We start from the raw sequence: 144,179 nt of genomic DNA, 5'->3' as shown, positions 1-144,179 counted from the left end.
AGTCTGCGTGCGTGCATGTCTGTGAGTCTACATGCATGCATGTCTGTGAGTCTGTGTGCGTGCATGTCTGAGTCTGTGCCTATGTGAGTCTGTGAGTCTGCGTGCGTGCGTGTCTGTGAGTCTACATGCATGCATGTCTGTGAGTCTGTGTGCGTGCATGTCTGAGTCTGTGCCTATGTGAGTCTGTGAGTCTGCGTGTGTGCGTGTCTGCGAGTCTGTGTCAGTGCGTGTCTGTGAGTCTGCGTGCGTGCGTGTCTGAGTCTGCGTGTGTGCATGTCTGTGAGTCTGTGTGCGTGCGTGTCTGAGTCTGTGCCTATGTGTGTCTGTGAGTCTATGTGCATGCATATCTGTGAGTCTGTGTCCGTGCATGTCTGTGAGTCTGCATGCGTGCGTGCCTGTCTGTGAGTCTGCGTGCATGCGTGTCTGCGAGTCTGTGTCAGTGCGTATCTGTGAGTCTGTGTCCGTGCGTGTCTGTGAGTCTGCATGCGTGCATGTCTGCGAGTCTGCGTGCATGCGTGTCTGCGAGTCTGTGTCAGTGCGTATCTGTGAGTCTGTGCCCGTGCGTGTCTGTGAGTCTGCATGCGTGCATGTCTGTGAGTCTGTGTGCGTGCGTGTTTGTGAGTCTGCATGTGTGCGTGCCTGTCTGTGAGTCTGCGTGCGTGCGTGCCTGTCTGTGAGTCTGTGTCCGTGCGTGTCTGTGAGTCTGTGTGCGTGCGTGTCTGAGTCTGTGCCTGTGTGTGTCTGTAAGTCTGCATGCATGCGTGCCTGTGAGTCTGCATGCGTGTGTGCATGCCTGTGAGTCTGCGTGCATGCGTGCCTGTGAGTCTGCATGCGTGCATGCCTGTGAGTCTGTGTCCATGCATGTCTGTGTGCATGCGTGTCTGTGAGTCTGTGTGCATGCGTGTCTGAGTCTGTGCCTATGTGTATCTGTGAGTCTGTGTGCATGCGTATCTGTGAGTCTGTGTCCGTGCGTGTCTGTGTGCATGCGTATCTGTGAGTCTGTGTCCATGCGTGTCTGTGTGCATGCGTGTCTGTGAGTCTGTGTGCATGTGTGTCTGTGGGTCTGCGTGCATGCGTGTCTGTGGGTCTGCATGCATGCATGTCTGTGAGTCTGCATGCGTGCGTGCCTGTCTGTGAGTCTGTGTGCGTGCGTGTCTGTGATTCTGCGTGCGTGTGTGTCTGTGAGTCTGCCTGCATGCGTCTCTGTGAGTCTGTCTGCGTGCGTGTCTGAGTGTGTGTCTGTGAGTCTGCGTGCATGCATGTGTGAGTCTGCTGGCGTGCATGCGTGTCTGTGATTCTGTGTGCATGTGTGCCTGTGAGTTTGCTTGCGTGATTGTGAGTCTGCGTGTGTGTGTGTCTGTGAGTCTGCATGCAGGCGTCTCTGTGAGTCTGTCTGCATGCGTGTCTGAGTCTGTGCCTATGTGTGTCTGTGAGTCTGTGTGCATGCATGTCTGTGAGTCTGCATGTGTGCATGTGTGTCTGTGAGTCTGCCTGCATGCATGTCTGTGAGTCTGTGTGCATGTGTGTCTGTGAGTCTGCATGCGTGCGTGTCTGTGAGTCTGGTGTGCGTGCGTGTCTGAGTCTGTGCCTATGTGTGTCTGTGAGTCTGGGTGCATGCGTATCTGTAAGTCTGTGTCCGTGTGTGTCTGTGAGTCTGTGTGCGTGTGTGCGTGTGTGTCTGTGAGTCTGCGTGCGTGCGTGTCTGTGAGTCTGCGTGTGTGCGTGTCTGTGAGTCTGTGTGCATGCGTGTGTGTCTTAGTTCCCTCAGTCCTTAACATCATGTTGCCAAGTGGCCAGGGTGTCAGCTGTTGTTTCCACTTTGCAGGTCTGTGTGTGTAAGATTGAATAGCAACTAGCTGGTAACAAAGTCTGCAGGGTGGGTGCTGGTTTCTGCTGACCTGGGATCAAATCCCATCTCGGCCACTCAGTTGCTGTGTGACCCTGGGTGGCTTGCTTGACCCCTCTGTGCCTCCTCTGGAAAGTGGAGATCGCAGTCGTACAACTACAGAGCGTGGTGACAGGAGCTAAATGAGGTTGGGAGTGCTAAGTGATTGCAGAGGGCTCTGATGTCAGAGTGCCTGGGAAATGGAGCCCTTGTTACCTGAGGATTCTCCAGATATTCTGGCCCTGGCAGGTAACCCCCACCCCCACCCTAATAGATATACATCGTTATACATTTGCCCAAACCTATAGAATATACAACACAAAGAGTGAACCTTAATGTAAACTATGGACTTTGGTAGTAATAACATGTCAGTGTAGCTGCGGTAACAAATGTGCCATCTGGTGTGGGGTCTCAGTACTGGGAAAGGCCTTGCATGGCAGGTGGGGGAACAGGTAGTTACGAGGCCTCTCTGTATTTTCCATTCCATTTTGTTGTGAATCTATATGGTTCTAAAAAATAAAATCTACTTAAAAAGGAAAAAAAACAGGTAAATAAAGACTACTTTGGGCTTCCCAGGTGGCTTAGATGGTAAAGACGCTGACAGCAGTGCAGGAGACCTGGGAGGATCCCGGGTCGGGAAGCTCCCTGGAGGAGGGCATGGCAGCCCACTCCACCCTGGAGGAGGGCATGGCAGCCCACTCCAGGACTCTTGCCTGGAGAATCCCATGGGCAGAGGAGCCTGGCGGGCCAAGTCCATGGGGTCACAAATAGACACAACTGAGCGACTTACAAACCCCTCCCCCCAACACACAAATGCACAAAGGCTATTTTTTAAAGAAAGGACCCAGACAATCTCTTGAGAAATAAGCAAATGTCCTAGTTTATGAAATTCCTTTCATTTATTCGTTCAATAAGTATTTCTTGAATTTGCCATCTCTTCTTTAGTGAGGTGTCTGTTCAGATATTTTCCCCTACTTTTAGTTGGCAAAATAAACTTGTTTTCTCATTGCTGAGTTTTAAGAGCTCTTTATATATTTCGTAGGTTAGTCCTTGATCAGATAAGGACTTATGAAAAAATATGAGGGTTTACCCTATGCTGAGTGCTGTTCTAGGGAGTGAACAAAACAGAAAACAGCCTGCCCGCCTGGAACTTACGTTCTAAGTAACCCACCGCAGGACACCTTGTGATAAATGCTGTGGGGACGAATGAAACAGAGTAATGGCGGGAGGGATAGAACACGGGGTGCTATTTATAAGAATGGTCAGAGAAGTCCCCTCTAATAAGGCAGCGTGTGAGAACAAACCAGAAGGAAGTGAACAAGCCACGAAGCTGAGGGAGCAGGAAGGCTCCAGGGAGAGGCAGGGTGAGCGCAAAGGCCCTGGGGAAGAAGAGCAGGAGGTCAGGGTGGGGAATCGGACTGGGAGAGGGCAGGGGCTGGTCACTAACAGCCCTGCAGGCACCTGGGAAGGACTTTGCCTTTGGAGTGTGCATCCATTTCCTGTAACTGTTGTAACAAGTTCCACAAACTCAGCGGCTTAAGACAACAGAATTTAGTCTCTGACGGTTCTGAACCCTGGAAGCCAGACACCCAGGTGTCGGGAGGGCTGTGCCCTCTGCAGGCTCCAGGAGAGGCTCCTGGCTGCTCCTCCAGTCTCCGGGGGCTCCTCATGCTCCTTGGCTGGTGGCCGCATCACTCCAGTCCCTGCCTTCATCTCCACGTGGCCTTCCTTCTCTCCGTGTCCCCTTTTCTGTGTGTCTCTCATCAGGACATTTGTCACTGGGTGTGGGTCCCTCCTGCATAAACCAGGATGATCTTGTCCTGAATTTAGTTATATCTGCCGAGACTGTTTCCAGCGCCATGGTGGTCTGACAGCAGCCACTTCCGGGAGGCTGTGTGCGCTAGAGCCCACCTGGAGCAGGTTCAAGAGAAAATGGGAGGGAACGGGAGGTGTGGCCAGTGCTTTTAACAGGCCTTGTTAGAAAGGGAAGTGGGGAAGGGAGGCAACAGCTAGAGAAGGATGGGAGGTCAAGGGAGAATTTTTAATATTTTGTTGACAGAGCAGCGTGGCTTGTGGAATCTTAGTTCCCAGACCAGGGATGGAACCTGGGCCCTTGGCAGCGAGAGAGCAGGGTCTTAACCACTGGACTGCCAGGGAATTCCCAACAGAGGACTTTTTAATATGACTTTTTATGAAGAAGAGAAGGAGGCATACACAGAGCGATGGTGATGTGAAGATGGAGGAAGAAATCGGGATGCTGGCAGCCACCAAAATTTATAAGAGGCACAGAGGGACCATCTCAGGCAAACTGGCACACATGGTCACGCTATCTTATTTTCTCTTTTTGGTGACACCATTTGTCATGTAGTCTCCTAGTTCCATGACCAGGGATAGAACCTACACCCCCTGCATTGGAAGCACAGACTCCTCACCACCGGACTGCAAGGGAGGACCCTACGCAAGGGAGGACTCTCCAACAGCCCTCAGCAAGCACAAACCTGCTGACACCTTGATTTTGGGCTCCAGGACACACATTTTGAACTTCTGGTTTCCAAAATGTGAGATAATAAATTTTTGATGTTTAAGCCACCAATTCTGTGACTACCCCACTCTGGTATTCTTGCCTGGAGAATCGCATGGACAGAGGAGCCTGGTGGACTACAGTTCATGGGGTCACAAAGAGTTTGACACGAGTGAGCAACCTTTCACTTCACTTTCACTGTGGTCATCTGTGACAGCAGCCACAAGAAACAAACATACTAAGTGCATCCTTAAAACATACATCCATACCCATTTGTGAATGTATCTGTAGGAAAAAATCACCAGAAGTGGAATTATGAGGTCAAAGGATATGCATACTTTAGGATCTGGAATATATTTACCAGGGATTCCCTTGTGACTTAGACAGTAAAGAATCTGCCTGCAATGCAGGAGATCCAGGTTCGATCCCTGGGTCGGGAAGATCCCTGGAGAAGGAAATGGCAACCCACTCCAGTATTCTTGCCTGGCAAATTCCACGGACAGAGGAGCCTGGCGGGCTACAGTCCATGCGGTCGCAAAGAGTCAGACATGATTGAGGGACTCACACACACAGATATTTACCAAAACATCCTGCATCAGCATGGCTCTAATTTCAGCTGATGACTGCAACAAGAATGCCCATCGGCGCACGGAGGGTGGCTTCCCAACCCCCACCTGGCCTCCTGCACACACATTTCATTGACACGTGAAGTTGTGAGTCTACCTCTGGCTGTCGGAATGTGAGCGGAAGTGAGGTGCCCACCTCCAGCGAAAGTGAGGAGACACTGTGCATTCTCCACTTTCTCTTTTCATCTCCACCAGCCAGAAGTCCCTTCAAGATCCTGGGAAAGCCAGTAGAGCCCACTAGATGGGAGGAACCCATCGCTGAGTCACTGAACCACCACTGGACAAATACTGTCCACCAACCAGAAACATCCACAGGACTCTTACACAGGGAGCAATATATTTCTATCGTACCCAGCCTCTGGAAGGTTGCCTTTTTGTCACGTGACCCTAACTAATATGCTGTGATACTATTTTTTAAATACAAACATCAGATCTCCTGTGTCTCTTGCATTGGCAGGTGGGTTCTTTACCACTACGACCACCTGGGAAGCCGTAAAGAGAAGAGATAATTCTGATGCCAAATTCATTATGTGGAAAGAGAGGCTTGAAGATAGGTCGGCCCCATAGACTGTAGCCCACCAGCCTCCTCGGTCCATGGAATTCCCCAGGCAGGAATATTGGGGTAGATTGCCATTCCCTTCTCCAGAAGAACTTCCCAACCCAGAGATCGAACCCCTGGTCTCCTGCCTTGCAGGCAGATTCTTTACCGTTTGAGCTACAGGGAAGTCTCCTGGAAGATAGGGACTATTCCATAGTGAGAGATCAGTGGGATGGGTGATGCTGTGGGGAGTATGAGGCTGTGGAAGAGGTGGGGGTTCCCACCAGAGTGGTGTCCTGGGTGGGGAACAAAGCCCAGGGTGGCCTCGGGGGAGCCTGGACGGTCTGTCCACTGCAGTGGGGGTGGGGGGTGTCTGTTTTCTCTGTGAACTGGAGGGTAAGACACATCAGGGCGGAGGGCAGGGAGCTGCTGAGAGAGGAGGTGTGATGCAACTGTGGAGGGAGAGAATCTAAGGACCCGGGGCGCCCCCCGTGACCGTGATTCTGGGGTTCTCTCCGCCATGCTGCTGGAATGTTGGTTTTAACGACGGTTGGGGGTTTTGCCAAACGAATGGGCCCCAGGGAGAGAGAGTGTGGGTGCTGGCTGGACCTGCCCTGAGGCCTGTGGGGGGCTGCTCAGATGTGGGGGTGCTGAGGGGGGCTAACAGAGCCGTCTGAAGCCCCCGAGGGGTGATGAGGTGTCAGAGGCAGGACTCTGAGGGGGAATGGAGGGTTATGATCTAGAACGACCTGGGGGAACATCGACCTGTAGCCATCTGGAAATTGGGGTGTGGGGAAGAAACTGGCCCCCACTTCACAGCCGCGCAGAGAGCATGCTCATGGGAGAGCCAGGCTTTCTTTCTCTTTTATTCTGTTTTCTTTCTCTTTTTATTTGAGCTTATGTGAAAAAATCCACAAATACTCCTTTAATCCACGCATGATCGCCAACATTGTTTTTTTAAGGAACTCTGTAAATACTAGTTATAGCTTTTAATCTTGATTACTCTGATGAACATATTATTGTTTATATTTTATTCTGCACATTACAGATTTTGTGTATTCTGACTCAGGCTTTCGATGCGATGCAAGGAAGGAGACGGCCTCCCTGGTGGCTCGCATGGTGAAGCGTCGGCCTGCAGTGCGGGAGACCTGGGATCGAGCCCTGGGTGGGGAAGATCCCCTGGAGAAGGAAATGACAACCCACTCTGGTACTCTTGCCTGGAAAATCCCATGGGCAGAGGAGCCTGGTGGGCTAAGGTCCATGGAGTCGCAAAGAGCCGGACATGACTGAGAACTTCACTTTCACACAGAAGGAGACACTGAAGGGGAGGCTGAGTGTACGAGGGATTTTGCGACTGTTCCGCAGGCTCTCAAGAGCCTAATGGAAGGATGTCGGGTCAGCATGAGAGACGGCTACATACTCTGTGGCTCCTTGGGACCATCAAAAATGGGAACAAAGGACACGATGGGACCACCCAGGATGGTCCCCAAGCAGATTACGGGGCCCTGGACACTCTACATTCTAGTGAAGTTCCTCATTCGACAGCTGCCTTTTTTTTTTTTTTTTTAATTGGAGGATAATTACCTTACAATATTGTGTTGGTTTCTGCCATACAGCAACATGAGTCAGCCACAGGTATACATATGTCCCCTCCCCTTTGAGCCTCCCTCACACCCCCAACCCCATCCCAGCCCTCTAAGTTGTCACAGAGCCCTGGGTTTGAGCTCTCCACATCATACAGCAAATTCCCACCGGCTGTCTACTTTACACATGGTAATCTATACGCTTCCATGAGACCCTTCTGAACTGTCCCTCCCTCTGCTGCTCCCGCTGTGGCCACAGTCTGTCTACATCTGCGTCTCCACTGCTGCCCTGTAAACAGGAGCCTCTGTAGCATCTTTCTAGAGTCCACATATATACATCGATATGCCATATTTGTTTTTCTCTTTATGACTTACTTCACTCTGTATAATAGGCTCGAGGTTCATCCTCCCCATTCAGTTCAAGTTGTGTCCAACTCTTTGCATTCCCATGAACCACAGCACACCAGGCCTCCCTGTCCATCACCAACTCCCAGAGTTTACTCAAACTCATGTCCACTGAGTCGGTGATGCCATCCAACCATCTCATCCTCTGTCGTCCCCTTCTCCTCCTGCCCCCAATCCCTCCCAGCATCAGGGTCTTTTCCAAGGAGTCAGTTCTTCACATCAGGTGGCCAAAGGATTGGAGTTTCAGCTTCAGCATCAGTCCTTCTAATGAACACCCAGGACTGGTTTCCTTTAGGATGGACTGGTTGGTTCTCCTTGCAGTCCAGGGACTCCCAAGAGTCTTCTCCAACACCACAGTTCAAAAGCATCAACTTTGGCACTCAGCTTTCTTCACAGTCCAACTCTCGCATCCATACATGACCACTGGAAAAACCATAGCCTTGACTAGATGACCTTTGTTGGCAAAGTAATGTCTCTGCTTTTTAATATGCTGTCTAGGTTGGTCATAGCTTTTCTTCCAAGGAGCAAGCATCTTTTAATTTCATGGCTGCAATCACCATCTGCAGTGATTTTGGAGCCCAGAAAAATAAAGTCTCTCACTGTTTTCACTGTTTCCCCATCTATTTGCCATGAAATGATGGGACCAGATGCCATGATCTTAGTTTTCTGAATGTTGAGTTTTAAGCCAACCTTTTCACTCTCCTCTTTCACTTTCATCAAGGGGCTCTTTAGTTCTTCTTCACTTTCCCATTAGAACTGTTTCAAATGTGTTCCGTTTTATACTGAGTAATATTCCATCATATATATGCACCATAACTCCTTTATGCACTCATCTGCTGATGGGCACCTGGTTGCCTTCATACCCTAGCTAGTGTAAATAGTGCTGCAGTGAGTATTGTGATACCTGTGTCTTTTTCAGTTATGGTTTCTTCAGGGCATATGCCCGGTACTGGGATTGCTGGGTCATATTGTAGTTTTGGTCCTGGTTTTTTTTTTTTTTCCTGACCATTTTCTATTAAAATTTGACCTGTAGCAGGCACTGTAAGAGAGACCCCAGCTGGACCCAAACCTGACAAACATCTTTCCTGGGGAGCTTGTGTTCTGAGATTGAGGCTATGATATGCCAGGTCCATCCCTCTGTCCAGGAGAACTCAATTATCATTTGGTTCTGGTGGATTTGACTGTCCTGAAATCGCACCTCCTGAAACTGTGAACAAATAACTGAGATTCTGAAACTCTTTCTCTGTGCCATGTTAAGTGCTTTTAAAGGGAGTATTTATTTTCATCTTCATGACAGCCCTATGGAATTAGGTGCATTATCATTCCCATTTTAGGATGAGGACCTTGAGGCAGACAAAGGTAAAGCAGCCTGTTTGGATTTGGGAGCCAGCAAGTGGTGGTGTCAGGATTTGAACATGGAGCCCATGGTCTCCACCCAGGCTCCTCTGCCTGCTACCATCACAAGCAAGAGCCAGAAAAGCCTAATCCTAAATCTCTATAGATCAGGGGTGCTGCTCAATCACCACAGCTCTGGAGTTAAAAGATTTTTCTTTCTATTCCAAACTTACTCCCCGTCCGCCCTCTATAGTCACCCACTCCGTGATCAGGTCTCACTGTCCCTTCTCTCTCAGTTAAATGGCCAAATGCCGCTTGCCGTGGTGACTTACCGTTTCAAAACTGCCAAGGGAATTCCCTGGCAATCCAGTGGTTAGGACTCCACGTTTCCATTGCAGAGGGCCCAGGTTCAAACCCTGGCTGAGGAACTAGGATCCTGCAAGCTGTGAAGTGTGGCCAAAACAAACATACAACAACCAAAAAAAAAAAAAACTTCTGGCAGAAAACGCTCAGTGGAGGAAAAAGAGAAGTTGCCAGAGTAGACGTTGATTCAGGAGCAATAAGCCATTCCCACATTTGTCTATCTGACAATGCCTGGCTGCAGCATCTGGCTCAGGGCTTCTTTTGAGCATTGAACTCGGGGAAGACTCTTTGAAGTGTTCCTCTGTTTTCCTTTGTCAGGCACATGCCCTTCCGTCTTTCAACACTCCAGCACAACGCATTGGCTCAGTGGATCTCAATTTTCCAGAGCCGGAGGCAACCTCATCAGTTCCTACTCCGATTTCTCTTGTTTACATTGCTAAGCATTGCAGGAATGAGGCCATCAGGCCGTGAGAGGAAGATGATACAGGTTGTGTTGCTATACCAATTAGACTGGGTTCACCTACAAGCAACATCATCCTGAAAATAGTGACTTAATCTATACAGAAGAACACAAATATCCATTTCTGCATGGTATGGTGGCCCATGATGTTACAGACCCAGGCTCCTTCTATCTCATTGCTTTAAAACACACGTGGCTTTCTTTTCCAAGGTCATCTCATAGTCCAATATGACTGCTGGAGCTCCAGCCATTACTTCTCCATTCTGGGTGACAGAAAAGAGAAGAGGAGGAAGTCACCTTTAAAGAGACAGTGATATGTCCACCCCTTCACTTTAATTTCTTTGTCCAAAGCTTTATTATCTGGCTACCCCTGGATGTAGAAAATACTAGGGGGTGTAGTGTTTTACTTGGCAGCAGTGTATCCAGTTTAAAAAAAAAATAGTGCTCTTTTGCTAGGAGAAAAGGAAAGAATTGCTATTTGGAGGCACATAGCAGACTTTGTTATAGTTCAGTTCAGTTCAGTTGCTCAGGCATGTCCAACTCTTTGTGACCCCATGAATCGCAGCATGTCAGGCCTCCCTGTCCATTACCAACTCCGGAGTTTACCCAAACTCATGTCCATCAAGTCGGTGATGCCATCCAGCCATCTCATCCTCTGCCGTATCCTTCTCCTCCTGCCCCCAATCCCTCCTAGCATCAGGGTCTTTTCCAATGAGTTAACTCTTTGCATGAGGTGGCCAAAGTGTTGGAGTTTCAGCCTCAGCATCAGTCCTTCCAATGAACACCCAGGTCTGATCTCCTTTAGGATGAACTGGTTGGATCTCCTTGCAGTCCAAGGGACTCTCAAGAGTCTTCTCCAACACCACAGTTCAAAAGCATCAATTCTTCAGCACTCAGCTTTCTTCACAGTCCAACTCTCACATCCATACATGACCACTAGAAAAACCATAGCCTTGACTAGACAGCAAAGTAATGTCTCTGCTTTTGAATATGCTATCTAGGTTGGTCATAACTTTCCTTCCAAGGAGTAAGCATCTTTTAATTCATGGCTGCAATCACCATCTGCAGTGATTTTGGAGCCCAAAAAAATAAAGTTTGACACTATTTCCACTGTTTCTCCATCTATTTCCCATGGAGTGATGGGACCAGATGCTATGATCTTATCTTTCTGAATGTTGAGCTTTAAGCCAACTTTTTCACTCTCCTCTTTCACTTCCATCAAGAGGCTTTTGAGTTCCTCTTCACTTTCTGCCATAAGGGTGGTATCATCTGCATATCTGAGGTTATTGATATTTCTCCTGGCAATCATGATTCCAGCTTGTGCTTCCTCCAGCCCAGCGTTTCTCATGATGTACTCTGCATATAAGTTAAATAAGCAGGGTGACAATATGCAGCCTTGACGTACTCCTTTTCCTATTTGGAACCAGTCTGTTGTTTCATGTCCAGTTCTAACTGTTTCTTCCTGACCTGCATGTAGTTTTCTTAAGAGGCAGATCAGGTGGTCTGTTATTCCCATCTCTTTCAGAATTTTCCACAGTGTATTGTGATCCACACAGTCAGAGGCTTTGGCAAAGTCAATAAAGCAGAAATAGATGTTTTTCTGGAACTCTCTTGCTTTTTCCATGATCCAGCAGATGTTGGCAATTTGATCTCTGGTTCCTCTGCCTTTTCTAAAACCAGCTTGAACATCTGGAAGTTCACGGTTCATGTATTGTTGAAGCTTGGCTTGGAGAATTTTGAGCATTACTTTACTAGTGTGTGAGATGCGTGCAATTGTGCGGTAGTTTGAGCATTCTTTGGCATTGCCTTTCTTTGGGATTGGAATGAAAACTGACCTTTTCCAGTCCTGTGGCCACTGCTGAGTTTTCCAAATTTGCTGACATATTGAGTGCAGCACTTTCACAGCATCATCTTCTGAGGTCAGGGGCAGTGGCCAAGAGGTGCTACTCCACGTCCGAGGTCAGGGGCAGCAGCCTAGAGGAGCAACTCCACGTCCAAGGAACAGTGGCTGTGAGGGTGCAGGAGGGCCAAGAGGAGCTACTCCATGGTCAAGGTCAGGAGGGGCGACCTCCTCCAAGGTAAGGAGCAGCGGCTGCACTTTGCTGGAGCAGCCGTGCAGAGATACCCCATGTCCAAGGTAAGAGAAACCCAAGTAAGGTAGTAGGTGTTGCTAGAGGGCATCAGATGGCAGACACACTGAAACCATAATCACAGGAAATTAGCCAATCTGATCACATGGACCACAGCCTTGTCTAACTCAATGAAACTAAGCCATGCCCTGTGGGGCCACCCAAGACGGACAGGTCATGGTGGAGAGGTCTGACAGAATGTGGTCCACTGGAGAAGGGAATGGCCTTCAGTATTCTTGCCTTGAGAACCCCATGAACAGTATGAAAGGGCAAAATGATAGGATACTGAAAGAGGAACTCCCCAGGTCAGTAGGTGCCCAATATGCTACTGGAGATCAGTGGAGAAATGACTCCAGAAAGAATGAAGGGATGGAGCCAAAGCAAAAAGAATACCCAGATGTGGATGTGACTGGTGATAGAAGCAAGGTCTGATGCTGTAAAGATCAATATTGCAAAGGAACCTGGAATGTCAGGTCCATGAATCAAGGCAAATTGGAAGTGGTCAAACAGGAGATGGCAAGAGTGAACGTCGACATTCTAGGAATCAGTGAACTAAAATGGACCGGAATGGGTGAATTTAACTCAGATGACCATTATATCTACTACTGTGGGCAGGAATCCCTTAGAAGAAATGGAGTAGCCATCATGGTCAACAAAAGAGTCTGAAATGCAGTACTTGGATGCAATCTCAAAAACGACAGAATGATCTCTGTTCATTTCCAAGGCAAACCATTCAATATCACAGTAATCCAAGCCTATGCCCCAACCAGTAATGCTGAAGAAGCTGAAGTTGAACGGTTCTATGAAGACCTACAAGACCTTTTAGAACTAACACCCAAAAAAGATGTCCTTTTCATTATAGGGGACTGGAATGCAAAAGTAGGAAGTCAAGAAACACCTGGAGTAACAGGCAAATTTGGCCTTGGAATACGGAATGAAGCAGGGCAAAGACTAATATAGAGTTTTGCCAAGAGAATGCACTGGTCATAGCAAACACCCTCTTCCAACAACACAAGAGAAGACTCTACACATGGACATCACCAGATGGTCAACACCGAAATCAGATTGATTATATTCTTTGCAGCCAAAGATGGAGAAGCTCTATACAGTCAGCAAAAACAAGACCTGGAGCTGACTGTGGCTCAGATCATGAACTCCTTATTGCCAAATTCAGACTTAAATTGAAGAAAGTAGGGAAAACCAATAGACCATTCAGTTATGACCTAAATCAAATCCCTTATGATTAAACAGTGGAAGTGAGAAATAGATTTAAGGGATTAGATCTGATAGACAGATTGGCTGATGAACTATGGAAGGAGGTTTGTGACATTGTACAGGAGACAGGGATCAAGACCATCCCCATGGAAAAGAAATGCAAAGAAGCAAAATGGCTGTCTGAGGAGGCCTTACAAATAGCTGTGAAAAGAAGAGAAGCAAAAAGCAAAGGAGAAAAGGAAAGATAGAAGCATCTGAATGCAGAGTTCCAAAGAATAGCAAGGAGAGATAAGAAAGCCTTTCTCAGCAATCAGTGCAAAGAAACAGAGGAAAACAACAGAATGGGAAAGACTAGAGATCTCTTCAAGAAAATTAGAGCTACCAAGGGAATATTTCATGCAAAGATGGGCTCGATAAAGGACAGAAATGGTATGGACCTAACAGAAGCAGAAGATATTAAGAAGAGGTGGCAAGAATACACAGAAAAACTGTACAAAAAAGATCTTCATGACCCAGATAATCACGATGGTGTGATCACTCACCTAGAGCCAGACATCCTGGAATTCGAAGTCAGGTGGGCCTAAGGAAGCATCACTATGAACAAAGCTAGTGGAGGTGATGGAATTCCAGTTGAGTTATTTCAAATTCTGAAATATGATGCTGTGAAAGTGCTGCACTCAATATGCCAGCAAATTTGGAAAACTCAGCAGTGGCCACAGGACTGGAAAAGGACAGTTTTCATTCCAATCCCAAAGAAAAACAATGCCAAAAAATGCTCACACTACCACACAATTGTTATAGTTACTGTCCTGTATTAAGAAAGACTCTTTCCCTGGTAGCTCAGGTGGTAAAGAATCTGCCTGCAGTCCAAGAGACCCAGGTTCAGTCCCTGGGTTGGGAAGATTCCCTGGAGAAGGAAATGGCAACCCACTCCAGTATTCTTGCCTCCGAATCCCATGGACAGAGGAGCCTGGTGGGCTACAGTCCATGGGGTCAAAAAGAGTTGGACGGGACTGAATGACTAACACACATTATAAGGAAGAAGATGAAGGTCATGGGTTCAGGAAGAACTAGGATGCATACATGTCCCTGGTGCTGGGCTCTGGACTAGCTACGCTAGAAAATCATATGCAAGCAAAGTGCTCATAGGTGGTTGATCTAAGCGTGATTTATGCTTCCCCCGGAGCAGCCTGGAGGTGGGACACCCAGGGGGCTGCTATTTAAATGGTAAAAATAAGACATTAAATTTGTCTCCCAGCCAAGTCAAGTGGGAGTCCACTCTATTTCATCATGCCAGGGATGGGGGCCAGCACTACGGGGTCCCTGTCAGTCTCTATTTATTCTGACATCCAGCTAATCACTGCAGGATCCTTGACAATGTCAGAGAGTCAAGTTCAGGACTTGGGCTGTCTCTCATGAATTCAGACCAGTTATTAGAAGCAGTTGTGCATAGGGCTTCCCTGGCGGCTCAATGTGGTAAAGAATCTGCCTGCCCACACAGGAGACATGGGTTCGATCTTTGGTCAGGGAAGATTGCACATGCAATTAAACCCATGTGCCCCAACTATTGAGCTGCTACTCTAGAGCCTGGGAACCGCAGCTCCTGAGTGCATGTGCCTCAGCTCCTAAAGCTCAAGTGCCCTAGAGCCCGTGCTCAGCAACAAGAGAAGCCACGCAATGAGAAGCCTGGGTACCACAGCTAGAGAGTAGCCCCGGCTCACTGCAACTGGAGCCAAGCCCATGCAGCAGTGAAGACCCAGCATAGCCAAAAACAAACAAATAAATAAAAAGTTTACAAAAGAAGTATCCATGCATAATCCAGCTTCTCCAAACTAAGTAAGCCACCCATGTAGAAGGAGTCTCAGGTGGGACAAGTTAAGGGTTCCCGCTGGCCCAGATGTTGCCACTCTGACAATGACAAAAAGCGTCCTTCCTCTAGATGGATGGAGTCCCTGATACATGGCGCAGTCATAGGACAGTGTTTGTGGAAAATAAGAAAAATTGCTTTCTCTAAGGAGACGCAGCTGCGAGCTGAGTGTCAGCTCCCACACAGCCAGGAGCATTTGTGCAGTGCACAAGCTGAGCCGCTGTGAATGGCAGCCCCAGTAAAGAAGATGGGGCTCGGCGCTGGCATCATGTTTCCTGGCCACCCAGAGAGCCATAAGCAGTTATTTCCCAAGTGTGAGGAGTACCTCGTATCCAGCCCCACTGACGAGTGTCCTTCCTCCACCCTGCCACCTGAAATAACCAAATTCTTTTAAACATATGTGAAACACCATCTTTAAGACATTGAATGTCAGGCGAGGAGGGGCAGCGCTTCCCTAACTCCCCTGCCTTGCGGGCAGCGTAGGAAAGGGGCAACCTGGGGGTGGGGGCCCCAGTGGGCCACCTGAGCTGAAGACACAGAGATGAGGGTCTAGGGAGACCAAGGGGACCACAGCTGCAGGGCCAGGGTGTCAGGGATAAGAGGCGGGCACAGGCAGGGAGAACCCGGAGGTGAGCAGAGGCCCCCTTGAGAATATGGTTGAGAGCTCGTCACACGTGCTTGCGAAGGAACCACCCGAAGCCAGGACCAGAAAACCACGGGAAAGGCCTAGAAGAAACCACATCCAGAGCTCTACGAGGACTAGAGGTGCCCGTTCCCCCAGCCAGACTGGAAAACATCATGGCCGCTGGCCGGGCACTAGAAGGTGATGAATAATTAGCTCCAGAGAAAGGGTGGAGCTGTGACTTTGGGAGGTTCTGCCCCATGGGTGATTGCAGAAGGAAATGGCAACCTGCTCCAGTGTTCTTGCCTGGCAAATCCCAGGGACAGGGAAGCCTGGTGGGCAGCCGTCAATGGGGTTGCAGAGTTGGACACGACTGAAGCGACTTAGCAGCAGCAGCCCCATGTGTGACCCACGGTTCTGTTTATCACCCTGGGCCAGCTGTGTGATGACCTCCCCACAGCCAGCCCAGCTCCATCCGTTCAGGGAGCGCCTGGTTCCCCCACGCCGAGGACTGGAGCCTCGGAGAACCAGCCAGTCCCCCTGACCTCACCCGGCCACCCACGTTCTTGCTGGGAGGTGGTTTGGTCTCCAGCTATTGAAACTCACTCTCAAGACAGCAAGGTCTCGGGCTCATGCGTAACTGGGCTGTTTGTATCCAAGGAAGTGCCATGTTTCCCACAGCTTTATATAAACTTCCTCTTACTGAACGCATCTGGGTTCACAGGCTGCGGAACTTTTCTTTGAGTTTCTAAACTTAGCAGCTTTTCTCCTCACTCTGTTCCCCAAATATGGGTTCAGCTAGAGTCTGCGCTCTGGGAAGCCGAAGGTCTGGCCACTGTACCCAAATCAGCCTCGTGACTGGGGTGCAGTGAGGTGGGTAGGGCTGTGCAATGAGGCAGGGGTCAGATAGCAAGGTGGGGGGGTAGCTGCCAAGAAGGGCCACCCCTGGAGGCAGGGGCCGGCACCCATGTGGTGACCCCCCCCCATGCATCCTGTCTCGATGGAAAAAGAAGTGGCACCTTCAGACCCTGCCGGGGGCAGGTAGCCCACCTGAAGCCAAGTTGCATGCCAGGATCTCAGCCACGGCCCTAGGCACACTGTTGTTAGGTCGCTAAGGTGTCTGTTTGTGACCCCACGGACTGCAGCACGCCAGGCTTCTCTGTCCTTCACTATCTCCTGGAGTTTGCTCAAACATGTCCATTGAGTCAGTGATGCCATCAACAATCTCATCCTGTGTCATCCCCTTCTCCTCCCGCCTTCAATCTTTCCCAGAATCAGGGTCTTTTCCAATGAGCCGTCTCTTCACATCAGGTGGCCAAAGTATTGGAGTTTCAGCTTCAGCATCAGTCCTTCCAATGCATGAGTCCTTCCCAGGCATGAGCTGTTCTCAAAACTGCTTGTTCTTGCCTAAATGTAATCCTCTTGTGTTAAAATATAGGTTTTATTATTACTTGGGGCCAGCAAAGCCAGCAGATGAGGCGACAATGGCCCTGAAAAGACGCAGCTTGTTCCTCAAAGTTCCCAAGAGGAGAGGGGAGCACACGGCCCCACGCAGAGCCACACGGGGAGCACCAGGGTCTATCAGGAGATGGAAGGAGTGGCGGGAGAAGTGAGAAACAGCCTTTACTGTGGTCTAGCTAGAAGGAATGGGCGAAGCAGGGTAAGCAGGCTTGGGACTGGCTATTGTGAATAATTCCAGCCAACTCCGGAGGCCAGGGCTGTCTGGTACCCAGACAAGGGCAGAGGGATAAGTGGCCCTGACTGTGAGAGCCCTTTGAGAGCTCAGCAAAGGGAGTGATTGGGGTGGACTTGGGATTCGTTGCTTTGTACCCAACAGCTCTGCTCCCAGAAGAACTGTTTGCTGTCTCTAGGAATCAGCTAACCCGGCAAGTCCCTCCAGGGCCAGCAAAAGCCCACAGTCAAAGCATTGGAAACCACATGGATATCTCACATCTCAATTTTGACCAGGATGGGCATGGATAGAGCCCTTGGACCCTGAATTGCTCAGCCATTTGGCTGCCCAGGGGCTTCCCTGGTGGCTCAGCTGGTAAAGAATCTGTCTGTAATGTGGGAGACTTGGGTTTGACCCCTGAGTTGGGAAGATCCCCTGGAGACAGGAAAGGCTACCTACTCCAATATTCTGGCCTGGAGAATTCCATGGACTGGTTCCCTTGTGGTTCAGCTGGTAAAGAATCCACCTGCAATGCAGGAGACCCGGGTTTGATCCCTGGGTTAGGAAGATCCCCTGGGGAAGGGAAAGGCTACCCACTCCAGTATTCTGGCCTGGAGAATTCCATGAACTGGTTCCCTTGTGGTTCAGCTGGTAAAGAATCCACCTGCAATGCAGGAGACCCGGCTTTGATCCCTGGGTTGGGAAGATCCCCTGGAGAAAGAAAGGTTACCCACTCCAGTATTCTGGCCTGGAGAATTCCATGGACTGGTTCCCTTGTGGTTCAGCTGGTAAAGAATCCACCTGCAATGCGGGAGACTCGGTTTTGATCCCAGGGTCAGGAAGATCACCCACCTGGAAAAGGAAATGGCAACCCACTCCAGTACTCTTGCCTGGAAAATTCCATGGATGGAGGAGCCTGGCGGGCTACAGTCCATGGGGCCACAAAGAGTCGGACATGACTGGGCGACTTCACTTTCTTTCACTTTTGGCTGCCCAGTACTGTCCTCTTCCTTTCATTGGTCGTGCAATAATGCAATCCTTCATTTGGATGTTTTAGGACCTTGTGTCTTGAATTAACGGCTAAGTTTTTATACCATCACCACTATTTATTTATGTCTTCTGTCAAACATATCATCTCAAGTAATCCTTCAACAACCTTGAGGTTAGATGTGGCAGATAAGATTGGCTAAGTATTTAACATCCATTCTCCCCTTCTTCCTTACCAGCAGAACTCCAGCTGTATTCCAGGTAGTAAGGCGCCTGGCTGCAGTACTGACTGCTCTGTACCGCTTAGTAGGTAGTACAAGGTAGTACAACAGCCAGTTCTAGCCAACGTGGTGTGAAGGAAAGAGGTCCCGGGGACGTTTTCAGGAGGGAGCAGACACAAGTGGCACCCACATTGTAGCCTCCTGCCTTTTGCCCCTCCTCTGTCCTCCTGCCTGATATATAGGTCGGGCACTTAAAGACATGAGAGCCAACTTTCAGGCATAAAAGCAGAAAGCTTCAAGCCCCGGATGATGGAGTAAGAAGGCAGAAGAAGCCTGGGTCCTCAGCTGCACCAATCCCAAACTGTCTGCCGCCAACCTCCTGTTATATGAGAAAAACGGTACCTCTATTTTAACGAAATTACTGTGAGTATGTCTTTGGTGCATATGTGTGTGTGCTCAGCCATTCCGAATCTTCGAGACCCCATGGACTGAAGCCCACCAGGCTCCTCTGCCCATGGAATTTCCTAGGCAACAATATTGGAGTGGGTGGCCATTTCCTTCTCCAGGGGGTCTCTCCCCCTCAGGGATGGAACCCACTCGTGCGTCATCTTAATGGATGAAATAGACAATGCTTTTACTTTCTTTTGTGAAGGAAACTGAAGCTTATAACGTTAATAAAATTATCCAAGGCCTGGCAGCTCTTAAATGACAGCTCCTCTAGCCTCTATGGACTGAGCTGTGTCTTCCCAAAATTCATGTGGTGAAGCCTGAAACTTGAGCTTCTTAGAATGTGACTGCATTTGGAGACAAGGTTAAATGAGGTCATTGTTGTGTGCTGGTCTCAGCTGCTAATAACCATTGTTGTGGCTGGACCAGCCGTTGTGGTTATGATTGCAAGACACACTGCAGCAATAACCATCAGGAAACTGGAAAAAAAAAAAAAACCATTATTTGCAGGACCCAGAAATTGCATGGTTTCCCCTGGGGGCAGACAGCGAGGCTGTGGTAGAAAGAGTGTGAACACAGGTCCAGGGTTCTGCTTATACTGGGGTCAAGGGTGGGGGCCTAGGGTTTCATGGGCTCACTATTGCTGAGAGTTCAAAACATAAGAGTGGGAACTTGAAGAGAAGAGAAAAAACAAGCTCTTTAGAAAGATCTCTAAAACAAAAGAGCCTCAGTGAGGGAAGATGGCTTTGGCTCTTTATCTAGTCCTGTGGCTGGCAGTGTATTTATTCAATCAAAGCTTAAGTCAGGCACTCACATTACAAGAAAGAGAAAACCGAGTTTCCAGGGCTTACGGCTTACACCAGTCATAAGCGGAGAAGTGTTAGTCGCTCTGTCCAGCTCTGCAATTCCATGGATTGTAGCCCACTGACCTCGTCTGTCCCTGGGGTTTTCTAAGCAAGAATACTGGAGTGGGTTGCCATTCCCTTCTCCAGGGGATCTTCCCGATCTAGGGATCGAACCCGGTCTCCTGCACTGTGGGCAGATTCTTTATCATCTGAACCACCAGGGAATCCCTAAGTCATAAGGGTGGGGCCCTAATCCAATAAGACTGGTGTCTTTGTTTTTATTTAGTAGAGTTGAGCTCTTTGTGACCCCATGGACTGCAGCACGCCCAGCTTCCCTGTCCAGCTTCCCTGTCCTTCACTATCTCCTGGAATTTACTTAAACTCATGTCAATTTGGTTGGTGATGCCATTCAACCCTTCTCTTCCTGCCTTCAATCTTTCCCAGCATCAGGGTCTTTTCCAGTGAGTCGGCTCTTCGTCCTTATAGGGAGAGGAAGAGACACCTTCCTTATAAGATACATTATAGGGAGAGGAAGTGTGTGTAGACAGCAGAACAACCTTAAGGACCCAAAGAGAAGGTGGCGGGTGCAAGCCAAGCCACAGAGGCCTCGGAAGACACCAAACCTGCCGGCACCTTGATCTTGGACTCTGGGTCTTCGTTTTCCCCTCAGCTACTTGCATGTTTGGGGTTGACCCTGCTTCCTTGTCTCCCCTTAGCTCCCCTACCTCATCCTCCATACTCAGCCTCCCCCAGGAGAGGGGGCTCCAGAGCACCACCCTGGAATTCCATCCCTGTCACGTTTTGGAAGAGTATCTGAAAGCAGGATGAAGTGTGGAGGATGAGCATCATCTGTATAGTGTGGTTTGTGGTTTACAGCCAGTCACATGGGACTTGAATTTTGTCAAATGCCTCGTAGGCATCTATGGATATGATCCTGTGATTTTCCTCTTAGCTCTGTTAATATGATAGATTTCTTACTATTAAACCATCCTTGTCCTTCTGGAATAAATCCTACTGGGACATGAAATGTCATACTTAATGTACTTCTTATTCAATTTCCTTATATTTTTATTCTTTAAACTTGCATTAATATTTATTAGTGGTATAGGACTCTCTTTGTCAGTTGCAATTAGTAATATTGTATTAGCTTCATAAAAGTAACTTAGAAGCTTACATTCTTTTTCAATTTGCTGCAAACTTATGCAAATATGCAATTAATTGGTCTTTAAAGGTTTCATAGAGTCCCCTGATGAGTCTGTGCCTGTAAATTTAGAATTTTCTGTCTTTCTTCTATCGAAGTTGTCTGTATACATATTCTATCTCTATTTGGGTACATTTTATTTTCCTAAAAATGTATCTATTTCATCTAGGTTTTCAAATTTATTTGCCTAAACTAGTAGGCCACAGGACTGGAAAAGGTCAGTTTTCATTCCATTCCCAAAGAAAGGCAATGCCAAAGAATGCTCAAACTACCACAGAATTGCACTCATCTCACACACTAGTAAAGTAATGCTCAAAATTCTCCAAGCCAGGCTTCAGCAATATGTGAACCATGAACTTCCAGCTGTTCAAGCTGGTTTTAGAAAAGGCAGAGGAACCAGAGATCAAATTGCCAACATCCCCTGGATCATCAAAAAAGCAAGAGAGTTCCAGAAAGACATCTATTTCTACTTTATTGACTATGCCAAAGACTTTGACTGTGTGGATCACAATAAACTGTGGAAAATTCTGAAAGAGATGGGAATACCAGACCACCTGATCTGCCTCTTGAGAAATCTGTATGCAGGTCAGGAAGCAACAGTTAGAACTGGATATAGAACAACAGACTGGTTCCAAATAGGAAAAGGAGTACGTCAAGGCTGCATATTGTCACCCTGCTTATTTAACTTACATGCAGAGTACATCATGAGAAACGCTGGACTGGAAGAAGCACAAGCTGGAATCAAGGTTGCCAGGAGAAATATCAATAACCTCAGATATGCAGATGACACCACCCTTATGGCAGAAAGTGAAGAAGAACTAAAAAGCCTCTTGATGAAAGTGAAAGAGGAGAGTGAAAAAGTTGGCTTAAAGCTCAACATTCAGAAAACTAAGGTCATGGCATTTGGTTCCATCACTTCATGGGAAATAGATGGGGTAACAGTGGAAACAGTGTCAGACTTTATTTTTTTGGGCTCCAAAATCACTGCAGATGGTGATTGCAGCCATGAAATTAAGAGATGCTTACTCCTTGGAAGGAAAGTTATAACCAACCTAGATAGCATACTCAAAAGCAGAGATACTACTTTGGCAACAAAGGTCCGTCTAGTCAAGGCTATGGTTATTCCAGTGGTCAGGTATGGATGTGAGAGTTGGACTGTCAAGAAAGCTGAGCGCCGAAGAATTGATGCTTTTGAAGTGTGGTGTTGGAGAAGACTCTTGAGAGTCCCTTGGACTGCAAGGAGATCCAACCGGTCCATCCTAAAGGAGATCAGTGATCAGTCCTGAGTGTTCATTGGAAGGTCTGATGCTGAGGCTGAAACTCCAATACTTTGGCCACCTCATGAGAAGAGTTGACTCATTGTAAAAGACCCCGATGCTGGGAAAGATTGAGGGCAGGAGGAGAAGGGGACGACAGAGGATGAGATGGCTGGATGGCATCACCGACTCAATGGACATGAGTTTGGGTAAACTCCAGGAGTTGGTGATGGGCAGGGAGGCCTGGTGTGCTGCGATTCATGGGGTCTCAAAGAGTTGGACACTACTGAGCGACTGAACTGAACTGAAACTAGTAAAAAATATTAGCTGAATTAAAAGAATTCTTCTCTTCAATTATTTTCCTCTTATCATTTCTTACATTGTGTATTTGTGGTTTTCCTCTTTTAAATTATACCAGCTAATGTTTTTCCAATTTTGTTGATTTTTTTTAAACTACTGTTTTTTGATGTATTAATAACATAACTCATTAAATTCTAGTTTGAACTTCATTAATTCCTTCCTTCTGCTTTCTTTGTTTTACTCTCTTGGTCTTTTTCTAGTTCTTTGTTTAGCCATTTAATTGATCTCTTTCCATTTTTATGGTTTGTGATATTTATTTCTGTATATTTTTCTAGATCCTGCTTCAGCAGACTCATAAATTGTCATATTCTTTTTCATTATCCATTACTTTCTAGAAGTTGTGCAACTTCATTTTGAAAAATCTGTGTCTCACAAGTAGCTTATAGTGTTAGTAAGTGTTAGTCGCCCAGTTGTGCCCGACTCTTTGCGACCCCATGGACTGCGGCCCAGTGGGCTCTTCTGTCCATGAGATTTTTCATGAGGCAAGGATACTGGAGTGAGTTGCCATTTCCTTGTCCAGGGGATCTTCCAGACCCAGGGATCGAACCCAGGTCTCCTGCACTGCAGGCAGATTGTTTACTAACTGAGCTACCAGGGAGGCACAGGAGGAGGGCCTTTTGCTGGTTTTGATATTAATGTGAATTTCTAGGAGGTTTGTGTTTTGTTTTGTTTTGTTTGCACTGTGATCGGACAGTGCTAGCTGAATTTTATACTTCAGGAAATTTAAAATTTTCTTTGTGATCCTCTATGTGCAAATCTGTTAGATGCAGTGAAAGTTACAGGTGAAGTAAAATGATGTCTGGGAGTTTTTTGGAAAAATCTCAGAATGGGTACCCTGGGAGGACAGAGGGAACACGATCAGCAAAACACTGATCACTTTTGAAATTGAATGGTGTGTACTTGGGGGTTCATCATGATTTTTATTTTCTGCATTTTCAGGATAAATTTCCATTTTTCTGGTAAAAAAAAAAAAAAAAAGAAGTTGACATCCTTTTCCCGGGTGGTAGTATTAGAATTATTTTTCATTTCCTTCTTTACTTGTTTCCTATTTTACCCCAATGTTTTAAAAACTGAGCACATATTAATCGCAGAGTTAGAAGTCCCCTTGTACAGGCATTTAAAGTAAAGACAGGGACTCCCCTGGTGTCCCAGTGGTTAAGAACCCACTGCAGAGGGCATGGGTTTGATCCCTGAACAGGGGACCAGGGTCCTGCACCACACAGCTAAAAGAAAAAAAAAAAGACAATTTCTTGAAGTGAGTAAAAATGAAAATACAACATGTCAGCTTAGAAAAATTATATGGGAAAAGTAACAAAAAAGAAATAAAGTCAGCCTGATAATTGGGTTCTGACTGGAAGATGCTCTGGGTTCCCCAGGCCTTGACGTAGGGCTTGCCCTCACCAGGCCAGGTCTGTCGGTTCTCACAGGTGACCGGAAGTGGCCACTTGGCCTCAGGGAAGATGGTGCAGAGACGGCAGACGGGCGAGCTGGCCTTGGGAAGACAGGACGTTTCACTGGAGTGAGGCAAGCTCTGTAGGAACATTACTTGCGGCCCATTTGACACTGCTGGTCAAAGTTGGTGTTTCGGTCTCCACACCTCCTCGTGGGAAGGGTGCCACCCCCCTTCTGGAAGGTACATCCCTGGGGTGGGGGTAGCGTGGGCCTCTACACGCCTCAGCTCCACACGCACAGCAGGACACTTCCTGGAGACATCCTCTCCTATTTGAAAAATGTTCTACGAAGGTTTGGGGAGATTTTCTATTTGAGAAACACAGGACTGGAGGGAGGCCTCAGAGAACAGACAGAACCTGCTGCCCCATTTCAACTGTGCTGATGGAAATAGTCCATTATAAATGCCTGTCCCTAAAATGTTTTCTTTAAAAAATGTAGACAATCTATTATACACGGTGAGTTCTGTACCTTGGTGGCTCAGATGGTAAAGAATCCCTGGGATGGGAAGGTTGCCTGGAGAAGGAAATGGCAACCCACTCCAGTGTTCTTGCCTGGAGAATCCCATGGACAGAGGAGCCTGGTGGGTTACAGTCCGTGGGGTTGCAAAGAGTTGGACACGACTAAATGACTTTCACTTTTTCAATGGTCAGTTTGTGCCATTTATTTTTTTGACGTTTGTCAATTTTTTACTTCCTTTCAGTTCAGTTCAGTTCAGTCATTCAGTTGTATCCAACTCTTTGCAACCCCATGGACTGCAGCACGCAGGCTTCCCTGTCCATTGCCAACTCCTGGAGTTTACTCAGACTCATGTCCATCGAGTCAGTGATGTCATCCAACCATCTCATCCTCTGTCGTCCCCTTCTCCTCCTGCCCTCAATCTTTCCCAGCATCAGGATCTTTTCAAATGAGTCAGCTCTTCACATCAGGTGACCAAAGTATTGGAGTTTCAGCTTCAACATCAGTCCTTCCAATGAACACCCAGGACTCATCTCCTTTGGGATGGACTGGTTGGATCTCCTTGCAGTTCCTTTAGCGTAAAGGTAATAAAATCCCATATTCAATGACTTAAATCAGATTTACCTTCCAAGGAAAAATCAACAGCCATGCCACCTGAAAACTCCTCAGATCAATACTAAGCTACCTCTAGAAATGCCAAGCATTTTCAGACTTGGAAATAGTTGCAAGAAAATGCGGACATCTGTTCAGGTGAGCTGAGTTCAGTTTGTGAGGGTCTAACAGCTAAACTCTGGAGAAGGAAATGGCAACCCATTCCAGTGTTCTTGCCTGGAGAATCCCAGGGACAGGGGAGCCTGGTGGGCTTCCGTCTATGGGGTCGCACAGAGTCGGACACGACTGAAGCGACTTAGCAGCAGCAGCAACAGCTAAACTCAGAGCAGCTCTCAGTTTTGGGGGTCTGATTTACACAGTTTTACCTCCCTTAGCAGTTTTACCCCCATCTCTTTTATTTTACAATCGTAAGTGATTTAGTTTCAATATAAGATTCTGACAGCAGGAACTTTTCTTGGTGTGGCTTTGTTGTTGTTCAGTCACTAAATCATGTTCAGCTCTGCGACTCCAGGGACTCTAGCATGCCAGGTTCCTCTGTCTTCCACCATCTCCCGAAGTTTGCTCAAATTCATGCCTATTGAGTCAGTGATGCCATCCAACCACCTCATCCCCTGTCATCCCCTTCTCCTCCTGCCCTCAATCTTTCCCAGCATCAGGGTCTTTCCCAATGAGTCAGTTCTTTACATCAGGTGGCCAAAGTATTGGAGTTTCAGCATCAGTCCTTCCAATGAATATCCAGAATTGATTTCTTTTAGGATTGAGTGGTTTGATCTTCTTGCTGTCCCTTAAATGACTCTCAAATGTCTACTCCAACACCACAGTTCGAAAGCATCAGTTCTTCAGTGGCCTTATGGCCCAGCTCTTACATCCATATATGACGACTGGAAAAACCATAGCTTTGACTTGCATAGCTTGCAGGATCCTAGTTCCCTGACCAGGGATTGCACCCGGGCTCTTGGCAGTGAAAGCACAGAGCCCTAACCTCTGGGCCTGCAGGGAATTCCCAGCAGGAGCGCATCTTTTATTTTGCTAATTTACTACTGAAACACACAGAGCCTAGAGGACCTGGTCCAGCACAGTGTAAACAGGGGAGGGGTCAGGCCCGAGGCAGGGACACAGCTGTGGTTACGAGGCAGCTGAGCAAGGCCGGCTGTAGGATCAGGGGTTTCAGTGACAAAACTGCAAACGAGGTTTTGGTGCTTTGCATTCTGCCTTTAGTGATGGCGCTGGCTCACGGCGTCTTGGAATCCTGCCCTGTGACTGGAATAGCAAGACAGCTGTGGCGCTTGTTTCCTTATTCTGAACGCAGAGTTCAATCTATTCAAAGGAAAGATAGACCGAGATTCAGCCTGTGGGAATTTATTCATCTGCTAACCTCTGCCATGACAGCGTGGCCCAGAATCCTAAGGGCAGAGTCCTGTGACCGGTGTGTGCTAGGCCTGCCAGCAGGCTGGAGTCCCTCCTCCAGCTGGGACGCAACCCCAGACTCATTTTTAATCACTCGGGGCAGTGGTTTCAGAGTCAAGCCAAGTGTCTATTTGTTTAAAGCATCTCAAGGATGGGCTCACTTGGGCTTTCCTGGTGGTCCAGTGGTTAAGACTCCACTCTGAGCTTCCACTGCAAGGGGCATGGGTTCAATCCTTGGTTGGGCCACTAAGACCCTGCATGCCTCATGGCCAAAAAAAAAAAAAAAAAAAAAAAGGGCTCAATTCTCTCTCCCCCTTTTCCGTGGTTGGTGAACCAAAGCAGACTTGGGACCCATGGTCCCATCACTGTTGGCCTCAGACACTAAAATAATCGATGGCTGCCATCTGCCTGCTCTGGAGAAGGCACCCCTGTTTGGGGCCCTTCACAGATGTGTGTTCTGTGGGTCTTCCCTTCCTGAAGTTCACTAGCACATTGTTTAGCACCTAGGTATACATAGACTATTCCAATAGTCATGTATGGATATGAGTTGGAACATAAAGAAAGCTGAGTGCTGAAGAATTGATGCTTTTGAACTGTGGTGCTGGAGAAGACTCTTGAGAGTCCCTTGGAATGCAAGAAGATCCAACCAGTCCATCCTAAAGGAAATCAATCCTGAATGTTCATTGGAAGGACTGATGCTGAAGCTGAAACTCCAATACTTTGGCCGATTCATTGGAAAAGACCCCTGATGCTGGGGAAGATTGAAGGAGGGAGGAGAAGGGGACAACAGAGGATGAGATGGTTGGATGGCATCACCGACTCAATGGACATGTTTGAGCAAATTCCAGAAGATAGTGGAGGACAGGGGAGCCTGGTGTGCTACAGTCCATGGGGTTGCAAAGACTTAGGCAAGACTTGGTGACTGCCCAACAACAAAACTGCCTAAGATTGTGGCAGCTGATTCCAAGCTTGATGGCACTTTCTCCACAGAGCAGTTGGCAAGGAACAAGGTAATTCTGTGACAGAAATACTGCCTGGGGTTTCAGTTTGCCAGCTGAAGGGGCATGGGGTGGTGTCAAATTTTATTATGAGCATTCCTGGTCTCCTTGAAACAAGAAACAACCGTGTGAGAAGACAAGTTACATAGCATGAGATCACACACCAGTCTGGCACCCAACAGACAGCAGACACTGCGTTTCCTTGATATTGATCCACAGATGTATGGGATTTAAAAATAAAAAGTCACATCAAGGCTTAATGCTTAAGCTGATTCATAGCCTGCTGTTTGGCAAGATGACTTCCGCTAAGTTGATTTCTTGGGAAGTCCTGGGTGTGGTGCTTGACTCTCTACCCTTGAAGTGAAAGTGAAAGTCGCTCAGTTGTGTCCAAACTCTTTGTGACCCCATGAACTATAAAGTCCATGGAATTCTCCAGGCCAGAATACTGGAATGGGTAGCCCATCCCTGAGCTATCAGGGAAGCCCCTCTACCTTTACTAGCGACATGACCAAAAATGACCCATCTGAGGTCACCAGCAGCTTCCTCAGGTGTTGACATGAAGGGAATCAACCTACAGAACGACAGAGCGAGCCGGGATGGCCCACCTCATTTCCTTATAGACAGACGACCATGAAGGGGTGGCCGCAGTGCTTTTAAGGGGCGACTACTTCAGGAAGGACAGACCTCGGGGTGGGGGGGGGGCTTTCCTGGTGGCTCAGCTGGTAAAGAATCCACCTGCAATGCAGGAGACCTGGGTTCAATCCCTGGGTTGGGAAGATCCCCTGGAGGAGGGAAAAGTTACCCCCTCCAATATTCTGGCCTGGAGAATTCCATGGACAGAGGAGCCTGGTGGGCTACAGTCCGTGAAGTTGCAGAGTTGTACATGACTGAGTGACTTTCACTTCCACACTTCAGGATGGATAGAGCTCAGGGGCTTATGAGGCAGAGAGGTTATTGTTCGTTTCATGTCAGTATCCAATAAAAGGAGTGTGGTGTGATTTTTTTTTAATAGTTTTATTTATTTATGGCTGTGCTGGGTCTCCGTAGCTGCTCTGGCTTTTCTCTAGTTGAGGTCCACGGGCTCTAGGGAGCGTGGCCTCCAGCATTTGGGCATGTGAGCCCAGCAGATGCCGCTCCTGGGCTCTAGAGCAACAGGCGAAACGGCTGTGTCCCCCGGGCCCAGTGGTCCTGCAGCATGCAGGGCCTCCCGAATCAGGGTTGAACCATGTCTCCTACATTGGTGGTGGATTCTTTACCACTGGGCCACCAGGGAAGCGCAGAATTCACAATGACGTGGAAACAGTGATTCTTAAGAAGAGCTACTGTGATCATGTGGCTTACCGTTTATTTGCAAGTCGAGTGTGGCTGTCATGCCTGCACATCAACTAGACATTGACAAGAGCGGGGGCTTCTCAAGTGAAGCCACAGGATCTTACTGCAAACTTTATATCATCTAAGGACACAAGCTCTCCATGGAGACGTTTAAGATCATAATGAATGTTACGCCTAAAAGTAACATTGTTAAGTCAAATATACTTCAATAAAAATTAAAAGAATGGAAGTCAACAAGAAAACCAATGCAAACTTGATTTTACAAAATTTGACACTCAATCAAGAGTAAGGTACAGTCAAGGCATACAGTCAAGTTACAAGCCACTTTAGAAGATGCAGTCTCAAGAACAGCAGAAATGCGAGTAGGTAGTCAGCTCTGGGAGGAAATGGCAACCCACAAGAGTCTGAGCGAGCCTCGCTGGCATGTGGAGAAGGGCAGGGGCAGACCTGGCCAGTCCCCGCCTAACACTACGGGACCAGGCTTGGGAACCGAGGGTCCCGGCTCCCGCCCTGGGCTCCAGTACAGCAGTGGGCACAAGGGAGACCAGGGCAGGGAGCATGTGTGTCACTTTGCTCCTCCTCGGAATGAGCACGATGCCTTTCCTCCCGCTGGGAGAAGAGTCCTCTATGGGCCAAATGAAGCAGGACCAGGTGCATGGGCCGCCCCTGGCGGCACAGCCCGAGAGGTGTCCTTGAGCTGCCGAAGCGTCCGGACTTGGAGAGATGAGTTGGGAGAATTTAAAACTCAAAAAGGTGAACCAGAAAGCCAGACGGGATGGTGAGTGAGCCAGGGCATCCTGTGGCCGCATGGCCACCGAGCCAACACGGCTCGCCTCCGGCAGTCTCAGTGCCAAGCTCAGCACGCTGGGAGCTGCAGGCTGAACCCACGGGGACAACCGTCTATCACCAGGGTCTGCGTTCGGTTTCGGGAAAAGCCCAGAAATGACACAGGGACCTGTCCCGTTTCAAGGCTAGCCTGCTCTGGCCACCCAACTTCCCTCACAGGTGTGGCCTTCACACCTGGAAGACAAGGCCAGCCAGGTTATCATCCGGGGGCAGAACTTCACCTTTGAAGCTGGGAGACTACGGTTAGACCCTCTGACCGATCACGGCTGTCTCTGAAACTAGACTCAGCATCGGGCGGCCTCTAGTGGCCACTGATGGCCAAGTATCACAGTGGACCCCTGACTCGCTGTTGAGGAAAAGGTACCTTCAACATCCTGAGAATGTAAAATCAAACAATCAGGGAGGAAAAATGAAACTATACCTCTAGTATCTAGCCAAAGAAAAGCCTCAAATAGTAGACAGATTATAAAAATAATTTGGCCAGATTCTTTTGAGGATGTGTTTATTATGTTCCAAAACCTTGAATAACTCACTTTTATTTTAAAAATTCAAACTGAAAGGAAAACTAGAGATTTCAACAATGTTCACAAAGGGCGGCAGCTGTCTTGTTTTAAGCTATGGTTATTATTATTTTACCTAAAGAAAGGTGAGCTAATATTTTAGAAAGCTTCGTCAACGGGCAAACTTCATCTGGGTCTCCACTTTATGTCTTTTACTCCATGAAAATGTCTTTTCAAAGCAGTGTTATCCGCCCACGGAGAATTTAAACAGGAGTCATCATCATTTTCTTCCAGTTTCTGGAAACACATGGGTTTCGCTCAGGAGGGCATTCCAGTAACGTGTTCTACAGAATCCACGACCAACCTCCCCACTCCCCACCTCCCCAGAGAAGCAGGACACCTCCAGACTCTTAACGCAGGGGGACACTGGGCAGGGCCCCCACAGCCTTGGTGAGGCTGCAGCTCAGAAGGTTCCCCCCGCCACATCCTGCAGGACGCACGGCCCCCAGCTGCCCCAAGGCCTGGGTGAGGCATGGGGGAGAGGGGTGAAAACCCATCGGTCCCACGGTACCTTGAGCTCCTCCTGTCTTCTGTGATAGTAGAGCATCAGCTGTTTCTGCTCCTCGCTGCTAATGATGGGCTCTCGAGCTGGAGCTCCCTGGCCCCTCTGAAATGACAAGGGGACAGCACGTTGTGGGTGAAGGCCTTCTATGGATGACCTGGGAGGGTACAGCTCACGTCTTAGAACTGCCTTTGCTGCTGGGGCTGTTCTTTTGTGTTCCATTGGGTCTGACTCTTTGTGACCCCGTGTACTGTAGCCACCAGGCTCCTCTGTCCCTGGGATTCTCTCCAAGCAAGAATACTGGAGTGGGTTGCCATTTCCTACTCCAGGGATCTTCTCGACCCAGGGATGGAATCCCCTGTTGGGTCTCCTGCACTGGCAGGCAGATTGTTGACCACTGTGCCACCTGGGAACCCCGAAGCCCAAACTGTTCTTTGTGGACAGCTAAACAAGGTCATGTTGAAGCTGAAACTCCAATACTTTGGGCACCTGATGCAAAGAGCTGACTCATTTGAAAAGACCCTGATGCTAGGAAAGATTGGAGGCAGGAGGAGAAGGGGATGACAGAGGATGAGATGGTTGGATGGCATCACCGACTCAATGGACATGAGCTTGAGTAAACTCCAGGAGTTGGTGATGGACAGGGAGGCCTGGCGTGCTGCAGTCCATGGGGTCACAAGGAGTTGGACACGACTGAGCGACTGAACTGAACTGATCTGAAACAGGTCATGCATCTCTCATCATCCAAAGCGAATCGTCAAGGGAGTCTCACTCTTGCTCTGAGCCCTAACAGTGGAGGCTGGGGAGTGCGTGTTGGTTACAGCCATTCCCGAGCCAGCCACTGCAGGTCTAGTGGGGAAGGGGTACCGATAATTGTGGAGGCCACCCTGTTTCTCCCAAACTTCAGAGAAACAGTTTAGGAGAGAGCACGGAACACAGCAGCCTGCAGGCACACAGCTCTACACCAAGTCTTTACAGGTCTCCAGCCTTCCACCTCGTTCACAGACCATCAGCACTTTGAAAAACTTGAGACCAGTGCTCGGGGCTGTATTTTTCATCTCGAGAAACGTTTTGAGTTACTTGTAAGCCCTATTTTTAAAGTTGAAATCATCTTGGTACACTCTCCTTTCCCCCCAATTAAAAGGAACTCCAGGACTTCCCTGGTCATCCAGGGGTTAAGAATACGCCTGCCAGGGCAGGGGGCACAGGTCAAAGCCTTGTCTCGGAAGATTCCACACACTGACGAGCAGCTGAGCCCGTGTACCGCAAATACCGAGCCTGAGCGCCTAGAGCCCTGCTCTGCAACGAGAAGCCCACGCAGCACAACGAGGGGCCCCTGCCCAGCCCAACTGGAGAAAGCCCTGCAGCAATGAAGACACCGCCCCGCCAGAAGGAAATAATACATTTTTTAAACTGAGAAAAAACAAACTCTAGATACTGTCAACTGATCCCCCTTTCCTTCCAGTTTTCGTTGCTCCGTAAAGAGGACAGTTTTAAGCTTGGACCAAACAGGATTAGAGTGCCTGCATCGGGAGTTTTAAATCTTTCAGGTTTACTGTAAATTTTTACCAGTGTGAAAGTAAGTTAAAAAAAAATACCAGCCATGACACATTAAAGTCAAAGCGCTTACCTGCTGAATCTTGACGATGATTTTGGTTTTTTCATTCTTCCCCACGTAGTCTGAAAGCTTCTTAGTACGTCTCAGCTCCTTGGCTGCCCACCACAGCTGTGCCTCTGATTCTTTGATGACGTTGAGCCCTGCCTGGGGGCCACGGTTGAAAACGGGCTTTAAGGCTTCCTGGGCATTGGCATGGTCAGTGCCCCTCCCAGTGAGGGACAGGCTTCCGGCGCCCTGCCCTCTTGCCCCCTGGGAGCACTGGCTTCCCTGCCCACTCACCAATCTCGCTCACCTGGGCACCTTCCCTGTCAGTCTCCACTGGCGCCCTGACTCAGGTAACTTCCTGCTCTGGGAAGTGGGGGTATCCTATCTCATTGGCACCCTCATCCATGCATGATGTAAGGTCCCTCTGAGACGGATTTTTAGACTATGGCCAGGGAGGAAAACAGGGATCCTGCTGGATGCTCGAATACAAAAGTCCTCGACTCACGACGATTTCATTTGTGACTTATTGACCATGTGCTGGTGTGAAAGGGATACACATTCAGTAGAAACCATACTTCAAATTTTGAATTTTCATCTCTTCTTGGCCTAGTGATAAGAGTGTGATATCTTCTTGGGATGCTGGGCCGTGGCGGTGAGCTTATGATCTTACAATCACTGACAACCATTCTGTACCAGACAACAGTTCTGTTTTTCACTTTCGGTACAGTATTTAGTAAATCACATTATAAAATAGGCTCTGTGTTGGATGATTTTTTTCTAACTGTTGGCTAATGTAAGTATTCTGGAGCACATTTCAGGCAGGCGAGGCTAAGCTATGATATTGAGGGCACTAAATGCATTTTCAATTTATTAATCTAATATTTTCAACTTATGTTAGGCTTGTTGGGACATAACCCATCATAAGCTGAGGAGGATCTCTGTGGGTATAACGGGGCTGTCAATTTGCTTCTGTATCCCCCTCCTATGTAAGATGGCTCAGAGGAAAAGATACTGCCCCACAGGGTAAGGAATAAATGAGAAAAACGAGCGAAAAGTGGATCATAAAGCTAAGAAAATATTCAGGAGCAAGAGGGAAGGCTAAAACACAAAACTCCATCAATGGGACCAAGACATCTGGCAGAAACAGGCAAAAATGAGGTTCCTGGCTTCCCAGTGCTTCCCATTTCCCAAAGCAAACGGGAAAAGTTGTCAGCTCCTCCCTCCCCTGCCGCTCCTGTGTGTGTGTGCCAAGCCCTCAACCAGGAGCAGATCTCTGCGGTCCTCCCCTGAATTCACAACCCTGCTCTGAAGCCGAGCCTAGCAAGATGGAAAGCTGTGTATGAAGCAAAAACTACATCAGGACAAATATGAGGTCAAATATGAGCAGCTTCTGCCCTGGAGCGGAGGTAGGCATGAACTCACATTATAGAGACCCCAAGAGCCACCCACATACCTGAGTCCCTGACAAATCTTCTTTATTTTCAAATTCCATCCGGATGGGATCGTACGGTGGCAACCCCATGGGATAAACTATCATCACGGCACCTCGAAGCTGGTCCAAGGCGTCATTCACCATCTCCATGGTCATGCAGACATTGGCTTCTACTTGTTTCTGAAAGTGGTTGCAGGCACTGTTATCTATGATGCGGCCAATCAACTCAACAGATGTCAATCAGGTTCTTGTACAAGACCCACGCCAGCAAACAGAATCAGACGGTGTTGCTACCCAGGTGATTCTGATCTGTCCGTGGGGCTGAGCCACAGCCGCGACAGCCTCGGTGATAACGCAGAATACGAGCGGCATCGAGGGGGTGACGCGCAGAGAACGGGGCAAGAATCCCGGGATCTTAGCTTCCCCACCAGGGATCGAACCCATGCCCCCTGCAGTGGAAGCGCAGAGTCTTAACCGCGGGACTGCCAAGGAAGTCTGGCTGGGGACCTCATGCTTTAGCATGGTGTCTGCGCGAGCGCTGGATAGTCAGCATTAGAGCCGAACTGAACTGCAGGCCCCCTAAGCTGACGTCTGAACACAAAGACTATCAGGGGGACTGTAAATAAAGTGGTAACTGTGGAAACGAGGGGAGCAGTTGGGATTCAAGAGGCATCGTGGGAGCGGGTGGTATGGGACCAGACAAAGCATTCGGGTGACGGAGACGCAGTGACGAAGGGAACCCTGATACACTGGCGGCTGTTAATAGAAATGAAAAGTCTGCAGGAAGGGCCAGCTCCTGGGCACAGAACACACGGCAGAGGAATCCATGAGTTCAGGCCTAGAAAACTTGAGTTTGAAGGGCTGGCTGGACTTCCAGGTGAAAGAAACCCAGGTTGCAAGTAAACAAGGGTTCTGGGGTAGAGGACAGAGACTGGAAAATTATCTGCAGAGAGTGGAAGCTGGTATTTGGCAGAGAAGATAAAATGACAAGGAAGAAAGAACAGAAAGAGAAGAGAGCTGATGCTAACACACTTGGTGAAACACTGGATTTAAGCAGCAAGATGAAGAGAAAACAGCAACCAGAAGCTGCGAGGGAGCCAGGACAGAGGAGACCCGTGGATGTGGTGCAAAGTCAGGCGTGACTCAGGAGTCAGATGGGAGAGGCTTCTGGATTTGCAGCTTGGGGGCCACTGGGGGCACCAAGGTAGCCATGTCTGTTGGGGGAAAGAAAACAGCGGCCAGGTTCTCAGAAACCCGGGAGGATCGGGCCTGAGGTTCTGGGGGCCTCTCTTGCCTTACCTACTCCCAGGATGGCTTATGAAATTGTTTCCAAGTCAGAAACCCCCATCACATGTATTGGGCCTCCCCAGGAGGGGCCCAGGCCCACAGGCGGTGTGAGGGTCCACCAGCCCCGGGGTCACCCGAGGGCAGTGGTCCTGACCACAGGACGCCACCCCCCCACCAATATGCCCAGACAGGGGCACCAGGGGGTCACTTTCTACAAAAGCTCCACTGATACCAAGGGCAGTGGTCCTGACCAGGTGCCACGGCGGGGGACAAAGTCAAGGTGCGGCCTCAGGATGACAGATTCCCCGTGGTCCTGGGCTCCCGCTCTTGGCTGAGGGTGGGTCCTGGGGAGGAGTGCACAGATGTCACTGCCCACCCTCAAGGGGCCCCAGCTTGGATGCCCCACCACCTTCCACATTCCCCCGGAGGAACCTGAGTGATGGAGGCAGAGGCTCGGGGCCCAGGGGCTGGATGGTGGGCCTGCTGGGATCTGAGCACCCACCTACCTGCCGCGTGTTCTGACCCACGGGGCTAGCTGCCCCCCACGTGGCAGGTCTGGGGAGGTGGGAGCCAGGCCAGCTACACGTGGGAGCAGCGCGGAAGGGCCCTGGGTGAGAATCGAGCCCTGGGCCCACAAGCTCTGCCACTTTGGGCAAACTGCTGCAGAAAAGCGACTGGAAGACCTGTGAAAGCTGTCTCTAAACTATGAAATGACAACATAAAAATACACACAGGCAAAGGGAATAAGTGACATAAACGCACAGGAAGGATTTCCACAGAAGGAGGCATTGGGGAGTGGAGTGGGCGGAGCAGGGCCCAGGCCACTGCTCTCCTAACCTGTTCTGGGATGGGCCAACTTGACTACATGTTACTAGTTATTATCTATCCTTCTGGGCTTCCCTGGTGGCTCAGATGGTAAACAGTCTGCCTGCAATGCGGGAGACCCAGGTTCGATCTCTGGGTTGGAAAGATCCCTGGGAGAAGGAAATGGCAACCCACTTCAGCATTCTTGCCTGGAGAATCCCATGGATAGAGGAGCCTGGCAAGCTACAGCCCAGGGGGTCACAAAGATTTGGACACGACTGAGCGACTTTCACATTCATCCTTTTAAAAAAAAAGTCTCTGCAGCCAAATGCATTTTGTAAACCCTGGGTTGAACCGAAGCCTTTCCTATATTGACAGGCAGAAAAGCATGCTCCCCTGAATCACTTGAAGGATTCGCTGGCTTAAGAATCACAATGATATCCAGAGCACTAGGCAGAACAGGAGAAGCAGCAGTTATCCAGGAAGAAGACCTGAGGTGGAGGGAGGGTGGGGCAACGATCATCAGCAACACGTAAATAAAAGCCACTCAATTCCTGAAAAATCCTTAAATTACTGTCCTCCAGACTCACAGCCTATGCCTGTCAACAGTCTGACTTACGTTTCTCCTTCAATGAAGTATTTTGTGTGTAAGTACTTCAGATGATTACAAAGAGTTAACTCATAATACACACGTGTTGTGTCAATCAGATCCTGCGGATCCAGTGAGAGGCCACAAGGTTCGCATCTGCCCTATTCGTCTTTCTTTAGTTCTTAACGGACACAAACTACGACCCATAAAATAGATAGGCAGCAAGGATTTACCGAATAGCACGTGGATTTACTGAATAGCACGTGGACTTATATTCAGTATCTTGTAATAATAACTTATAATAACTTATACTCGGGTGGTGTACCTGAGAGTAACACAACATGGTAAGTCAACCACAGCTCAACTAAAAAGAAAAAGCATATGAGCACCAATTCATGTTTGAAGCACATTTACACAAGCCAATAACCATTTTTGTCTGACCTGAAGAAACTGAGAGGATTGCAGGAAAGAAAAAACAAGCTAAGGCCCACTCTAAACATGTTTGTTTCCTTTGCCTCTGGAAGGAAGGGTCGGGGGGCGGGGGGCAGGGGGGGGCCATGCGGTGTGGTGGGAGAGGAGGAGAGAGACAGACAGAAAGAGAAAGAGAGAAAAAGAAAGAATGAAAAAAAGCTGGCTGGCAGATGACTCTGGAAGCCATTAACTGGAATTTGTATTTCAAAAGACAAGTTTTAGAACATCATTTAAAAAGCTAACCTTAGATATTATTGCTTTGGCTTCTTCTATAGTCTTCTTTATAACTTGCTTCATTTTTTCATTTGGAGCTAAAAATAAAAAAAGGGAAGGGGGAGAGAAACAGCCATCTTTAGGATTCTTCTTAACCCCTTCTGTCTGAGTCAGGAGGAAGTGAGATGAGAGAAAGTACAAGAATGGATCCAGGCAGAGGACATAGGAAAGCTGGACATCAGAAGTTAGTCAGATCTCTCAAACTTGGTACTCTTAATAAATAACACTGGTACTTAGTCATTGAAAATACTAGAAATACAAAACTTTACTAAAAGTGATTAACACAATCTTGATTTAAAGATGAATGAACTGGTAATGTTCCATTAACTGTTTTTACAAGTACCATGATTTATTTCTTTGATGCAATTCCAGCTAAAAAGCAAAAAAAAAAAAATCTCTCCAAATTGAGAATGGATTTAGGTATGAAAAGATGTGGAAGACAACCAACTATTATTATTTTCTAGGTTAAAGTTCAAAATAAATACCATTAATAGAAATTCCTATTATCCTCAGTATTAATTTTTTTTTCTGAGCATGCAAAGGCTTTCTTTTGCATGGACACTTTCTTTCTTTTGCTTTTAAGAGTGCTTTAAGGGTATGATAGGTACTTAAGTGTTTGTTAACTGATCAATTATAATCTTTTAAAGGGAGCTTTTTATGCACATTAAAAGGGATATGGTATCAAAATAGGTTATCATCCCTTTTCCCCTCCAATCCCACACGAACAACCAAATACTAAAAGGAGACTAATTTCTTCAGTGTTCTGCCTGTCCTAAACTGCTTTGTACAAGAGAGGCCTGTCCTCAATTCAAGTGGAGACCACTGGGCTGAAATTTATTTCCTTTCCACACAGAATCGCTAAATAAACTCTGATGTACAAACTGTAACAAAACATGCCCTGCGATACATTTTCAACGATTATCCCCTCAGACTATTAGACTGAACGATATGAAAACGCCAATTTTCAATCATTTGTTGCCTATAAAGTTGGTAATTTCTTATGGTTCATCTACTACATTTAAAAGCTAGCTGAAACTTAGTAAGAGCAAGAAGACAGATGCCTTCTTTTCCATCTAATTCATCCTGGATTAGCGTTTTGCTGCTGCTGCTAAGTTGCTTCAGTCGTGTCTGACTCTGTGCGACCCCATAGATGGCAGCCCACCAGGCTCCCCCGCCCCTGGGATTCTCCAGGCAAGAACACTGGAGTGGGTTGCCATTTCCTTCTCCAATGCATTAAAGTGAAAAGTGAAAGTGAAGTCGCTGACTCTTTGCGACCCCATGGACTGCAGCCTACCAGTCTCCTCCGTCCATGGGGTTTTCCAGGCAAGAGTACTGGAGTGGGTACTCCAGTACTCGCTTTCTCCGAGCGTTTTGCTACAAGGAGTTAATAAGGGCTTTCCTGGTGACTCAGACACTAACGAATCTGCCTGCAATGCAGGAAACCCAGGGTTCAATCCCTGAGTCAGAAAGATCCCCTGGAGAAGGAAATGGCAACCCACTCCAGTATTCTTGCCTGGAGAATCCCATGGACAGAGGAGCCTGGCAGGCTACAGTCCATGGGGTCCCAAAAGAGTTCAACACAACTTAGCAACTAAACAACAACAAGGAATTATATGGTACAGTATTTTTTAATTTTGAATAGAAATACTGAGGTCAGTTTTTTAACTTGAAGACTGTTTTCACACTGATTGTTATATTCAGGCATGCACAGAGAAGAAAAATGCTGGATTACCTTGTCCATTCCTCCGTCCAATGTCATCTTTTTTAAATACTGAGCCTCCACTAGGGATACACTTTTCACCCCATTCATCCTTTAATTTCAATTCTTCAATCTGTTCATCAGTCAGTCCTTGCATATTAGGAGGCAGAAATACACCATGTTCTGCTAATTCTTCCATTTCTTAAAAACAAGAGGAAATTAGACAATATGCATCACAGTCATTATTATAACACCTTACACTTCACTGGAATGGAAGCTTCCTAGAGGTCAGGGGCCCGTTGGCTATTTTATTTAGCAGACACTTAGATGTCACTTGCTATGGCATACCTGTCCCTGACCTCTGACAAATGCACACAGATGCATCCTAGATCAACAGAAGCAGAGAGTCTGGGGGCTCACCCACTGGAAACAGGCTGCAGTTTCTGTGCTCCAATCCTCTGTGCTATGTTATACCTCCTGGTATTCAGGAGGCATAAATTCAAATTCACTGACAAGTTGAATACATACCCGACCCAGGGACTGAACCCAGGTTTCCTGCATTGCAGGCGGATGGTTTACCATCTGAGCTACTAGGAAAAGAATCCGCCTGCCAGATGCGGGTTGGATCCCTGAGTTGGGAAGATTTCCCTGGAAGAAATGGCACCCCACTCCAGTATTCTTGCCTGGAAAATTCCATAGGCAGAGGAGCCTGGTGGGCGACAGTCCATGGGGATGCAAAGAGTCAGACACGACTGAGCAGGTAGCACAGATTAAATGAATGGGTTTCCCATTCACTAATGAGACTCTGAACAATCAGCACCGCATTTCAACTGATAATTTCACAGAAAAAGAAGCTGAGGCCCTTTTCCCCCCAGAGGCTTTGATTTTAAAATAACACTTAATTGAGCTTGGTCTGGAGTCGGTAAATTTTACTAACAAAAGATACATATGACCCATAAATGAGTTCTTAAGGAATGGATAGTTTATGATCCTTAAGGAGTACTCTATGGTACAAAAATCACCTGTGACAATTACAGAAACAATCACATCGTGGATCACACCTGGTCTAACACACTGTCAAGTACTGTGCTGCCTAAGGCGACAGCTAGGAGCTTCAGGAGGCTCTGAGGGCTAAGTCCTTTCAGTCCTGTCCGACTCTTTGCGACCCCATGGACTGTAGCCCATCAGGCATCCTCTGTCCATGGGATTCTCCAGGGAAGATTACTGGAGTAGGTTGCCATGTCCTCCTCCAGGGCTCTTCCCAACTCAGGGACTGAACCCTGTGGCTTTTAAGTCTTCTGCATTGGCAGGTCCATTACCGCTAGAATTTACATTTAAATGAATTGAAATAAAGAATGCAGTGTCTTGGCGGTGTTCAACAGCCACCTGTGATACCGGCCACCCACTGCAGTGTATTCTTGCCTGGAGAATCCCGTGGACAGACCACGGAGTCGCAAACAGTCGGACACGACTTACAGCAACTACCACTGCTAGACGGCACCGCCAGGGAACATCTCCGGCGCGGTGGAAAGTTGCATTGGCCGTCACGGCTCCGGGGTTGGGGGTGGGGGGGGGCGGGGGGCAGTGACCAAAACACTGTAACATGAGGATCAGGCTGTTTCCGAGAGCAGGGAACACGGAGGGAGGCAAGAACGCCGAGGCTCTCTCGCCCTTGAAAACCATCTCAAAGCTGGGTGGCTCTCCCACCCGCCCCAAACCACCCCCCCTCCACCCCCGGAGACTGCTCTATCTTCAAAGTCTCAAAAGAGAACACTCACTCTTAAAAATCGGCCCGGGGATCGTCCCACCTCTCACACTAGTGGAGATCCCCTACACCTGCTCTGGGGTCCAGGCTCTCGGTTCCTTCCCGTGCCACCTCCCGTCCCCCCTCCCCCCTCCTCGGTTTTGGGACTTAGGTCGGTTTGTTTTGCTTAGAGGCCCAATCCCGACTCCCCAGGCCGTGGAGCGGCCCGTCCCCTCTGCTCCGAGCACCCTTCCACGCGGTGCAGTCAGTTCAGTCGCTCAGTTGTGTCTAACTCTTTGCGACCCCATGGACTGCAGCACGCCAGGCTTCCCTGTCCATCACCAACTCCCGGAGTTTACGCAAACTCATCTCCACTGAGTCGGTGATGCCATCCAACCATCTCATCCTCTGTCATCCCCTTCTCCTCCCGCCTTCAATCTTTCATCAGGGTCTTTTCCAGTGAGTCAGTTCTTTGCATCAGGTAGTAATGGAGTTTCAGCTTCAGCATCAGTCCTTCCACTGAATATTCAGGACTGATTTCCCACGCGGTGCAGTCGCTCCTGGAAGCATCTCTGGGGAAACCCGTGGTCCCCATCTCAAGCCCGGCAGCTGCGCGTCTTCGCAAAGTCTTCACTGGCCTGACCCTCGGTCGCCCCTATCCGGCCCGAGTAGGCCTGGCGGGTCCCGCTCAACTTCGCCCCGTCCCCGCGGGCCCTGTTCTCTCCTCCCGTCCCAGGCCCCAAGCCGCCGGGCCGCACCTGAGCAGAGGCGCTGCGCCTTGAGCCGCGCGTTGTAGACCCGGGCCACCTGCGCCGTGAGTTCCTCCAGCTCCGAGCTCCCCGGCGCCTGCAGCAGGAACTGGCTCTCGTCGCCCCGCTTCACGTGCAGCAGAACCATGGCGGCTGCGGTAGCCCCGCCGGAAGGCCCGGGACAAGCGGCCTGAGGTCACCCACCCCCGCGAGCGGACAGCGAAGATCACCGACCAACGGTTGCCGGGAGGCCGGAACCCCGGGTTCGAGCGCTCGCGGTGCTGAGACTGGGCAGGGGAACTGGGGGAAACGGCTCCGCTCCCGGAAGTGGCTGTTGCCAGGAGCAACAGACAAACACGATCTGGGAAGGGGGAGAGGGACGGGACTGGGGGGAAACAGTACCCGCTCTCGGAAGTGCCTGTTGCCAGGAGCAACAGAGAAACGCGATCTGAAGGCGGGGGTTGGGGCCCACGGCTCAAGGGCAGACCCTGAGGCTGGGGAAGCTACGGTGCGCGGGGACCCGGGCCTCCCTCCACTACCGGGACAGTAGGTGCAGCCAAGCAAAGGCTCCCTGACCGCCCCCCGCACCGCCAGAGCTGACTTCGCCGAGACCCCGCTCCCGGAAGTGGCTGTTGCCGTGGCAACCCTCAAACCGACCAGCCGGCTGAGGGGAGTTCTGGCCGCCGGGTCGGGTCGCCGGGGGCCCGAGATTCCATCCAGGGAGTTGGGAGGGGAGGCGCAAGGAGGTTGCTCGACTGGGAATGGGAAGGAGTGGCGGGCACCCAGAGACGCCGAGCCCCCACAGCAGTGTTCCCACCGCCGCTCGAGGCCTCGCCAGCCTTTCCGCCTTCCGCAGTCTCCACTTCCGGAAACGCCTCCGGCTGCTTCCGGTCTGTAGCGCTGAGGAGAGAGACCGTCGGCTGTTGGTTCTTTGGTCTTCAGGACTGAGGAATCGGGGAACGTGCCCGTACTTCTCCATTCGGGGTGATTCGGATGCCCAAGTCTAGTGTATCTGGCGCGGCTGACGCCGGAACGACGCTCCCCAAACTGTCGTCATTCACTGTCCAGCAAAATTCTTATTAAAGGCAGTCGTGGGCGGCGCTGTTTATTCCCAAACAGGGCGGCAGGTCCAGGGTCACTGCTCTCACGGAGCTTATATTCAGTGTAAGTGACAACAAGAAAGCAAACATAAACGGATAGGGCAGATTTTAAAAAGTAAAAAAAATAAACAGGGTGATTTAATTTTTTAGATAGGATGGTCAAGGAATGTCTTAAAGGGATGGGTAACATTTGCACTGAGTCCTTGCTCACGAGGCGCTTGCAAAGCTATTGAAGTAGTGCAAGGCCCTCACCCTGGCTGTCTCCTGGGAAGGGCCGTTGCCGAATACGAATTGATTTGAATTTTACAAGCACCTGGCACTCCGTGTACCTGAAACTTTTGACTCCCTGCGTTGAATCTGTATCCCTGAAGTTCCCCGGGCAGAGGGAAGAAAGTGGGAGACTGTAGGCCTGGGAATGCGTCGAGGCAACCCAGAGCCTCATGTGAAGACTGCTAGAATGATACTGGATAGAAGGGGGACGGCGCCCAGCGGGGAGATAGGTGTGTTTTCGTCTCTAGTACTGTCAGGGCAGGGATCACCCAGACCCTGGAACATGCAGTACTGGTCACACTGGCAAATGTCTTTTACCCAGAGGGAGAAAGGGGTCTACTGGGTTCACCTACCTCCTGACTGCTGGCTGTAAGATCCTCCGATTTTCTCCTGAATCCAACTAAGTATCTATCAGGCCACTCCTGCTTAAAACTTGCTATATACAGCCTTCTAGGTAGTGAGAACCATTTATCCACACACTCATGTATTACAGACAGGGTCTCGGGGTATAATTTTTAATAAATGTAAAAGGAATGAAAAGAATAGAAAACCCATGTTTGTACTGGTCATCCAGTTCTGTACTTACCAACTTTACATTGTTGCTATTGTTTAGGTGCTAAGTTGTGTCCATAACCCCATGGACTGTACCCCACCAGCCTCTGGCCAAGGGATTCTCCAGGCAACAACACTGGAATGGGTCGCCATTTCCTTCTCCAAGGGATCTTCCCGCCCCAGGGATTGAACAGGGTCTCTGACTTGGCAGGCAGATTCTTTACCACTGGGCCACCATGGAAGCCCATTAACTACGTTGTCACAGGTCGAACACTTGCACCATCTTTAATCTTTGTCAGCACTGCTATTTGCCTTTGTATTCTTATATTGCAGTCCTTTCTGTGTTTTCTTAAGGTCCTTTTCTTCTCACCCAGGCTGTGTCATACAAATTTTGTGTGTAGCTTTTCTTCATTATAGTTTAAGTGATCATAAATCATGCCAAAGCCTATTGTATTGTCACCCAAGTGGGTTCTGAATTTGAAGACAAATATGACATCTGTGTGTTCCTATGTACTTTGGCTTATCTAAATATTTTAGGTACTGTTTCCTTTCTAGGGTAAAGGGCATCTTATAAGCATCTGTATCTGCTGAAGCAATCCATTAGTGATAAACACTCCGGTACAGATAATTAATGGGGCACTCATGTTGACTGCTAGATATCAGGCAACCAGAGAGGAAAAGAAAATTTTTACTGTACTGAAAAAAAATTGTTTTAATACCATTAACACACATATGTGGGACTTCCCCCATGGCTCAGCAGGTAAAGAATCCGGCTGCAATGCAGGAGATCCAGGAGATGTGGATTTGATCCTGGGTCAGGAAGCTTCTCCTGGAGAAAGAAATGGCAACCCACTCTAGTACTCTTGCCTGGAAAATCCCATGGCTTGGTGGGCTACAGTCCATAGGGTCACAGAGTCGTAAACAACTGAGGGACTGAGCATATATACATAACACACATATGTATCCCTAACAAATAGAGAACGTTGTTTGGTATGTTTTAAATTTGATATAACTAATGTCATATGAAGATGACATTAGTTGAAAACGAAGATCATGGCATCTGGTCCCATCACGTCATGGGAAATAGATGGGGAAACAGTGGAAACAGGTTCAGACTTTATTTCTTTGGGCTCCAAAATCACTACAGATGGTGACTGCAGCCATGAAATTAAGATGCTTACTCCTTGGAAGGAAAGTTATGGCCAACCTAGATAGCATATTCAAAAGCAGAGACATTACTTTGCCAACAAAGGTCCGTCTAGTCAAGGCTATGGTTTTTCCAGTGGTCATGTATGGGTGTGAGAGTTGGACTGTGAAGAAGGCTGAGCACCAAAGAATTGATGCTTTTGAACTGTGGTGTTGGAGAAGACTCTTGAGAGTCCCTTGGACTGCAAGGAGATCCAACCAGTCCATTCTGAAGGAGATCAGCCCTGGGATTTCTTTGGAAGGAATGATGCTGAAGCTGAAACTCCAGTACTTTGGCCACCTCATGCGAAGAGTTGACTCATTGGAAAAGACTCTGATGCTGGGAGGGATTGGGGCAGGAGGAGAGGGGGACGACAGAGGATGAGATGGCTGGGTGGCATCACTGACTCGATGGACGTGAGTCTGAGTGAACTCTGGGAGTTGGTGACGGACAGGGAGGCCTGGTGTGCTGCGATTCATGGTCGCAAAGAGTCGGACATGACTGAGCGACTGAACGGAACTGAATGTCATACTGTATTATTTTGTACCTTGCTTTATGGCTCCATACTGAAATTTACTAGTATTTCACTCACTTATTTTCACTACTACATAGTATTCCACCAGAAATATGTCACTCCATCCCCTTCTTGAGGGTTAGTTTCTTTCCAGTTTTCACCATTACAATGTGCATTCCTACTCCACTTGTCCTAGAATTTCTCTCCAAGTCAAATTTGTTGTGATAGAATATATGAACCTCACTGGACATTATTTATATATATTTTTGAGTTAATCATTTTTTGGCTGTGCTGGGTCTTTGTTGCTCCCTGAAAGCTTTCTCTAGTTGTGGTGCATTGTCTTCTCATGGTGTGGCTTCTTTTGTTACATAGCATGGGCTCTAACACTCAGGCTCAGCAGTTGGGGTGCATAGGCTTAGTTGCTCAGCAACATGTGGAATCTTCCTAGACCAGGGATTGAATCCATGTCCCCCTGCATTGGCAGGTGGATTCTTAACCACTGGACCACCAGGGAAGTCCTACTGGACGTTATTTAATTGTTCTCTAGAATTGATGTGCCAATTTGCCCTCTCACCAACAATGTATGAGTTCCCATTTTTCCACGTTTGATATCTTGATGTGGTCAGACTTTTTTCCTAACATTAATAAAGTGGCATTTTGCTTTATACATGAGTTTGGTTTTCCTGTGTCAATCACTCATGCTGGTAATTGTGGACCTGCAGGGCTTAGGATCTGGCTATAAATCATGTGGAGAGGCTGAAAGATAAGCTATAGACAGAGAAATATATTTACAAAGCACATATTCAACAGAGGTGGAGTCTCTAGAATATACAAAGAGCCCTCAAAACATGACAGTTAAAAAACAATCTATTTAGAAAATGGGCAAAAGACACATATTTCACACACAAAAAGGCATCAGATGGCAAATAAGCAAATGAAAACTCTTAGGGTAAAGACAAAGCCACGATGCAATTCAGGCAAAGATAAGAAAAAGTGGGTCACTCATAGGTTGTTGATGGGAATGTAAAATGGTTCTGTCATTGTAGCAGAAAATTTGGAAGCTTTTTAAAAATCCAAGCATGCAACCACTCTATGACCCAGCATGTACCCCTGGTCATTTATCCCAGAGAAATGAAAACTTACGTTCACATAAAAACCTGAGGTGAGTGTTCAGAGCAGCTTCATTTATAATAGTCCCAAACTGGGAACACCCCAAATGTCCTTCAGTGGATGAATAAATGGTTAAACCAATTGTGATACATCCATACCATGGGATACTATATAACAATAAAAAGGAACAAACTATTGAATCTCCAGAGAACTGTGCTGAGTAAAAAAGTCAATCCCAAAAGGTTACACACACATGATTCCATTTATGTAACATTCTTCAAGTAGCAAAATTATAGTGAATATGGAGAACAGAATCTATTATGGAGAACAGATTAGTGGTTGCCAGAAGTTAAGGACACAGGCAAAGGGCATGGGATGGGAGAGAAGTGGGGAAAGGCAACACGCAGGATCTTCAGGGAGATGGAATCTTTTATATCAATGTTAAAGTCCTGGCTGTGGTACTGCACTATAGTTTTGCAAATGTTACCACTGGGTAAAGGATACCTGGGATCTTTCTGTATTATTTCTTACAACTGCACGTTGTTGTTTAGTTGCTATGCTGTGCCCATGCACTGTAGCCTGCCAGGCTCCTCTGTCCAGGGGATTCTCCAGGCAAGAATACTGGAGTGGGTAGCCATTTCCTTCTCCAGGGGATCTTCCCGACCCAGGGATCAAACCTGTTGTCTCCTGCATTGGCAGGCAGGTTCTTTACTGTCTGAGCTACCATGGAAGCCCATACAAATCTACAGTTACCTTAAAATAAAAAGTTTTTACAAAGCCTATTATTCTGTAACTTCTTAATCAGAGATTAATGAACATAATTTAATTATTTAAGAATCAAGGTTATTGTTTTAAATAGCCATCTGGAAAAAAGGCAATACTCACAAGAACACCAGCCTCAGTCTCTTACTTTGGGTCTTTTAAGGTGGTCTCTTCTTTTGTCTGGCTATTCGTTAGCCTGTTTCCCCTCTGCTCCCCTCACCCGCCCCACCCCCACCCCCAGCTGTTTCTCTTGCTGTGGGTCAGAAAATCATCATTCATGCCTCCTGTGTTATTTTCAAACCAGCAAGATTTTGAATGAGGGCCTTTCTTACAGAATAAGCACATGACTTCTTAATGACAATTAGTAATTTGAGAATAGCTTCCTACTTTCAGCAGAAGTATCACATAGAGACAGAGGCTGAGATGGTTGGATGGCATCACCGACTCAATGGACACAAGTTTGAGCAAGCTCTAGGAGATGGTGAAGGACAGGAAAGCCTGGCGTGCTGCAGTGCATAGGGTCGCCAAGAGTTGGACATGACTGAGCGACTGAACAACAATCACACAGAGAAATACAATGGATGAGAATAACATCTTGAATTAAAATACCTGATTTGGAAAAAAAAAAAAAAAAACTGATTTGACAGTAAGAATTAATCCTCAAACATCACCAAACTCATCTATGTAAAGTTAAAGGAAAATAGCTGAGAAAAGTTCTTCCCTTTTGAGCAAAAGCAGTCAGTATGGTAAAGACAGGTATATTTATTTCATATGACAGCAAATTTCACAGGATATGTTCAGTGTTTATATGCCACTGACTTTAATACTGTACTCCTATAAAGTATATAGTTATAAATACTGTGTGCCACATAAGCAATAAAATTCTTACATATAAACAGCAATCTACTATAGAGAACAAAGAATTCACAAAGAGATCCTTAGTGTCTAGTTTCTGCTCTGCGTTTAACAGAACTGGTCCATATTTTAATAATATGTAGAATAATGGCTAGTTATTTGCAGTGTACCTTTAACTGTCTGTTGTAACTTTGTGCACTTTTTCAGCAACTTGCCAAGTATCAGCAGAATCTCCTGATAAAGGCTGAGCTGCTGCTTGATATGTGTATTTTAGACAGTAGTTTCTATTCAATAGGAAACACTGCTCACAGAACTGCAGTCGCACTAAAGTTTATAATGAGTTATTTTCCTAACGGAGAGCAAATACCATATACATTAATCACACAGATGTTAAAGCCACAGTTTCAACAAGTTAATTCACATTTTGAAGCACATTGCTTATAGTAATACTGCTGTTTAAAATATACTACTGCTGAAATGATTAGACCCTCCCCCCCCAAAGCACAATATAAAACTCACGAGAGTTATTTCTAACAGCAATTCCTGGCTGTTAATAGAGAGAATTACTTTTATAAATATAGTATTCTGATAACATTTGAGCATTTAGAAAAGTGCTTTTTCCTAATAGTTTTGCTTTATGTGGTTAAGTGCGATGCAGCTTGCTGTGCTTTTTTACATCTTATGTATTCTTAGCTGCGAACTCCATTTTCTGATATTCCCCCAATGCACATGTTTAAAGGTTAAATGTGGACAATGGAATTCAGGTGACATTTACAACTCTTTGTATAAAACGCTAATATAATGGGTAAAGGTGATTTCAAACTGACAACAAAACAACTATTGCTCCAGGAATTTTCTGACTGGGATTCCTAAATGATATCAAAATACTACATTCTCTATAAATCATGAACGTCTTCATAAAATTAATCAAAAGCAGGATCAGCTGCATACTGGCAGTGCAGGAGACAAAATCCACAGCTAATTTGAGGTGTAGCCTCTAAGAACGTAAAGCAGCATCACAGATGGGGCGAGAGAACACACAGTAGATTCCAGTTCAGCGCCCCCTGGGGTGGGGGCTGCCCAGCTCACCAGCTAGAGAAGCGAGGAGGGCCATCCTCGGACACCTCCGTGGACCTTGAACTCCCATTTACTTCTCACTGAATTTGGTGGCACGTGCCTTCCTGCTATCTGTGGACAGCGTGCTGTTTTGAAAGGACAGGAGGGTCGGTCCACACAATATGCTGCTTCCGGCTGCAAGAAGCTCCTCCCCCAGAAAAGCAGGCAGAGGTGTGGGACCAGAGTGACAAGGGGGTGTGTGGTGTGTGTGTCAGAAGGGGTGGGTGTGCAACGGGGGCAAATTCTGGTTCTGTCGTGAGATTACTCTAGATTTGGAAAGAAAGATAATGGAAATGTCCAAATTTCATTTTCAGCCATCCATTTGATTATATGGAAAAGAGAACTCTGTTACAACTTTAAGGTAAAAATTTGGTCTGACTTACACCCTAGAATTTAAGTGATGCATTTTACCACTATGTAAGTGTATACATTTGTGTGTGTGTGTGTTTACACTTTTTTTTTAAGCAATGTCTTTCTAAATTCTGTTCCAGTATACCTTTGACGGCTCTTTGGTAAATACTTAGAGATACCAATTGTTGACAAGTAGGAAAGGGCTGGCAGCAATGTCGTCTAGAAGTTGTCTGGGCTTTGTGAGATGCTTTAAAGGAGACTGATGAAGAATTTCTAAATGAGGACTGTTTTCTAAAATAGCTTCGAGCACTTTTTATGGCTTCTACTCTCTCTTATTTATCCAAACAGAAACACACCAAAATTCCAGTTAATAATGAGAAAAATTTTTCCTTAATTCTGATATACACATATTCCAACTCTGTACACATTAAATAGTGGTATTTCATGACAACATCAGTGCACTTAACAATTACTTATTGCACATCATGACTAACGAATGCCCAAATCTTTTGGCTCTACCCTGCCAAAACTAAAGGGACTCTACTGTGTGACGTTATCTTTCTGTCAAGTCTAGCGTGGGTGATGCCTTAGAGGCCAGGGCTGTGAAAGGGTCTGAGGGAGGGGTGGTGCCAGGTGGGAGCAGAGGGACAGGCGGTGGGGGTGGTCTTCTTGCTGGCAACACACAGAGAGACACATTGGTACTTCTACCCCAGTCATCACCAAGCGTCACCTTGGAGCCAGGAGACGAGCTCAGCTGCTTACCCAGGAAAACATCTGGGCGAGTGGACCCTGACTTCCCTGTCACACCAAAGTCCTCTTCTTCCTCAAAGGTTACCCATCCTTTGGGGTTGCTGACTGTTAGTGCAGACGGGCCCTGTGGATCAAAACTGTCCTTAAACCCATCCAGGGAGGATGAAGGCTTGCTACTGTTCTGATCCAGAGGCCTCAGCGAAGAGAATGGACTCGGAGCAACAGGCTCTTCTTTGGAGAACCATGAAGTGGCCTCTGATTCTTGAGACTCAGCTCGAAAGGGGTTTCCAGGAGCGGCGGTCCTGTCAGTAAAAGGATTTGTGCTGCTCGAGCTTGGGATGAATGGGTTTGGGGAACATCGCGTGTTTTCCTGGGATTTACTCCAGGCTGGAATTGGAGGCATTGTCGGCATGCAGCTTACAGAACTCAGAGTGTTCGTGTTACTTGGGGTTGCAGAAGGCAACGGCGTCAACCCCCTTGGGTTTGGGGTGTGAACAGATGGCTGAGCCTTTGATACAGCAAGCAAGTTCAATGACAAGTCTTCAAATGGGTCACTCTTTAATGGCGACTCCAGTCTGACGGCAGAGACTCCGTTTGTTTTCACCTGGGAAAGAGAAAGCCCACTGAATAATCAGAACAAACAAAAAGCAATACAGTTACTTTGAATGCCCTCTCTGTTTCCTGTCTCAATTATTCTTCATTCTGAAGGGGTCAAGTATACATACTCAAAAAATAAAAAAAGGAGCTTTGTGTAGTCTGTTACTCTGGTGGTTAAACAAGTACCATGAAATTTTTTTTTTTTTTTTTTAAACTCTCTGCTAAATAAGTTCTTTTATAAATACAACTTATTTCATCCATGCAAGTATTGATATGTAAAATGGAGAACTGCACTGAATTAGCAGATGAGTTTGGTTCATGCCCAGTTCTATTAGATAATCAAATGAACTTAAGAAACTCACATTCAATACAGTTTATGCTAAATCGCTATGAATAAACTTCCAACACCCATCTGTGATGATGATGTGGTTTCATTGTTTTTTGAAATATATTTTCATTGAGAGTTAATGTTACTATGGAAATTCAACTTTATGGATAATAATTTTATTAGTATATCTGTATTCATAAGCTGAAGACAATGCATCATTTCCTTTTCCACTTGTAGAATAAAATTTTCAAAGCATTCTTTGCTTTTTAACGTCAGCTCTCCTTTGTAGAATAAATTCTGAATGTGGAAATATTTTTTAATTGACCTTCCTCATCTTTAGATAGGTTGTAACTAACTGCAATGATTCTTTAAACTGGATGGCGTGGTGGGGGGAGGAATCCTGTTTCTATCTGGGATAGTAATTCTTCAACCAAAATAAAGCTATGCACGGCAGAGCTGGCTGTGAACAGTTACTGGCAGGAGGAGGGGTCAGACCTACTTCACAGTCATGAAAAGTCTGCCCTGTGTGCCCAGTTCACAAAGAAGCCGGCTGGAGTGGAGCCCGGCTGTGGTACCGGGCACAGGCTACTTTCGTAAGGGAAACATTGAACTGAAGCCTGGCTGTACGAGAAAAGTAGCTAGCTTTATCGGGAACTCCATTTTAATTAAAAAAAAAAAAACAAAAAACTCTATATAATTATTAAAACTAGGTGGGTGACTTGGATATTTATGCCAAATTAAAGGTAAGAAAAGCACAGGAGAGGGAGAATTTTACTTAGCTAGAGACTTGCAATGTACAAAATGGAGCATGACCCAAAATGAATTTAGGTCATTGTTAAAGCAAGTAACTAAACATTCATAAGATATGTTGAAAAAAAGAGCAGCAGTCTCAATAAAACATTGTTTTGCTGTTCTTGTTTTAGTCTCTAAGTCATATCTGACTCTGCAACCCCAGAAGATGACTACAAACTATAGCCCACTAGGCTCCTCTGTCCATGGGATTTACCAGGTAAGAAAACTGGAGTGGGTTGCCATTCCCTTCTCCAGGGAATTTTCCTGACCCAGGATTGAACCTGTGTCTTCTTCTTTAGCAGACAGATTCTTTATCACTGAGCTGCCTGGGAAACTCCAATAAAACATAACTGCATCTTCTTAAAAACAGTAACTTGGTGCTTAAGAATAGGGAAGGCTAATTCCCCTCCGATCCAGTGATTAGGGCTCTCTGCTTCCACTGCCAGGGCCTGGGTTCAACCCCTGGTCAGGGAACAGAGACCCCACAAGCCACACAGAGTGGCAAAAAAAAAAAAAAAAAGTAAGGAAGGCTGCTCATTTGCAAAAGGAAACAGTGTGGATAACTTCTTACGTGAATCACTCTCTAGGATCTATTTTATTCAACTAATCTATAATATACTTTAAGTAAACAAGTTTTATTTTTCTTCAAACTTAATATGACAATAAATTTGAACAAAATTAAAGAGCAGACATGTCATAAATTCTAAACTGTACTCTAAGTGTATTATAGTACTTGAGAGACAAATTTACTATAGATGCTGTAAAATTACAATTAGCTACACATTACCAGTAATGACTGGGTTATTTACGATTCATATGACAAAACAGAAGTACTTGAGTGGGTCTGGGCCCTGATTCTCCCATGGTAGACAAAGAGTCCATGACACAGACATTATAGGTAGGAAGTTTATGCTTTGTACAGCTTGGAATAATAGGCTTTTGCCAAATAAATGTTGCACATTTAAATATCTTTATTTTCATATATTAACAACTTTTTCTTTCAAAATAAGTTAATTTAACAGAAACATGATCATTTTGCCCAATGAGATTTGACATTATGAGAGCCACATCATCATTCATTACATTAGAATGAATTTCTATATATCTAAGCAGTATTTATGATGACTTGACATTAATGATGATGGTATTTTTTACAGAGAAGGGTGTTGGAAAGGCCCTTAAATAATCCTGCTATAATGTTAATTTTCATCTTTGTAAATCATCAATTCTTCTTTAACAAAAAAGAAATGTACTAGTGCTACCAGTTATAATCTACATGCTACTAGTTTGTTTGTTTTTTTTAATTTCCCAAAAGAAATCTAGGAAAAAAATTGAATTTTGTACTTACATAATTATGCCATTGTTAAAACCAAGAACCAATTTGGTTTTGCCAAATACACTTTCATATATCTAAAGCTTACCTTCTTAAAGTTATACTTTTTAGTCTTGTTAATTTTTGTAAAAAAAAAAAAAAAAAAAGCAAAATGGGAAAGCATTAGCAAGAATAACTAAAATGGTTCCTAAGAATTCAAAATACTAAGAAAAAAAGCAGGTTTTATGGTATGATAACAGAATTTATTAATGTGGACAGGTGGTTTTTAAAAATGGGTGAAAATTTAGATGTATGAAGCAAAAGATTCATACATCTAATGTGCTAAGACAGATGAGAAGCACATATAAGATTGAGAAATAATCCAATACCTGTTACCCTGATGGTTGCTCCTGCTTTGAGAAACGAAACATAGACATCAAGGGAAAGAGTTAGGAGGACAATCTGAGACCAACCAGCAACCCTAACAATTCAGTCTTCAAAACACTTTCAGTTTTATATTATGTACAAAATCCAAGAGCAGTGAGACCTGCAGGTCACAGTATAAGATCAAGAGACAATAAAATGTATTGCTGTAATAGGGCTCAGGATTTAATGTTATCTGAGGTTGATTACTAACTAGTTCAAAGTAGTCATTCCAAAAATAATATTCCAAATACATTACTGGAGCACTGAAGTGTTTTCAGCAGGCTATGGGTGAAATGTTTGTGTCCCCTCAGATTCATATGCTGAACCCCAACCTCCTTATGTGATGGTATTTGGAGACGTGGCCTCTGGGAGGTGACTGGGGTTAGATGAGGTCGTGAGAGTGGGCCCTCTTGATGGAACTAGCACCCTTTGTAGGAGACACACCAGAGGCCTTGCTCTTTCTTCCCTTGTGCAAGCACCAAGGAAAGGCCATGTGGGCACAGGAGAAGAGGCCCCAGCAGAACCCAACCATGCTGGCATCCTGATCTCGGGCTTCTAGCCTCCAGAACTTGAGAAGACATATTTCTACTGCCTGAGTCACCCAGTTCATGGTATTTTGTTACGGCAGCCCAAGAAGGTTAGGACACAGCCTTAAGACAGCCTATGGGTTTATCACAATTAGAGAAATTGTTCAAAATGGCACCACTTTGCAGAAAAGTGAAAACTGGTATTTATTTTAACATGGTTAGGATCCAGGCTTGTTCTATTAATCTATCACTCAAATTTTCTGAAGGGTGATACTAAAGATGAAATCACAATCTTTCTATAATATAGTAGCAGTACTTTAAAAAATTACAGTATTCTTAAGAAACAGTTTGAACAAATCTTCCCCAATATTTAAAGCTTACCTTATTTTAAAATACCATAACTCGCTTAGACAGATTCGAGAGACACCATTCTACAGTAAATTATTTTATAAATAATATATTTATTATATATTTATATTATATAAAATGTGTTACTACAAAACATGAGACTCCTGAATTTAACCTTTCCTGATGATCCTGATGCATTAGTTTTGTAAGAGTTGGATAAAAACTGGGAATGGGTTTATACTAAGATGCAAGGGGATGGTATTAAATTGATCCAGAAAGCTGAGATTTTTTTTTTTTTTCTTTTTTGGCTGTGCTGTGCAGCATGCTGGATCTTAGTTCCCTGACCAGGGATCGAATCCATGCCCTCTGCATTGGGAGCACGGAGTCTTAACCACTGGACTGCCAGGGAAGTCCTGAGATTTTCTACTTGGCCTCTTCCCTCACTATCGGCTATCACTCCAATAGTATAGCTGTGATGCTATTACTTTACTTCCCATTGGATTCCTGACTTCTGGTTTATAGCTGATAATCAGATGCCTAAGACATTGAAAGTCAGATAAGTGGGGCATTTTTACATTTTCTAAAGGATATATAACATATAATCACTTGAATTAGAAGAATCTTTTCTATATAGAATTATAGAATCAAACAATTTAAATAGTAATAACAAGTAAAGCTGGGTCATGTGTGGGTCTATGTTTTAAATACCTTGTATATTTTTGGCAGAATTAATAAAGACTTGTAAAAACTACTAAGTTCAATTCAAAGACTGTTTCATATTATTACCAAAATATCAAAATGTGAGTTATTTTACTAACTCACCCTTTTCAAGTTATAGCCATTATAGAAGAATTTTTAAGACTTTAGATGTTCATTATTTTTTGAATAGGCATTATTTTTATGGTTCAAAATGAAAAAGGCACAAAAGGTAAAATGCCTCCCTGTCTTTCTGTAAGCTCCCAGGAGGAAACTAAGCTCTTTGTGATCTTGCACAAAGGCAGTCTACACATGAACAAGACTTCCACTCTCCAGAAAAGTGTGTCTGTGTATATAATGTGTAGAGGGATTTGATATCAATGACTGAGGCAAAAGAAAGGCTTATAACAAACACCTTTCACAGTTTTGATGAGCAGAATGTAAGAGTCAAGAATACAATCTACTAAACCACACAGAAAGCACAGGCTTGCTGTGCTTCGTCAACAAATCACCATACCCATTCCAATGAAAATCAGAAAGCAAAACAGGGGAAAATAACCTAAGAAAATGATAGATGGCAGTCACGGAATATTCATCCTGTACTCTTTGTGTCACAAGATGACTTTCTACTGAGAACTGCAATCTTCTTTGACAGTGTGTTCTTCTGAAGTTGTTCAGAGTACCACACCTACTTTCAATACTGAGAACATTTTATAGAGTTTTAGGAATTAGGGTTCACCTTTACTGTGAAAATCATGATCACTTTCTGTCCTAAAACTGTAGTAATACAAAGCTTTAAGATGGCTTCTTTGAAAGTTTCTTGCCCTCCAATTACACTAAAAAATAATAATAATAAATACTACACCTTATAAGAAAATGAAAAGAAAAAATCATCATGCACTAAAAGTAGATTGGCAAAGAGAAAATAATGGACATTTATTGTTTGAAGGGCTTCTATAATTACTATATATCGTCAGCATCCTCAACTATATAATACTTTTTGGTGTTCATTAGCTTAAGAGAACATTATTCTCAATTATATATCCGTCTTAGCTTTTTAAAAAATGTGACCAATAGTCTAATAAGTAAGTGCTAATTGCTAACTATTCATATTGTTTCAAGATTCATATTTATAATCTTTTTTTCACTATGAAGAAGCATAAGAAACTGCTAACTTCTGCCAATTAGCTGGACATACGTATCTGTAAAAATAAATGCAAACTATTATTATAAACATGCTTAAGGGACATCACCAGTGTAATATTTCTGTATTTTAGACTATTCCAAAATAAAAGCAGACTTAGACTTCAGTTCTTTGGCCTTGATGGCATTTTCAAGTTAAAACTTTTGGATAAAATTCAATGTGAGGCTAGACAACAGAAATATAAAGATAAACCTTATACTAAAGATAAACTTATACTAAAGATAAACCTTATTTTAATGATTTTACTGAGATGTATATAATAAAAACTAAGTAAAACAGCCTCCAAGTAAAACAATTCAACTCGCATGAATATTTTGTGTTGAAACAACTTTGTGTATACACACTAGAAGGCTTTCCAATGTGAGATCACTCTGGTATAACAAAAGTCCTTGTGATCCTGTGATTTCCACCCACCAAGGCAATGGTACTATTTTCTATGTGATACTCATGAGAACATTATTTTGATGGCTTTTACTTTGGTGAATAAGCCTGCTGCTGCATGCCTGAAACATCTAAATGGATCCAGTAGTGTCTGAAACTGTTAGAGATCCCGAAGGAAGCCCAGTGCCAGCTCCATCACAGAAAAGAGCTAACTGCAGCATCAGGAGAGATAGGATTATTGGAAATTTACTGCCAATGGCCAGGGATTGACCTGACTGCCTTTCTGTCCAGGAGGTAAAGGCCAAAACTAATCTAATAGCTGTGAACAAAAAGAAACTAAGTTATTACTGTCCATTCTAATTAAGTATCCAAAGTAAATTACACACAGAAAAACCAAAAAAATCACCTACTCTTTAAACAAGGTAAACAGCCTGGGGGCCGCTTGGAAGTTTTAGGGAAAAGAGCCTTTAGGGAAAGAGCCCTAATCTAGGGTCACTCTCTGAGAACCCGTGATCTAGACAACAGGTTGGACAAACAAACAAAAAACCCAAACCCTCAAACGGCCAAACGTGCTTTTGTTGTGTGATGAGTCTGAGTGGTCAAATGACATTCACTGGTTGGAAGTCATATCTAAACATGTTATTACTAGCAAATGACAAAAGTTTTTAAAAAATCAAATCTTAGGTGTTTTTTCTAAAGCTAATAATTAAAATAAGTATGTTCAAAGACTACAGCAAGGGCATCAAATATGCCTCAGTAAAAAAAAAAAAAAAAGGGAAAAACAAAACAAAATGTAAGCAAAGGCCCACACACACATACACACATCCAGATGATCTTTCTCCCCGCTGGAAGGCCTTACCTGCGGCTGCGCCGGAGGCTCAGAAGGCAAGCTGTGGGACGACCTGCTCCGAGGGGGTGGCTGCGGGGGCGTTTCCAGGCTGGGCTGCGGGGCAGCCTGGGCCAGAGGTGCGGCCACCGGGATGAGAGGCTCCTGCATCTTCTGAACAGGTGGCGTAAGAGAAGGCGGCACAGGAAGGGCGGCCTGAGGCTTCAGGGGTTCGGGAAGAAGAGCTGGCCCTAAAGAAAGTCATTTCCAGATGTTAGGCATTCTCTGGAAAACCGAGTTTATCCTTCCTTTCAGGAAATGGTAGGAAATTCCAGTCCCTTTCCCAGCCCCCAGTAGCCTCCTTTATTATGGCATACAGAAAGACAGGGAAAAAAAGAGAGAGAGAGAGAGAAAGAAGGCTATCTCAATTTGAGTAAGTTGTATAAACTGAGAGATTGCGAAAGAAAAAAGAAAAGAAATGGAAGGGAAGGATACAGAATGGCACTGCCGTTTCGACTACGGGTCTACCTTTCAGTACTTCTGAGGGTTTGCTTTGGCTTTCAGGAGTCAGTCTCCCGGCAGACACCCGTGCGTGGCTCTGGGGGGCGCTGATGACTCCAGCACGGGGCGGAATAATCTAAAGATGGGAAACGAAAACCACTGAGACATTTACCTTATCTGCAACGGATAAGATTTGGTGAAAATATTTTGTCTGTGCATCTTGTATCATTTCCTCAGCCTCTTGTCATTCTAATGGCTCTATTTATTGCCATATGATCGTAAGTTTCATTTTTTTAATTAAGGATTAACTTTTATTGGTGCATAGTTACTCTACAATGTTGTGTTGGTCTCTACTCTTCAGCAAAATGAATCAGGCATACATACATATATATATATATATATATATATCCCCTCCCTTTTGGATTTCCCTCCCATTCAGGTCATCACAGTGCGTTAAGTAGAACTCTCTGTGCTATATACAGTAGTTTCTCATTAATTATCTATTTTATACATAGTATCAGTAACATATATATGTGTGTGTGTATACACACACAGACACACATATATGTGTCAACTCGAATCTCCCAATTGCTGCCCTGCCCCTTGGTATCCACACATTTGTTCTCTATGTCTGTGTCTCTATTACTGGTTTGCAAATAAGATCATCTATAGTATTTATCTACATTCCACATATATGGGCTAATACACAATACTGTTTCTCTCTTTCTGACTTACTTCATTCTGTATGATACTCTCTAGGTCCATCCACATCTCTACAAATGACCCAATTTTGTTCCTTAAGCTTCAAAAATCTTCCTTTTAATTTTTCACTGTTTACTATGTGCCACACACTGTGTTAACTAAGCATTGGGTATGAATTCACATTTCAATGTCCAAATGGCCCTGGGGGGTAATGTATTATTTTATCATCTCTAATTTAAATGAAAATGAAGAAATGTATACAACTGTCCCAAAGCCACAGAGTTAGAAAATAAAGCCAGGAGCCGAACTCAGGGCCTGTTTTCTTTATCCTGTATCATACTCCTTAGTGGGACGATTTTACAGGTCATGAGGAGGTGGAGCGGGACATACACTGTGGAACTAAGGCTTACCAAAAACTACACTGAGGCTGTTTTTCTTTATTAAACACAGAGGTTAAAAACTCTGGAATGGCTAACTCAATGTGCTGAAATACACAGGCTGGAAGATACACTAGGGAAATAAAGTCCTTTTCTATCTTCACATGTTTGCTGAAGGCTTTAAGCACTCAGTACATTTTTCTCATTTTTTTTATAAATTGGAGGATAATTGCTTTACAATATTTGTTGGCTTCTGCCATACATCAATATGAATCAGCCACATGGAGGTCCCCTCCCTCCTGAATCTCCCACAGGTACACACATGTCCCCTTCCTCTTGAACCCCCTCCCAGGCTTCTAAATTGTCACACAGCACAGGGTTGAGCTCCCCGATCCCCACTTGCTATCTATTTTACATATGGTAATATACATTTCCATAGTATTCTCTCAGAGAAGGTGATGGCACCCCACTCCAGTACTCTTGCCTGGAAAATCCCATGGATGGAGGAGCCTGGTAGGCTGAGTCCATGGGGTCGCAAAGAATCGGAAACTACTGAGCGACTTCACTTTCACTTTTCACTTTCATGCACTGGAGAAGGAAATGGCAACCCACTCCAGTGTTCTTGCCTGGAGAATCCCGGGGACGGGGGAGCCTGGGGGGCTGCCGTCTGTGGGATCGCACAGAGTCAGACACGACTGAAGCGACTTAGCAGCAGCAGCAGCATAGTATTCTCTCAATTAGTCCCACCCTCTCCTGCCCCCGCTGTGTCCACAAGTCTGCTGTCTATGTCTGCATCTCCACTGCTGCCCTGCAAACAGGTTCATCAGTACCATCTTTCTAGATTCCATGCATAAGCAAAAGTTATAAATGTAATTGCACAAAATCCTGACTTTCCTTCCCTATTCTTACAATATTCAGTAAGCAAAGTACTTTGTGGGAAGTGTATAGTCGGTGAATAACAACTTCTCCTTTTTTAAAAAAACAGGGGAGTGGATAATGGCTATTTTAGGTATATTCCACAGACACTTTACTTTGGAGCATAATATTATATATAGAAAAAGTCCTTCAGGTTGGCTACAAGACAAAAAAACAAAATATCTCTGTCTTAGAAATCTCATGAGAATTTCTTGGACTCTTGAAGTAGTTTCATTAGCACAAGTCTCTTCATCTCCAGGTATAGTCACAGTTCCCAGGATTCAGCCAGTGGCCTCCCAATAAGCCCAGGCTCCACCTGACTGACACTGGTTTCTCTTTCCTTTCTTTTTCTTTGAATTACTTGTTCTATCCCAGAGAAGATTTTCATGTGGGTGAATAATAGAATAATTCTGTGTGTAACGAAACACAGATAAACACGCAGAAAACCACAGACTTACAACGCAGGGTGAAACCCTGCAATGCCATCTGCTCTCCCGTGGTTAAACCTTTAGAACTAGTTTTAGTTGACAGACTATCATCATTGGGGTTCCTGAAATCTAATTTTAAAATCCTTCTGGACTTCCCTGGCAGTCCAGCAGTTATGACTTGTGCTTCCACTGCAGGGAGTGCGGGTTCAATCCCTGTTTGGGGAACTAAGATCCCGCATGCCTCAAGGTGTGGCAAAGATAAATAAAAAGTAAAATAAAACCTTTCTGATTGAAGAATGACTTTACTTCATTACTCAGATAATGTCATAAAAAATTGCCCTAGTACATCACTTCCCCATATATTTCAAGATTCTAAGATATTTATTTAGTGACTGTAATCACTTAACTGTACCACTTTTATTCAAATAATGAAGGATGCTTTTACTTCTGAAGAGGATGTTAGAATACCATTTGAGTTGAAGGTGCGGCTGCCCTGGTGGCTCAGTGGTAAAGAATCTGCCTCTCAATGCAGGAGAAGCGGGTTTGATCCCTAGGTTGGGGAGATCCCCTGGAGAAGGAAATGGCAACCCACTCCAGTAATCTTACCAGGGAAATTTCATAGACATAGGAGCCTGATGGGGTACAGTCCATGGGGTTGCAAAGAGTCGGACACAACTCAGCAAGTACACACACACACACACACACACACACACACACACAACTCAGAGAGTAAAACACACACCCACACACACACACGAAGGTACCTTGAAGAGCATCAAGTCTAATTCCCCCAGTTTAGAATTGAGGAAATTGGAGTCTTAATGGGCCCGTGATTTCTTCAGGGTAACACATTTGATTAGTAGCAAGTTGGGACCCAGGACCTAGACCTCCTGGCTCGCAAGTGAGGCGCTGCCTACCGGTCTGGCTGCACTGTGTCCAGCAAGTCCCGGGCCTGGCAGTCCGGCTTGAGGCGGAAGCTGGCTGCGTCCTGGAACAAAGGCATCACACCATGTAGCTCAGGTGTTTGTTTTTAAAGAAAGAAACAAGAAACCATGCCCTTATACCACACTGTCTATTCATGGTCCAGCTTTAAGGCTAAGTAGCTGAATTCGAATGTTTACCTAGATTATCTCTCCGTGTCGTTCCTGGGCTTTTGGGTGCTTTGAAGCAGGAAGGAAAAAAAAATTATCCATAAGTAAACAAGCCATATTATATAATATTAGCTAGCTGTTCTGTTTCATTACCAGCAGAAATGGGGGCACGAGGTGGAAAAAGAAAAACAAAACAAACTATTCTGCTTTAGAAATGCTGGAAGGTATTATCAGCCCTTTAGAAAATACCCCCAAAAGAGAAAAATTTAGACTACTGAGAGTAACATTTATGGGACAAGTTGGCAGTTGGTCTGCTACCTCATTTGGAAGGTCACTTTCCCAACAGAGCTCTTTCCTATGAACCCTGAAAACACATGGTCAGTTTGGGGGAACAGTCACAAGATGTGGCCCCACTACTTCCCAGAGCTTGATGGACTCATGGATCCAGGACCAACAGACCCGCACTTTCCGAGTCACACAAGACACCAAACACCACTGTTTCAGGGCTTCATGCTGTAGACGTCAGTACGGATAGGGACTCTTACAATGAGATCTTTTGGATTTCTACAGAAAAACCCTATCATTAAGGTAGAAGGTGGGCACTACTTATGACAATATCTGCCTTATGCAAGACAGTGTTAAAATACTGCTCAAACTCATTTGAAACGTAGGAGAAGACTGAAATGTAATAAACTACTTTCGGGGCCAAAAGGAGTAGGAGACCCTATTAAGGTCAGCATCTCAGATTTCTTCTTTTTGAAAGGAAATTCATGTGTAATTGTTATATGAAACCCATCAGACTTTTAATAACTGTAATCTTAATGAATGGCTTCCAGTTTTAATAGCCTTTTAAGCAAATTTACTCAGCATATTTATGTTATCTGAAGTTGATTAAAAAATACTATATCCTTGGACTGAATTAACAAGGTTTAATTATTAATTTTTAAAACTTCAGAGTTAGTATAGTACATTTCTAAACATTTGACTTATTCTGAAAAGATTTTTGAAGGCATTCCTCTTAAAATAATACTGCACATTAATTTCACATCTTAAGTGTATATGAAATATATATATATATACAGAACAGCTCAAAACAACATTAAGAATTGCAGAGAAAGTAAATGGACAACCACCAGAAACTACACAACACAGAATGAAAAGAGAAAAAACACGAAGTTACAAGATATACAGAAGGAGGGGGAGGGGGACTTTACAGTTGGACCGAGAGAAGATTTGGTATGTCTTTAAACAATGGAGGGGCTGACATTTAGGAATAAAACAAGAGATCCATTTCTAGGATGCAAATGTCTTGTTACCTTCCATCTCTCGCCTAGCTACCCCTGGACTGGGAGGGGCTCCAACACCTTTTTAGAGAGAGAACAGAAGCTGTGTATTGTTCAGGGCCCATAGAACAGAGGGAAAGGCAGGCACACAAAACAGTTTCTGAGTTAAATGTCCTTTTGCAAAAAAAGTTCTTTTACTGCTTCAAATTTCTTCAAAGATATCTGTATAAACCAAAGTGCCTCTAGATGCCTGGCCCAAACCTGATCCTTGCAGTTAGAATCGAAAGGAGAAAATAGTTTTCTTTTTATATCTGACATCATGGGAGGATTCCCTGGAGGAAGAAATGGCAACCCACTCCAGCATTCTTGCCTGGAGAATCCCATGGACAGAGGAGACTGGTGGGCTACGGACCATGGGGTTCCAAAGAGTCGGATACAACTGAGTGACTTAACACTTTCACTTCTTCACTAGCGGTAGTGAATTTGAAAATAATGAAAGTCTTTGCTTTTTAATCATCTCATTCTTTATATTCAGAATTAAACCACTAATAAAAGCTCCAATATTTGCCAGTCATAAAGAAAAAAAAAATCTGGAAGTTCCAATTTCATTTTAAATCTCTATGAGACTGTTAGTCCCTTAGAAGGTTATTTTCAATGCATTATTAAAAAAAAAAAAAAAGGACTCTAAAAGTACTATAATTACCTTCAGATTATTGCCTTCAAGCAGTTATTGGTTTATAGGGTTAAAAAAATATGCTGCTAAGACTGCCTACAAAAGAATTACGAAGAGAAGCAATTTTTAAAAAACATCAGATTTCTAAGTAAGTCACTGAGTAGCTAATATGTATAGCTTTTCACAAATTTCTTTAAAATTTTTATTTTTCTACAGATTGGTTTCCTAATTAAAGGGGAAGGTAAATAAAATCTTCCATGAAGCTATAAATCAAAGCACAAGTCTGAAATGGGGAAAAAAATCAATGTTGTCTTTAAGTTAGTGGAAAAGTTATCCTCCAGTAGTATCTTAGAGAAGCTTGGTGCTGAAAGAACTTTGCTACCCTAATTACCCAAAGTCGTTCAAGTCTGCACACGGCGCAGCCACGCTATGACAGCGTGAGTCGGCCGGCGCCGAGCTCAGGCAGCTGGAGCAGGGAGGGACCAGCTGCCTGTGCACGTGAGCCCTAAGGACCCTAGAACTGGGTGAGGAACAGCTCTTCTGCGGGACCAAGACATTCTGCCTCAGCCTTTCTTGAGAACTAGATTAAATAAACTTGTCAAATGTACGCCTCTAGTTGAGCTTTGTGAGAGTCTTCATGTAAAACAAGTAAATACAAAAAGTGACCCATGTGTTAAGAAGAATTTCTTTATCAAAATATATAACAGAGATTTGTTCTTCTGTTTTAAAAATGAGGCATGAATGTTATGACAAATTATGATAAAGCCATGCAAAATGAAAGCTATATTTCAGATAATTATGATAACTTTAAATTGCATTCCTAGGACATTTTGCTATTCACAGGCTACTGGCAAGACGTACTAGAGTTCTAATATAATCCAATATAATCAAATCCTTGGGAAACCACCTATCTTCAATTGTGTTTGACTCATTTAATCTTTATAACCGAATTGACTATATTTATTAATAAAAAGTATATCAGGCCTTAAGTAATTCAACTCTGTTTATCAGGGAAATGGAAGGTCTTCTTAATTCTAATAATATTCACTAATAAAATCAAGCTCTAATCTTTTACCAGAAATATAATGAAAGTTTGGAGTTATTTTTAAGTTGGCATATAAATGTCATTCATTTTGGCTTTCATCAAAGCAACCTAAAATGTCACTAAGTTACAGGGCTCAAACTCCAAAAAAATTAATGAACCAAGATGCATATATTATAACAAATATAAATGGTTACCTCCAAACTCTTTTCTAGCAGGTGCAGGACTCCTAGCCCCTTATAGTTCATAAGAGAATATGCAGCAGAAAGGAAATGACATTAAATAAAGAATTGAAATGTCAAAGATTTACTATAGTTTCCAAGATGTCAAATATCATGTAGAGACTACATATTCATATCTTGGTGCTATAAAAAAGTTATTATGTAACGCAAATACCTCTAGCAGAAACAACACTATACTTATTTTAAAAGAACATTTAAACAAATATATAAAACCGTAAACAGAAAGATGTATGTTCTTCAGTTCTAATCATGCATTAAAATTTTTTTTTTCATTTTTAGATAATCATGCATTTTACAGAAATCAGTACAACCACATCAAATTAGCAAAAACAAAACAAATGTTTCCTGCACGCTTGTAAGAGGCCAGCTCTGAAAACATGTTACAGGAGTCTAGCTGTTCTGTCACGCCTATGCCGTTTGTTAGAGAAAAGCTAACTAAGGAAGTAGCACCAGTGACAGAAAACTGATAAAATCTAAAAGCGAGCATTTCAAAAACATGCAAAACATTTTTCAGCAGAGTGGTGAAATCCAACAGAGATGGAAATACAAGGATTTGTCACCTGAAGGCGGAGGTGGTCGTTGGGGGGGAGCTGGACGTGCAGGAGGAGCAACCGGGCGGGGAGGGGGAGGCCGCTTGGGTTCCAGGGTCTGGGAAGAATCTTTCTGCTGCAGCTGTGTTGCCGGCAGAGTGTCAACAGGAGAACCTACCAGAAAAAAGTACCTTAGGTAAGAGGATCAGGTTCCAAGGGACGAGCACACAGGTACTTTCTATAGGCGTATGATAAATTATTTAGCAAAATAATTTGTACTACAGAGGAATGACATACATTTTTAGTATCAATAACACAAGCAGCTGTGCTATTACCTTACCCTTTGGTACTACGGGAGCAATCAGGTTACTCTCTGGACTTCTTACCCAGGCCCTGGGTACTGAAAGGGGATTTACTGAGCAGCCCTAACAAGATGGCATGAAGTACCATGTGAGTTAGGTCATTTGCAATTCAATCTGCTGGCCAGGAGAGAGAAGAAAAAGCAAAGGGAGCCTCTTTTCTCTATGCCTTGACTTATCCTGAATTTACTGAAGGAAGCCCATCCTCTGAGGGCTTCCCTCGTGGCTCAGTGGTAAAGAGTCTGCCTGCCAATGCAGGAGATTCGAGTTTGATTCCCTGAATCGGGAAGATCTCCTGGAGAAGGAAATGGCAACCCACTCCCATATTCTTGCCTGGGAAATCCAATGGACAGAGGAGCCTTGGAAGGCTATAATCCATGGGGTTGCAAAAGAGTCAGATACGACTCAGTGACTATTTAACAACGGTCCTCTAAGAGTAGCATGGGGGAAGCTTGAGAAATTGCTGAAATAAAAGGTATTTTTCAAGGGTACTGGTTAGTGTGGAAGAGTGACTGAACTGTGTGATGTAACAACTTCCAGAGAAAAACCTGACTTTGGAGGAGTCATGACTATCAAGTTGAATTCAAAATACTTGTTTTGTCTCTTTCTGCTTCCTATTATAATGCAGGTAATGTACAGATAGTTAAGCCCAAAGAGTTATGGGTTCTGACCATAATGCTTAAAAATCGTCAGTGATAGGCCATGGACAAACCTGCCACATGGAAAAAGGATGAAGTAAAGTTCTCATCTAGCGATAGCAACGACTTTCCTCTTCACTTAGGGCGGAACCATCTACAAAGTTTCCTCTTTTGTACGCACAGAAAACATGCTACACTTTAGCCTATGGATGTGAAAGTTAAGCAAAAATAGTTCTCCAAAGGAGATCCGAAGGCATCGGAGGTTTAACCATCTAAATCAAACATATCAGCCTGGGAAGTCATACAGAACTTGAAATAAAACACATACTTTGTGAAGCAGGGGGCCCGGGCGTTCTGGACGGAGCTCGACTTGGTCTCACTGGGAGGGAAGGCACAGGCCCCTCCGATATGGTAGGTGACTGGCAGGGACTGGTCCGGGGTGAAGAACCGGGGGACGTGCCAAGGCCAGAACTGGAAGACGGCTGGAGATGCTGAGGAAGGATCTCCTCTACCTCAGCACTATAGTCATCCACATCACCTGAGAAAACGCAAGGTCGGCCACCTTACCAGATGTTAACTTTCTCAGAGATTTCTGCCCCCCAAGTCCAGGCTTAAGGGGTTAAATATATAAAATAAACACCTTAACATGATGATACTGCAAACATGTATAAGTTAAGCATGTGGGCATGTATAAAGAGTTTATATGTATACAATTAGAATTAGTGCAAATGCTCTTGTACCGTAGAAAAAGTAATTAAAGATAGTCCCCTGGGCTTCCCGGGTGGTCCAGTGGTGAAGAATCTGTCTGCCAATGCAAATGGACATGGGTTCAATCCCTGGTCTGGGAAGATCCCACATGCCACAAATACTGAAGCCTGTGCACCACAGAGAGAGTAGCCCCTGCTCACCACAGCTAGAGAAAGCCTGTCTGCAGCAACCAAGACCCAGCACAGCCATTAATTAATTAAATTACTTAAAAAAAGACAGTCACAGGGGATACAGTAATATGTATGGCTGATTAATGCTGATATTTGCAGAAACCAGCACAATACTACCAAGCAATTATCTTTCAATTAAAAATAAACACGTTTAATAATAATAATTTTTAAAAAAAGTCTCTTGTCTCAGAGCAACAGGAGGCCCAGTGGCGGCTGACATCTGGGGCTGGGCTGACTCCACAGCTGTCACGGCGCCCTGAGCAGCGCTCTCGGTGCTGGCTGAGCTGGACGTTCACTGCCCTCCCTCCAAACCTGCCTGCTAGGTCTGTGGACCTGCCCCTCACGGCAAACACAGTCACACACCCTTCCCCCTGGAAGTCTCCTCACTACTTGGTACCCTGGGCGCCCCCACCTGACACGTAATCCTCTGTACTTTAATTAAACAGGCAGGAGTTGGTTCTCCCCGAGGTCTCCTCACCTCCGTTTTCCACAGGGTTGGGAAGTGGCGTCAGGGAGCCCCATGCCACCTGATTCCAATTCCAAAACTTTAATCTTCCAACCCTGAACAAAAAGGCCTCTTTATTTCTGGAAGCTGTGCCTTCCAGAATTTATGTAACGCCCTCAACCCACGTTTGCCGCCATAATCTCCCCCTCCACCCTTTTGGTCACTTGAACCCATTCATTGAGGACCAAGGAGAGAGCAAGACGTAAGCTGGGCCCCACCATCTTTCTGGGTGACACTGAAGCCACTGTGGATAACACACCAACAACCTGACACTTTTCCCTGCTGACGCGCTCCTCTACTCCACACTCATGCCCCTCGAACCGCAGTGCCTCTGAAACAATAAACTCAAACACTTCCCTCTGACCGCCTTCCAGCCTCAGTCTTGCCCCTGGCTACTCTTGCCCCTCTTCTGACTTCACCAGGACCCAGGCCTTCGATCCCTCTTCTTTGGGCCCCTACTGGATTTTGCACCTGTCCCTGCAGCTGTCTTCACACCCTCTGGTTCCTTGCCGCAGCCGGTCCCCTCCTGCACTATTCTTCCGTCGCCCCTGCGTCAATTCTGCAGTCTAATCTCTCCATGACCGCAGATGGGCTGCTGGGTGCTGCAGACAGACAACCGTGTGGTCCTGAAGACTGCATGTGTTGACTCGTGGTTTCAGCCTCATCTGGGCTCCCATGGCCTCCTGGCCAACCCACAGTTTCCTGGCTGGCTCCCCATCTGACTACTTCTCAGGAGCTTTGTCTTGAACCTTCTCAACCCTCCTGAAACCGTGTGCTGCCCGCCTCCTTAAACTTCGCAGAGAAAAGGAAGTTCTAAGGTGGGAACCCCTTTCTTCAACAACCTGCCCCCCAGCTGTAGCCTAACCATATCTATGGGTGGAAAGGGTGGGGTTCTGCCCACCGCAGGTTGCCCTGCCCCTCCCCAGCAGCGTCAGCCCTTTCCATCAGGATTAAGCTCCTCAAGTGTCTCCACTTCAAAACAACACTTCAGGGAGCAACTGCCTTCATCTCTCTTTCTCCCGCCTCAGGCACACTTCTGTCGAGAGTTGTCTACAGACACTTTCTGCACTTCCTCGTCTTCCATCCACACCCCGTTTTCCACCATCTGGCTTCTGCACTCCACTGAAATCACTCTCCTGAATGTCACCAACAGCTTCCTCCCCTGGTTCCAAGCCTAAAGGGCAAGCTGTGGCGCTCACTTCTTCTCGCCCTGCGACAGAGGACGCTATAGATCATTTTTCCTTATCATCTTTTCTTCACTTGGTCTTTAAGCACTATATTCTCCTGGCTCTCTGACATTTCTAGTCATTTCTTCTGCTTTTCCTTTCATGGGCAGCCTCCTTCTGCCTGTCCTTCAAAGTCTGCGTTTCAGTTCCATCCCAGGAAGTCCTCTCCCATCTCTATCAGGTTTCTGGACAAGCAAATCCAAATGCAGGGCCTTACCTATCATCAAAGCTCCGGGCTCTCTGCTGAGTGCCAGGCCCACATGCCCACAGCTTACTTCTGGACCCGATGCACCCCACAGATGCCACAACTTCAACACATTCAAAACCAAACTCAGGATTCCCTGCTGGTCCAGTGGCTAAGACTCCGTGCTCCCAATGCAGGGGGCCCAGGTTCAATCCCTGGTCAGAGAACCAGATCCCACATGTCACAACTAAGGGTCTGCATGCTAAAGATCCTGCATGCTGCAACTAAGACCCAGTGCAGCCAAATAAATAAACACTTCAAACAAAACAGAAAAGAAATTCACCTTCCATCCACACCCACTCCTCTTCTTGCTCTTTCTTCCCTTCCTCTTACACAAGCACATCTGCATCATCTACTTAGATCCTTTTGTCCCCTTAGGTCTCTGCACATTCCTTCTTCCTGGTTATGTCTCTCTATCCTCTTTAATCTGATTCTCACTCAGTCTTCAGATTTTCAATTTCAATTTCTCTGGGTACATTCTCCTAACTGTCCAACTCTAAGTTAGGCCCAAGAACTACAGCAGCACCGTTCATGAGTGTGTTGATGTCACTGTCTGCTTACTTGTTATGTAACACCCACTGAGCTGTGACTTCAGGGATGGCAAGGATGCCATCTGTTGAATTTCCAGCACTTAGCATGTAACTGGCACATAAAAGGTACTGCATAAATGTGTGGACTAAGCAAACAAATTAACAGAGAAATATGAAAACAAGCTGATCTTCTAAGGTGTTCAACTCGTAAATGTGTTACCTAGAGGTACAGGATATCACAATATGATATATTGCCCTTTTATAAACTAAGGTATGCATTTTAGTGGAAAATATGTATCCACTAAAATATATTTTAGTGTTAAAATAATATAGCAGATACAGCAATAAAAAGCAAATACATTTCTTAATCACATTTAAGGAAATTATTATATTAAGATAACCTGGCCCAACTCTTAAACTTGAGATGATTCCATCTACATGAGTGGGTTCAGTTTCACATGTGTTCCCAGCCTCTTTAAGAATTTTTTAAATGACTTTGAAATATATCCTCTTTGGTTGTAAATATTTTGAACTCATTTCTGCACAGAACTCCTACTCTTCTACTTTAACTACAATCAGTGGAACCAAACCACACACCAAAAATACAACTTCGTGCTTTTATCACACAAGGACGTAAACTAACTATTGTAAAGGTCTTGACCTTTGCATGGCAGAAGGGCACACACATCTGAAGTCTGTGTAACAAGCAAAAAACACACAATACAATGTAAACCAAATCTGATTAATACTTCTCTGAGTGTTACAAGAAGAAAGAGAAGGATAGATTTGGAGACTGAGACTTTGCTGATGGGAAGGAAACCTGTTTAGAAGGATAGAAGTCAATGTGTTCCATGAGCAGACCTTCCATATCGAAGTCGGCCGTGACCTCCGCGTCTTCACCTAGGAGGGTGGAGCTGGTTGATGATGGCAAGGGGACGTTGATTTTCTCTAAGCTCATTTCTTCTTCCAAAGTTTTGATCCAGTCTGGACTTTTTAAAGTAATTGTTATTGTCCTACCCAGTAACTGGTTGAGTAAAAGAGATACAAAATTAAAAATTCATTGGCATGAAAATTAAGTATCTTGGAATAAAGTGTCTGTTTAAGTTATAACAATAGTATAGGCTTAACTCAGTTAGATTCATTCAACACAATCATTTCACATATACTGTATTGTCACCTAGTTTCAAATGTCCCCAATCCTCCCTTTAAAAACCCGTTAGGGAGTTTCCTGGTGGCCTGGTGGTTAGGACTCCAGGCTTTCACTGTCACTGCTGTTGTTCAGTTGCTAAGTCATATGCGTCTCTTTGTGACGCTATAGACTGCAGCATGCCAGGCTCCTCTGTCCTTCACTGTCTCGTGGAGTTTGCTCAAACTCATGACCCTTGAGCTGGTGATGCCGTCACTGCCATGGTCCAGGTTTAACCCTCGACCTCAGAACTGAGATTTGGCCACACAGTGTGGCCAAAACAAAACAGCCTACTGCTGCTAATCTCAGGTCTTCTTTTCTAGGATGCACACAAATTTAAGTTTTCTTTGCTGCAGTAAATATCTTTCCCGGGCCAGATCTAAATTCACTGACAACTCTGCTAAATAAATTTATACTTCCTTTAATTTTGATCCACAGATTAATTGTTTCCATGAGACAATCAAAGAAAGGACAGTATAAAATTCTTAAAATACTTTCCTGTTCATTTAGACTTTTCAGCATTTCAAATGTCATAAGCATACTTAAGAGAATCTAAGATCATTTTAAATCTTCAACAAAAATTAACCATTCTGAAAACACAAAGATTGGTATCTGTGAAACTGGCACACTGCTGTTCCTAAAAAGTGGAGGAGCTTTTAGACAAAAGTATAGTCTAAAATAATCAATGTATTACAATCAAGTTACATTGTCCTGTCATATTAAAAATACTTTCCTTAAATGCTACTGACATTAGAATTCTTTCATGGCACAGTCTGAAAGGCTGACAGCTGCCAGCCTGAACAGTACAGTCGTGTTTAATAGGAATTTAGTGTCCATGCTGAGGTTTGAAGTCAGAACTAGGATTCTGGACCATTTATTTTTTTAAATCAATAGGCTTCATGGACCATTTATTTTTTTAAGTCAACAACCTTTGTTATGCATTCACCAAAGAATACTAACAAGTCTTCTTAAGCCTCAATCACTACAATGGCCACTTAAGATGTACTTCATCAAGAATATTCACTTGGCAGAGATCAGAACCGAATGAAAAGGAGGACATTTAGATGCTGGGAAAAAAATGCTCAAGCAGGTTATCCTTTAGGTTTTCTCTGCTTACACTGTACTTTTTCCAGATTCTCCCCTGAAATGGAAGAGTTCCTATCGATCTACTTGTATCTAGAAGATCTGGGCTGAAACAAGTGTAATAACAAAGACAGAGGAGAGGTTTGGAAACGTCTGACTTTCAAAATGTTCTCCAGAAACATTATTTTTTCAGAATTTTGAAAATCTTTTAAGGGAGCTAAGGGTGGGCACTTTCTAAAAGTGTAACACAGACTTGAGGGTGAGGGACAGAGCTGAAAAAGAAGGGAGGAAAAAAACTAAACAAGGAAAATGACCAGGGGAAAGACAAAAGAAATATTCAAAAAAGGAGTAAGAACTGACAGGGGATGCCAAATTGAGAGCTGCTCTTAAATATTAATGACACCATGGGAGGAGGAAAAGCTTAAGATATTAAAGGCAGAATTAAATTTAAAAATCAGTAATTTCTATATGGTAAAAACAACAAAGTCACAAGATGAACTGGGAAGAACATGTACAGCACATTATGAAAAGGAATTAACATCAGGGGAGCTTCAAAAGATGAATACCCCGGGGGGAACACAGGCTCAGGTCATAAACAGTTTGCAGAGAAGTATGAACCGACCAGTTAATTGAAAAACTCTCCACTGAAATCTTAACACAGACGTGACATACTACTTCTAGTTTTTCAGACTGTCAAAGTTAAAAAATAATTAGGATGTTGGATGTTAGGTAATCCGAGGCATCATGCAACTAGATATTTGAAACACGTTTAGATAATTTGCTGCATGTATCTTAAAAATACAGTCCTCAGACACTAAATCACTGAATGGTTTAGATTCAACAAATGCTACTTTACCTCTTTCCCATTCAGGTTCAGAACATTCAAGGCAGAGCTTCCCTCTAAAAACGTAACCCACATTTTATCTTCCACAAATCTTTAAGGAAGAGAAAAACAAACAATAAAAAAACGTAATGAATACCTCAGATATAACCAGCCCAAAGACTCGTCCAATGATTACTGATCAGCAAGGACTTACAGAGGCTAGGAAGCAAAAATACAAGCCTGAGAGCGGCAGGGCCAGCGGTGACCTGGAGAGGGCTCTCTTTCCCTAAAAGCATTCAAATTCCTTTAGATACTGGGTTGGCCAAGAAGTTCGGGTTCCCTCCTTGGAAGGTATGGAGAAACCCAAACGACGTTTTTTGTCAACCCAATACAGTGTTACTAAAACTGTCTGTCAGAAGGAATGGGCCTGCGGAACTCCAAATGTGTGTTGTACTTTTTTCCTATTTTTACTCAATAGGATAGAAGCATTCTAGACTTTCCCCCCAATTAATATAAGTAGCCTGCCCCATCTACATTTCCAGGAAATCTCTTATTTACATATGATGACTTCAGTCATTCCCTAACACTTGGCTTATTCTAGAGCTGAAGGTGATGATCAGTTTAGCCTACAGGTGACAGAGGACAGTATTCCTGTCCTTCTTTACCTTCAGTGTCTCCCCTGTCTGTTCTACCTTGGTGGTCTTAAGGTGGAACAATCAGAATATTCTAGGTTAGGAGGTACCACATGGTTTTATAACGTCAGCGTAACATTACCCTTGTTTTGTTACCAGTACTTGTTCTGTTACCAATACTTTTTCCAATAATAACAAGCATTTTGGGGAAAGCTTTTGGTTGCAATTTAATACTGTCAGGGGAGTGGGTAATTTTCCTCGGTTCTGTCTCGACACAATAAAAATTTGAGGTGATGGACATTAAAGCCCTTGGCGCATCACAGATCTCAGACAGTGTTACAGCTCCCACAGTTTTATTTAGAAAATAAAGGAAGATACAACCTCGAGGCATGAGGGCATGCCGACCCAAAAGACGGGATGAGAAAAGAGAGCTAGCAAGCATGGGAAAACAGAGAGAGACAACGAGCGTGCACGCGTGGGAGAGACACCCAGCCCTTTGGCTCCTCTTTTTATATGTTTTTTTCTCCCTCTGGGTCTGCCCTGCGTAAACGGGGCTAGCCAGGAGTGCTGTTTGTTCTACCTGAGGTCCTCACTCCGGTCCTCAGATCTTCTTCTGTCCTATTTTCAAGGGCTTTTCCCTTGTCTTTTAATCACCACCATTCTGGACTCCTTTTTCCTATTCTTAACTACCTAATAACACCAAGCTCTTTAGAGACTAGAAAAAAGGCAGGAAGGTCCTATCCCTGCGTCAGTCGTTCATTCCTTATGTACACTATGGGTTCTCTCTCACACAGAGAGAGCGCTCGCTTTCTCTTTTCTCATCCTGTCTTTTGTGTTGGCATGCCCTCATGCCTCAAGGATGTATCTTCCTTTATTTTCTAAATAAAACCGAGGGAGCTGTAACACTATCCGAGAGCTGTGATGCGCCAAGGGCTTTAATATCCGTCACCTCAAATTTTTGTTGTGACGAGATAGAACCAAGGAAAATTACCCACTCCCCTGACAGTGTTAAATTGCAACCAAAAGCTTTCCCCAAAATGCTTGTTATCACTGGAAAAAGTATTGTAAACTCTGAGCAAGAGTTCACACTTGCTCACAAGAACACTTATCTGCTCTGTGCTGCCCACTCACACAGTCCATGTGATGCTCCCAGTGGTTTGGTGTTTCTGTACTTGGCAACGCTTACTGTCATTGGGAAATTACACCATGTACTTGCTGGAGTCTTAAGATCTCTAGAGATTTTTTGTTTCATTTTAAACCTGTGGGGTAGATCTTTGTCAAACAATTTGAGGTAAGTCTAAATATAATTTCTTCTCTATTTGCCCATTTACTCTTAGAAAGGAGAGGAGGCTTCTCAGGCAAGCCTCTCACCCTGCAAGAAACCAAGCCATCTTCATTCTGTGGGCTGTTCTGGTAAACACCTAAGGAAGCCATTACACACACGCTTATCTTTCTTAGATTCCGAATAGGAACTGAATCTTCAATTCCTCCTCTGTCTGCCAGAGCACCCAGTAGAGAGACTTGCCCACTAAACAGCTATAAAACATCCCTCAATAAACACATGAAACAGCACAGAAAGGAATTTAATAGTACCTCTTCCCTATGAAATTCAAACACATGTTATTCAGTTTGTCAAAACTGCTGTACACTGGGAAGAGAACATTTTTTTCAACAACGCAAGAGGCATCTGGTTCTGCAAAAGGCAGATGGTTAAGTCAATGCCGGAAACCAAGACAGGGAAGGATAACTCCTAACTGTTTGCCTGGCAGCACTGCTCCGCCATCAGATGGAAATCAAATCACTTAAAATTACTGAGAACATCTAATGTCTTAAACGGAGGGCAGAAAAGTCATTCTGCTTTACTTCTATCACTCCTCAAAAAACTAAAATACTAATATCACACATTCACTTTTCCACAGGGCTTCCATGTTATAGTGTATAGAAATCTTGAGAGAACATATCTAAATGTGCACGTATTTTTGTCATCAGATGTTCACGTAAAGTTTCACTACTCAACTTTAAATTTTCTAAGCAGAGAGTCCTGTTTCAAAACCCATGGGTTCTTTGAATAATATCTCTATAGCATGATTTTCTTTTAATTTGAAGATACAAATATTCATGGTGGTTTACTTGCTAAATCGTGTCTGACTATTGCAACCCCATGGACTTAGCCCACCAGGCTCCTCTGTCCATGGGATTTTCCAGGCAAGAATACTGGAGAGGGTTGCCATTTCCCTGTCCAGGGGATCTTCCCAACCCAGGGACTGAAGCCAGGTCTCTGGCGCTGCAAGCAGATTCTTTACTGACTGAGCTACCAGGGAATTTCCACAAATACTCACATACTAGTCAAATACTAAGAAAGGTAACTTTTAATACAGAAGATATTATTTGTGAATCATGAGTTGCTTTTTTTTTTTACATTACTCACCTTATGAGTATAACTTCACCGAAATTTGTAAACTGCTGTAAAAGCTCATCAATCAAAGCATCGTTGAAAAAATTATTTTCTGGTAAAGAGCTTTTGATTGAGACCAACACCGTACCATCTGGTGGACCCTGAACTGCGATTACTTCTTTATAAATGTTTTGCCTCTCTTCAGCTTCAACTTCAAATATATCAATATCGATCAGGGCAACAACAGGCCTTCAGCATGAAGGAATGGAGACATGTTAGGAACATTACAGAAATGATGTATTTCAAATAAATTTCAAGCATGATTAGAAATACAGAGATTGCTTAAACCTATGGTCAGAAGTCTTCAGCTCAGCCCTTCCGTAGTGCAGCAAAGTGCCAGGAGTCCATGTGTAGAGGATTTTGCTTTCATCTTGAAAACTAGCATTTAGGAGATCTAAATCTTCAGCTGCAGTCAGAATAAAACAGAACACAGGAGAAGTCACCTGAGCATGACAGACCACAGGAGCTCCTTCGTTTCACTAGCTTCAGTTGCCTGAGGCTGGGACACCAGACACACTTGCTGATGGGCATGAAGTCTAGACTCCGTTAAGTCAGGGTTTTTTGGTGAGGTCATCCTATTGTGCTTTACTTAGTTACAACTACGATGAGCCTTTACTTCTGAGACTTCATAACCAGAGTTTTACAAATAACTGAACAGACAAGTAGCAGTTCAAAATATTTGCAAAACCACTTGAGTTATTCCAGTTAGAAATCTTACTTAGTATTCAGTTGTTAATTGCATAAAAATGTTTCTCCTTGCTTTTCTTTATATGACACTATTTCACTGAAAGAACACAGACTGAAAAATCAAAGTGTTTATTATAAGCAGGTCTGAGAATTTTTTTAAGTTTTATATTTGAATTATACTTATTTTATTCTAGATAACCTACGCTGAGAAAAAAAATGTAGTCCTCTTGGCCTCATTTGGTATTTATATCATTCCCCTCTTCCTTGTAAAATTTGCATTGACTTATTTAAATGAAGATGTCCACCTGATCTATCAAAAGGCCACCTCCGTCTTCTCCAGAGGACACGGTCTGTCCATGCAGGGGTGCGGCACTTTTCACTAGTGTCGTAGTCATCAGAAAACAAGTCGTATTTATACGTTGGAGCAAAGGCCACTTTTCCTTCTAAAAATCCTCTAAAAATCTAAAATAAACATACATAAAGGAAGTTATTTCAAAAAGGCAAAAACATTCTGTTTTCATTCAGGCAGTCATGCACTAAATGTCTATTATGTGCTAGAGACTCGTGAAATCTATGTGCCTCTGAGGAACACTTCTAACTGAATGGAACAGAGCTTAAGGCAAAATGACCTAGGACGCAGGCTTTATCATCTCACTCACTTGATGTCTGAGTAAACAAAGTACAAAAACTCGAACGATGAACTTCCACCAGACTTTTGAGCAGTATCAAACGTTTAGAACTGTATGGGATTTTGGAAATCACATTGTGTGATGTCTTATTCTCAAGAGGAACTGGGGCCTAAGAAGGTTACATGGTATCCATCAGAATTTAAGTCTGATGATCAGAAAGGTACTATATAAAGTGGCCTCAATCACCTCTTCCTAAAAATTTTTTTAAAATAAATTCTTCCAAGGACTTCTCTGGTAGTCCAGTGGTTAAGAGCCTGCGCTTCCAATGCAGGGCAAGGTGCAGGTTCGATCCCTGGTCAGGGAACTAAGATCCCACATATCACACAGCATGGCCATAAGTAACAAAAAATGAAAGTAGATTACCATAGGATCTTAAGAGCCAAACAGCAGTAGCCTTGATGAGTAAGATCTTAAATTTGCTACTACTGAAAGATAAAAAGTATCTTCTTCTACTTGAAAGTGAATTTTATAGAGATATGATATACTTTTCCTCCTGGAAATTATTATAAGTTTTCCTTTCCTTTTCCTTTTTTTAAAAAGAGAAGGCAAACTATAGATATATATACTTAGTAAAGGCTTCCTGGGTGGTGCTAGTGTGAAGAACCCATCAGCCAATGCAGGAAACATAACAGACCCAGGTTTGACCTCTGGGTCTGGAAAATCCCCAGGAGAAGGGCATGACAATCCACTCGAGCATTCTTGCCTGGAGAACCCCATGGACAGAGGAGCCTGGTGGGCTACAGTCCATAGCGTCACAACAAGAAGGACGTGACTGAAGTGACTTAGCACATACTTTAAGTATACACTCCAAGAGATTGTTAAAAAAAAAAACAAAAACTTTAGGGAAAGCATGTTTTCATAATCAGACATCCCCTTCTTCCCAATGCAAGTATCTTAGGTATGTATATACCTGTCCAGCATTTTTCTGATTGATAAGCTGATCTCCTGCGATAAGAGAATCCCAGTTTTGCTGTCTGATAAGCTCTTTCACTTCCTCATTAGGGAGATCGATTCGGTAGTTGAAATCGCCACACCAAAACACATAGTCATGGGAGAAGAGCAGCCTTCCCTGGAAGCAGAGAGACAGAATTCCAAACAATCAATTCACAAAATGTTTTACAACTTTTTCTTTGCCTTACCCCTGCCAGGTTCGATTTATTTAACCCCACAGTAATAACACAAGGAGTTATCTATTTGCTGACATTTCTAGGAGTTATTCCAACTTTTCAAAAACTGATATAGAATATGGGGTGAACTGAAATATGTTCCAAAGCTTCCTTTTCAAAAACAAGTAGCAAGAGTTTACCATTGGAAAACTCAACTTCCGCGCTATTTCTACAAAATCATCATTTCGTTCTTTGACTTGGGACTGTCCCGCAGCGAAGTGGCTGCAGACAAAACAGAGGCTTGTGGTGTGGAACAGCATTCGTATTGCAACTGCTCCCTTATTTCCAGTTGCGCCTCCCATTCCAGTTTTCACAGTATCAACCGCAACATCCCTTTAAAAGGAAGAATTCAAAATCCAGGATCAGAAATTTCAACAGTTCTGCGTGTGTAAGAAATAAAGAATGTCTATTACATAATTACAACACTATACATCATGGGCACTTTGTAGGGAAGCCTGTCAAACAGTGGAGAGAAACTATTAGCAATTCTTTAATCAAGAACATATTTAAACAAGAGTTACCACATGATACAGGGGTTCCACTCCTGGGGATATATCCGGATAAAACTATAATTTGAAAAAACACATGTACCCCAATGTTCACTGCAACGCCATTCACAATATCAAGACATGGAAACAACTTAGATGTCCGCTGACAGATGAATGAATAAAGAAGATGTGGTACATAAATACAATGGAATACTACTTAGCGATACAGACGAACTTATTTACAAGACAGAAACAGACCCACAGACACAGAAAACAAACTTACGGTTACCAAAGGGAAGGCGTGAGTGAGAGGGCATATAGAATGGATAACCAACAAAGACCTACTATATAGCACAGAGAACTATACTTATTTTTTTGTAATAACCTATAAGGGAAAATAATCTTAAAAAGATACACACACACACACACACACACACGTGTATAACTGAATCACTTTGTTGTATACTTGAAACTAACACTATTTAAATCAACTATCACCCATCATGCATGTTCATGCACACTCATGTCCGACTCTTTGCGACCCCATGGACTGTAGCCCGCCAGGCTCCTCTGTCCATGGAATTCCCAAGAAAGAATACTGGAGTGGGTTATCAGTTCCTTCTCCAGAGGATCTTCCTGACCCAGGGACTGAACCCCTGTCCCCTGTGTTTCCTGCATTAGCAGGTGGATTCTTTACCACTGAGCCACCTAGGAAGTCCATATAAATCAACTACACTTCAATTAAAAAAAAAAAGAACACTCAGAAACAAGAACCATGCGTCAGTGTTTCTCTGAAGCCAAAAATACGCCAGGCCTTTTGGTTATCTGGTGTTAGGAGGCAGCCTTAGGAGCGCCATCTGTCTACTCACCTGATGAAGGGAGCGTGCTGTGGTCTGATAAACACAAACAGACAGACGCCCACCAACTGCTCAGAGGCCAGCAGCACATACTTGTTGTCTCTGGAGATGGTCTTCTGAAGTTCCGCAGCCCAGAGCTTCTGATTTGTTGTGCTATCAGAAAATATTAACAAGGGAATCTTCAAAAAGACGGTGACAGTAATACAGCCTATTTCTGTAGGACAATTATCAATTATACCCTTATGTGCCCAAATTTAATAAAATTAGTGACATCACGAAATCCACACCAACAGTGAAATCTTTATGCGGGCTGGGTGTTTTTGTCTCCTTTAAAAAAGGAAAACAGAAAACTGAGCCAAAAGAACATCACATGTCAAAAGCCTATCCTATGACTCCCTTACAAAGAAAATTTGAGCTTTCTTATTAAATAAGTGCTCACTGTGTAAGTAATCTCAAGCTTGTACACTTTATTTTCTCCTTATTTATTCATTGGGATAACAGAGAAGAACATGCTTCCAGATACAATTTTCCCCTTTTTCTTATTTCCATGGATTATAATGTCTCTTTAAAAACTTATTATGGAAAATTTTAAACATATTCAAAAAAAGATAAGCATAAAATAAACCACCATATACCCATTAACCAGCTTCAACAATTATCCACATTTTGCCAATCTTTCTTCTTCTATAACTCCCCACCCCTTTCTCTAATCTTGGAATATTTTACAACAAATCTGAGAAAAAATTATCCATTTTACCCAAAAATGCTTTGCTAAGCATCACTAATGCAACAGGATTTTTATTTTTCTGTAATCAAAAGGCCATTATCACACTTAGATTATTAACACTTCCTCAATATCATATAATACTGAGTTCATATTTACATTTTCCTGTTATCTAAAAAAAAAAAGTTTCTTATATTAGGTTTCTTTAAAACAAGGTCCAAATAAGGTCTACACACTGCATGTGCTTGTTGCCTCCTCAAGTCTTTCTCAGTCTTTAACTGTCTCTCCGCTTGTCCCATCCTCTTTTTTAATGCTCTTTTAAAAAGCTGGGTTATTTGTCTGCAGGACGTTTAACAGTCCAGATTTGCCTGATGTGTCTTCATGATACTTTGCACTTCTGTCAGCTTTGTTTTAAACTGGTAATTAAAGAAGCATGATTCAATTTTATTGATTTGTTTTGGCAAAAATAACCTCATGGTGGTATAATCAGCCTTGCATCACAGCAGGAAGCATGTAATCTCTGAGATATTATATCTAATAGGCTGTTCAGACTGTGACAATTAACTCTTTATAAAGAAGTTCCTCCACTGATCCTTCTGTAAGGTTTTAACATCAACTGATGATCATTGACTAGATGCATTATCAACAGGGGTTGCAAGCTAAGTTGCTTCAATCGTTTCTGACTCTCTGCTACCCAATGGACCATAATCTGCCAGGCTCCTCTGTCCATGGGATTCTCAGGGCATGAATACTGGAGTGGGTTGTCATTTCCTTCTCCATCAACAGAGGTTACAAGATGTTGATTTCATAATTTCAGCATTCCATGGGCATTTGTAATGAATTGGAATTCTTCTGTAAAGAGCTTTTATCAACTATCCGGTTATTATGAAACATGTTTATACAAAGAAGGTAGGGAAAGTGCTTGTCTTTCTTTTTATACATTTTCAGAGTAATAGGTTTGTGCCCAAGATGCGTCCCACTCTTTGTGACTCCATGGACTGCAGCCCTCCAGGCTCCTCTGTCCATGGAAATTCCCAGGCAAAAATACTGGAATGGGTTGCCATTCCCTTCTCCAAGGGATCTTCTCAAACCAGGGATCAAACCTGGGTCTCCTGCATTGCAGGCAGATTCTTTACCGTCTGAGCCAACAGGGAAATCCCAAGAACCTCCAACACCAAGCAAAAATAGCCATTTCACCTAAGAACATCCTGATGAAGCAGTAAACATTACTAATTTTGTCAAAGCTCAATCCTAGAAGCCCATCTTTTTATACTCTGTGTAATGAATGGAAAAATACAAACCAACCACTTTTGCTGCACACTGAACACATACACGATGGTTGTTTCAGAAAAAAGCACTCAAGTCTGAGGTCAGAGCTGAAATGCCACCTTTTTTTTATAGAATACAATTTTTACTTGGAAGAACTAGTGACAGACACACTATGATTATTCAGATTTAGATTATCTGGCAAACATGTTTTCAACCATGCCTGTGTTTTCAAAGGACATGACCTATAGTGTATATTTCTAATAATAAAATTTACATTTTGAAAGAAAAGAGGGAATTTTGATAAACCTGTATTTGCTACTGTGATCTTGACAGCTTCCCAATAGTTGAAGAATTTGCTGAAGAGATTAAATTAATTTGGTGATGAAATTAACCAATATTATGTTTTGATATTATATAATGACATGTATCAAAATCTGAAAGATCTACATAATTCTGAAAGATCTACATAATTAGTTTACTACTAATATGTTCCAAATGCCTAATGAATGACGTGTCAAAATCATGCATGGGTAAAAGACAGACCGATGTTTTAGTATAACTGAGCACAAAAAGTTCATCACTATGGTTTCAGATTCCACATTGTAACTCACCATCAAAAATGACTATTTGCTGAATATTATCAGGGAAGAAAAAATCTAAAAAGGCTACTAAAATATTTTGGTTTCCAACTACGTATTTATGTGATTTTCTTCATATATTTCAATCAAAACAACACACTGCACAGACTAATGCAGAGGTAGATGTGAGAACCCAGCCATCTTAAACCAGACTAAACAGATTTGCAAGCTATCAATTGATGCCATCCTTCTTAGTAAATTTTTGTTTTGGAAAATAGTTACTTTTCAGAAAAAAAATGTGTTACTTATGTTAACATGTAATGAGTTATTATTTTTAAATGAACTGAATGCTTAAAAATTTTTGTCTCTAATTTCTAATGTGATATGTATCAAGAGATAAAACCACATAAATAAAAGTTCTTTAAGATCTTCAACATTTTTAAGAGTGTAGAAAGACCTGAAACCAACAAGTTTGAGAACTATTATTTGAATTACAGTTTAAAAAGCACCTTCACATATATTATCTTTATCTATGCTTGTAATAAGTACTTAGTTACCTGTCCCCCATGTTCATCAACTAGAAAGTTTCCCTGTGTGTTACCTGGCTGGCTTACCTTGCATTCACAATGTTTCCAGCATTCAGCTCTACCATTTCCTCAAAACCAATTGCAAATATATCCATTGGTTTACTTCTTTTATCTAAAATTAAGCATCCAAGAAAGCCTTTTAAAAGATGGCCTTAGTTAAACAGCAACTTCCCTACCCCAACAGAACTAAGACGAACATCAGATCTCTTACAAGTCCATTTTTGTGTTCCAAGTTCAACCAAAAGCAAATTAAAGGCAAAAAACCATGAGGGGGACAAAAGTACTTTCAATTTCTATTTAGGTGACCTAAGTTTGCTTTTCTTGAAGACTATTATTCTTGAAGATAAGTCCTTTTAGAAATCATTTTTGAAAGAACTGTTGTCATGGTTTGAACCATGGACAGCAAAGAAACAAGCCGCTTCTCAAAGGCTAAAAGATGAATCCAAATGGATAAGTAATTACTTAAAATTTTTTTTAATTATTTTTAATTGGAGGATAATTGCTTTACAATGTTGTATTGGTTTCTGCTGTACAACAACGTGAATCAACCCTAAGTATACATAAATCCCCTCCTTTTTTAGCCACCAAGAAATTTTTCAGAAAGAGCACAAACAATAAGGTGGGCAAGTAACCAACTCAAATTAGAGCAAACAGTTGAGAGGGAATTTTACACTTTAATTTGGAAATTCCTAGGTGGAAGCAATCTAGGAAAATGGGAAGTCAGAGCTTCAGACCCCTCTCTTCTAGCCATTAGCTCTCCCATGGCTTACCAAAAGAGAACAGAGCTGCTTTAGATAAGCAAGCCCAGGGTAGCCTGGGTGGCCCAAGCATTCAGAAACGGGACAAACAGCTAAGAGAAAGAGCTTATAAATACTATGAACAAATACTGAGGAATAAAAAATTTAAAGTGTTTACTGACTGCTATTGTGTGCAAGGCTTACATGTGAATCTTCTTCTCTTTTACTACAGACACCTTAAGAGACAGATTACATCTGCCTGTTATTTACAGACAGGAAACTGAGGCTCTGGAAAATCTAAGCAACTTGCCCAAGTTCACACACAAAGTGCAGTGCGGCACAACTCCAGAACCAAACTACCAGATGCCCATCCCTAAATCCTGGCTCTGTCACTGCCAGCTGCATGACGTTGGGCGTGTCACTTCTCTTCCCTGTGTCTCAGTTTCCTCATCTAAAAACTGAAATACTAAGAGTGGCTATGTATTAGGTCTGTTATAATGATTAAATGAATAGATGTCAAGTACTCATAATAGTAGTGTTAGCTGTTATTTTATGATTGTTATTACTATTAATACTACAGCTACAATTTCAAGTTAGGTTCAATGTAAAATGAAAAGCAGCATTTTAGTAAAAGTTTAGGGAAATTCCCAGGGTTTAAGGTGTGACTGATTAAAGGCAACTAAAAAAGAAAAATCTATATCTCACAGTATTTCCTATACATATCTCCTTCATAAATAACACTTGGTAAATGTGTACCATTTTAAAAAGGAATTCAAGTCAAAGCAAACAGTCCTCAAATCCATGATTCTAGTTAAAAATCTTAATACAAGCATCCTCAGCTTAAGTACTGGCTATTAAGAGCTTGGTGGTAGAGTACCCAAACTCAGTGATGAGTTTTTACAAGGATGAATCAGTATTGTTCTGTTAAAGGGACAATAAATGTCAAAATGAGTTTTGTAAACCTACTCATGACCTACCCTATTTCTTATCTTAGCAAATAAAGGACTATATTTGAAAAACAAAATACATTAGGTTTGAAAAATTCTCAATCACAAAATAAATTTGCTATGAATCAGTTTAAAGAATAAAAACAGGAGAAAAAAGAATCACATCTTAAAAAAATAAATACACAAACCCACACACAAAAGAGTTATCTACTCATGTATGGATTACATTTTCTGAGAATCAAATAACAAAGAAAAAGATTTCTCACTTTACCATGGGTTCCTATGAAGTAGTAGAGAAAGGTCTATGAATACAAAAGACCTAAGATTTGAAGAGATTTGATCTCTAAGAAGAATGCTGGTCTTCAAATGTATATATAGAAGTTTCTTTTATAAAGTAATGCATATTGTGAAGTGCCGCATTTGTTTTCTAGGTTAATACATCAGAGTCAGGGTTAATTAATACATATTGTAAGAAGCCAACCTTGAAACTCCTGGATACCAGCTAACTTGGGGGCATCAAGAAGCCAGTCCGTAAGGGTCTGATTCTTAAAAGCTATGCTGCGAAACTGCTTCCCGCCATTCACGTTCCACGTGCCCACACATACTCGAATTTTCTTGGGCTTTGAATACTTGTAGAAATTCTCACACATGCTCTTTAGTACTTTAGAAGATGCTGGTAAAAACAAAATACAACAAAATTTTGGCTGCGTGAAAACATTTACAAAAATTGATCTTCATAACTGAGAGATGATGGCTAGAAAGTACAATTATCATCATCGGCACAAACAAGCATCAAATACATGCACAGGCACAAGAGATAAGTCTTGAACACAGAGCCCAACACAATGCAAGTAACCAACACACTTTTAAAATATCAACTATGTGAAGTACAACAGCCCAAGTAAAAAAAACTATTACAAAATTAATGCAGCAACATAAAACATGCAAAACAGTTCTGTTTCAGTGAAGTAGTACATCATTTTATGATACACAAAATCAGAGACTGCAAATTTTAAGGAATATAGCAACTGACTTTCAGACAACTTTCATTCGGAAGCTAGTAAAAATAAGTTATTTTTCCCCAAAGAAAGATGCTCAAGAACCATGACATATAGCTACTGACAGGTAGCTTGATGAAAAACAGCTCCCTGACACAAACACAAATCGTGGACAATAATGAGATGCTAGAGAATGAAGCCATTACTAAAAGCCTCCCAGATCACAGGCAACACCGTCTTCACCAATGTTCTACAAGACCCCAGACAACCTGCCCTGCCTTTCTACCCTCAGCTGCCATCCCACCCTGTTCGCTCACTGCTCTGGCCCTGGACCCCCTCTGCACTGGCTGCTTCCACTGCTCGCAACACTCTTCCCTCACCGCCTGCAGTCATCAACTCTGCCGTGAGGCTTTTCCTGATCAGCTTATTAAAATGTGCATTCTGTCTCTTACTGTCTATATCACCTCCCTGCTTTACTTTTCTCTATGGTGTTTATTTATTACCATGTACAAACTATACATTTTATTTATTTATCCTGTTAACTGTCACCCCTCACCGAAAATGGAAGTTCCATGAGGGCAGAAATGTTGGTTGATCTCATTTTCATTTTTTGTGCGGGGGAACCAGAATGAATGGAGCTTCCCTGGTAGCTCAGATGGTAAAAGAATCTGCCTGCAATGCAGGAGACCTGGGTTTGATCCCTGGGTCAAGAAGATCCCCTGGAAAAGGGAATGGCTACCCACTTCAGTATGCAAATATATATCCAGAAATGGATATGCTTGATAATATGATAGTTCTGTGGCTCAGACAGTAAAGAATCTGCCTGCGATGTAGGAGACCCGGGTACAATCCCTAGGTCATGAAAATCCCCTGGAGTAGGAAATGGCAACTCACTCTAGTACTCTTGCCTGGTGAATTCCATGGACAGAGGAGCCTGGAGGGCTACAGTCCATGGGGCACAGAGTAGAACATGACTGAGTGACTAACACATACAGAATGAATATCCTTTCATTTTATTTATTTATTGGGATGTGTGAGTGTATGTGCTCAGTCATGTCTGACTCTTTTCAACTATAGCCCACCAGGCTCCTCTGCCCATGGAATTTTCCAGGCAGAATACTGGAGCGCATTGCCACTTCCTCCTCCAGGGGATCTTCCCCACCTAGGGATCGAACCCGCATCTCTTGTGCCCCCTGCAATGGCAGGTGGATTCTTTACTGCTGCACCACATGGGAAGCCCCGATAGTCGCTTTATAATGTTGTGTCAGTTTCTGCTCTACAGCAAAGGGAATCGGCCACATGTATACATACATCCCCTCTTTTTTGGCTTTCCTTCCCATTTGAGTCACCACAGATCATTAAGTCAAGTTCCCTGTGCTATATAGCAGTTTTGGTCTATTTTATTTGCTCCAATATCTCCAGACTAGAAGAGTGCCTGGTACATACTGCTGCTGCTTGCTGCTAAGTCGCTTCAGTCGTGTCTGACTCTGTGACCCCATAGACGGCAGCCCACCAGGCCCCGCCATCCCTGGGATTCTCCAGGCAAGAACACTGGAGTGGGTTGCCATTTCCTCCTCCAATGCATGAAAGTGAAAAGTGAAAGGGAAGTCGCTCAGTCGTGTCCGACTCTTAGCGACCCCATGGACTGCAGCCTACCAGGCTCCTCCGTCCATGGGATTTTCCAGGCAAGAGTACTGGAGTGGGGCGCCATTGCCTTCTCCCGATACATACTGAGTGTTCAGTAAATAATGGTTAAATGAATAAACATGAAATACATTTTGAATCCTCAATCTCTCTTCTCCACCTTCTTTTTGGCTTCCACCTAACTTTCTGCCTTCTAAACCACATTACATTTAGATTAAGTCAAATCCTGGCACTTAAAGTGAATAGAAACTTCCTAGGACTTCAATCTATTAATAATGATAAAGAATATGCCCTTAAAAGGGTGGTTAACTGCCAAGAGGAGACAGAAATCAAAATGATCTTCACCTCTCACCAGGTGATCTTATTTTATTATGATATTAATTATTATTTTTGGAATGGATACCAAGGTACAGCAAGCAAGCTTGTGAACGAGTGAAAAAGGCAGATAACATTTCTGGATTAGAATGAAAATAGTCTGACTTGTGAATCCTACAAAAGACCTGCAGGTTCAGGTGACAAGCACATCCTCACCGTCCCTAGGGGCGCATGTGTACCTCTCTAAGTCTGTTAGAGAGTCTCGTGGGAATGAAAGCAGATTGTTTTTCTGGCCTGTTGATATGGTTAACTGAATGTTGGCTGAACCTGGATAAAGAATCCTTCGCTATTACTACTGATCAACACTGGCCTTTCTAATCGAAGTCACTGACATTGTTACTACTATGAAAACAGCTTCTACAATCCTTTCTACATGAAAACACAAGCTCTATAATTATTTAACGGCTTAAAATATGCAGCAAGACATACAATGAATTGTGTGAAGAAAACCATGTCACCACATTGAGTAAGCTACTAAAGTCAGTTTATAAATGGGAATAAAAAGTTTTAAAATTCCTAGTTTATTCTTTTTTAAAAAAACTGGTTGGCACCTTAATGTGCAGAAAGAAATGTGTCTCTGTTCAAACAGATGTCCATCCCTAAATATCATATCATTTCAGAAAACGGATTTCATGATGTTAATTCAAAAATAAATACAAGTGCTCTCTTCCTCCATCTTCTCAAAAAACTCACCTACACTGTCTTAAAACACTCAGAAAAATAACTAAGTGAAACAAAAATCTTAAGTGATACCAACTCTTAAGTGAAGGGAAGAAAAGATGCCTTTTCAGCAAAGTTTCTGGCAAGAGTTCCTTTTGCCACAGACTCAAGTTTAAAGACAAGATCATAAACCTAGTCCAGAGAATGAAGGTATGAGATTTTTAAGAATTGGAATGACAAGAAAAATAAGACCTTTAGGTCTTACACACTTGGCTCTTCTAACTTTGCTAGCAATCTTAATGCTTTTTAAAAGATTTCAGATCATATTTTAGTGCAGGTCTTCCAGTTTCAGAAAATATTTCACACACCATATGAGAAAATGAGTCAATGTCTTTTTTAAAATGTTATGTGTGTGACAAGTGCTATTGAGTAGTTGTAAACATCACAGGTAGTATTTCCTGTTAATCTGTAAGAGTCACATCCAGGTTTTTTTCAGGACTTCCCTGGTGGCTCAGTGGTAAAGAATCCTCCTGACAACGCAGGAGATGCAGGTTCAACCCCCGAGCTGGGAAATCCCCTGGAGGAGGAAATGGCAACACACTCCAATATTCTTGCCTGAGAAATTCCATGGACAGAAGAACGTGGTGGGCTATGGTCCATGGGGTCGCAAAGGAGTCAGACATGACTTAGTGACTAAACAACAATAAAGGGTAAAATATAACACTAATAATGTTTGTTCACTGAAATGTAAAAGTAAAATTAAAACTAGATGACCCATATTTAATTGAAATTAAGCACTTGCTACAAGAAGACAAAGAGCTTGGCATAGCTCCTTCTAAATGAAGTACTCTGTTTTCTCAAACTTAAAATTCTTTTTCTTAGATTAAAACAAAGCATCAATTTATCCTGTCAGAATTAGAGGGAAAAATAAAGTTTCCATTTATTTGTGGCTCTATTTATATACAACATCCACTTTTTAAAAAAAAATTGAGAAAAAGTTGCATTTGTTGACAGGTTGATTTTCTATACTGTACCTGACTGTAACGTCTGTTCAGAAACTACGGATGCATCAAGAAGAAAACAAAGAGTCATTAGTAACACAGTAAGTTACAGTTGAAGTCGAGTGTTATGACAAAACCTTCTCAGACGGCTTCATTTTTTTCTTTTGATTTAGTTTGATGACATTTTTTTCTGATGGCTGAAGGATACCAAAGATAAAATAAATGACAATAACTGATGTAAACCCACTGTATCGAAGAAAAATCCTATGGGGACATAGTGATGTGCAGAGTTTCACAATCAGAAGGTTCTAGGCCTGCTTTCCAGGCCAGTCCCATACGTATGTCTGTTGAGTGTGCAAGTGCACATACTTCTGAGGGAGAATACGAACCCGAAAACCTAAGAGGCTGGAGGACACTGAAATATTGCAGATACTGCCCTAATGCGCACCTTGGAGTATTTTTTGGGACTCACCAGCTGACAGGTACAACCAGTTGTTATTAAAAAAACACATACATTCCAACAGAATGACCAGCTATGCAAGATGGTGTAAATTCCCACAGGCACGGGGTTTATGGCAAAAATATTTGGGTTTGGGCACAACATTCAAACACTTCAGCAATGATGTGCCAAGATAGGAACCTGCTATAAAAACAGTAGCATAACCCTACACATGTTAAATGGTTAAGGAATGGACAAATACGTCTAACATATGGTACTTTATCTTGAAAAAGACTTGAGGTTTGCTTATAAATCAGCAGGAAGACGCCTGTGCTTGTGAGCAATTGTGAATGCTGGAAGAAGGGTTCTCCGAAACTAGATAGTAAGTTGTGACACCAGATATGGGAGGATCTGGCTCATCACACAGTTGGTGAACAGAGGGAGGGAGAAGTCTATGCACATGTATATGTGTGTTTTGTATATTTCTATCCACCTCAGTTCCGCTGAGTATAGCTTTTTGCATTTCGCTAGCACTACTGCTACCAGTGAACTATGCATGAACTACTACAGAATTGGCGTTATACTCACAATTTTTCCTGACATAGCATCCCCGCTGGAATAAATTCTCATTCTTAGAATAAGAGCTATAGCAGAACTGACTGTACTGTTTTTTTAAGGGTACGTTTTTCACATAGTAAAATGTGCAGGAAACTAAAAAACTAATGATCAAGTCTGGGAATTATTCAGGTCCCTCACTTCTCTTCCCTTTAATAGCTTACTTTCAGTGGTTGCTGATTAATGTCTCCATATCAAAGCAGGCACGGCTGGAAAGAGGTGATAAGATGCAAATGAGTCAGTGTCTACTGCTGGAAGAAAGCCTGAAGTTAAAAGCAGTAGCTATGATAAGATTCTGGTGTTCAGAGCTTTAGTAGATTTCAGTCCCCCAGTCTACTCACAGATCCCTGAGGAGCTGACTGTAATTAACTACCTTCAGCACCATGCAGAATTCTGAAAGAATCCATGATAACAAGTGATAACCCATGAGGAGGTTATTTGAGGAACAATTTCTCCTAGTTGAACAGGGAAAACTGAAAGGGTTCTTTTGGGGGATAACAGAAGTAAAAAAAAATGTTCAGAGTGCTGGAAAGCTAAAATAGAAAAAAAAAATTAAGGGAGTCTAATTTAATAAGTTATACAATGTATACTGAGTTTTCCCATGATCCTGCTTAATATGCTCACTGACATGAGCTCAAATTCTTTTGGTTTTAAAGAAACACAGTGAAAAATCAATGGCTATTCTGAAAGCCTGGCATATATTTTATGTCAAATATTAAAATTGGGGATGACAGTGTCCAATAATAAGCAACATTTTAAAATTATTAATATGATTTAAAGCTTATTCAAACAGCAGCACTTAAAAAGTAAGACCAAATTATAGAAACGTCTGGGGTTGTGATTAGTAAAATAACCAGAACAGGTATTGTTTTTTTCAATAAAGCAATGCTTTCTACAAAATTAGGTTACTGAATACTGAAAGTACTAGTTGAATCTTTTATGAAATCTTGCCTTAAATAAAGTTAGCAATATTTAAATCATTTCCCCCCTCAATCATAATCTATAAAAGAAAACATGCATGGGCTTCAGTTTACAGCTTAATAATTCTGCTAATGCTATAAATATTTTAGAAGAATCAAACTTCCTTTGGAGAATGGAATTTTAGAAAATTACATTGATAGAAATTTCTTCAAAAAACTATTTTAATCAACTCAAACTAGAAAGTATATATGTAAATAAGTTTACATTCACCTCTTGGACTTTTAGAAGGAATACAGACAACATAAAGTAAAATATAAAGTAAGTACGCCTACCACGCAAACTTCCAGTAGTTAAAAGGGCTCGAGCTTTGTCAGCTAAATCACTATTTAGAGTATTTCCCAGGAGCAAAACATCAATTGCTTCTTGCTTGGAGCTGTCAAAGAAGTTATTCTGAATTGTTCTACTAACTGAACGAGCACCATCTTTTAACTTTCCAGCCTGTTGGGGAAAAAAGCATGGACTTTCATTCTACATTGTTTTCACTCAATAGGTATTCTGAAACTTTAGATAAGTTGTATACGACTTCACTGTAGTAAAAGGACCTCATCATTCCATTCTGAATATCAAATCGTCACATTAAAATGTCACATTAAGGTGTCACTGTTTCCTTTCCTCTTTTGGATAACAGCACTGCCGGGAGACAGAAGAGGCTCAGTGCCACAGCTGCATCCACTGATGACATCTAGAGCAGTAAACGTGTGTAACTGTTTACTGGAGAGGAAACAGACTGAAATGTGCTTACTCAAGACAAGGAGATCACTTCTCCCATTGTGACTGTCAGGCCTGGGGTGGACGGGGCGGGTGGGGAGAAGCAGAGGAGATAGAGGAGGACACGCTGCACGTCCGCACTCTCAGAAAAACTCCAAAGCACACGAACAGCAGAGAATAAAACTGAGATTGCTCCCAAGTAACTGATATTAGTTAGAAACAAAACTGAGCATGAGAGTGAAGGTCTAGCCTGTAACATAGAAACTACAGTTTTCTATTTTAGCTCATTTTGCCTATGTAAATATAAAAATATAAAATGCATGCCAATTCCTACAGTGAGAGAGCTGATTATAACTTCTAGTGAACGTTTATTTCACTCAGGTGTGTTAGTTACCATAAAGATATTTTAATCTTACAGATTTTGATGACTGTTTAAAAAAAAAAAAAACTTTAGTTTGCAATATGTATTTTTTATTCCTCAAAGAAATAACAAGGATTTGAGGCTTAAAAATGTTATTTCCTTCCATAAAACAAATGTAAATAACATTATTTTAAAAAAGAGACTCACCATTCACATTATCAGGCAATTAATCAAAAGGAACCCAGAGAAAGGAAAAGAAAGAGCAGTTCAGATGTTAGATTTCAGGTCAATTCAGACTAGTATATTTAATACATAAAATTTCGTATCTAGTTTGTTAGAAAAGATCACTGAAAATATATGTAACCTCTGTACATAGACAGTCAACTGCAGAAACAAAGAGGCAGAACATAAAAGAATATTTTAAGCAATAGTTGTAGAGAATCAGGTTTAAAAGCAAGAATTATGTTGTTTATTTAAAAAAGAATACATGAAAGTTTAACAACATCAGGTTTTTCAAAATAGGGACCATTTAAGAAGTAAATATTTGTAAATGTCAACACAAATTATTTCTGAGTTGAACAAAAGGAACTTTGCAGCTAAGGCCAATACTTCTGAACAGAGGCATGGCGTTTTATGAGACACAGAAGAGGAAGAGGTGGAAAACAGAAGACTTTTGAGATGATGAAATTCAGCTGCTATACTGAAGAGACTAAATAAGAAACTATACAAGTAGTAAATGTCTCTGTTTCTATTCCTGGGGTAATTTGAGAAACTGTAGGGTTGTAGTACATTAATAAATTCAGCTGAATCCAGAAGCCATAAAAGGTCAATATTTAAGGATATAATGAAAAATATTTCAAGTATGTACCCAAAGTCTCTCAGTAAGGGACAAACACTAAAGCAGAAGCAGTCTGTAGATAATACCAACAAATTAAAGTAATGATGACATACAGATACATAATTACGTCCACACCTCACACTTGCAAAGGCACATTTTGATAGCCTCCTTGTCAAGGTAAGATAAGAAAAAGAATAAAAACTTCAGCTCTAATAGCACTGGGTTCATAGGTGGTGTTGCATAAACTACCCATTGATTTATCTGTCCATCCAGCACTTGTCACACATCTATCCAACTGTATGTACTGTGGCAAGTACTGGGGACACAAAGGCAAATAAGGTAAGACCCTTTATTGGTAAGAGTGACATTTGGGGAGGGGGGAACTTTTGTTTTAATTATGCTTGTGCTGCGCAGCCTGTGGGATCTTAGTTCCCCAACTAAGGATCGAATCCACACCCCCTGCACTAGAAGCATGGAATCTTAACCACTGGGCCACCAAAGACGACCCTAATTAAAAAAAAAAAACATATTTTGGGTAATTCCATAGCAGTCTGGTGGTTAAGACTCGGCACTTTCACTGCAGGGGCCTGGGTTTGATCCCTGATCCAAGGAACTAAGATCCACCTGCTGCCTTGTGTGACCAAAAAAAAAAAAAAAAAGGCAAAGCAAAGGCTTAAAAAAAAAACATATTTCTAATTAAAATAAACAGTATAAAAATTAAAATACATATGCAAGTGAAAAATCATTATAAAAATCAGAAGTAATACATATGTAAGCCTAGTAGATTATCACTAAACAACTAAATATGTCATACATATATAATATACCTCTCAAACCTAGGGAAATAACTATCCATTCAGTCATTAGTATCCACTAGAGAAGGAGGTAATAAAGAGGACATAAAAACATGATGAAACAGAATTCTAAAACAGATACCTTAAAAAAAAACTACTAACTTAAAAGAGTTCATTTGAAGCTTTATTAAAGAAGAAAAAAAGAGGATCTTTTATAATCTAGATCTACCTTGGCCTTTCCTTCAAGGGCTCCAGTTCCTGCATAAATCTTACTGATTGAATCACCATTCACAGACCACATTGATCGAAAAACTTCTTGAAAGCGAGTCACCAACTGAGGCTTTTCAGCTAAACCAAGAGCTTCCAACTGTTTAGTCAGCATCTAAAATAGCAGAAAAGAAAGTTTTATAAGTATATAAATACATCCATTATGATGTGACCTTTTAAGAACTACCAGAATCAAACCAAAAATTTATAGTTACAGGATGTTGTGGGTCTGGATTCTGAAAATTCAAGTTTACTAGGCTTTGTTATTTCCCCCCATGCCAATTTCTAAAGTAACCATCACATCAATGCAACCTACAGTATTCAATCCTTGTAGTAACAAGAACTTTTTCTGGTTAAATGATATTAAGCAAATGTCCCAAACCTTTAGGGAATTCCCTGGCAGTCCAGTGGTTAGGACTCCCTGCTTTCACTGCCGAGGGTCTGAGTTTAATTCCTGGTTGGGGATCTAAGATCCTACAAGCCGTGGGGCCAAAATAAGAAAAAAAAAAAAGTTCCTATAAATCAGACTAGTTTATCTTGTTCACCTAAAAGAATAATTATGCAACAGCACTCACTGGAGCAGAGGAATATACGTACTTTATTTAAAAATATATAGAAATAACTAAGTTTCTTTAATTTTTGCATTTGGTTCTATATGTTTGGGTAATTAAGGTCAGGAGATTATGAAAAAAGCAGAGCTGCTCTTGAATTGATATCAAAATTTTTAAATAAGTCATATTTCTGAATAAAGTCATGACAGCTCTGAATGTACTGAATTCGTATCAGTAAAGTATATAAGGGAGAACTAGGGGGAACACAGTATTCGAAGACTACGAGGACCTTGGGGCTACCACAGTTCCTTCATCACAGTATATGTGTTTAGAAGTCTTTACTCTGAATGACTCTTAGCCTTAAAGTCTGGCAAAGTCAAAGCAATGTATAATCCTTACCCAGTCTATTTCTCTTATTTGGAATCCAGTCATAGTCTATGCCCCTGTAGTTTTACTTAACTCCTTCCCACTTGTGTTTCCTTTTATCTTATCTATAAGATAAAGATATTATGGAGATTATCCATAATTACACAGGGATCAAAAACTAAAATAATATTAAAAACTCTATACTGAGTCTAATCCTATCGCCTAGACTTACACCAGGGCTTTTCTTTTGCTGGCATGTAGAATAAAAGCAAACAAGCCTCCAGGTTCTCCTTTATCATCTCCTCTTTCTTCAAAGAACTGGGCAAAACTGGTTTTCACTACAAAGCAGTTTGCTTTTACTTACACTTGCAGTATATTTTGTAACCAGTCAAGCTACTAGGGGAGTAAGTACTCTCACACCTAATGTTAATAACAAACAGTGGGTAGTCCACTAAGACAGATTCTGAAAACTAACACTTGTTCTGCGTTCAGTGAAGATGTTCAAGTGTTTCACAAGCTTACTCTAACTAAATGTCTTTAGCCACTTAAGAGAACCCAACATAAACCCAAGATATCTCATAAAACTCAATCCACAGTAATCTAATGCCTGCTTTCACTTTTCTTCTGTCCTTTTTTCTAAATTATAATGATAATCCTCAACAACAGATTTCAAAAAAGGCAAAGCAGTAAAATCTAGTTACATCAAAAATACCTTTTTCTAGTAGGAAATTCTATACATGGTATTCTCCTTTTGAGACTGAATGAATCTCAGCTGCAGAGTAACTAATTAACCAATATTCTAGCCAAATTTAAGATCATTTGCTAGAGGAAATAAGAACCTTTTACTTTCTATTCCTGGTTTTACAGTATTGGAGAACTATGCTAAGTTCCTACAGAACTAAATGAAGACCCACCATAGTCTTATGACCCTGACAGCTGCATAAGAGGCAAGATTGGGAAATCTAGCATTGCTACAGTCTGTCACATAGTTGAGATTATGCCTAAAGTAGACTGAGTTTGATAGGTAAGTACTAAAGACAAAATTTTAAACAAAGTGTGTTAGAGAAGTTGGCTCTCATTCAGTTTTATTCTAACAATGACATTTTTCAACTGATCCTGGTTTTGGTAGCAATTTTTTAAAAAATGCTATGTAAACTGTACTGGTTTAGATTGTTAAAAATATAATTCTGTAGGGTTGTACATGTGAAAATAGATCCTCCTTAATTCCAAAAGGTCTTAAAAAGTATCAAGGGTTTCCCTGGTGGCTCAGTGCTAGAGAATCCACCTGCCAACACAGGAAGCACAGGTTCAATCCCTGGTCTGGGAGGAACCCACATGCTGCGGAGCAACTAAGCTGGTGGGCCACAACTATTGAGCCTGTGCTCTAGAGCCCGGGAGCTGCGACTGCTGATGCCCAAGCACGCTGGAACCCACGTTCCACAACAAGAGGCCACTGCAATGAGAAGCCCAGCACTGCAACAGCAGAGTGGCCCCTGCTTGCCACAACTAGAAAAACAGCCCATGCAGCAATGAAAACACAGCACAGCCAAAAATAGATAAATAAAATTATTTTTAAAAAATTACAATACTGAGAATAAAATATATATATATTATATATATATTTTGCCTATCCAAAAGACAGGCAGGCGAGACAATTACTAAAACAGTATAAATAGCAGGCTTTTTTTTGGAGGCAAAGTTAACCAACAATAAAAGGAAACAGAAGCTATCTAAAGAAAGTATTTAGAACAGATAAAGGAAACATTTAAATGAAAAGGGACATTACTTGAAAAAAAAAAAAAACTAGAAGAGAAGTCAAACTTTATTTGTGAAAATGAAGCTTAACTTCATTTTGTGAAAAATAATTAATGACAAACATAAATATCACAGAAGCACTGAAAAAGGAATGTGATGTTAAGTTACATACACATATTTTTTTACCTCTAAACCAAGGAATGCCTGCACACTATTTGTTCTGTCAAGACAATCCAAGCAGTTTGTTCGAACTGTACCACTCTGGCACCTGAAACAAATTCAGTGAAACTAAATGGGCAATTTAAAACCAAAATAACAAAAGCTAAAACAAACTGAGAAAAATTAAGCTGATTAAAATGTAGCATCTACTTTCTCCCCACTTCAATTCTCTAGTATAATTCTCAAACACACAAAAAAGATGAAAGAATTTTACAGTGATCATCCATATACCCACCATCCAGATTCTATAAGCGCTAACATTTTGCCGTCCACTCTCTATTACCTATCTCTCCAGTCAACCACATCCACTTATTTTTAATGAGGCCAGTAGTCAGGAGCTAAACACACATTCAGATTTATAACCACGCAGTTCTATAGCAGAACAGACAATAACCCATGTCTTTTATTTGCATTAAATAATCTTTACTGAGGCCAAGAAATATTATGACATTAATTTTACGAGAGAAATGGAACAGCCTCTGAAAGAGCAGCATGAGATTTGGAGCTAGACGAATTCGAGCTCCAACACTTTCTACTTACGTGACGTGGGGAAGATGACAGCTTTCAGCCCCCACTTCCTCCAGAGTGACCCATCCCTACAGTTGTTATTAATAATTGTAAAGACTAAGTGCACTACCTGACCCACACATAGCACGTGCCCAGTAATGTAAGCTACTATCAGAAAGGAAGAACAAGCTTAAAATCAAGTATAATAAAGAAATTAAGTAACTACAGAAAAGTTCCAATTTAAAAAAAGGAAAAACAGAGAAGTCAAACCTTTGAACTTCACTTCCATCAAAATGAAAAATTCCATAATCCAGAAACTTCTGGACTTGAGGTTTAAGAACACTATGTAATTTTTCTGCCTTTCCTCCTTTAACCATTTGATGATAGTCAAAATTCACCATCTGGATATCAGCAGCATGTTCAGAAGCTTTCAGATGACTCTGAAAATAAAAATAAAATATTCATTTAATTCTTCTTCGGTTTTTTTTTTTGGCTGCAAATCACAGATCCGGCAGGCAGGATCCCCTATCTCCCCTATCCTCAATCAGGGATCAAACCCATGCCCCTTGCAGTGAAACTGCAGATTCTTAACCACTCACTGGACCGCCAAGGAAAGTGAAAGTGTTAGTCACTCAGTTGTGTCTGACTCTTTGCGGCCCCATGGACTGTAGCCCGCCTGGCTCCCCTGTCTATGGAATTCTCCAGAAAAGAATACTGAAGTGGGTAGCCATTCCCTTCTCCAGGGGAACTTTCCGACCCAGGGATTGAACCAGGTCTCCTGCACTGCAGGTGAACTCTTTAAGGTTTGAGCCGCCATGAAAATATTCATTTAAATGTTAACCAAATATGATTGTATCAACACAATGTTATAAATGGAACTTTTATTTTAAATGAAAATCTAAGCAGGTCCTTGAAATCTTACTAATTTCACAAAGCTTTCTTTCATTGCCATTGGCAGTAAAATGAAAAATTACTTGCTAATATCTTACAGCATCCTTTTCCTAAAACCTCCTATACTATTCCAGATAGATTAGTTAGGTCTTACATAATTAATATCAGGGAACTTAACATTCTCATTCGGTTTAGAAAATGAAAAATTATTTCCAACAACCAGCATTTCATTTTTTATCATAAAAATATGATGACTATATCTATTATAGAATCTCAAAACAAAGTAATTGATTTCTAAGGAAAAGCTCATCAAAATTTGAAGAATTCATTTTTATACCTTCATTCAATATATACAAATGTTTTAAAAGCTTATAATCAAAAGTCACTCTCTAAAGTATAACTTGTTTATTAATGATATTCAAACAAAACAGCCAAATAATTAATCCTGGACTTCATTAACTTTCTTCATTAACATGAGAAAATGTTTTCTAGCCATTTTGTTTAAGGTTATAATCTTATATAACACTATAATTTATATCAATTCATTATTGATCCAATAAGTATTTATGAAAAGTATGTTTTCTTTAGAGGTCAGACATTTCTTTAGGTTCTTACTTATGTGAAATTCTCAAATTTTCTTTCATTGGTACAAGAAGTCCTGTGTGTATACAAATGCTTTATTCACAATTTCATAGATTTAAAACAGTGACTATGGTTTGTAGGAACTAGCCAAAGCAATGAACAGATGAAGGGGGAAACTGCCTGGTATCTTTCTGCCAGTGACTGATGAACGTTTTTTAGGAGGAGGGTATTCTTCTGCTTCTCCACTACATAAATAAGCAATTAGAAAACAGGGTCAATGCCTTGAAAGCTTTCTATAATCCCAATTTCAGCAAGATTACCCTAAATTGTTGCCTAACTGCCTTCAAAGAACTAATGGTTCCAACAAGTATTCAATCTTCTTCCAGGAAGAACTTATTCCTGGGAAGAATTTGACTATTATTTTTAAAATACCATCCTAGGTGTCCATGGGCCAGAACAGAAGGAAAAAAATGATCACTTACCTGGAAAGCCTTACTTAGCATATGTTCACCTTCCTTAGATCCAAGCAGATTTACTATTATTTGTTTACCATACAAATTCTTAAGTGTCCTAAAATGCCTGTTAAAGGTAGAAAGGCAGTAAGCATATGTCAAGTGATAAGTCAAAAACTTTTTTCAATAAACAGGAACCCACTTTTAACCAGGACCTACATGGCAGTATTTTAAACTCATAGGATTGGCAAAACTATATACAAATCCATTTCATGTGGAATCAAAACTCTGAATTTGTGAAAAGTCAGTTAATACAATTTTCTCTGACTTATCAACTTATCATCTATTTGCCATCACTTCATGGTAAATAGATGGGAAAACAATGGAAACAGTGACAGACTTTGACTGCAGCCATGAAATTAAAAGATGCTTACTCCTTGGAAGAAAAGTTATGACCAACCTAGACAGTATATTAAAAAGCAGAGACATTACTTTGCAACAAAAGTCCGTCTAGTCAAAGCTTTGGTTTTTCCATTAGTCTCTTGAGAGTCCCTTGGACAGCAAGGAGATCCAACCAGTCCATCCTAAAGGAGATCAGTCCTGATTATTCATTGGAAGGACTGATGCTGAAGCTGAAACTCCTTGTACTTTGGCCACCTGATGCAAAGAACTGACTCATTGGAAAAGATCCTGATGTGGGGAATGATTGAAGGTAGGAGCAGAAGGGGACAACAAAAGATGAGATGGTTTGATGGCATGACCGACTCGATGGACATGAGTTTGAATAAGCTCCAGGAGTTAGTGATGAACAGGGAGGCCTGGCATGCTGCAGTCCATGCAGTCGCAAAGAGTCGGACATGACTGAGCAACTGAACTGCACTGAGCTGATGCTAGGGCTTTCAGAGTCATCTGGCCCCCTCTCCACCCTGAGGCTAATGCTGGGTGGACATGGAAACCAGGAGCCATGCAGCTAGGTTGGCAAGGCAATGAGGGCAGAGGGCACTAGGCTGCACCTCACATGTGAGGACACTGCCTACTCTGTGCGGATTCAGAGCTCCTGAACAGCTCCAGCCTTAAGATAAATAGGCCCCACACAGGATCCTTTAGTCTCTCCAGCTTCTAATCAGTCCAGAGGCTAGAGAGCAATGTCATCCACAGGAAATATAACGTAAGTCACAGATATAATTTAAAATTTTCCAGAAGGCAAATTAAAAAGGTAAAAACCAAAAGGTCAAACTAATTTACATATATTTTATTTAATCCAATACAACTAAAATATCATTTCTACATGTTCAGTTCAGTTCAGTCGCTCAGTCGTGTCTGACTCTTTGCGACCCCATGAATCGCAGCACACCAGGCCTCCCTGTCCATCACCAACTCCCGGAGTTCACTCAGACTCACATCCATTGAGTCAGTGATGCCATCCAGCCATCTCATCCTCTGGCGTCCCCTTCTCTTCCTGCCCTCAAGCCCTCCCAGCATCAGAGTCTTTTCCAATGAGTCAACTCTTCGCATGACGTGGCCAAAGTACTGGAGTTTCAGCTTTAGCATCATTCCTTCCAAAGAAATCCCAGGGCTGATCTCCTTCAGAATGGACTGGTTGGATCTCCTTGCAGTCCAAGGGACTCTCAAGAGTCTTCTCCAACACCACAGTTCAAAAGCATCAATTCTTCGGCACTCAGCCTTCTTCACAGTCCAATTTTCACATCCATTCATGACCACAGGAAAAACCATAGCCTTGACTAGACAGACTTCTGTTGGCAAAGTAATGTCTCTGCTTTTGAATATGCTATCTAGGTTGGCCATAACTTTCCTTCCAAGGAGTAAGTGTCTTTAAATTTCATGGCTGCAGTCACCATCTGCAGTGATTTTGGAGCCCCCCAAAATAAAGTCTGATACTGTTTCCACTGTTTCCCCATATATTTCCCATGAAGTGATGAGACCGGATGCCATGATCTTTGTTTTCTAAATGTTGAGCTTTAAGCCAACTTTTTCACTCTCCACTTTCACTTTCATCAAGAGGCTTTTTAGTTCATGTAATTGATATATAAAACAAATATTGGCATTTTGCATTTTTTTTGCACTAGGTCTGAAATCCAGTACCTATTATATACCTACAACATATCTCAATCTGGACTAGTCAATTTCAAATGCCCAAGAGCTAGCTTCACGTAGCTAATAGCCACCATATTGGATAACACACCCATCAGAGGTAGTTTTAAGGCCAAGACATCAAGACCCACCCACTTACTGCCACCACTCCTAGAATTCCTAAGAGTGTCACTGTCTTCCACTTAAATCAGAGTCAAGAAGAAATTTTACTTAAGAGCCCAAAAGGTGAAATGAAGCAGTAAATACAACTAATCTCACTGCTTAGCAACATCAAAACTCACAGCAATATATAAAAGTCATCAGTCTTACCTGTCAAAAGCAGGTGCATTGGCTTCAAATCCCCTTGACATACGAACACGATGGGATCCCACCTAAGATAAGAAAAATATGCTTAATCATACCAAAAGCCAACATGCAGACAAAAGAAATAGCATTGTTTACTCTATGTAATAATTCATTTGCTAAGCACACAATAGTAAGCTCAGTAATTGTCATTTGTGATATTCTCTTAAAAAAATAAGTTCTAGGGGTTTCTCCTTTTTATCTTTTAAAATACAACCTCATTAAAAAAAAAAAACTAGAAGTTAGAGCATTATGCAACACTGGTAAACTGGTAAACTGTAAAAACAGGAATTTTTATTTATGTAAGATATTTTTAAGAGTGCTTTCATATACATTACCTTGTCTTACGTTCTAAATATGTGCCCTTTGTAAGTCAATAGATATTGTCATTCGTGCAACAAAAGAACAAACCCAGCCAAGTGAAGAAACCTATCCTCTTACAGCAACATCATTCATTCCGAAAAATGATTCCCATAACAGTACAGGCCTCCTGACCAAAACATCTACTCTTTCAGACTGCCAACAAGTGCAATGGCTACATATTTTTTTTCTCTCTGTTATGCTAAATACCCTATTCACTCCACTCTCACCCAAAGATCCCACAGACTAAAAATAACCATTCCTGGAAAAAGACTTTCCAAGTCAATCTCTCAGGCACACAACTAAAACAACAGCATATTTTGAAATTTGGGTTATAAGAATTAAACAAGATGGAAAATAACTACCTACTGTGTGTTGCTACAGTTTTTCTTTTCTCATATAGGAAAAGTGGGAGAGAGATGAGGCAGAATCAAGAGATACAAAAGATGCCAAGAAGAAATACAACAGTGAGACCAGATTATTTTCCTGAGTTTCACTTGTAAATATCTCCCTGAGACTGTGGGCCCAAGGTTCCCCAGAATTCATCCTGGCTCATCTGTGAATAACGTGACTTTAAAGGTGGCATGGAGGAGAAGTGCCAGATCAGTCATGCAATTGGACAAATAAAACCAGAAAATAAGCTCTAAATGCTCATCCATGTCCCAAACTGAATTAACAGTATTATCATTCATTCAGCATTCCCTCTCCTGCTGAGATGACTGAATGACTGTCCTGAGAAATCAGTGGACTCTCTTTAGAGCTTTTCCTTCTTAGTAAGAAACTGATTAGCCAAATGTCACATCTTTATTTCATTTTATTTCTAGTACACAATAGACTGTATAAAATCTTAAGCTTTGAAAGGTGTGTGCTCCAAGACACATTTGTGCGTTTTAGGCGGCAGAAACGTCAGACAAAGTTCATACTTTTTCTCTGGAGTCATCTCATGTAGTTGCCCTCTAACTTTCTAAAAGTCCAATACTTTGCATTTTGTTTATTCATTAACATTCATCTTGCACTAGTACTCTTAACTATCAAGAAGGTGAAAAAAAAATACAAGCTTTCTCATGTTTGTTTTTTGGTAATGGCTGTAGTTGTTCCCTATTACTTGCTTCCCGACACATATATAAAACTACCTACAATTCACAATTCTTACAGCAATATGTTGGTTAGACGACAGAAAGATGGGAGGAGACCAGTTAGAAATCTGTAAGAATCTTTCAGGCAAGAAAAAACTATGAAGACCTTAACCAAGATGACAAAAGCGGGAATGAAAAGAAAAGTCCAAGACCTCAGACAGCACTGGGATTAAGCATCACAGGGCTGCCTTGGTTGGCTCAGGATTGGCCGCTGGAGCAGGCGGTCTGGATACGCTGCAAAAGCAGCTGAGCAGGATCCACTACCACCAAGCTCTCTAATCTGAGTGGTGGGGTACCTGGTTGAAATGCAGATTCCTTGGCCCTACTCCAACAAATTCTACTTCAGTTGATGGGAAGTTAAGGCCATGAATCTGCATTTTAAAATCACTCTCAAAGATTCCTTTAAAATATCTCAAGAACCTGAGAAGAATGTATCATGGAGGAAAAGAGGTAGAACAAGGGACAACTGCCAAGGAAGGACTCGCTGTCTGTGGCCACTGAAGTGAAACAGCTCACTAAGTGACTAACTTGAAGGAGCCCTGAAAATAAATTCCAGCCCTAAGAACACTCAGGACACCCAGCAGCCGCTCGAAGTCAAAAATGAACTTAGGGCCTTGGTATTTTTATTTCAAAAAGTCAGTATCTATTATTTTCATTCCTCTATTAACTGCTCTTTTAGAGTGGTGGGGAAAATGATAAAAGATACTCATGAAACTAATCCATCTCTGGTCAAAGAAAGGTTGGCTTTAAAAACTACTAAGCTAAATACCTCGGAACCACTGACCCAACCCTCAACCCAACCCAAGATGACAGGCCAGCTCAGTGATGATTTGGCAGAACTGTTGGACTGTCTTGAGGTCTCAAAAATTACTATCTCTATAAAGAAAGGCACAATTTTCAAATCTACAGTTGTTGGCCCATAATCAAATGACATTATCCAGTCAGATTATCTGTTTGGACAGGCCACAGAACAAAGAAGGAAGTCGAAAGGAAGTCCCATCCAAGGAGGATCCCTCCATGTAACTACTCAGGACCCAACATTACTGAATAATCAAACACTGTAATTCTGAACTTAAGAAAATAACACAGAAAGCAGTAAAACAGAGGGCCTATAAATAGACTAGAAGAATCTCTTACACTAGCCTGTCTCTAAACCAAAAGCATTTACCTCCCATCAAAGCAGGGTTTTAGAAATTTCTTAGAGCAAATATTCCAAACACCCTTCTCTGGTCACAAAAACAGAAATAGGGTAGGGTTGGTATTCTTTCCTAAGGGAGACACAGGAAGAAATGTATCTATATAAGTTATGCCAAAATGCCAAAGATGAAACCCACATGACTCAAACTGGTGTTGACAAGAACTCAAGAATTTTAGCAAAGCAGCACCAGTGTTAATCCTTGTTAATTCTTAGCCTGTCTTGAATAAACTCCCTTATTGAAAAGATTCAAGTGGTGTGCAATTTTTCTCCACAATAACCATCCTCGAGTGTAAGACAGACCCAGCTGTGAACTAAATGAAAGTAAATGCAGGCAAAATTTTCTTTTTCCTGTACATTTTTTTCAATAGTATAGACTGAGGCACAGAATTTACTAGGCAGTATATATCAGAAGCCCAAAATGAATGTAACTTATATTTTAGGGACTAAACATGTTTGAATAAAAATAAAATGCAAAATCACACTAGTATGGGCAATACAATATTATGAACTAACGTGAAAAAAACATCTTATATTTTAAAGATTAGACATTTACTAAACAAAAGGAAAGTTTGGGGGGGAAAAGATCAGAGAGCAAAACAGAGAACAATGTTCAAGATGACAAGTCCCAAGTCATTACAAACTGCAAAGTAAAATTTCATCAGCAGATATGTTCCTCTTTTTTTTTTTGGCCACACTGCATGGCTTGCAGAATCTTAGTTCCCCTACCAGGGATCTATAGCCTGGGCCCTCAGTAGTGAAAGTATGCAGTCCTAACCACTGACTGCCATGCCAGGGAATTCCTAGATATATTCTTAATAACAGCAAACGTGCTCAGACATTCAGCTGTGTCCAACTCTTTGCAACCTCATGGACTGGGATTCTCCCCACAAGAATATTGGAGTGGGGTGCCATTTCAGCTAACCCTTACCTAGCTCTGGCGGTCAGAACTAGGTATGGGTTGTAAGAAACTAAGAACTAGGAACTACTAATATTACCATGTTACAGATAAGAAAATGGACACAAAGGGGTTAAATCACTTGCCTGAGATCACACAGCCTAGCAGTATAAGGATTCAAATTGAGAGGCTTAGTTTCAGAAGCTTTGTTTTAACTACTACATTTTTCTGCCTACAGACGCTAAATTGTTATATATGGGGATAGTAAATACAGAAACACTTTGAAAATCAACGCGCCATGAAAACATTGAAATTTTAATGTGAAATATGGGAGCTGCACTCCTATGGATATTTGAAAGAATACTGAAGGAAAGAATAACTAGGACAATTCCAGGATTTGTAAACAATTTCTGTATACAATTTATTTATAAATCCAGGAAACATTATTAGACTGAGTAACAAAATTATCCGAGGAACTAATAAGCTAACCTGAAAGTTTAAAAAAATATGAAAAGTTCTGAAGAGAAAAAGAAAGAAAACTAAACATCAAAACACATACCTGCAATCCTGGTTGCTCCCAGAACAATGGGACAGATCCCCGGATTTGTATGAAGGAAGAAACAGAGTCATCTAAGTACACAACCTACAGAGAAAAATACTGGGTAAAATACTTCCACAAAGTTGTTACCTCTACATCAGAAGACAAATCTACTAACAGTTATATCTCTTGACCAGTCTCTCATAAACAAATTATCCTAACAAAATAGGCCATAAATAAGCCGAATTTTTTTCAACTAGTGATAGTTCTACAAACATTAACCAATAGTGAAAATATAAGCATAAGCATTACAACTTTTAAAAAAGGAATTCCTTTTGAATTCATTTAGTTGTTTTTCTTTAGCTTTTTCTAATTTTTAAAAACTAATCTGAAGACTTAAACTGGATTGAGGGCAAGTCCTGAATTTACAATTACATACTTACAGCCAAAAATAATGTAACTTCTCATTTCAGATGGTACGCAACCTACCTTTAAGAGTTGAGTTTGACTTAATTTCATTAAAACCCACTTTTCTTAAGTTGTCTAGCTCTGTAACTGAAGATTTTCAATTCAATACTAAAACATAGGGCACTGATGATGTCATGCTGATTAGTAACAAATTGTTACTTACTTGAAGAGCCATACCTAAATAAGCTTGTTTTTGAGGATCCTTTCTTTAAGGCTCACAAGTAGCCAAGAGCAACCATAAAATGGCATTACAGATGTCAAAATGAGTTCTGAATCAAATAAAAATCTGCTTTGCAATTGTTCTTTGTGATTAAGCAAGATAAACACTATATACCTGTTCTGTTTCTACAAAATTGGCGACGTGACCATCATCATTTGTTCCCCGGACGTTAAACCTGGTCCCAGCTCGTTCACAGCTTAATCTGGAAATGAGGCAAGCCTTTGCCTGTTTATGAGCAGCATAAATTGTTCTGATTTCTACTCCCCCACACATGAGGCGTAATAACCAGTCGTCACAATTCACACCGTAGTGCTTGAGATGCAAGTGCAAAGACTGATTCCTAACAGAAAAAGAAAGAACTGCATTAGCGTGATGAGCACTCCCCAACACGCTCCAGTATTCTTGCCTGGAAAATTCCATGGACATAGGAGCTTGATGGACTGCAGTCCATTGGGTCACAAAGAGTTGGATGTGACTGAGCGATGAGCACATACAGGCAGCACACTGCACAACACAGCATGCATTCTAAGACAGCGCCCCTGGGACTTCAGAGGCGCCAGAAGGAAATCAACCCACTTACATTCACTGTGCCAGGGACTGCGGGATAGGGCTAGACAGGGAGACCCTCAGACATGTGATCGGTGGGCCATGCAAAAGCAGCACCTATTCTATGTTTTTAGAATTTGGGCCCCATTTGTTATGTCTTTCTTCATAATGTATTTACCACTTGTTCCAAAAGCGTTTCCACACACAACTCCAGGGAATTCATATATATATGGATTTTCTTAAGGCTTGACTTTTATAAGGCTCCATTTTAATTAAATTTAAATAGTTACATGAGCTAGTAATTACCATATTAATGCCCGTCTAGGGTTTTCCCAGCGCTCCAAATACTTGTATACTCTAGGTAACAGAGAGGGCCTACTTTCCAATCCTTTTCAGGGCAGAGAGTTCTGTTTAAATGAACACACAGAAACCTGATGATCAGAAAACAGATTACAAGTGGAGTTGTCATGGCTAACGTTGGGATGGGGGCTGGGGACCTGCCACACTGGCCATCTTCACATCCCTCTGCCTGCCTCAGGGGCTCTGCTGGAACCACTGCTGCTGCCAAGTCGCTTCAGTCGTGTCTGACTCTGTGCGACCCCATAGGCGGAAGCCCACCAGGCTCCCCGTTCCTGGGATTCTCTAGGCAAGAACACTGGAGTGGGTTGCCATTTCCTTCTCCAATGCATGAAAGTGAAAGGTGAAAGTGAAGTCGCTCAGTCGTGTCCAACTCTTCGCGACCCCACGGACGGAAGCCTACCAGGCTCCTCCGTCCATGGGATTTTCCAGGCAAGAGTACTGGAGTGGGGTGCCATTTCCTTTTCCAAAGGAAGGCTGGAGGCTGGAAACACAGGCCTCCAAAACACCTCACCAAACCACCACCAAGTAAAATATGCTGTTGTGCAGAAAAACTTCCTCTCTGGGACTTGTAGATAATAAAGGCGCCTTACAAAAGGGAAGTTGCTAGAATATTGAAGCTTGGTTCTCTGAGTTTTCAAACTACCAGTTTAAGAGGAAATCTTAAGTGCTTTGCACTATCTTGTTTCTTAAAGAGGTATAAAAACAATGTGACAGCCTTTTCTTGAAGGCTTAGAGTTGTTAAGAATCTACATCAATGCTGTTGGAGCAGTCTCCCCAGTCCCCACCACTTCAGGCTACGCTGCAGGGGACAGCAAACAGGTGGTGGCCACTTGCAATCCTGATAAACCAGAGATAACCCCAGCCTCTTTATCCATTGAAGAAAGCATACTGGAAAGTCAGTGAGTAGTAGGCTTACTCCTGGGATAACGTTAAATCCGATGAATATTACTAATTTAAAAACATGACTTCAGCTTCCACACTTTACTTAATATCTACCTTGATCTGATCTGGCAAAGCTCAAACTGGCTGTGACCCAGTTCATCCAGACACCACAGCTGAGGCCCAGATCATAGCAGAGGTAAGCCATTTAAATAGCAGTGGGAGCCGTGTATTTGTTCAGATAGAATTTCTCCCTCTGCTGTCAGTTTTCATTTTTCTTCACAGTCAACGCCTTGCTGTTTTAATTCTATTTAAGTTTACACTCGACTCTCAACTGGCAGCAGCCTCAAATCCCCAGTGGAGTAAAACTACATGGGCTTTTGGGATAGGTGTTTGCCACTCTCTGGCTACAGAACTTACTTGGCTGTATCTTGGGAAATATTTCTACCAAGCTGCAAGGGTTTGCATAATGAATTCTAAAAGCTTTCCTTTTTCTATGCAAAGTGAAGCTCCAGACTCTAATCCTTAGCAAAGCTTTGAAGACTATAAAGTGAGCAAAACTCACCTTTAGCATTTCAGCCTCCTCTTTGCTCAGCCTGTTTCCAGCTCATAAACCTCCTCAATCTGTTATCTAAATTGGCCCCCACTTCTACCCATAACTGAATGAAAAGATAAAAGAATTATTCCCACGGATTAAACTTCGTGACATTCTTAACTGCTGGCCATTTAGCCAATGCATCTGCACTTGCCTGGACTTCTGATTACGGCAGAGAAACTTTTCTCTCTCAATCTAAGAAATGTGGGGTTAGAAAGAGCAGAGGGAAGAAAGGTAAAGAGAGCTGCCCTAAGACCAGCTGCAACGCCATCAGCTTCTTCAGAAACATCAGTGTCTCTTCCATCAGAGAAGTGCAGGGTTGACATGAGCAGACGGGAATGCCGACTTGTCTCTCCTACGCCCTCCCTTCCCCACCGCCATCCTCTCGTCCTCTCGCCCTCCGCTAGGCTCCAAGTCTCCAGATACAGCGCTCCAAAGCCCCTTTTCCCTCTGCCCTCTTGGCTCCCCCATGCCACTCTGGGCCAAGACACTTCTATGGGAGCTACAAGCTACCAAGTTACTGCTCTAAATGTAGTTTCCAGTCCTAGTGTTGCTGACTTTGAGCCCTCTGATCCCCAGGGCCTTTCTCCAGGACCATTCAGGCAGATAGTGAAAGTGGGAGAGAGAGAAAGTATACAGTGGGGCACCCCCGAGTCTGAATTATTGAGGGAAGCTGTGAGCATAGTCCTGGACTTTGGCCTTATAATGTAAGTAAACAACTGAAATACAATTTGTCCATTGTGTTAAGGAAAAAAGTCAACAGCAATGCTGACTGTGGACAAGAGAACGACTATACTGGAAATCTGGTCTGTTCCAATAAGACGATACCAATTACAGTCACGTGGGTCCTGCTGCCCCATTAACACATACTTACCATACAGCACCTTCATGCATAATCCCAAAATATGTCGCAGTTACCTACTTAAGTCTCATTTTATTACAGTACTAAACTTGATCCCAGCATACTACTTCCCTGTAGTCGGCTGCTCTTGAATCAAAAAAAATCATCTACTTACAACCTTCCAATTAAAAACAATAAGGGAATGTAGGCTTAGAAAGGCAAATGTTGCCAGAGATGAGATCTCAAACTAAGAACCATACATATGAATAACACAATTCTATTATGATTAATTCCTTCCTGATTTAAAAATAAATATTTTAAATATATGTCTGCAATGGAAGGTCCGTCTAGATCAGGAAGAGTAAATGGGTTTCACGTCACAGGACTACTTTAATAAAATGATGGCAGATATCTGCTATGCTCCACTGAGGATCCCGCAACAGTAAAGAGTGGTGTGCTCAACTGGCCGTGCCCACCATTGCCAGCTCTAGAAATAACTGCTATGCCTTCCATGTTCCAGCTCACCCAGTGGCTGCACTGCACGTGATCACAAGGGAAAACGTAATACAAACTCACCAGAAAAATCTATTGTCAGTTGTGTGTTCTTGCAAGCTACGGTGGGCATTAAGACTCAGATCCAAACTGACTCCGGATGCAGACCATGCAAAATAAAAGTTTCCTGAATTTAAAACTTTTCGCACTTCCGAAATGCGATCCTCGTCCGAAGAATCAACTCGCAGTGATATAAATTCAGTGGAAGTAACTCGGAAAACTTCAGATTCTTGAATTTTTCCAACAGACATACATCCAGTGACTAGGACCAGATAATGTAACATAATATCACCTGCAAAAACCAAAGACTTAATGGGATGGGAAGTCCCAATATTCTACAAGCTATTCAAAATTTCTTCCAACTTTCTTTTAGCGTCTCTGTCTTTTAAAATCTGACAGTGTGGTTATTTTAAATTTATCACAGACACATTTAAGTTCAAAACAAGATTTTGGCAGAAGCTGGGGGAAAAAATCCTTGTTTAAATACATTTAGTATGATGAAGCATTTAAACATTAACAGAATAATCTTACATTTATGAAATTATTCTTCTACTTAATTTAAAAGTATGTGAGATTTATCAAATTTTAAAAATGTATGTGTTATCTTCCCTACCTTTCCTTTATGACTGTAAGAAGTTCAGACAAGACAATGCATTGAGAGTTCTTCATAAACAGTAAGGTTGAAAAAATGGCATTTAAATGTGAACTGCTGCTGCTGTTGCTGCTATGTGAAGAAAAAGTCTTTGGTAACAATTTATAAAGTGATTTGGCTGACAAAAACTTTCATAGCGATTTTTTTCATCTAATTTTGACAAAAATCCTGTGCAGTGAGTATGAAGGTGGAATTCAGCAGTGGTATTCTTTGAGCATGTGGGGGCTTGCAATAGGCAGAAGTGCCCTGCATCTTGGCTTCTCCACTACTTATTATATCAACCAACTTCATGTGTTAACATATGCAACATGAGATATCCTGCCTTTAGAAAATAAGATTAAGGGACTTCCCTGGCAGTCCAGTGGTTAAGACTCTGCTTCCAATGCAGGGATCCAAGTTTGATCCTTGGTCAGGGAACTAAGATCCCACCTGCCATGAGGGGTGGCCAAAAAATAAATAAAAAAAAGAACATGAGATTAAAACAATGATTGGACTGTGAGGATGATCCAGGACAATACTAGTTAAGTGCTCCCAGGTGGCACAGTGGTAAAGAATCTGCCTGCCAATGCAGGAGATGCAAGAGAATCAGGTTTGACCCCCGAGTCGGGAAGATCCCCTGGAGGAGGAAATGGCAAGCCACTCCAGTATTCTTGCCTGAAATCCTATGGACATTAGAGCCTGGTGGGCTACAGTCCACATGGTCACAAAGAGTCGGATATGACTGAGTGAGTGAGCACGCACGCATACACAGTGCTTTACGTGTGACAGGGTCATAACGAATGGCATATCTCCATTTGACAAGACCAGTGCTCCTCGAAGTACGATCCAGGAACTAGTTCAGTTATCAGTTCAGTGAGAACAGGTGCTTGCTCCAGAACAGAAAACTGCATCACTAAGTTCTCTATTTGGTTTAGCTGACTTCTTTTTTTTCTCCACAGTAAGACTTTATCAATGAAGGAAGCCATGTGTTGACTTGCATGTCAGCGCCAGCTTCTCTTCTCATCCAGACCACTTACAAAACAGTTCATGGAGTGTAACCTGTCTGGGGGCCACACTCTGAGTCACACTGTTGTAGAACTGGTGATCGCAAATGTTACTTTGCAGCCCATGGTGACAATGAATGGCAGACAGGCTCAAGCTGAGATGTTCTGAATATAAAACAGGTATCTTTTCCACCACAAACCAGGGCAAACAGTGTGTGGTTCTAAGACATCTTTCCTTAAGTGCACTGAAGCAAAAAAAAAAAAAGGGCAATGCCCTTATTTTTCTCTTCTAACAATGTTACTGATCTCTTAAAGTGTTCAGACAGGACGCTGTCTCTGGAATTTAGAATCATGAGAGCATGAGCATGTAGCATGGCTTTTCAGGTAACAATCATCTCAAGGTTAAGAGGCTTCTATACTCACAGATCAAATACAGAGTCTATGAAATAGTGTCTATCAAATCTTCAAAGTTACAAAAACAGAAATGAAAAAATAGATTGAATTATACTGAATACTTACCAAGATTTAATCGTAAAACACCTAAAAGTCCATAGGCATCTAGAACTTTGGAGTATGTACCCTTGATTGCCTCTTTTTCTGCTGATGCTACAAAAAAAAAAAAAAAAGCTTTAGTATAAGAAAAAGGACCTGAAACACCAGATTCGCTTTAGCTATAAAGCCAGAGTTTCAACCAAAAATCTCAAGTCTGAATCTAAGTCTGATATTCTTAACATAAATGGACTGCATAAAATCTTTTTTTGAACCAGTAACTTTAATAGTTTTTCCCAAAGAAGTAACAAGTTATTCCAGCACCATCAATTCATGAATCCATCCTTGCCTAATGATCCTGAAGTACTTACTACCTTTAATAATATTCCTATCTTTTGGAGGTCGCTTTTGAATTTTCTTTGCTGTCCCCTTGATCTGTTTAGCTAATCTTAATACCAGGAACACACTGCGTCCTGATATCCCTACAGGACAACACCCAACCCCTTAACAAGGACTCTTCCAGACTTTAGCCTCAACCCGCCCTTTCTGCTTCAGTCCTCATTGCTCTCCTTCCCTCCACAGCCCATGCGCCTTATGCCCCAGTCACATGAGACACTCACTGCTGCCCAAACACACTTTCTACATCTCTGTGCCTTTGCACAGTGATCTGGCTTTCTGCCTGCAAGGCTTGACCCAACTTTTGCCTCTGGCCAAAACTGAACTCACCTTAGAAAAACAAAGACACAAAGTCACTTTCTTGAAACCTTTATTTACCTAAGCACAAGAATTTCACAGAGCTCCCTCTTCATGTTGCCAAAACATTTAAAATATATTTATCACTTGTCTTTCTCATTAGCCAACCTGTTCCCTGAAGGTGGAACTCTTGTCTTATTAATTCTTTAATCACTGACACTTAGAACAGAGCTTGACGCATGGAAGACTACTAACGCTTAAATTATGAAAGTTAATGGTAATGCTTGACCACGAGTCAAGCACAGGGACAGGGAAATTGTCAGTCTGGCCTTCGTCTGGATTTATTTCTTCTGCTATGAAGTTAATGCCATCCACTAATGAATACAACCTACAGAACAATTTCCCTAAGACAGGCTGTGATGGTCATTCTATTGAGAAAAAAACAAAAACAAATCCTGAAGCTTTAAAGGAAAACCTCTGAGTTCTTAGCAAACACACTTATTGAAAACTGGACACAGAACCAAAGAAACATAAACCACAGCTAGTATTTCAATGTACGATAGCAAATATGACCTTCTAAGGCCTACAAATCTGGAAAGACAGGAACCTCTTTCTCGTTCCATCCTTTCCTTTCCAGTTCTTTCCTTCTTCACTGCCCTCCCTAATCCACAGCCTACCCCACAGCTCCCAGTTCACCTCTCAGATGACTGGCTCACTCCTTATTTACCTCTTATCTTTTGCACTTTTCCCTTCTCTCATTTCTCCAAGATTTGCACATAAAATACAGTATATTACAAAGTCTAATAAATATTCTAATAAATTACATTCTGATACAGAATCACAGTATTGAATATGTTTTGACAATATGCATGTGTTCCACCTTACAAACGCTTGTAAGCAGATTCTTACAGTCTTCTCTGTTGATCTCTATTGCCAACAAAATGGCCATAGTCTCAGTCTACTGTTTTGCCTAACATCCCATAGTATTCTGCATTAAAGCTCTTTCCTTTGTCTCGAAGTTCATCTCCAGGGTTCTCCAGACAGCTCATCTTCCCTGCCTGCCTCACCTCTTTTCAGACCGCTGACTCTTAGACTTCTTCCTGGTTACCCCACTTCTGCTGTCGAATGAGCTGTGTCTCTGCTAGTTGGCAGCAGAGGCTAAGACTGAATGGTGGTCCAGTGGCTAAACTCCCAATGCAGAGGGCCGGCGTTCGATTCCTGGTCAGAGAACTAGATCCCACGCGGAGCAACCAAAAGTTCACGTGCCGCAAATAAAGATCTGGAATGCTGCAACTAAGACCCCATGCAGCCAAATAAATAAATAAATATTAAAAAAAGACTGAGTCACTCACTCAGCTACCTGATGATGTCGCAGTTCTTGAGCATGCTCTTTACTGCGGTGGGCCTTTATCTTTATCAAACCACCTGTATGAAGTTAGGGAGTGAGGACGATTTCACCAAGCCATTAAAGTTATGGGGATGTGAATTTCATTCTTCATTCCTAGAGTTCCTTCATTATTATTTGTTACACTATATATTTATAGAAGTTACTCCTAACATTCAATGACAAGGAACAGAGTTAGAAAATGCTGCTGCTGCTAAGTCACTTCAGTCGTGTCCGACTCTGTGCGACCCCATAGACAGCAGCCCACCAGGCTCCCCCATCCCTGGGATTCTCCAGGCAAGAACACTGGAGTGGGTTGCCATTTCCTTCTCCAATGCATGAAAGTGAAAAGTGAAAGGGAAGTCGCTCAGTCGTGTCCGACTCTTCGCGACCCCATGGACTGCAGCCTACCAGGCTCCTCCATCCATGGGATTTTCCAGGCAAGAGTACTGGAGTGGGGTGCCATCGCCTTCTCCAAGTTAGAAAATATCACAACACAATTTTTAATTTTAAAGTAATACAGGATGGCACCCCACTCCAGTACTCTTGCCGGGAAAATCCCATGGACAGAGGAGCCTAGTGGGCTGCAGTCCATGGGGTCGCACAGAGTTGGACACAACTGAAGCAACTTAGCAGCAGCAGCAGCAAATGTTAATTATTTTAACTCTTATTATTTAACACAACAGCATTCCTGACAGTTATTTTCACTGTGCTTTCTTAAAGCAAAGAAACGCAGCTAAATAATCAAAAGGACAATGACCCAGTCTTATTTGTAGCCTATGAAACAAGAAGTAACAAAAACCCCATTTCATCTGTTTTACTAGATAATAAAACACTATTATTTGACATTTACATAACACCTGCAGAATATAAAACAGCTGGGGTTGGTGTTTCATAAAGGACCCCAGAGAGTTCTACCTTCGGGAAAGGTCTCATTAAAATCAAAGCAACATGACATTATCACCCTCCTTAAAGGAATGGCTGAATTATGCATTTTAACAGAGAAGCTGACCATAATAGAGCATTAGAAATTATCTACGTCTTGTATAAAATTCTCTCACCCTGTTACTCCTTCCTGAATACCACATATAGATCAGATCAGCTTGTTTCAAGAAAGAAATGATCAGAAATTAAATGATAAAAAAAATAAAGTAATACAGGAACCCCTTCTCCCACATCTTGCCTTGTTATAAGTACAAAATGTACAAAAGCAAACCTTAGAGAGGCTTGTTATTTCTGTGATGATAAGGCATGGTTTCCAGGGCAAATTCTATCCTAGAGTTTACACGTTACATGCATTTCAAACACTACCACTAGTACAGTAATACAGAAATTACCAGATGTATCTCTCAGTTTTAGCACCAACCATTTAGGTTCAAATACCAGTAATAGGGCTAAAAAGAAAATACATTTTTAGTGTTGTCACTTTCGCTCTGGAGAAGGAAATGGCCACCCACTTCAGTATTTTTGCCTGGAAAGTCCCATGGACACAGGAGCCTGGTAGGCTATAGTTCATGGGGTCGCAAAGAGTCAGACATGCCTAAGCAACTAAGCATACACCTTCCCTTAGAAAAGACAAAGTCATTTTATAACTTAAATTACCATGCAACAAAATCTTCTCTCTTCTAATAATGCATAATAATTACCTTTTCAATAACTGTGCTCCAAATATATGCATCTACCATGTTTTTCAGGCCCAATGAAGACCCATCTATTAGACCGTCACCTGATTCAAACAGGTGAACAAATGTCATGCTGTTCAGTTATTTGTGCTTTTGTATTATATTCTGAGACTCAGGGAACAGGACACACACACAAACATACACAATTTAAGTTAAAGTGTATATTCTTAACTAAAATAATGCTAAAGGAAAGAAAAACGATTCAAAGAATAGATGTCATTTTCCCTGCCAGGAATTTTTTGGTTTCTTCTCAAAATATTAAATGAAATTTTAAATTATTTTTTAGAGTGACAAATATTTGACAGGAGGGAACAGGCTTAGGGAGGTTACTAATTTACTACCCTGGCTACACTCCAACAGTCAGAAAAGGCAGCTTCATGAGGGAAGGGGCTTTGTCTAATCCACTGGCCTGTCCCCGGTGGGCTAGCTCAGTGCCTGGCACCCAGGAGGAGTTCAGTAATTTATGTTCAGTGAACTGGTGAAGGCGATTTCAGAACCATATGAACATTTACCTCTAGATCCTTTCAATTTTATAGAAGAAAACCTAGTGTTTCCTTCTTAAATATCTTTACTCTAAAGGACAGTAGATGATTACCTGTTGTTTCATTTATGCTTCAAAGGTGTGGGGTAGAATGGAAGGAGGTCCTTCGCAGGCTGTGAGTCCAGGGAGAGTAAAAAGGTGTCCCTGCTCATGGAGTTGAAGCCACAGGTGGGGAAAGAAAGACTCCATTTGAGGGGAGGGGCAGCTGGCAGGAGGTGATGAAATCTGAGCGGAGTGAGGAGGGTGGTGTCCACCCAGGGATGGTGGGAATGGCCTGCGAAGGGATGCTGGAGCTTGAGAGTAGAGAAGGCACGGTGTGTTGGACGGAGGAGGCTCCAAGCAGGGTGCTAGAGCCCCAGTGGGGCGAGGAAGCCACCCATGGGGTGGATGAGGCTGTAGTGGCAACAGGAGAGTGGTTGGTTATACACAGGGGGACGACCAAGAACCACGGAGCAGGTTTCTCACTGTCGGAGAAGGGCAGTACAAACACAGAGAGAAAACCAGAAAGGATGCTGTGGTGCTGATCGGAACTGGACTGTGAACTCAGTTTTCTAGAGAGACAGACAAAGACAGAAATGGGTGGGCATAATTATACTTTCAAATACATAGACCCACTTGTGCTCAGTCGTGTCCGACTCTTTGCGATCCATGAACTATAGCCCACCAGGCTCCGTTGTCCACAGGATTTTCTGCTAAGAGTACTAGAGTGGGTTGACATTTCCTCCTGCAGGGGATTTTCCAGGGATCGAATCCTCACTTCCTGTGTCTCCTGCCCTGCAGGCGGATTATTCACCACTGAGCCAGGGGGAGACCCTTGCATATACATACACACTTACACATTTTCCTTCACTCTATCAGTTACAGGACCTGTGATCAGCAATACTCAATAACAGACAACACAGCCAGCACTCAGATCTTGCTTTCTAATACATTCTCCACTAAAAGGAACTAGGACTTCATGGAGAAATGGCTGATTCCAGCAGAACGGCAGGGGCAAGACGAGGCTAGAACAAATTTTTGTGCCAGAAAGTAAACGAGTGTTCAAAGAACAATGAAGGCACGTCACAAAAATACAGAAGCCAGCCTAAAGGGGCTTCTTCTACTGGCAAAATTTGGGACAATTTGAGCATCAAGACAAATTTTAAGAGTAAAAGATTATAAATCCCTGAATAAACCCATAAACTTAAAGTTTGAAGAGCAATGGGATCATACACAGTCTCAAAGTACCTCACCTTCAAACACTTATTAATTATAAAGGAAAAAGAGCTGGCCAGCGACGCCTGGCAGATACCACATCAACACAAGTTCTCAGAGTGAACACCAACAGTAAATGGGACAAGCCAACACTGTGTCAGCTGACAGGATACAATGAAAAGCACACTGCTCTGTAATATTCCTGCCAACACCACATGACTCTGAACAGGAAGAACCATCAGACAAATTCTGAGTGAGGGACATTTCTACCAAACAACTGGCCCTCGCCTTCAAAAGTCATTAACACTTTATGGTCATAAATGTCAAAGACTGGGAAACTTCTCCACATCTAAGGATACTAAAGAGACATGATAACTAAATACAATATACACAATTCAACTGGATCTTTTTGCTATGAAAGATATTGTTCAGACAACTAATGAACTAAAATAGAGTCTGAGAACTGGACAGCAGGTACCATGTTCCTTTTTTGACGGTTATCTGGTAGTTATGCAGAAGAATGCCCTTTCTAGGAAATATTATAATAAAGCATTTGGGGAAACAGATAAAACCTGTTTACCTCATGTTAGCAACTTACTAGTGTCAAATAGTTCAGAAAAAAAAATTCTTTTGTGCTGAACTTCAACTTTTCCATACATGTAACATTATTTAATGTTTTTTTTTTTAATTTTAATGTAGCTAGCAAAAATAGCTGTTAGAAATACATGTGCATATTCCTAAATTAAGAAGTTTGTATCTCTAAATGGCATTAAGATAATTACTTATAATACAATTTTATTTCCTTCCCATATGTGTATTTTTTTAACTGAGAGGAAAAAAAAGATTCCCATATTTTATGAAACTCCATGAAATACTGGGAAATATATAATTAGGAGGGACCTGACTAAATTATTGTTCCATTTCTCTGATAATTTAATTTCTAGAAAACAATTTGAGAATCTCTACTATAAAGAGATCACTTAAAATAGGAAAGCCATAACGCTTTAAAATAATGTGTATAACCTTTAGATAAAACGCAGCATTTGTCATGAATTTACTCAGTCCATCCCCATCTTTCTTGTCCCCTTAACACTCTACCCTCGCATCCCAGCTTCAGCCAAAACCAGAATGTGCTCGCCTCCTACAGGCTCCGTGTTCTTCACCCCACCCTCCCTTTCCTTGTTCACAGCATTCTTTCCATCCTGAATATTTGTTAGTCATTGATCTATCTGGCTGTGCTGGGTCTTCGTTGCTGTGAAGGCTTTCCTCTAGTTGGGGCGAGTGGGGCCACTCTGCAGTTGCGGTGCGCAGGCTTCTATCGAGGTGACTTCTCTTGCTGTGGAGCACAGGCTCTAGGCGCACTGGCTCAGTAGCTGCGACCCACAGGCTCCAAAGCACAGGCTCAGCAGACGTGGCGCACAGGCTTAGCTGCTCCTCAGCCCGTGGGATCTTCCCAGATCGGGGCTCAAAACCGGTCTCCCACGCTGGCAGGCAGTCTTTACCACTGAGCCACCAGGGAAGCCCATCACCTTTCAATACCTAACCAAAAATGCTGCTTTCTTCCTAAAGTTTTCCCTGAGTACTCTGGCTGGAAGGAAATCTCTTGTCTACTAATAGCAATAGAAACTAGGTTTTACTTACTTATATCTCAACACGATACCCACCTAACCCAGAGCCCCTGAACACTGCAGCTGCTGACAAGATTTTCATCTAACAGAAAAAAAATAATAAATTGAGGGGAACATTTCCTCTGAACTATATGAGGCACTGTTTCCTGGGCTGCAGTCCTCATTTTGAACCAAATAAAACTTAACTCGCAAAAAAAAAAAAGGTTTGGGCATAAAAGGGAATGGTTTGTTAGTTTTAAAAAAATATGCAAAGAAGATAAACATTACATCTTACCACTGATAGCATTTGAAAACCTTCATCATTGAAGTTTAACAATTCCTCACAGTAAAGGAGGCAATTTTCATATGTGATGTCTGTGGTGAGGGGTGAAGTAGAGGTGGGGAAGATGGGCACCGTTAGGTGACTGCAAACCAGGATCCACGCTGTGGAGCACAGGAAATGGCAGCAGGGGCGGAGAGCTTGGAGGACACAGAGTGAAAGGAGGAGCAGAGCTCAAAGTCCAGGAAGCCTGGCAGTGCGGAAGCTCAGGCCGCTCATTCTCCCCTAAGTGCTGCCTTGCTGATAACAAGGTTCTCCACTGTGCTTTCCATAAGGGGAATGGACTGATTTTTGTAACAGAGGTATTTTTTTCCTCCCCTTTCCTCTTCATGTTGTTGCTATTAAACAAATGAAATGCTAGGAAAGTCAAGCCTTCCTTTTTACAAGTGACTGGTTTCTAACCACCAGTAGGTATGAATGAATGGCCAAGAAGCCCCTTGTTTTCCAAGTCCTTCTGAGCCAGGATCTTGAGCAGTTCAGCTGAAGTAAGAAGGCCCCACCTCTTCAGCTCACACATTAAGCACAGAAGGTAAGTCAGAGCCCGGCTTCTGAAGTTACTTACTGCTATTACACCTCAGACGTCAAACAGTATGTAACTCCATTCTTATTTTCCTTATTTTAAAAGGAAAAACTTGGGACTTCCCTGGTGGTCCAGTGGTTAAGACTCTGTGCTTCCAATGCAGCGGGGCATGGGTTCAATCCCGGGTCGGGGAACTAAGATTCCACAAGCCATGTGGCCATAAATAAATAATTTTTTTTTTTTTAAAAAGGCAAAACTTGTCTTCTCATGTTTGAAACTATCTTTCATTCATGCTTTAAATCTCAGTCTTCACTCTAAATACAAATGTGCATTTCCAGAGAACACTGAGCTACCTTCAGTGTAAATTTATAATTTTAGTTACATTTTTAAGTATAATCTCATATCATTAGGATTGATTATCTGAAGGCCCTAGGGTTCTATTCCTACTGAATATATGAACAGGAATCAGGTCACAGAAAAGAATTTAAAGCAAAATAAAATATGTGCTATAAACACATACTCTCCAAAAAATATTTAAGGATGAAATATATTGCTAGTATTCTGTCATAAATCTTTTGCTTATTTCTCATAGATAAAATAGTCCTTTTTATGCTGATGGGGCTTCCCAGGTGACTTAGTGGTTGTGGCCTCGCAGTTGTGGCACATGGCCTTAGCTGTCCCACAGCATGTGGGGTCCTCCTGGACCGCGGATGGAACTTGTGTCCCCTGCACTGGCAGGCGAATTCTTTACCACTGAGCCACCAGGGGAGCCCCCTGTCAAAGTTATAGTTGGAAGATCATAAGCTTGCCTTCACCTACCATCGGAGAAGTAGTTAAGAAGTATTTAAAACTACCAAAGCCATGAGCTAGTGATATCCTACAACTTTAGTCATTATTTTAGCTCTGAGGGTGTTTCACAGTTTTTGAATTGAACAAATTAATGTCTGAAGGTAGGCCTAATCTACATTTCCTATTTAAGCTACAGGAAAGTAATGAAAATAGAAGCTATAAACCTATATATAGCTTTATAGACTCTTTGATCTCTTTATAGACTACAGAAAACACTCAGTGTATCAGATCAGATCAGTCCCTCAGTCGTGTCCGACTCTTTGCGACCCCATGAATTGCAGCACGCCAGGCCTCCCTGTCCATCACCAACTCCCGGAGTTTACTCAGACTCACGTCCATCGAGTCAGTGATGCCATCCAGCCATCTCATCCTCTGGAGTCCCCTTCTCCTCCTGCCCCCAATCCCTCCCAGCATCAGAGTCTTTTCCAATGAGTCAACTCTTCACATGACGTGGCCAAAGTACTGGAGTTTCAGCTTTAGCATCATTCCTTCCAAAGAAATCCCAGGGCTGATCTCCTTCAGAATGGACTGGTTGGATCTCCTTGCAGTCCAAGGGACTCTCAAGAGTCTTCTCCAACACCACAGTTCAAAAGCATCAATTCTTCGGCGTTCAGCCTTCTTCACAGTCCAACTCTCACATCCATACATGACCACAGGAAAAACCATAGCCTTGACTAGATGGACCTTTGTTGGCAAAGTAATGTCTCTGCTTTTGAATATGCTATCTAGGTTGGTCATAACTTTTCTTCCAAGGAGTAAGCGTCTTTTAATTTCATGGCTGCAGTCACCATCTGTAGTGATTTTGGAGCCCAGAAAAATAAAGTCTGACACTGTTTCCACTGTTTCCCCATATATTTCCCATGAAGTGGTGGGACCGGATGCCATGATCTTCATTTTCTGAATGTTGAGCTTTAAGCCAACTTTTTCACTCTCCGCTTTCACTTTCACCAAGAGGCTTTTGAGTTCCTCTTCACTTTCTGCCATAAGGGTGGTGTCATCTGCATATCTGAGGTTATTGATATTTCTCCCGGCAATCTTGATTCCAGCTTGTGTTTCTTCCAGTCCAGCGTTTCTCATGATGTACTCTGCATATGAGTTACATAAGCAGGGTGACAATATACAGCCTTGACGTACTCCTTTTCCTATTTGGAGATATTGTATACTAACACATATATATGGGATCTAGAAAGATAGTACTGATGAACCTATTTGCAGAGCAGCAATGGAGACACAGACATTGAGAACAGACTGGTGGACACGGCTGTGGGGAGGAAGGAGAGGTTGAGATATATGGAGAGAGTAACATGGAACATATGTTACCATATGCAAAATAGAGAGCCAATGGGAATTTGCTGTATGACTCAGGGAACTGAAACTGGGGCTCAGTACCAACCTAGAAGGGTGGCAGGGGGAGGGAGGTGGGAGAGATGCTCAAGTGGCAGGGGACACGGGTAAACCTACGGCTGATTCAGACTGATGTTTGGTAGAAACCAATATAATACTATAAAGCAATTATCTTTCAATTGAAAATAAACAAATTTTAAAAAAAGATCAGGTACAGAAATTCAGATGAAAACAATCATATACCTATTTCTTGACTTTCCTGAGTTATGAATCTAAATAGAGGCTTAATAAACAGGATAATTGTGACATGGTAGTCACACCCGCCTTGCTAACTCCACCATCTGAACGCAAAGAAGCAAAATTAGATCTTATTATCTAAGATCATCAGATAATTTAAAATGTCATTTCTTGAACCTGCAAGGACCTCCTTTTTCCTCTTGCGGGGATGGCATCTACAGGCACTCAGGATGGTGCAATGTCCGACATACCATCGTAGGCTGTCCTACAATACAGCCTCTGACAAAACCAGGCTGTCCCGAACCCTTGGTAATACAGTTGTTTACCTTTATACCAAGGAGGTTGGGAAAGAACCAAAATCTGCATGTGGTGTGTGCCTAGGCTGACTTAGAGGTGTTCGTGCTGTGAAACCTGAAGTTCTCATGAGATTGTCTAAAATGAAGAAACATGTCAGCCAAGCCTATGGTGGTTCCATGTGTGCTAAATGTGTCCGTGACAGGATCAAGCACGCTTTCCTTAAAGAGGAGAAGATCGTTGTGAAAGTGTTGAAAGCACAAGCACAGAGTCAGAAAACTAAATAAAAAACGAAGCATTTTTAAGTAATAAAAAAAAAAGTCATTTCTTTAAAAACTTACATGGTATTTCTGAATTAAATTTAAATGTAGATTCCTCTAACTTCTGATGAATTACAATACTTCAAGCTATATAATTACACTACTCAGTGAAGATCCTGCCATCCAAGGTCAACCTTCTGCTGTGACTCAAGCCTTCCAGGTGGGAACAGACATCTTTCCTTAGCTGATTCAGAAGACCAAGCTGAAGAAAGCTGGTAAGATCATGAAAACAAGATGACAAATCGGCATACGCTGCCTAGAATCACAATTTGCCTGAGGTTGCATGCACCGCAGTTTGTGGTTGGCGTATTTGCATGCAGAGAGCCTCAAGTCAGAGGATCCTCGAGGTCTGCAGGCCAAGCTACTCATTTCCAGAAGAAAAAGACTAGAGGTTAAGTGATTCATCTAAGATCATGTAAGCAGCTGGCAAGAAAGCCTCTTTCCATTTTATTATACATAAAGAAAAAAATTATTTGAAAAGAAAATGGTTTTCTTTGTACTATTAAATAACTAAACTTTCAGCTGAAAGATAACCCACTGTCCAAATTAGTGTTCTATATAAATTAAACATCCCAATCTTAGTAACATTTCAAAATAACCTTTCACTCATTGGTGCAGTAAGTCTGTACTGAATGTCTATTCCAGGAATAAAAAAAGTCAGTGCCCTAATACCTTCCATTGGGAAAACAGGCATTATATAATCACACAGGTGCAAAATTATATTAAGCACAATGATGGAGTTCCAATAGACTGCAACAAGAGAACCTAATTTAAAATTGTTTGTTGGAGGCAGGCCTGCCTGCCTGCGGAAGTGACCTTTTAGTTGGTATCTGAAGAATAAAGGTAAGAGTGTTCCAGGAACATCCATATACCCTAAGACCAGAAATTTCATTCCTAAGAATATCCAACAGAAAAATTAAAGTATGTGCACCGAAAGACATGTAGAAGGATGTTCATACTAGAGTCATCTGTAATAGAAAAAATTGAAAATAAAGCCCATGTCAACAGAACACTAGAACATTCATACAATGGAATACTACATAGCAATGAAAATGAATAAACTACTGCTATACGCTATCACAAGCAAGATCTCCCATATTTAACACTGAATGAAAGAAGCTGGGTGCAAGAGAATACTTACTGAATGATTTCATTTATGTTAAGTTGGAAACCAGACAGAACTAATCTATGATGCAAGCAATCGTGCAGTTATGATCTCTGCATATCATGATGGAGATAATAATTGGAAAGGAGAGCCAGCAATAATGTTCTAGTTCTCAACCTGGTAGTGGCAACATTAATATGTTCACTCTGTAATAAGTCATCAAGTCGAACATTTATGGTTTATGTACTTTTCCACATGTGTGAACAAGTTTATTTTTAAAAATAAAATCTGGAGCAGAAGCAACAGCATATGTGAAGACCCTGAGACCAGAAAGAATTTGAGACATTTATAACTTAAAAAGGGGCCAATGTGGCTGGTACACGGAAACCAAGAGACAGTACAGTGTAAGAGTGAAGAGGGAGGCAGGGGCTCCATTTCATTGCAGGTCATTTTAAAGACTTTGGATTTTAAGTTCAGTGGCCAACCACTGAAGGGTATTAAGCAGGCGAAAAATAAGATCTAAATTGTGTATTTAGGACTTTCCTGGTGGTCCAGTGGCTAAGAATCCACCTGCCAATGCAGGGGTCAAGAGTTCCCTGTGCTAGGAAGATTCCAAGTGCCACGGGACAGCTAAACCCATGCACCATGCCCTCTGGGCCTGCACGCCTAGAGCCCGTGCCCCGCAACAAAATAGGCCCTGATCGCTATAACTAGAGGAAACCCGGGCGCAGCAACAAAGACCCAGCGCAGCCAAAATAAACAAACTTTTAAAACATTAAAAAAGTAAACTGCATATTTAAAAACACTGAAGAGTTGGGTGGGGAGAGTGGAAGCAGGGAGACCAGTTAAGGAGGCAATTATAATGGTCCATGAAAAAGAATGCAGTGGCATTACTGATGCAAAACCAGCTGAAATGGTAAACTGCATGGATTCTCAATGAAATTAGGAGGTTGAGCTGATTGGATTTGGTAACGGAGTGAATGTGTAAAACCAGAGTGAAGGAGGGGTAGAGGGTGATTCTTAAGTTCTGGTTTAAACAGCCAGGTGGATGGAGGGCAACTCCCCGAGTAAAGAAGACTGAAGGAACAGCAGGTTTGAAGGAACGCAGTGGTCAAGGTGGCCATCAACTCGGTACCTGCATCAACCCTTCCTTACTATGTAGCACCCTGCTGGTGGTGGCTTTATGGGAACTCAGACAACTACAGAAGTTGTCTTCTGTTGCCGATCATCTGTCCAACCCAAGCAGCCCTGCTGGCCCTACAGACAGAGCACGTGGAATGGACACAAAAATTAAACAAGGGGGAAGTGCATTTTTTATTTTTTAGGTTCTAACCCATTTTCTCAGTCTAAAAAAGTTGGATCTCAACTGTACCGTCCACAATCAGTAATTATTCTACCTAGTTCTGTGTCAATCCCACACAGTGTTGTAACATCTACACATTTGGTAACTACATTTCTACCCCATTCTCCAACGTCATTTCCCTAGCACTGACCAAGACAGACCACTAACGAGCACTAATGTACCAGCAGCTAGGAATTTACTTAATAGTATGATTCATCCTGCCTATGCTTAAAATATGAACCACAGGATATTAAAAGACTTTGTTTATCTACATTTCAGTAAGGTAGTCAACAGACTACAGTAATCCTATGGTCTGTTGCTGTTGTTCAGTTGCTAAGTTGTGTCTACAACTCTTTGGTGACCCCATGGACTGTAGCCCACCAGGCTTCTCTGTCCACAGGATTTTGCAGGTAAGAATACTGGAATGGGTTGCCATTTCCTTCTCAGGGGATCTTCCAGACCTAGGGATCGAACCCACGTCTGCTGCTTGGCAGGTGGATTCTTTACCACTGAGCCACCTGGGAACCCCATCCTACGGTCTTCAGCGCAGTTCAGTGGCTCAGTCGTGTCCAGCTCTGTGCAACCCCATGGCCTGCAGGGTGCCAGGCTGCTCTTGTTACGGTGCATGGGCTGGGCTCTAGAGTGGCTGGCTCTCCAGTCTCGGTGCATAGGCTTACTTGCCCTACTGCATGTGGGATTTTAGTTCCCCGACCAGGAATCAAACCCTCATCCCCTGCATTGGCAGACAAATTCTTAACCACTGAACTAACAGGGAAGTCCCTCTTTTTACTTTTAACTGACTTAAGTTACCTCAGAATCATCTAGGAGTATAAAGGGCACATACATTCTTTCAACCTGAAATGTGGGAGTAATTAAATAGTGTCCAGTTGACGAGGGAGAGTTAATGCATCTCTCCAAATGCACTCACAGTAATTCTATTAGTTCAGTGGCTACGAAATGTATGCCAACATGAATGCTCTGCTCATACTGTATAACATTACAGAGGGATAACAATGGCTTACATTATAGGCAAACAGGCAAAACCTATTTTAGTGGAAAAAGATAAAACACAAATTCTTGTTAACAACTATTAAAAATCTCAAGCAACTCTGTCACCATCAAAACATGACACACAATTTTTTAAAGATAAACCTCCTTCTGGCACTCTACTTACAAAGCTAACCCCAACCGCACAAATCCATTCCACTCTTTCTGCATCTTTCAAGTTTAGAGTTTAAACATAACTAAGTAACAAAATGGGCTTCCCTGGAGGCTCAGGTGGCGAATCATCTGCCTGCAATTCAGGAGACCTGGGTTTGATCCTTGGGTCGGGAAGATTCCCACCTTGAAGGAAATGGCAACCCACTCCAGTATTCTTGCCTGGAAAATTCCACAGACAGAGGAGCCTGGAGGGCTACAGTACATGGGGTCACAAAGAATCGGACACAACTAAGAAAATAACACACACACACACATATACACAAGTAACAAAACTGACTCAGTCTTTATAAACTCAGAATTTCTGAAAATACTGGCACTAGATATAAAGAAAAGCAATACTAATCTAAATCGCTATTCATATAACTAGATCATTTTGTTTTGGCTTTTGAACATCTAAAAAGTCTTTACATCACCTTTGTGATGGAGTACAGAATTCTAGATGGACAGGTTTTGCGTTTTGTTTTGTGTTTTTTTTCATTATTCTTCTGTTTTTTCCATTTCAGCTCATTAAAGACCTAGCTCTTTCTCCTCTGGGTTGGACTGTTCCTTTTTTCTTTTTTTGAGTCATGCTGCACTGCATGTGGGATCTTAGCCGCTCATCCAGGGATCGAATCCACATCCCCAGCACTGGAAGTGTGGAGTCTTAACCACTGGACCACCAGGAAAGTCCCAGGTTAAATTGCTTCTAAAGAAACGTCTATCATGATTCGTACCTTCATTCCTCTACACATGTGTCTTTTTTCTTTCTTGGATTATTTTTAGAATTTTTCTGTCACTGGTTTTAAGCAATTTGACAATGTGTAGTTCTTTCTCTTCATGTTTCTTCTGCTTATGGTTCATTTAGCTTCTAGGATCTGTGGATTTATAGTTTTCATCAACTTTGGAAAATTATCAGCCACCATTTCTTCAAATATTTCCCGGCTCCAACCCTCCCTTCTAGGATTCCAACTATATATGCATGTGTGTGTGCTCAGTCACTTCATTCATATCCGATTCTTTGCGACCCCATGGACTGTAGCCTGCCATGCTCCTCTGTCCACGTGATTCTCCAGGCAAAAATACTGGAGTGGATTGCCAATCCCTCCCCCAGGGGATGTTCCCAACCCAGGGATCAAACCTGCACCTCTTGTGTCTCCTGCATTGGCAGGCAGGTTCTTAACCAGCTGAGCCATCAGGGAAGCCCATGTGTATATATCGGGCCACTTGAGATTTTCCCACAGCCCTCTGATGTTCTGTTTATCTATTTAAGTCTTTTTTCCCATGTTTCATTTTGAGTTGTCTATTACTGCATCTTCAAATTTGTCACTCATTTATTCTGCAGATTGTAATCTATTAATCCCTATCAGTGTATTTTTTTCATTTCAGACATTGTTGTTTTCATTTCCGGAAGTCTGATTTGGGTCTTTCACATTTTTTATACCTCTCCTTAACATGCTCATTCTTTCTTGTGTTCCTGAACATACGGAATATATTTATAATAGCCGTTTTAATGTTCTTATTAATTTGAGCATCTGTTTCTACAGATTGACTTTTCTACTTGTTATGTGGCATATTTTCTTGCTTCTTTGCATGCATGGTAATTTTTAATTGAATGCCAAACATTGTGAAATTTACAGGGTTGAATGCTGGATATATGTATATACATTTTGTGTTCCTGTGAACAGTGCTAAACTGTGTTCTGTGATAGTTGAGCTATTTGGAAATTATTTGCAAACAGTTTGATCCCTTTGGGTGTTGCTTTGAAGCCTGCTGGGCAGGACCAGAGCAGCATGTGGTCGAGAGCTACTTGGGCCCACTAATGAACCAATATATACCCTTCTCGGGGTGCTCAAACCAAACAGCTTTCTCCATTCTGGCTGTTTGGACCATGACCTATTCCCAGACCTAGGTGAGCGCCAGGAATTTTTCTGCTGGCTCCTTTTGGGTGCTTCTTTCCCAGTCTTGGTAGCTTCCTCTCACACTGGTACCAAACAGAACTCAGCTGAAGGACCACGTGGAACCCACCATGCATCTCAGGAGCTCTGTGCAGATATCCTTATGCTGGTACTCAGTCCTGAGAACTCTAGATGCCCCAGTTTCCCCAAAGTCCCTACTCTGTCTCAATTCCGGGAGACTGCCAGGCTTTGTCTGGGTTCCTCCTGATGCTATTGTAGCCTGGAAACTCTCAAGGCAGCAACCCACAAACAAGGCTCACCTCATTTGTTTCCCTTCTCTCAGGGATCAGTGCCTTGTGCTGCCTATGGTTCAACAGCTGACAACTGTTTCACATTTTTTGTTTGTTTTGTTATTATATAAAGTGGGAGGACAAATCCAGATCCTGTTATACCATTAAGCTATATTTTAAAGACAATTTAGAAAATCTGAGACATAGGATTTCTCTGGTAGTCCAGCGGCTAAAACTGAACTCCCAATGCAGGGGACCCAGGTTCAATTCCTGGTCGGGAAACTAGATTCCACATGCTACAACTAAGAACTGGTGCAGTCAAATAAATAAATAAATAAATATTCTTTTAAAAGGTCACATAATTAGGCTTTACTATTCAGTGAGACAGAAATTTTGCCTTCACCCTTAATTTTCTTATAGCAAACTTAAGTGGCAAAAAATGAAAGCACTTAGGACCTACTATTGTTGTTTAGTTGCTCAGTGGTATCTGACTCTTTGCAAACCATGTACTATAGCCCTCCAGGCCCCTAAGCCCATGGGATTTCCCATGCAAGAATACTGGAGTGGGCTGCCATTTCCTTCTCCAAGAGATTTTCCTGACCCAGCAATCAAACATGCGTCTCCAGTACTGGGAGGTGGGTTCTTTACCACTGAGCCACCTGGGAAGCCTAGGAACTACTATGAGCCCTATGTTATAATAACAGGATAACCTAGGCGTCATCAGTATGTGAACCAAGAACTTCCAGATGTGCAAGTTGGATTTAGAAAAGGCAGAGGAACCAGAGATCAAACTGCCAACATCCACTGGACCATAGGAAAGGTAAGAGAATTCCAGAAAAATATCTACTTCTGCTTTATTGACTGCTAAAGTCTTTGCCTGTGTGGATCACAACAAACTGTGGAAAATTCTTAAAGAGATGGGAAAACCAGACCACCTCATCTGCCTCCTGAGAAATCTGTATAGAGGTCAAGAAGTAACAGTTAGAACCAGATATGGAACAACGGACTGGTTCCAAGTTGGGAAAGGAGTATATCGTGGTTGTATATAGTCACTCTGCTTATTTAACTTATATGCAGAATACATCATGTGAAATGCCGCACTGAATGAAGTACAGCTGGAATCCAGATTGCAGGGAGAAATATCAATAATCTCAGAGATGCAGATGATACCACCCTTATGGCAGAAAGCAAAGAGGAACTAAAGGGCTTCTTGATGAAGGTAAAAAGATAGTGAAAAAGCTGGCTTAAAACTCAACATTTACAAAATTAAGATCATGGCATCTGGTCCCATCACTTCATGGCAAATAGATGGGCAAACAATGGAAATAGTGACAGACTTTATTTTCTTGGGCTCCAAAATCACTGCTGATGGTGACTGCAGCCATGAAATTAAGATGCTTGCTCCTTGGAAGAAAAGCTATGACAAACCTAGACAGCACTTTAAAAAGCAGAGACATGACTTTGCCAACAAAGGTCCATCTAGTCAAAGCTATGGTTTTTCCAGTAGTCATGTATGGATGTGAGAGTTGGACTATAAAGAAAGCTGAGCACCAAAGAACTGATGCTTTTGAACTGTGGTATTGGAGAAGAAGAAGACTCTTGAGAGTCCCTTGGACAGCAAGGAGACCAAAGCAGTCGATGGTAAAGGAAATCAGTCTTGAATGTTCATTGAAAGGACTGATGCTGAAGCTGAAGCTCCAATACTTTGGCCACCTGATGAGAAGAACTGACTCAGTGGAAAAGACCCTGACGATGGGAAAGACTGAAGGCAGGAAGAGAAGGGGACAACAGAGGACAAAACAGTTGGATGGCATCACTGACTTGATGGACACAAGTTTGAGCAACTCCGGGAGTTGGTGAAGGACAGGGAGGCCTGGTGTGCTGCAGTCCATGGGGTTGCAAGGAGTCAGACACGACTGAGCCACTGAACAACCCTGCTGCCCAGGATGGAGGAGTAAAGGTAATTTTCTTTTTTTAAGCACTGATATTTAAAAGTTGCTATTTACTTTCTTTTTTATTAAATATGAACATTCCAAAAATTAGTTACAAAAAAAAGTGAAATTTTGCAACCCTAACATAAAGTCATATCTAATAAGTCTAAAATTCATTTTTCTGTGCAGCAAAAGTCATCTATAAAAAAGTCACTTCTCTCAGCTTGAAATTTTTTCTTAAAAAAAGATAAAACACTGTAACTTATCTAAAGGGCAATCATGGTGACTGGTAGCATGTGGCAATTAAAAAAAAAGAAAAAACTATGGATACTGCTGTTCATCACCACCTACCACACTTGTCATCCAAAATTCTAAAAGCTGACATTTAACTTGGCCTGGCAAAGAAACCTGGTTTTTTAATGACCTAATGCTAAATCAAACCATGTTTTTTCCCTTATATAGTAATAAATTGTAGGCAAAACACAGCAGGTTTAACACGTCCCTCGTTAGAAAATGCTGCCCATTTCACTCAACTTTAAAATTCTATAGGCATTCTTGTCTTTTTGCTATTCATTCCTCAACCCCCCAAACAATAACCACCACCCTAACAGCAGCCAAAATAATAATTACAGTGAAAAACCAAATGCTAAGACTATGTCATTGGAGTAGTTATTTAATCTCTCCAAGCCTCAGTTTCCACTTTTTCGAAATGGGGATAAAAGTACAACCCACAGAATTTAATGAAATAAAGCAAGTCTAGTGCTACAGTCTAAACTCTATGCTGAGAAGGTCCAGGACACTTCAGCAAACTCCCAGGAGAGATGAAGGATATTTTAAATGGAAGGAAACACGGAAATACTCACTACGTGCTAAGAACTGCTATTAGACTGGGGTGGTTTAGAGTTTTTAACATATGATTGCAGTACATTCCTTTATGACATCATATCTTTGGGCAGCTGGGTTTTCAGTGGTTTCTCTGACTAAAAAATCAAAACAAAACAAAACACTTCCACTCCAAAGTCAATGAGGAACAGGCAATGAGGGTGGTACTGTTCAGTTCAATCTGGTGCCAAGGTTTGAAAAGCTGTTCAGTGCTTAGCAGGCACCCCAAACTTTAAGTAAATAATTGTGGTTATTTACGAACAAAGTAAATTATTTTCAATTTCTTGGCATCATTTTTTCCAAACAGCTACTAAAGTTGTTGAGATGTAAATGTTTATTATTTGGACCTAACTACTTAATGAACGTAACAGTTACTCAAGGGTGCTGTTAAAAACTTAATGAGACCCCAAGATGCCATGAGACAAGGGGGTTCAGGCACCTCTGGCTTAATGCTGGACTAGCAGAGTAACTTTCAGTAAATGGCAATTATGACTCCTTCACAGTATGCAGTTTCACTTCACGTTCTGTGACAGAGATCTGGAAAATACTGTCCTAAAGTTTTATGGCTCATATTTCCAGGATAAGACAAAAGAGAGGAAAAAAAAATGAGGTAGACAAAAAACTTAGACTAACAGCCTGGGGTAAAACTAGGTCCAGAGTTAAGGCCTGAAAATAATCTTGCCACTAGGCAGATAAAAGCAATTAATCCTTCCTACCACACCAGCATGTGATACCAAAGAACAGAAGCTCTCCTTTTAAGAGTTAGGAATTTATATCAACAATTTACATCCCCATCTTTTAAACAGGTGATTCATAAATTCTATTTTGAGCATCATCCTCCATTTCCTCTGGGCTGACCTTCTCTTTACTCCATCTTCTATTTAGGATACAATTATAAAGCAAATTATTTCCCTTTACAGAAACAAGAGATGGGCTGAAAAACAATGAGATAGCCTGTGCATTTTATGCATCTGTCTGTCTGGCTACTTGTCCTTCCCTCGTGATGGTCTTTTCATGTGTCTAACTGTATAAAGAGAAGAAAAACTGAAAGATGTCTTCTTTTATCTCTTACTACATTACATTAGTTCCAAGAAGGAATATGTAGTGTTATAACTTGTTGACCATCACACTTGCTGCTTATGCTGTTTCAGCACAGTATACTAGTCACAGCTGATACCCTGGGTCACTGCTCCACAGACACCAAATTTTCAGTTCAACTGAATATTTTTCTGAACTGGTAATTTTCAAAAATGACTAACACTAAAAATGACCATGCTACTAAAAAGCATATTAACTATTATCTAAGACTGTTTCAGAAGGTTGTTAAATACATGCAATGAAAGAAATAACAAAATTCTTTTCTACCTAAAGAAAAGTAATTTTAAAACAAACTGTTAATTGTACTTATAAAGTTATAAACAACATTCATCACAGATTTTAACTGGCATTTCAGAAAAACCTTAATGATGTGGTTAATAGTTCATGCTAATAGTTAAAACTTCCAACAGAATTTTTCAGTAACAAATCCAAACATGTTAACATATGTGTTTTAAATCAGCAATGTGGTCAACCAGCAGTTCTTTAAAAGATACAGAATCAATTTTATACGAAAAGGTACAACACTTTCAACACAGAATATTATAAAATAGTTTAGGTAAGTCTTCCCCCATGCCACTTATTTAATAATCATTTATTCTGCAATACAGATAAGATACTGAACTAAACACTAGGGATACAAACATTACAATGAGATCTAGGCCTTTCCCTCAAGGACTGCAGCATTGAGACACAGAAACTTCAAGTTTCCCGTTCTGTGATGTTCCCGTAGAGTGCTACGGGAACATCGGCACTTGGTTCAGGCTAAGAGTTTTAAGAAAATTCATTACTGACGCCATGTACGCGTGTGTGCTCAGTTGTGTCCAACTCTTTGCAACTCCATGGACTGTAGCCCACCAGGCTCCTCTGTCCATGGGATTTTCCAGGCAAGAGTACTGGACTGGGGTGCCATACTGACCCCACAGTAGACAACGACAGCATTAAAATTCTGGAAACATAGTCATTTTTGGATAAAATCTGCAAGCCAGAAAAGTTATGCCATAATCTACCATAAGAAAGCCTACATAAACCATGCTCAGAAACAGTCATCGCAATCTAATTATATCAGAACCTCTGGGGGGCTGGAGCCCAGGCATCACTATTTGTAAATTATAATGTGCATCCAGAGCTGAAAGACACTGGTTCACTGACTGATTAAGTCATAGTATCAGGACTGATTTAACATCTTTATCAACATTAAGACAGGACTGGACTGGATTAGTGGATACCCAGGCCCTAAGAGGATCCAGGAACTGATTTTCACTCGCACCCTATTTTTTAACGTATGCCAGTAATTGGAAAGACGACATTTCATGGTGGGTATCTCATGGCACTTCTGGCCTATGCCAAGAAAAATAAGTGACTAATCTTTAACGATATGTATGGCCTAAGATGTCTAACTGTTTAAACTTTAGAGCTGGACAACTGGAGTCAACAGAAGTCACAAACTTTGGGTACCAGAAGGCTGAGTCCTGCTAGGATCACTTCCACCACTGGATACAAGCATACAGAGAGCAATGAAGGCAGCACAAAAAAAGCATTCACCTTGTGATAAAGACTAAAGTCCACAAGATTCAGGGAAGGACGAGACAAGAATAAGAAGGAGGGGGTGGGTGGGGTAGATTCTTCTGGAAGGAAGACGACTCCTGAAGCTGGAACTGACTGGCTTTGACTGGCAAGATAGAAAAAAGCATTCCATCATTCCAGGAAGAAAGGATGATGAGGGGTGGAAAAAGAACAATACTTTGGGAGGGTGCTAGGGAACACCAGTCTCCCTTAAAGGAGGTCAACAGTGAATTATGGGGTGGGGCCAAATGATGGAAGGCCTCAATTGACAGGCTTAGGAGTTTGAACTTACTCTTACTGAAAAATGGGGTAACACTTTGGTTAAATATTAAAAATGATTTTAGAAGATTCTTCTGGTAGATTAACATGCAAGATGCACTGAAATTCAAAAGGCTGAGAAAGATGAAGATAAACAGAACAAGTCAGTATTTTCCCAGCACAATTCCCTGGGTACATTTTTTTTTTTTTTTAATTCAAAAAAAAAGTGAGGTTTTAAAAATGAACATTCTACAGCTCAGTACACATCTTGGTAGCATTCAGACTAGTATGTCAATTTTACAAGTCAAATGATTTATAAAAAGGTCTGTTAGCTCTTAAATATTAATATTTTAAATATTAAATTTTACAATAGAAAAGCTAATGACATACTCATAAAATTAAATATCCATTTATGTGAGCTCTATAGAGAGAGGCAACATTCAGTTTTCTTCTCCTGAAAACCATTACTTATACAGTCTAAAGCTAATGAAAATAAAGAGAGTTGATAAGTAGTAAAGAATGTTTTTAATATTCTTTTTCTTAACATGAACGCTAACTTCAAAAATGGGCTTCCTGGATGACGCAGTGGTAAAGAATAAGCCTGCCAATGCAGGAGACACAAGACATGCAGGTTTAATTCCTGGGTGGGGAAGATCCCCTGAAGTAGGAAATGGCAACCCACTCCAGTATTTTTGCCTGGAGAATTACAAGGACAGAAGGGGCTGGGGGGCTCTAGTCCAAGGGGTCACAAAGAGTCATTCACAACTGAGCACACTGCCAGCAACGCCAAAACGGATGGCTGGGGAGTTACTTTTGTTTTTTTAAACCATTATTTGGCATAAAAGAGGACTGCTGGAGGTTTGGAATTAAGATTATCCTTAGGCTTCCTGACCTATAGGTAATAAATACTTTGCAGCCAGAAATTTGACTTCCTAGTATTACTAACAATCCCCATTAAAGAAACATTTAGAATTTAGACAAATTAGGAAACCACCAAAACACAAGCAGCTGAAAAGTGTTTCATATGCTAAGACAAACCTTTTCCCCATAGACAGTCTTTGATCTCGATAGAATTCATCAGTATGAGATTTGTAGTACAAAGAAACATACTTTGCAAATTAACACTGTAGCAAGCGACAGCTTGGTTGATTTAAGTATAAATAACAATGTAAACGAACTAAGTCCTGACTGATTGTAACACACGCTACTAATTGTTTCTTAGAAAACATAACCTCTTCCTGTTCACTAAAACCATGTTACTGTATTTACCAAAAAATAGGTATTTCTTATACATTGTTCTTTGCTTAAGATTTTCCATTATGTCACTATGTCCACAATCAGGGTAAAATTTTATTATTTTTGAGTATTAAGATCAGGTTTAACTGATCATAATATTCTGCATGTTAATATTCTGTATATAGATATTACAGTCTTCAGCCTTTCCCTACCAAATCTAGAGAAACTTTAATGCTCATGGGTTTATAGTTGTAAGTATGCCTTTCAAATGTTATTTTTAACTTTTAAAAATATGACCAATATCCAAATTGATCCTACACAGCAAAAACATAATATAGAACAAGTAGTTATCACAAGAAAGCCTCTAACAATAATCACATTTGAAATAATCCCAAACTGAAGTTACCTGTCAAAATCTTATACTAAGAAATGTAATATTCAAATTAATATTTATATTTTTAATCTCATCCATCTGCCCACAAAATAACCCAAACCTTACTAATCTATTATTTTTCCTGTGCTGCAGTAGTCCTTTTCTTTAAAATAAACTATCAAAATAATTTCTTAACCAATATGAAATCAAGCACCTTACATGAAATTTTAAAGGTTGTTTAAAATTTTCTTAATGAAAATATAAGAGCCTCATCATAATATATTGCAAAAATATTAAACAAATATTAGGTTTAAGAAATTCTGTTCATTCCGCAAAAATGTCAAGCAAGCTGTTTTACAGGTTTACATATGCTATACATTGCAACCGTATTTTTTTGGAAAGAAGGATTTACTTTTAGAAGCAGCAGCAAAACCCAAGAAAGCAAAAATCTGTACCCAAACTGGCATCTCTCTCCACCCTCATCAAAAACCTGCAGCAGGCAAAGAAAACTTTGAAAAACAATAAGGTCTGGTTAAAAGGAAATAAAAGCATGACCTGTGAGGTGAAATACAATGAGGGGGTTATCAGAATCTTCTTTTGAAAAAAAGAAGAAAAAAAAAAAGGTTGAATCTGAATTATTGCAAGCAAACAGATCCTGATCAGCTGGGTTGAGACAGAAGACTTACAGAGCACCGCTACAGCCCCAGACTCGAACATGAGACATTCTTCCTTATGCCTGGTTTCCACTATAAGGCTGAAAGGTGGGGGATCCAATTTGTGATAGATCCGAAATCCTTTGCTGAACGCCATTCTCCTTTCTTCGGAGGCAGCCCTGTGAAAACCAAGCAAAGCAAATGAAGCTAATGTTTCCTTCTGCAGCAAGGACAGCAAGCCATCCCGAAGTCCTCCCCTGCCAGGTTTTGATGGGGGGAGGGGGGGAGGGGGAAGCGGAGGGGGTGCGGAGAGAGCTCGGGGACAGAATGGTTTATTCCAAAAGATAGGTCGTCACTTAATTTTTTACCGAAAAGCAAGAGGGAAAGCGGTCTCACAGCAAGGCAAGACAGGGTTCTCCTATCACTCCAAGTTCCAAGAACGGTTTGGTTAAGATGAGTTTCCCCTTTCTGTTTACCAAAAAGGAAAAAAAAAAAAGAAAAAAAAGAGTCTCTTTTCGCTCGGGAGTGGTTTATCAGCTTTCTGCTTCGGGATTTGTCACTGCCGTTTGAAAGGGAAAACGATTCGGAAACTTCGAACCGATTCCCTGGGCTGGGGGGCGCGGGGGAGGAGACGAAGGTGGGAAGGAAGGTGAACAAGGCTGATTCAAAGCTCCTTAGGAGTGAAAGAAGGGAAAGGATTATCCGACACCACAGGAGCTCCCGGGGCGGGGAGCGGCGGTGAAGAGAAGCCGCACAAGCCCAAGCCCGGGGCACCGCCGGCTGACGGGTCCGGGGGCCGGTAAATATCAATGGCCACCCGCGGTGGGGAGAAGAGTCACGACTCGGGACTGGACCGGGGCTCCTCAGGGGGTCCCGGGCTGTCGACAGCCCGGAAAGCGGCTCCTTCTCAGGCGGGGACGCAAGCGCCTGAGCAGCCCCATCCCTCCATTATACGCCAGAAGAGACGACCCGGCGCCCAGACGGACTCGCTGCCTTTCCCGCGGGCAGGCGCGCTGACAGCCGCTGTCACCTCAGTCATCCCTCCGCCCGGCGCGGCGCCCCGCATAAACCCGGCGGTCCCCCACCCACCGTGCCTGCCCTCCCGTACCCGGGCTGCCGGCGGTGGCCGCTCACCGCTGCCGCCCGGGCTGCGGAGGCAGAGACTGCTCCCGGAAGCGCCGGCCCGCGAGCCCCGCAGCCGGTGGGTCTGGCCGCGGCCGCTCCCCGCCCCGCCACAGGCCGGCTGTCTCACCTCTTCCTCCGGCTCCTCCTCCTCCTCCTCCCGCGGCCGCCGCCTCCGCAACCGTCACTTCCGCTCCGGCGCGTCCATCTCTTCCGCATTGCGCCGCGGCCGAGGGGCGGAAGGCCCGCCCTCTTAGCGGGGAAGGGGCGGGGCGTCGTGGGAGGTCCCGCCCCACTCCCTGACTGCCCCCGCGGGTCGCTGAGCCGTGAGCTGCCCGCCGCCTCCGCGCGCAGCGACCTTCGCTTCGGGCGGCGTGTTTCCCCAGGCGGCGGCTGCAGGTCCCACCGCTGAGGATGCCGGGAGAGGAGGATGCGGCCTCCCCCGCCCGCACTCGCGTGGTCTCCTCAGAGCTTACCGACCCTCCCCTAGGGTGCCGGGGAGGGACTCTGAGGAAAAACTTCGGGGGCTTGCCCCAGAAGGGTGTCAGGACCACCCCCCGCCACCCGCACCGGCCTAACGGGCTCGGGGTTAGGCCTGGGGACGGCAGCACGCCGGCAGAGCGGGCAGCGCCTGAAGAGCTGTCCATGGTGTCTCACGGCGTCTGGGTAGGTAGCAGGAGAAGAGCTGGTTGCCCGCTTTGGAACAGTTCTGTTCGCTGCAGTTTTCTTGTGTGTTCTGGAGCCTTCAGGAGCACCGTAAAAGAGTTGTCTGCTGTCTGAAATCACAAGCCAGGATCTCTAGACTTCCACACGGCCGTACTGAGGTAGCTCTGGGTCGTCACCCGATGGCGAATAGCTCTCGCCAACCGTGTAATTTCACAGCTCAGGGCATCTTATCATTTCACCCTATCCTCATTTTTCAACAAAGCATGCTTCCTGGATAATATCAGTTTGCCCTATGGACTTCTCAGTCCATTTCCACTTAATAGACCTAAACTTGGGAATGAAGTCAAAACCCACAGGGTCAAAAGGAATTGAAATAAACTCAAAAGAACTCCGCACCTCAGGAAATCATTTCCTCTTGCTTTCCTCTTTCTTTGCCTCTTCCCCTTCTTGCTTTTATTAACAACAAAAGCAGAATTTAAATTTAGTGTATTGCACAAGATCGTTTTCCCCTCCAGGCCCTGTCATGTGACTTAACGTTTTTTCATCCATTTTAAAGAAGCTGAAACCATCCAGGTTTCAGGATACCAAAGTAGCTATAATTCATAAGCAAAGAAACCACTTCTTTTATGGAAGGAAATATGCAAAGACACTTGGGTTTAGTTTGAGGACCGGAGGGGATTTCTCTCGTTTAGTACCATCTCCTTAGAAAAACTGTTTTTGCTCTTTGTAGTGCTTTCTAACTGGAGAAGGCAATGGCACCCCACTCCAGTACTCTTGCTTGGAAAATCACATGGACGGAGGAGCCTGGGAGGCTGCAGTCCATGGGGTCGCGAAGCGTCGGACACGACTGAGCGACTTCCCTTTCACTTTTCACTTTCATGCATTGGAGAAGGAAATGGCAACCCACTCCAGTTTTCTTGCCTGGAGAATCCCAGGGACGGGGGAGCCTGGTGGGCTGCCGTCTATGGGGTCGCACAGAGTCGGACACAACTGAAGCGACTTAGCAGCAGCAGCAGCAGCAGCAGGTATATTACTTGTATAGCCCCAAAGGAATAGCAGATAGATAGGGGCACCAGAAAAACTTATGGAAGGTTATGCCTTCAGGAAATGTGTTGATGTAGTTGAGTATGATGCTGGCAAGTTGTTCTTTTTCTTTATGACAGCTGAGACCCAGAAAAGTTAACTTGTTAAAAATTACTCAGTGTGATGATAAAATTTTTTTAAAAAATTAAAAGAACAAACAAAAAAATTACTCACTTTGAAGTAGGGTTGGGACCACCAACCAAACTTGCCCACTCCATATCAGTGCTAGGTTCTTTTCAATGATCTGCCTATTCCTGGTTCCTTTGGATTTCAACTAAGGAAATTTAGGTCAACATTTCTTGGTTCTGGGTCTGAATTGCTGCTTTTTTCTTTAAATTAGACTGGACTCTTTTTCAAGAGTTGTCAGAAGGCCACAGCTTTACCAAATCCTTTCAAAACAGATCATTGTAGTCATGAAATAAGCACATGCTCAGGGTTTAAAAACATACTTGTGTTAGTCGCTCAGTCGTGTCTGACTCTGCAACTCCACGGTCTGTCCATAGAATTCTCCAGGCAAGAATACTGGAGTGGGTAGCCATTCTCCAGATCTTCCCAACCCAGGGATGGAACCCAGGTCTGCCTACATTGCAGGCAGATTCTTTAAAAACATAAGTGCCATTTTATCAGTGACTTTTAAAAACTGTCACTCCTTGTTTATCTTGTCTTTTATTTGTACTTCTATATTACAACACTTGAAAGTAGCTGGCCAAATTGTCACCAAATTTGAAGTTTGGAATGGGCTGACTTTAAAATACAGGTTAAATGGCATACACAAACTTCTCAGTGAAGTCCTAAGGGCCTAGGGAGATGGGCTGACAAAATCTTGACCCTTGAAAATGAACAGCGAGGCCTGTGGTTGAATGAAAAATACTACCTCCTAAAGATATCCACATCCCCCAGAACATGTGAATATTAATTTATGAGGAAAACAAGTCTCTGTAGATATGTTTGTGTTAAGGATTTTGAAGTTACTTTGGATTATCTGGGTATTCCCTAAATGCAATCACAAATGTCCTTATAAGAGAGCAGAGGGAGACTTTATACACATACATGCACACACTTACACACACAGAGACAGTATGAAGACAGAGGTAGCGACTGCAGCAATGTGGCCACTAGCCAAGGGATGTCAGCGGCCACCAGAAGCCAGGGAAGATTCTTCCCTGGAGTCTCAGAAGGGAACACGGTTCTGCAAATATCTTCATTTCACGCCTCTGGACTCCAGAACTGTGAGGAAATGAATTTCTGCTGTTTTAAACTACACAGTTTGTGGTAATTTGTTACAGCAGCCACAGACAGCTAATATAAGACAATGTAACTTTCCATCAGGAGAGAAACTGAGATCAGTAAAACAACCGGATAGATGTTTAAGATAATAGCTCCCATAGCTTCGATGAATTGAAGGCAAACACTATGATTTTTAGGGATTTCCCTGGTGGTCCAGTGGTTAAGAATCTGCATTTCCAGTGCAGGGGGCATGGGTTCCATCCTTTGTCAGGGAACTAAGATCCCACATGCCAAAAAAAAAAAAAACCCAACGTGATTTTTAAATGTTGGGTTTTGACCCAATTATTATCCCATGGACAATTCCCTATATCAGGTTGAAATATACATTTGTTGTTTCTTTAGAAATGATTGATTACCCCAATAACATAAAAAATATACCATATGCTACAAGCTATGAATTTTGACATATCCACCACGTATATTAATAGTAGCCTACTTTTCCTGGATTTCCTTATCAAAAATGCTAGAAAGCATTTGGTAAATTTGGGGAATGTTAACAGCCTGATTCTGTTATCTTTAATAGCTTCTTTCAGGTTACAGAGACAGATACAGATTTTCGTATCAAGATCTGCAAAGATCCATTAGAAAGGCATGGATGACTCCTTGTAAAAGAGAAAACAATGGTCTTGAAGAACAACACAATGGTAAGTTACAAATAGCATTAGTTAGCTATTTGCTTTGAACAAGTTCATAGTAATCAGTGAAGGATAAGATTTTAAATTGGAAAAACAGAAATTTTGTCAGTTAAAAATATATGTTTGAGAGCAGAATCATTGAGAATAAAATCAAAAACATCAAAGACTGAAAAACTGTTCACACATACCAGAGTTAAGGATATTGCAACTGGAGCATACAGGAAACTTGTATGTGACAAACAGGCAACTTGTGACACTTGTTTTCATTCGTAAAAAAGAGACCCACAGAAGGGAGCTCAGTGGTTTGTGTTAATGATATACAAGGATTCTTGTGGAAATCAAAGGACCAGAGCCATAACAGGACTTGGCCTTCCCAAGATCAGAGTGGTAGGATGTTCATTGTTCAGTCTGGCTCTTGGTCCCTACACAGCAAGCACTGTGGAATTTCAACATCTAAAGGTACATGTAAAAGGTAAGCTTTCATGGTCAAACTGCTTTTGTGAAGTAGCTTAAAATGGTTTCTACAGGATTTGTCAAATCTTTTATCCTTTATCATGTATTTTGAATTATCAAGCATGGGGAATAAGGTACATTTTCCTAAATATCCTTTTAAAATTTACTTTATTAAGTTGATCTACAATGTTGTGTTAATTTCTGCTGTACAGCAAAGTGATTCAGTTATATGTACATTTTTTTCATATTTTTTCCATTATGGTTTATCATATCATATTGAATATATTAATAGTTTCCTGTGCTATATAGTCGGAGAAGGCAATGGCACCCCACTCCAGTACTCTTGCCTGGAAAATCCCATGGACGGAGGAGCCTGGTAGGCTTCCGTCCATGGGGTCGCGAAGAGTTGGACACGACTGAGCGACTTCCCTTTCACTTTTCACTTTCATGCATTGGAGAAGGCAATGGCAACCCACTCCAGTGTTCTTGCCTGGAGAATCCCAGGGACGGGGGAGCCTGGTGGGCCGCCATCTATGGGGTCGCACAGAGTCGGACACGACTGAAGCGACTTAGCAGTAGCAGTGCTATGTAGTAGGACCTTTTCTTTATCCATTCTGTGTGTTAAGTTGCTTCAGTCATGTCCAACTGTTTGCAACCCCATGGACTATATGTAGCTCACCAGGCTGAGCTAGTCCATGGGATGGATTCTCCAGGCAGGAGTACTGGAGTGGGTTGCCATGCCCTACTGCAGGGGAGCTTCCTGACCCAGGATTGAATCTACATCTCTTTAAGTCTCCTGCATTGGCAGGCAGGGTCTTTACCACTAGTGCCACCTGGGAAGCCAATATATATAGCAGGACCTTGTTCTTTATCCATTATAAAGAATGGATTTTTACAACTGCTAATCCTAAACTCTCAACCCAACCCCACCAAACCATGGGACCACAAGTCTGTTCTCTGTGACTCTGTTTCTGTTTCATAGCTAAGTTCATTTGTGCCATATTTCAGATTCCACATATAAGTGATATCATATGGTCAGTATTTGTCTTTCTTTCCGACTTTGTTGTTGTTCAGTCACTAAGTCATGTCTGACTCTATGAACTACAGCATACCAGGCTGTCCTTCACTATCTCCTAGTTTGCTCAAACTTAAGTCCACTGAGTCAGTAATGCCATCCAACCATCTCATCCTCTGTTGCCCCCTTCTCCATTTGCCTTCAATTTTTCCCAGCATCAAGGTCTTTTCCAAAGAGGCTGCTCTTCACATCAGGTGGCCAAAGTATTGGAACTTCAGCTTCAGCATCAGTTCTTCCAATGAATATTCAGGGTTGATTTCCTTTAGGATTGACTAGTTTGATCTCCTTGCAGTCCAAGGGACTTTCTGACTTCACTGCTATGAATATTGGGGTGCATATCTTTTTGAATTTCAGTTTTGTCCCTATAT

General features: G+C 42.6%; 2 protein-coding genes and 1 pseudogene across 6 annotated transcripts; 1 reads left to right on the top strand and 2 right to left on the bottom strand.

Moving 5' to 3' along the window:
• Positions 1-30,126: 30,126 nt before the first annotated feature.
• Positions 30,127-41,664, bottom strand: CFAP298 (cilia and flagella associated protein 298). 2 transcript variants are annotated; one of them, XM_055567686.1, is made up of 7 exons: positions 41,364-41,664; positions 38,895-39,062; positions 37,133-37,200; positions 33,760-33,918; positions 32,334-32,465; positions 30,713-30,808; positions 30,127-30,438 (listed from the first exon to the last, which is right to left on the bottom strand). In XM_055567686.1, the coding sequence occupies exons 1-7, from the start codon at positions 41,500-41,502 to the stop codon at positions 30,328-30,330; spliced, it is 873 nt and encodes a 290-aa protein (XP_055423661.1). In that variant the 5' UTR covers positions 41,503-41,664; the 3' UTR covers positions 30,127-30,327. The 2 variants fall into 2 exon arrangements, with proteins under 2 accessions (XP_055423661.1, XP_055423662.1); XM_055567687.1 differs by lacking the exons at positions 37,133-37,200; positions 41,364-41,664 and having other exon boundaries at positions 38,895-38,972.
• Positions 41,665-45,740: 4,076 nt separating this feature from the next.
• On the bottom strand, positions 45,741-138,837 carry SYNJ1 (synaptojanin 1). 4 transcript variants are annotated; one of them, XM_055567682.1, is made up of 29 exons: positions 138,743-138,837; positions 137,524-137,669; positions 112,690-112,776; positions 110,560-110,827; positions 106,877-107,102; positions 106,096-106,179; positions 101,915-101,976; positions 99,524-99,620; positions 97,839-98,008; positions 97,029-97,110; positions 94,133-94,285; positions 91,475-91,640; positions 84,971-85,162; positions 82,833-82,917; positions 79,660-79,800; positions 78,443-78,635; positions 78,047-78,205; positions 76,753-76,909; positions 76,049-76,166; positions 75,734-75,949; positions 72,707-72,785; positions 70,443-70,605; positions 66,467-66,676; positions 65,172-65,315; positions 61,402-61,440; positions 61,198-61,268; positions 57,886-57,994; positions 57,391-57,608; positions 45,741-50,524 (listed from the first exon to the last, which is right to left on the bottom strand). In XM_055567682.1, the coding sequence occupies exons 1-29, from the start codon at positions 138,829-138,831 to the stop codon at positions 49,724-49,726; spliced, it is 4,725 nt and encodes a 1,574-aa protein (XP_055423657.1). In that variant the 5' UTR covers positions 138,832-138,837; the 3' UTR covers positions 45,741-49,723. The 4 variants fall into 4 exon arrangements, with proteins under 4 accessions (XP_055423657.1, XP_055423659.1, XP_055423660.1 ...); XM_055567684.1 differs by lacking the exon at positions 138,743-138,837 and adding an exon at positions 138,599-138,736; XM_055567685.1 differs by lacking the exon at positions 138,743-138,837 and adding an exon at positions 137,859-137,879.
• On the top strand, positions 123,281-123,631 carry LOC129643325 (60S ribosomal protein L34-like; annotated as a pseudogene).
• Positions 138,838-144,179: the final 5,342 nt, after the last annotated feature.

The sequence above is a fragment of the Bubalus kerabau genome, chromosome 2 (genome assembly GCF_029407905.1).
Source record: "Bubalus kerabau isolate K-KA32 ecotype Philippines breed swamp buffalo chromosome 2, PCC_UOA_SB_1v2, whole genome shotgun sequence".
In the NCBI taxonomy this organism is placed as follows: Eukaryota; Metazoa; Chordata; class Mammalia; order Artiodactyla; family Bovidae; genus Bubalus; species Bubalus kerabau.
Note: the sequence above shows the minus strand (reverse complement) of the source record. Positions and strands in the feature narration are given on the sequence as shown.

Excerpts from the sequence above, each read along its gene's own strand:
- SYNJ1 (XM_055567682.1), bottom strand. The coding sequence starts at position 138,831 with ATGCGGAAGAGATGGACGCGCCGGAGCGGAAGTGACGGTTGCGGAGGC. Across the intron at positions 97,111-97,838 it reads GATGGAAGTGAAGTTCAAAG|GTGCCAGAGTGGTACAGTTC; the intron begins GTTTGACTTCTC and ends AATTTGTTTCAG. Across the intron at positions 66,677-70,442 it reads GGCCGACTTCGATATGGAAG|GTGATGTGGATGACTATAGT; the intron begins GTCTGCTCATGG and ends GCGTTTTCTCAG.
- CFAP298 (XM_055567686.1), bottom strand. The coding sequence starts at position 41,502 with ATGGTTCTGCTGCACGTGAAGCGGGGCGACGAGAGCCAGTTCCTGCTG. Across the intron at positions 37,201-38,894 it reads TGGACGGAGGAATGGACAAG|CTCCAAATGAAAAAATGAAG; the intron begins GTAATCCAGCAT and ends TTTTATTTTTAG. Across the intron at positions 32,466-33,759 it reads AAGATTTGTCAGGGACTCAG|GCAGGGCTCAACGTCATCAA; the intron begins GTATGTGGGTGG and ends CGTGGCCCCCAG.